Raw genomic sequence first — 121,896 nt, forward strand, 5'->3', positions numbered from 1 at the left:
ATATTCTTTATCTTGAATCTTGGTGATGAACTGATGAAGACAACATCAGTATTGTTTGGGGATTGAGGGGTTTTGTTTCCTTTAGGCAAGAATGTAAAATAACTGGGGCTAATTTCTAGCAGCATCCCCTTGATTTCTCTTAATCCTGGACTGTGATGACTCTTCAAGCATCTCATTGGAAGTAATTGTGGGAAAAAGGCCATTCTCTTTTCAGCTGTTCTTCCAAACTCTAATGAGTTAACAATTGAAATACAGAAAGTTGCTTCAGAGGTCAGGAGAGTACATTCTACACAATGGTCACAGCATTTGAAACCATGACAGCACTATAAATTGACAAACTAAAGCAGAGCACTTGGTGGTCTGAAGTGGAGAAAAGAACATCAGCCAAGAGCGGTAAAAAGACGAGCCATGAAACCACACAGAAAAAATGAGTGATTTTTTTCAGATCACCTTGTTAGAATTTAGTGTATCAGAGGTCAGATGAGTAGAACAATAATAAGGTCTGAGGTTGAATACCAGTGGGGAAGCTTAACCCAGGAGCTCCAGGTCAACCATAAGTGAATGAGGTAGAACAGTGAAACAGTAGTCGCCCGGGAAGGGAATGCACAAAAGTCAGTGGGTTAAGGGGAGGAGCCCAACGGTTATCAATTAGACTAAGAGAAAGCCCAGGCTCAAGCACCTGGGATAGAAAAATAATCCCAGTGTGATAAAAGGAGATTTTCTCCTGTGCATGGTTCTTGCTCTTTGGTTTTCAGGTTTTGAGAAATTTGAAATGTGTGGAGCTAAAGATCTCAAATCTGTAACAGATGAGAAAACACAGGCCAGTTGGGTACATTTTCCCCATGTCTTACGTGCATATGACAATGTTTTCATCCCACGCCAGACAGCCTGCTGAGATAAAGGAGGCATAAATTAAGTTTCTTTTAAAAATATGAGCAAACACACACAAATGCACATACATGCATGCACACATGTATCCCTGTAAGGTGGGTTCTTTTTAACTTCTCATTTTGTCTTCAGAAAAGTACAATTCACATCAGTTTTATTTTTAACTTATGAGGAGGAATTTCTTCAGATTTGTGAATAAAATTGCTTCAAGTGGTGAGTAGAGAATATATAAGCAACATTTTACAATGTAGAATGTATATATATGTCTTTATGCAACTTCCTCTTCCTATGAACACCTAATTTAGTAGGACTTTTTCAATTGATTTCATAGGAGCTAGAACAGACCCAAAATAAAGAAGATCATGTCTGATATCCCATAATTCAGAGTAAATTGAAAATATCCAAGTAAAGCTAGCCTTAACTATCTACTAATATGGACACAGGTTTTTTCTGTTGTGCAGACCTCCATTTATGATTGTTGTAAGATATGAACAACTATGGTATTACCTTTGTACATATCTGTATGGCTGAAGTGGGGGCAAGGGTTTGTGTTTGCGTGTGCCTATGCAGCAGAAGCTTTTCGTGATATCTACACTATACACCTAAAATATTATTGAGGCCTTGTGAGCAATAGGTAGTAAAAGGGCAAAGATGTATAATGTCAGCTAAAGTCAAGCTTTAAACATACTCTGTTTGTAACCTACTACCCTATTTTTCTATTTGGCCATTCTTAACCTCACATTTCTGAGGAATTATATAATTCTGGATGGCTGTTAAATCCAGCAAAATTCTTACAGGCAGAATATGTCTCACCAGCTGTTGTAAAGCATACAGTATCTCGACTGTCCTCTGGTGTGTACATGCTACTTTTTGGGTTAAAAAGACCCATTGTAAACATATTGAGATAACTGTTTGAACTCCTTCCCTTTTGCTTCTCCAGAACAACAGTATTAGTGCAGACAAAGCAGAGGCTGACTGCTAAGCACACAAGTATACTGTGGTCCACAGCCAACATCTTCCTCCACCCCACCTTGAAAGAAGGTGAAGTGGTCAAGTGGATACTTTCTGCTTTAAAAAACATGAGTTTTCTGATGTGAAAGCTCCTCCTCCAAAGACTGAAACAGAGAAGCCCAGGGACCAAAACACCCAACTTGCTTTCATCAAAAGAATGTCAGTGATGGTCTCCAAAATCTAGCAGGAGAGGAAAAACATACAGCCTACTTAAAGGAGCTGGAAAAGTTTAGGAAAGTAGCAGTTCAAGGACTATAGTTTTCAAGCTCACGGATGGGTGTCACGTTTGTTTGGGAAAAATAAATGAATATGAAGTTATGACTTTATCACATATGATCCAAGCAAAAGGGTGTAACTTCTTCAATAGTTCCTTGAAAGGTATAATTTGTCCAAAGGAAAAGCTATCTGGTGTATTTCTCTCTAAATGATTCCTTTTTGGACATCTTTATCTAGATTTATATCCTGGAACTTATGGGAGGTTGTGCCAGGCACAAGCAGGAGCGTAGGTGGCAACAACGTCTCTTTTGTGTGCAAGAGGGGAAGTTGGATTAACTAGCATTAGGATTTAATATACTTTTCTTAGCACAAAGTTTGTTTCTTTAACTTCACACAAGAGCGAAAGTGGTGCACCATTAAATTTAACTAGTATTTTTTTCTTCTTGCAGAACAAGTCAGTTTAAATTCAAGTTCATATCTCTCTGGGATGTTACTCCCAGGAAGAAAAGTGTTCCCACTGTGAACTGTCCTTATGAGTCTCTAAAAGTACTCTGTATGCATTAAAGCTCATACTTTTCATATTTTTTATACTGCAAATAATCCAAATTCATCAGGATGAAAGAAATAACTGATTATTCAATAGAAGCAGTTCCATTAACTGACTCCACAGATCCAATGTTAGAATTCACTAAGGTAATCATGGTATGTTCAGTGGTTGCAATATGAAACAAAGTATAGGACAGCAACCTACCAATTAGATGACCTAAAGATACAACAGTCTTGGGGAAGGATTTGGATCCAGCTCAGCTAAATTGTTCTCCAGGGTTCATCACACGTACTAGCTAGATCTCCATTGATATAGTGGAGATCCTACATCGCATATAGACACCTACACTGTAAGCACCTGAATTTGAGAATTTCAATCTATAGAGTATAGATATAGTCTATACCCACTCATTGTTAGATAACTAGGTAGGCTAGTTGGAATAGCTGTAAAACTCTTTGCATCTGAGCTGATTTTATTGTGTTCTGCTGGCAAACACTAAGAAGAAATAATCACTTATAAAGTGAGACTCATATCACCCCATTATAGATACCTGACATAAGTCAGATGAGTTATACCAGAAAAAGTGTAGTTTTCCACTGAAGATAACGGAAAACTAGTTCAGGTGAAGAAATCTACATAAGTAGGACAAAGCTCTCCTTAGGTCCCAAGCAGTCAGATGGAAAGATTGAAAGATTTGAAAGAAGATAATGAAGTGACTTTTAGAATTGTTGGTGAGGGTCATCTCCCAAAGGAGGAGGGCACCACCAATATTCCACCTGAACTTTAACCAGCACATGGTGGATGTCTGCCGCAGGCTCTGCCAGAAGCAACATCATGAAGTACTGACAAGCTAAGTCAAGAAGATGAGAAGCATAATGTTCAGTGTGATGTGGAAAGGAAACCCACTAGAAGGACTCAAAGCAAGGTCAGAAAGTGGTTGTTGGTGTTGTATTTTCAACAGATAAAAGCAGGAAACAATAGCAGCCACTAGTGCTTGAAAGGAAAAAAAAATGCAATTCTCCAGATAAAAGTTAAGGTGAGTTGTAAGTGATGGAGTCAGTGAGAAAGATGCATCTTAGACATGCATTGCAGAGAGTTGGCAAATTAAAGATATAGCCTGTGAATTCACCGTTACTGAATGTGAAGGCTGCCCCTGTGGTTGTGGGAGAGGGATTCTCAACCACAAGAAATGGCAGATGTAACACTTCAGCTCCCCTGCCCCCAATATATTTAGATTCTGCAGGTTTAAAATGGATCTTCAGCAGTTAAAATGTCAATAGACTCTTACCAGAGGCATGCTATTAGCTGTATCTCCTTTTCCTGTACAGTTAGAAAAACTGTATAAATTGGTTATACAAAATTACCAGTCTGTTTGGCAGAAATACAAGCTCTGGTCATCTTATAGTAGCTCTTAGCACATTTTTCCAGTTGAATAAAGACCAAAATGATTGATCACATCTTTGTTAGGAGTTTCGGGGTGGACACTGGAAAACTGTGGGAGTCAGAGTTCACTGATGTAAATCACGTGTACCCTCTTGTGTTAGTAAGAATGGCAGAGAGAACAGACGAGCAGCATGATCCACTCTGTCTGATTTCATAAAACCAGTGAATCCTTGACTATGGGCTCTAGAGTGCTCTGATTGTGGGGAAAAAAAAAAGTGTCTGAAAGAGCACAGCTAAAAATTACAGTATTGGTGTCAGACACCTCTGTTATTCAACCTTAAGTATGGAAAATATGCAAAGTTCTCAGTAGAGAAGAAAGATAGATAAAAATATGAGATAATTTATCATGGAGGCCATAATTCCCTCTCCTCACCCATTATAGAAAAGATCAGTTCAGAAAAAGACTGTACAGTTTTCAAAGATTTTGCAAAACTGGCAATTGTGGAAAAATCAACACCAATGTTGGTGTTTTAAGTAGCATTTTTTGTACAAAGACCATATTGTTATTGGTACTACTGGATCAAGTTTACACAATAAGAATTGTATCAGAAATAAAGTTAATGGCACAACCATTAACTTGTTTCTGAATTTGATATAAAAATATATCTAGCAAGTGGGCAGTCAGAATTGAAGCCATTACCTATTCCCTTTCAAAAAGGGGCAAAATATGTCCTTAGAAAGTTTAGTTCACTCTGGTAAGGGGGTGGAATGATTTTCACCCTTTTCTCATCAACTAGAATACTTTTCACAGCCAAAAAAATCACGAGGTGCAGTTAGATACAAGACTACTTCTGTAGGAAAATGTGTTCATATTAAAAATGAATAGAAATTATAGTAACAGAAGAAAATAAAACTTGTAAGCCTGGAGAAATAAAACAACTTGGTATTTATGATAAACAACAGGGGATTGTTGTAGGTCTGAAGCAATCAAAAGAATTTTGCACCACAAAGGAAATTTGAACAAAAATAATAATAATAATAATAATACTTAGAATTCTGACTTTTCATTTATTGAATTGTTTCTGTACAACAAGCTGTACAGAATAACACAATACATACTAATGCTCTGGAATTATTAATGAAACAACCTAGTTGTGAAAGAATATAGAGCTATACAGAACAGAGGGTTGTTATTTTGTTGGTTCACATGTTTCTTACTCACAAATCCACCGTGTGTACTTTTCTTCTCTGTTAAAAAAGTGTTCCTCACATTAGTTTTTAAGAATGTAGGAGTGCATTTAATGATTAACTGGGAGAAATAACTGCTTGATAATGCATTACAATGTGTGGACCTAAACTGGATCACAGTCTTTTATTTCGGTGGCTTTCCAATTCCCTTTGTTATTATTGTTATGGCATATACTCCAGTACAAAATCTGACTGTATCCATGGCTTTTCATTTGTGCCCTTGTTCATACTTGAAACATCTGCTAAACTCAAAGGAGTATATAGCTCCATTGTAAGCCCCAAACATAAAAAAAAACCAATAATCACTTTCAGATTACAAATTTTTCCCTTTAAAAATTTTACAAACCCCTAACAAACCTTATCCCAAGCAAAAATCAACATTCCAGTGGTGCACTAGTCAGGACACTATTTGGTCTTATCCTCAGAAGGGAAAACAGCATATGTCAGTCAACGTCATCTACACAGTTGAAACTGAGAACAGTTTTTAAATTCAGGTGTATTTAGTACTTAGACTCTCTTGCATTCTTGCCATCAAATAAGAACTCTCCAGAAAGATGGTCTGAAGGTTTTGTCAGGGAAGTATTTCTTCTTTTTTATCCTTAGCTGCATTGCAAGCACAGAAGGAAGAAACATTTTCCTCCAAAATATTTAGTAGAGCTTGTGTACCCAAAGCAGAAAAACTTTCTTTCCCCCTTGAAGAAATTCAACACAGCTTGTTATCCTTGGAATAACTGGAGAAAGGGAAAGAATTACCCTACTGTATCAAGTCTGTCAAAATACTTTCTGCCTCTCTCAGGATACTGATGATCCATATCTAGCATCTACATTCTCCACCAGAGTTTTCATCATCTTGCTCAATTATTAAGGAATAAACATACATACACAGCAAATATATCTTAAAGCTGCTCATATGCTCCCATGAGAAATGTATCCATGAGTTTACATAATGAATACCTTTGCAGTGTGTGAAGTCTATCTGAACTGACCTTTGAAGCTTTTGCATTGCAAAGAGCAAAGGGGATGAAATTCTTTGAACAGATTGTTATAACTTGCTCACCTAAGTCTTTCAAAGGCTACTGGACTACCAAAAAGAGTATTTTATCCAGAGATAGGTGAATATGAATATGGAAAGTTAATCACACAATATTGATAAAATGGGGAGAAATTAATGTAAAAAGATTATACTTTATGTCAATTTAATTGAAATGAAATGGGAAATTTTTTACATGAAAAGAAGGTACACAATGATACTAAAACAATTTTAAAGTTAGAAGAGGTAGGAATTCCCTAGCTACAAAGAAGAAGCCATTCACTGGTTGTCTGGAATAAGAAAGAAGAATCAAAAGCTGTATATTTCCATAAGTGTCTTGTTCATACTTCATTGCACCTTCCTTTGAAGTGTGTGGCTTTGATCATTGTTCACAGGACAGCAGACCAAATGGGCTTCCAGTGTGATACAACTTCACATTCCTGTGATCCTGAATGCCACAGGATTCCTTCATGCTAGAAGACATTCAGAATGGTGGATAAACTTGTGAGAACTTTCAGGAAGTAACAGATATCCTAGATAATTTTGCTTTCTCCAAGAAATGTTTTTCCCAGCTGTTGTCCTTCCTCTACATTATTTTTGTTGTGAATAGTTCTTTATTTATTTTTGCTGCCCCGGCAAGTAGCCTTACAGAAAAGTTTATGATACTGGTGAGTACAGACAGAAAGTTGTACAGATAGTATATGATAGAAAGTCGGTCAGAGAGAAGCTAGCAACATGTGAACAAGCACCTATAGCTCAGAAGTCTGACTTCATTCCCAGTTCTGCAGGGGGACAGATCATCCCCATGTTTTTTCTCCGGACTTTACCCAAAAGCCCAATGGGAATATATTATATACTTTGGTAATTGAAGGTTTTAGTCAGAACACAAGTGTGCCAAATAAACCTGGGTCACATGGGTGTATTTAGGACAAAATTTTGTTATTCCCTCTCCAACCTTACACTAACAGAAAATCTAGGTCTGCAAAGCAGGATACATGAGGTCCAATGACCTTTTGCTGAATAAAAAGCACAAGGACCAAAGTGATGTTGATGTGATCCTGTGATTGTCATGGCAGTCTTTTTTCTGGGATTATTGCTTTTAATTTGAACTGTTCAAGGTGATTTTTCTTTCTTTCTTTTTGGTACAAACTAGTGTACAGGGAAATGCTTCTGCAAGGAAATAAAATTTCCTTCATTTTGTGGAATCCACAAGACAATGAAGAACATTCAGTTATACTCTCTCCAAATACATATTTAATTTCACGTTTCTAAAACTGTCTGATAATATTACACCGTTCCTCTTTCTCTGTCTGTATACATATATGCATATATAAATATAACTATATATATGTACACTACCATTGGCTCCACCATAAAAGTCCCTCACTCCTTATGACAGCTAGTCTTGGCCACAAAATTATTTGATCTAAGCCAAAGTTCTTCACAGTTCAGCAACCTTTGTTCGATTCTTGTCATTCCATCACAGAGATGTTGATTAGATCAATAGAAAACACTTTATGAAAGTAACCTTTTCCTCACTAAAAGACCAGCAGTTTCCCTTTTGAAAGGGAACCATTTCACTGAAAATGTTCATACTCCTAAAATCTCAAATTAATTTCCATCTGAATTGCTTATCTTCCAAATAAAAATTTAAAAAACTATTTTATGTTCAGTTTCATTTCTCTGTCTCTCTTTGCTTTTTAACAATTTATTTCTTTTTTGTCAAAGAAAGCAACATAATAATAGTGCATACATTATTTTTCAATTTTCATTTTCCACTGATTTCTCAACAATACACAGTGAAACTCTAGTTTGTAAAGTCATAGCATGCAAAAGCAAAGGAAGCTGCTGGAAGAAATGTACAGTTGATAAGATGGTTAAAGATTGTTTTCTTGCTTCTTGGACATGGATCTTTGCTTAACACTGTACTTTTTTCATGATCAAATAGCAGGATTTTTCAACTCCACCATTCTTGGAGACAGTCCTGAAATCCAGCCAGAAAGCTCCACTGTTTTAGTAACTAGCCTGCATATTAAGTTATATAGGATGACCAGGTGTTAGGTAGTCTATGGTCCACTCTAGCAACCCACAGCATCCTGGGTAAATTTCAGTTTTCCAATACTTCTTTCACTAGTAAGTGAGTCTAGCTGTCTGAAAGACTGCCTCTCACACTGCTAGATTTTTCTGCTGTAGAAACTAAATGTAGTGAAACAGAAGTTTCTGGGACTAGAGCCAGGTCACTCTCAGTTCAGTGGCCTTATCTTTGAATTTACAATTAAAAGCTCATGCATGTCTCCTTTCATGAGAGGCAAACCTCATTCTTTCAGTGATCCATCACCTCAAATATCAAACTGGTGCTACCAGTAGACTGCATCTTTGCACACATGATGAGATTTTGCTGGCAAAAATTGCTGTAGAATTTTATTCCTCCTTGACTGAATATCTGTCATTTCCAAACTGATGTTAATTGATGCCTCCTTGCTGTGGTGGTGGGAGTTTCAGAACAGATGTTAATACAGCAATGAGCGTGTTAAGGAAATTTAAAATATAAAAAGACTAACTTTGGCATATAGTCTGTATATGCTACTGCAGATTTATTGAAAAACAAAATAAAGAATATACTTAGCTGCAGGCAGTAGGGTCCAAAATTAGTACAGTCACTGCATTTTTCAAACTAAATCTGCATGAATAGATCTAATTCCCTTCTTCCTCAAGTAGTATTTTAAATGTACCACATATCTTTTTCCTGCACCAGGTAAGCATCTGGAATAGTAGGGCTTACTGATACGCAGTTTTTCAGTCTAGCACTAGCATCCAGTACAAGAAGCACAAGTCAGCTGAACTTAGAAAATACTGCTGCTAAATAATTACACAGTGTCTTTAAATTACGGCTTACTGTTTCTGAAAATGGCTGTATCATCCATCAAATTACACTTTAAGCTTTTTAAATAAATATATAATGTAAATATATTTTGTAAGATTACATATAAATGCATTTTTTATTTTGTATTCATATTTAATACTAAGTCCGTTATTTGAGATTCAGGATGGGATACATCTAAATGTGAAGCTTTTATACTGCCCTGTAAGTTATACAGTGTAGTTAAATATTAAGATTTTATTAGACAGTTACACAGTACTCAGTTTTAATATGGAATACTTAACTATGTTCATTATTGTCTGTTTAGACTCATGTAAACTGACACTCCTGAAATAAGCAAGCTTTAAAATGTTAATATAAATGTTATGATTCTTTTAATTGCAATAGACATCTCATTAAGTAATTTAATAGCAGTGGGACCTCTTACCAATACATAAAAAAACATACTTTGCCCAGCTTTTACGTACAGTACAACATGATGGAAATATTTTTTTTCCACAGTGATGCTCATCAACTTTCTCTTTGCTATCCATATCCTGAGTGAGAAAGCCTCAGCAGCAAGCTGCCTTGACGGGCTGGATTAACTGGCTTAAACCGGAGCACCTTTAGCAAGGCTGTACCTGTCTGCTCAGAATTAACTAGCAGGACCTGTCAGAAGCAACATCATAGAGCCACCTAGACCATGGCCATGGTGGAATTAGTTCTTCACCTAGGTGGAGAGAAAAACGTGCATGACATTTCCATTAGCCTAGAAGGCAGAAACATCTGGTTACTTGGTTCAGCTCATCAGCAGGAGAGCCTGTAGCTGATTAGCCCTTCTCTCAGTAGTAGGCGTTACTACAGTCAGAGGGAATTGCTAAACATGGTTTCAGGGGACTGATGTTAATTTGGCTTGCCAAAATAATATGCAATTTTTTAAGGTGTTTTGTGTTAATTAGTTGTATAATTTGATGTGATGTGATTGGGTTTGCACAAAGAGAAACAGAACGGGTTTGCTATTAGAAGCTGCAGTAGAAGAATCAAGAGGTGGCTCTTAAAGAGCGCACAGTATGAATTTGCAGTGGTGAAAGGTCTTAGTTCATGGTCTAATTATACAATGGGATTCTCTTTCTCAAAGGCTAAAAGCCTTTTAATTTATATTTTTTCCTTTAAGATATTTTATTTTGATTACTGTACTACTAATTCCTGTGCACCTACTATTTTACCTCAGATTAAGTCACTTTCTATATTGCATTTTGGCCTATTTAGTATAATATCCCACTTTTACCAGAAAAGGAATATATAAAATAATAAAATTAGGCAATTTATAGTTTGTGTAATTCCTCACTTCATCTCTCTACCTGCCTTCTACTCTCTATTCACTAACTCTTTCACAACTATTATTGGCAATTTAGGCTTCTTTGCTACCTACAAAATGGTAATCAGTGGTAGCACTGACATCAGAATTACAGTTTCTGCCAGCCTAACTGATAACTTTGTAGTCTGGGAACTTAAAAACATGACAAGGTAGTCAACATCCTCTCATTAAAAGAGTTCACTACCCAATGGCTGTTGGAAAAATTTTGGAACTGCACTGAAAAGTATCTGCTGAGGACTCCAGCTGAATTAAAGCATTGTTTGGGGTTTTTCCTTAAGATTTACTGATTATGGGAGTAGACAACTGAATCAAATCTCAGAAACAGCATACTCTTCCACGTTTCTCTGTTCTTCTCATCTTTCTTGTCTATTTGGACAGCAGATTCTTTGGGCTGACGGCTGTTTTCCCCTATGTGTTTGTACAGTGCTCTTCACACTGAGTTGCCAGTCCTGGCAGTGGCCCCCAGGCACAGCTCTCATAGACATGCCAGTTAATTAACTCACAGCTCTCTCCCATTCTCTGACACCCCACACCTAATATTTTAACATTTCATGTCATCTCCACTAGGAACAAGAGGTAGGAGTTTATTTATCACTACTTCTGTGGGGAAGGAAGTCTGAAACATATGGTACGCAGTATATACACTACCTAAATTTAGCCACATACTTACTCAGATTTGTCTCCTTAAGCTATTTGAGTTGTTAATGGCTACTGCTTCAGATCACCCTGATGAGAGACTGTTGCCCTCCATGTGCAACAAACATGTGCCAAAGTGCCAAAACTTAGGCAGTATGGACACTCGTCAGGATTTCCATTTCTATCCTTCTGCAAAAAAGCCCTGAGCTTCAAAATCTCTCTCCATCAGGGGTGGTCAAGAAGAGAGAAACTTATTCTCATGTTGCTTGAGAAAGGTCCTCTGGGGATTGAGGTTTCCTACAACTTGGGTGATGGGGAACCTTCTCACACATTGCTGAAACTTTGCCTGAATCTTGCATGCTGGTGTGCATCTTCTCAGAGATGCTTACAAATCTCAGAGTTGTCTCAAATTTCATCCAACACCAGTTTTCTATGATACAAGGGTCCCTTATAAATGTTTCACAGAGCTCTCTTCTTCAAATTTCTAAGAGACACTGCATAGTTTGTGAGATGCTCTGTTCAATATCAGAAAGATATGTCCGTCAACCCACTATTAATTTACCAAAAAAAAATAAAAACTTCGTGAGGAAACCTGTTAGGTTAGGTTGACTTCTACAGTTTTATAGTACAAATATAGAAACATTTCTACTGATGTAGTAAAGTAATATCTTCATTTTTTTAATGAAATGTGGTAACAATTAATGTAAAATCAAGGCATAAGTACCATGCTAGTAACTAGGACAGGTTAACCCAGCCTATATAAATCTATTAATTGTAAAAGAACTAGGAGAGAGGTAGATTGGTCCACTGAATATGAAGAAAACTTCTCATATTTTGCTTGAATATAAAAGAAGAAATGGATATAGAGATTAATAGTGATTTTCCTTAGCAAAACTGCCTTCTCTTTGTTTCCCTCTCTCCTGTTCCCTCCACTTTACCAAGTGATATAGTCAGGACTCTAGCCAGGCAATTTTCCTACTTTGTGGTAAATTACAGAAGTAGCCTGAGAATAATTGCTGAATAAATGATTTTATATTCATCAGTGGTGTCACTACTGAAGGAGATACAGAACAGACAGCTAAGCCTTACCTAGAAAAGCACCACAAGGTTGTAATTTCCTAGGCACCTGTATACACTGAATTATGAACTGTATATGAACTTTTAGACTCATGAAATGCCACAACAGAATTTTCATCTGTGTCAGTAACACTAAAATTTTACCTGATGTTTTCACACATAATTTTTCTGGAGGGTCTGAAAAGCTTGGAGCCTCTCGTAGCATCATTTTTCTTCCTGTTATTCACATATATTTTCCCTGTGAAGCACATTACAGCTTGGGAGTGCCCAGTCCTGTGAAAGGTAAATTAGTCAGAGGTACATAAAGTCAAAAGCCTCGTACCAGAAGTCACAAGGAAATCTCATAGAAGAGAATGTACTGAAATTATGGAACAGTTGTTGTAAATACATAAGTTCTTTCTAACTCATGATTTCAACATGTTCTTCACCTTTTGAAACAGGGCTGAATTCTCCATGCTTCACCTTATTTCCATATTTAATGAATCTAATTTTTCAGTCAGTATAAATTCAAATACCAGTTTGAATGAAATGTCCCATTAAAATAAAAAAAAAAAGCCGCAATTAAAACTTGTTGAAACTGTTGAATACAACAGACCAACAAATTAAATTTAAAAAATTTTCTGTGTACCTAACTTTAATCTATCCATTGTCAAATAAGCCCTATATATGCACTTGAAAATGAGTTACCATTCACGCTAAGTTGAAAATTCTTATTTTTAACTTTTTAGCCACAGACTTTTTCCTAAGACTTGTAAGATTTTACCTTAAAGACTTTACCATAAAAATGTCTTATGTTTTATTCAAGTGTTCTCTGATGTTGGGATCTTGAATAAAACTACAAAACATAATGTAATGGCTACTGACTTATGGACACACTAATGTCACAGGTTAAGTGGTTTATTTGAGGATCTGTAAAATGTCAAAATAGAGAAACAGTAGTGGGCAATATAATTAGACTGCGTCACAAGGTGTTTGCAGAAAGGAGGGAAAACGGTCCATTCAACCTTAACTTTCACATTCCTGACTTCTAAGTACTAGTGCTGTCTCATCTAGGTGAGACCAAACATGTTATGGAATTGTGCACTAAGATCATCAAATTAACCAGTTAGGTAATACACACAGTTATTTATAATAAAGGTTTAAGAGTAATGAGGTAACAAGGATTCACTGTATGGTAACATTTCATTATGAAACTCAGTTACACAACAAAACTTTTAGCTTCCCCTTGTTGCCTTCCAAGAAAATGCTGCTGCTTTACGAAAGACATTATGCTTAATTAATCCCTAGTGCCATCGAGGGATGCTAGCTGGGTGTTCCGCCACCAGAAGCAGTTTGTATACAACAAGGATGGCAGGCAAATTTGCACAACTACCCACCAGCAAGGATTTTGCTATTAGACTGGGTGTAACTCCAAACTCTATATTTACCTCTAACTTTCCTTCTTTCTGGAGTAACCTCACAACCTTCCCTGTATGTGCTTCTGAGCCATTTGTTTACATGCAAAATCCGATAACATTACTAACTTTCCCCTCTCTTTAGCCTGTTTTCTTCCCCTCAAGATTCACGTTTTGCTTTTTTCTCTGCCACCTTTGCAAAATCTACTGAGACAGAAGGCTAACTAGCCCTCACAGAGCCTGTGTTCCTGAGGCTAGGTGTGCTGGTTTAAAAGTTAACCAGCAGGGGGAATGAACTCAACTCAAAGGAGAGATTATAAGTCAGAATAACAATTTATTAAAATAATACAGTAAGTACAATAATACAAACAAACAATTGGTCTCAACCCACAAAAACCCAAATGTATAACCCAGTGCCCTGGGGCCTGAACAAAGTGGTGTTCCTTGGGCCCTGTTTGAGTCCAAAGTAAAGGGAGAGGGGAAGAACCTGCTGGTGGGAGAGCTGCTGCAGTCTGGCCGGAACTGGTGATCGCAGTCCAGTGGTGGTCTAAGTCTGGTTGAGAGCGATGAGATGCAGCCGTCCTCTGGATCCCACGAGTGGGTTCAAAAATGTTCCAAAACTCCAAGTTTATATATCCTCCAGTTCAGGCAGGAATGTTCAGTGCTCCCCTCAGGGCGGGGAGTTCCACAAAGGGTGTGAGGACAGAAACATCTTCCTATCTCACAGGCTTCTTAACACCTAGTTTATAGCCTGAGGAGTCAGGCTCTATGGGCAGAGGGTGCGAATAGTCTATTGACAACAATAGTCTAGTTTCTGGGAAATGACATGGAAGGCTATAGAATACAGTTTTGGGTTACACCCACCATGATGAATTGATCTCAGCTGTCCTAACTAGGACATTATCCACCCCTTATTCTATGCCATCCATGTCATGCCCAAATTAACCCCCTTTAAAAACTATATCCCTCTAAAACTATATACATCTATGTATATATATATACAATGAAACATTACAGACCATTCTCACTCAAAATTAGGTCCCTTTGTGGTACACAACGTGTCTCCCCATCTTTTTGCATTATCCACCAGGTGGAACCAGGTCCTTGAGCAAAAACAATCCCTCAGATGGGTTTGCCTTTGCTTGAGGTGGGACTAATCCAAACAGTCTTCCCTAACATTCCTCTCATATGTACCACGGGGACTTTATCTCCATCTACAGTATGCAAAAGTTCTGATTGGGCAGGGCCAGTTCGATTGATGGAACCTCGGGTGTTGACCAACCAGGTGGCCTTTGCTAAATGCAGCTCCCAGTGTTTGAGAGTCTCCCCACACAGTGCCTTCAGGGTGGTTTTCAGCAGTCCATTGCACCACTCAACTTTTCCAGCAGCTGGTGCATGGTAGGGGATATGATACACCCACTCAATGCCGTGCTCTTTGGCCCAGGTGTCTACGAGGCCATTCTTGAAATGGGTCCCATTATCAGACTCAATTCTCTCCGGGGTGCCGTGTCGCCACAGGACTTGTTTTTCAAGGCCCAGGATGGTATTCCGGGCAGTGGCATGAGGCACAGGGTATGTCTCCAACCATCCAGTGCTTACTTCTACCATGGTCAGTACGTAGTGCTTACCTTGGCGGGTTTTGGGGAGCGTGATGTAGTCAACTTGCCAGGCTTCCCCATACCTGTACTTCGACCACCGTCCACCATACCATAGAGGCTTCACCCGCTTGGCCTGCTTGATGGCAGCACATGTCTCACAGTCATGGATGACCTGTGAGACAATGTCCTTGGTTAAGTCTACCCCTCGGTCACGAGCCCATCTGTATGTTGCATCTCTCCCCTGGTGACCGGAGGCGTCATGGGCCCATCGAGCCAGAAATAATTCTCCTTTGTGCTGCCAATCCAGATCTACCTGAGAGACTTTAATCCTGGCAGCTCGGTCCGCCTGCTCGTTGTTACGATGCTCCTCATTAGCCCGTTTCTTGCCTACATGAGCATCTACGTGACGGACCTTCACACTCAGCTTCTCTACCCGGCCAGCGATGTCCTGCCACATCTCCGCCGCCCAGATGGGTTTCCCTTGGCGCTGCCAGTTGGCCTTTTTCCATCGCTCCAGCCATCCCCACAGAGCATTGGCCACCATCCATGAGTCAGTGTAGAGATAGAGTCTTGGCCACTTCTCTCGCTCAGCTATATCCAAAGCCAACTGAACGGCTTTAAGCTCTGCAAACTGACTTGACCCACCTTGTCCTTCGGTCGCTTCTGCAACTCGCCGTGTGGGACTCCATACAGCTGCCTTCCATTTTTGGTTTGTCCCTACAATGCGGCAGGAGCCATCCGTGAAGAGCACATATCGCCTTTCATCTGCTGGTAGCTTGTCATATGGTGGGGCCTCCTCAGCCCGTGTCACCTTCTCCTCCTCTTCTTCAGAGGATAGTCCGAAACTCTCACCTTCGGGCCAATTGGTGATAATTTCCAGAATCCCAGGGCGATTAGGATTCCCTATCCGGGTTCGCTGCGTGATCAGAGCGATCCACTTACTCCATGTGGCATCGGTGGCATGATGTGTGGAAGGAACTCTTCCCTTGAACATCCAGCCCAGCACTGGTAGTCGGGGTGCCAGGAGGAGCTGCGCTTCGGTGCCGATTACTTCTGAGGCAGCTCGAACTCCTTCATAGGCAGCCAGGATCTCCTTCTCAGCTGGTGTATAGCTGGCTTCAGATCCTTTGTATCCCCGACTCCAGAATCCCAGCGGTCGTCCTCGGGTCTCCCCAGGCACTTTCTGCCAGAGGCTCCAAGAAGGGCCATTCTCCCCGGCTGCGGTGTAGAGCACGTTCTTCACGTCCTGTCCTGTCCTTACTGGCCCAAGGGCTACCGCATGGGTAATCTCCTGTTTAATTTGTTCAAAGGCTTGTTGTTGTTCGGGGCCCCACTGGAAATCATTTTTCTTCCATGTCACAAGGTAGAGAGGGCTTACAATCTGACTATACTCGGGGATATGCATCCTCCAAAAGCCCACAGCGCCTAGGAAAGCCTGTGTTTCTTTCTTGCTGGTTGGTGGGGACATGGCTGCTATTTTGTTAATCACCTCCATTGGAATTAGGCGGCGTCCATCTTGCCACTTCACTCCTAGGAACTGAATTTCCTGAGCAGGTCCCTTGACCTTACTCCGTTTAATGGCAAAACCGGCTCTTAGGAGAATCTGGATTATCTTCTCTCCTTTCTCGAAGACTTCGCCCGCTGTGTTCCCCCATACAATGATGTCATCAATGTACTGTAGGTGCTCTGGAGCCTCACCCTTTTCCAGTGCAGTCTGGATCAGTCCATGGCAAATGCTGGGACTGTGTTTCCACCCCTGAGGCAGTCGATTCCAGGTGTACTGCACACCTCTCCAAGTGAAAGCAAATTGTGGCCTGCACTCCGCTGCCAAAGGAATGGAGAAAAAGGCATTGGCTATGTCAATGGTGGCATACCACTTGGCTTCCTTGGACTCCAGCTCATACTGGAGCTCCAGCATGTCTGGCACAGCAGCACTCAGGGGTGGTGTGACTTCATTGAGTCCACGGTAATCCACCGTCAGCCTCCACTCTCCGCTGGACTTACGCACTGGCCATATAGGGCTATTAAAGGGTGAGCGAGTCTTGCTGACCACCCCCTGGGTCTCCAGTTCACGGATCATCTTTTGTATAGGGGTCACAGAGTCTCGGTCGGTGCGGTATTGCCGACGGTGCACTGTTGCTGTGGCTATCGGTACCAATTGTTCTTCAACCTTCAGCAGTCCCACAGCAGAGGGGTCCTCTGAGAGACCAGGTAAGGTGTTCAACTGTCTAATTTCCTCCGTCTCCACAGCAGCTATGCCAAAAGCCCAACGAAGTCCTTTTGGGTCTTTGAAATACCCACTCCTCAGGTAATCTATGCCAAGGATACACAGGGCCTCTGGACCAGTCACAATGGGGTGTCTGTGCCATTCCTTCCCAGTCAGGCTCACTTCAGCTTCCAGTACAGTCAGCTGTTGGGATCCCCCTGTCACCCCAGAAATGGAGATGGATTCTGCCCCTACGTATCTTGATGGCATTAAAGTACATTGTGCACCGGTGTCCACTAAAGCCTTATATCTTTGTGGCTCTGATGTGCCAGGCCACCGAATCCACACAGTCCAATAGACTCGATTGTCCCTCTCCTCTACCTGGCTAGAGGCAGGGCACCCCTAGTCCTGGTCATGGTACTCATTGTGCTCTTCTTGTGGGTATGACCTGGAGGTCCCTTCAAGAGGATCATTCCTGTACCGTCTGGAGTCTTGCCCACGAGAGACTGGAGCAACGTTTACTCTTGAAGAGTTCTTTATGGTATTTGTTCCTCTTTTCAGTTCACGTACCCGGGCTGCTAAGGAAGAGGTGGGTTTCCCATCCCACTTCCTCATATCTTCTCCGTGCTCACGGAGGTAAAACCATAGATCGCCACGTGGAGTGTACCTTCTCTCCTTAGCTGGGGGACGCTGGCTCCTGATAGCAGAGACTCTTGTTTGTCCTGGCGAGATATGGAAAATCCCTTCCTTAATTTCTTCTCTTAGCTTCTGGTGTCCCTCTTCAATTTTCTCTTCCAGGCTTCGGACGTGTTCAGCCAGTTTGGTTTCTACAGATGAGACGTGGGCTCGTAATGGGGCGGTGACAGTGTCTTCATAAATCCTGAGTTTGCTAACCAATGCTCCCACCTTGTCCTCTCCCTCCCTCCATTGCAGCGTTGCTAAGTAGCGGGAATACATTTCTGGCCCGAGTCGTGCAAACTTTAACCACATTTGGGAGGTGCACTGTACGCCATCTGGACTCTTAGGGAATCTTTCATCCTCTGAAAAGATTATCTCCAGTACAGCTAACTCCCTTAAGCACCGGATACCTTGTTCCATCGTGTTCCACTGTCCTTGCTGTACATGGAGGTCCTCCTTGCAAAGGTATCTCTCCCTCACACTGGACAACAGTCGCCGCCAGAGGCTGAGAGTTTCCTGCCTCCTTCCAATCCCCTGATCAATGACTACATCTCGAGACAGGGATCCCAGCTGTCTGGCTTCACTCCCATCTAGGATCGTATCGTTAGCTGCGGCATCCCAGATTCGGAGCAGCCAGGTCAGAATGGACTCGTTCGCCTGTCGTGTGAACTCTCTCCGGAGCTCACGTAGCTCACCCAGGGATAGGGACCGAGTGATTATTTCTGGCTCTGTCTCCTCCGGTGGATGTGAAGGTCCCGCCTCTTCGTCATCATTTGCTATACGGACCGATTTAGTCTTTGATTTCCTTTTCTGGACAGGGGCAACTGCTATTGGTTTTGCTTGTTCTTCTGGCTCCTCGATGGTTTGTGTGGACACGGTGCTGGTTGGTTTATTTATTTCTCCCTCTGACTCAGCTGTGGTTTGGGTGGACGTGGTGTCTGCGGATTTGCTCCTTCTCTCCTCCCCCTGACAGTGCTGTACCATGTCAAGCAGTGCCCGGTAGGCAGTGGCCAGGGCCCAGCAGGTTGCTGTGAGCTGGCCATCTCTGGAGCTGCCAGAGCATTTTTCCTTCACCAGTCTTATCATGCTAACAGGATCCTGCAGTTGTTCAGGGGTGAATTTCCAGATCATTGGAGGAGAAAACTTTTCCAAATACTGGCTGATGTCCTCCCACTTCCCGTGCCACTCAGCATTATCTGCTCCCAGGGCAGGTGTCCAAACAACTTCCCTAAAAGGCACTTTTCTGACCCTAAACATGGTGTACACAGTACAGAGCAGACAGAGCAACACTAACAATAACATTATGCTGTCCTTAACATCAAAAGGGAACTCAATATTTTCAAAAACTGTTGTAGCAGGTCTGAAGGGGAAGAAGGACGTGAGAGGCTGGAAACCATCCACCCCTGTTCCTCCAAAAAGCTGGGTACGATTTTTAATGAGGCCCCAGAGGTAGCAACCCAAACCAGGACAGGCAAACAGGACTGAATACACATTTACAATGAAACTCATTGCTTCTGATGTTAGAATGACATAAACATAATATACTAATAAAACAATTTGGATCCCTCTCCCTGGTCTTAAAGAGAGCATCAAAACAGGCAAATAATACCCCATCTGTGGAAATATGAACAGGCTCAAATACAACATCCATGTGAGTGCATCAAACAACATTGTGATCAGGGAGTTTCTATATTCAAATAGACAAATGCTTAAAATGAAATTGTGATTCTGACTTCTCTCTCTCTGCCCGACGTTTGGGCGCCAAAATGTACTGGTTTAAAAGTTAACCAGCAGGGGGAATGAACTCAACTCAAAGGAGAGATTATAAGTCAGAATAACAATTTATTAAAATAATACAGTAAGTACAATAATACAAACAAACAATTGGTCTCAACCCACAAAAACCCAAATGTATAACCCAGTGCCCTGGGGCCTGAACAAAGTGGTGTTCCTTGGGCCCTGTTTGAGTCCAAAGTAAAGGGAGAGGGGAAGAACCTGCTGGTGGGAGAGCTGTTGCAGTCTGGCCGGAACTGGTGATCGCAGTCCAGTGGTGGTCTAAGTCTGGTTGAGAGCGATGAGATGCAGCCGTCCTCTGGATCCCACGAGTGGGTTCAAAAATGTTCCAAAACTCCAAGATTATATATCCTCCAGTTCAGGCAGGAATGTTCAGTGCTCCCCTCAGGGCGGGGAGTTCCACAAAGGGTGTGAGGACAGAAACATCTTCCTATCTCACAGGCCTCTTAACACCTAGTTTATAGCCTGAAGAGTCAGGCTCTATGGGCAGAGGGTGCGAATAGTCTATTGACAACAATAGTCTAGTTTCTGGGAAATGACATGGAAGGCTATAGAATACAGTTTTGGGTTACACCCACCATGATGAACTGATCTCAGCTGTCCTAACTAGGACACTAGGTTACCAAGCTGCCTAACTTAGAACTGACTGTAGTATCTCCATGCTATGTGCAGTAACTTCTGTCTTTTGACTACAATATAGACATAAATTTAGCTCAAGAACCTTTTGGGCAGGAAGGCTGTCTTTTCATTACATGCTCAATATCCATTATAACAGAACCTGGCTTCTAGTTCAGGGCCTGAAGTCATTTCACAGTGTAAATAATAGAAAACAATGATAATAAAAAGAAAATTTTCATCATAAGGAACTTGATTAATCTTCTGCATCCTGCGTGAAAGTATCTGTATTTGTATAAGGTTTTACAATTTTTGTCTTTTTGTTTTTAAATACAGTACCAATTAATTCCCTATTTCCCGTGATTTCCATGCAGATATATTTATGTCTCAGCATTACAGTGAGTTCCCTTAATTGATGTTTAAAATGCATCTCTAAAATTACTGTATCATCCCAAATTTTGGGTTATGGAATCTTCCCAGTAACAATTGTATCTGGGTAAAAAATTGTTTGTTAAATGGAAATGGAAACTACACAAATTACTTCTGTTACTCTTGCAATACAGTGCTTTGATTCACGTGCTGTTAGAGACTCACTGTGACATGCAGCATTGTTTTCAAGATGCCTACAGCCCCCAAAGGTATCATCATGAGAATTAGAGGTCTCAGTAGTTTGATGGGATGGGATTTCAAGCAGTATATGCACATTACTTCCTCGTTTGAACATTATCCCTAACAGCATATCCAACTTTATCCATCTTTAGCCTACAAGAGAGCAATCAACTTGTTGTAGACTTGCAGTTTTGAAGAACAGATGATTCGATCACTTGGAGGTCTGCTCTGGATCAGTAGTACCTGTTCTATAACAACTACACATGAGCAGGAATAAGTTTTCTTTAGGGTGAATTTGCAGAAACTTTTCTACATTTCACAGTGATCCAAACTAATGGTACAGGCTTTTATTTTACTGTTGTCATATGTTCAAGTCCCTCTTTTGGCCTATTACGCAGCATAGATAACGGTTTATAGCAAAGAAATAATTTAAGAAAAATCAATAGAAGATACTTCTATGGCAAAATAATTGTCCATAAACAGATAACAAACAACATAGCAAGAATATGGATTAGTACCAATTTAATCACTTTTTCAGAAGTCAATAGACAGACCTGCCCTAGTCAAATTAAATTTTAAGAATAATTTTATAAGACTTGTGTTGTAGCACTTTGTACTGTAAATCTTTCTGTGGGAACTGATTCTCCCTTCAATAACAGTCAGAGATACTGTTTCCACAATTTTATGTAGACTGTTTACTTGGAATTTCCTAAAGTTTTTTGGCATGTAGCTCATGGTTATGGGGGCTACAGCATTTACACAATTCTCTACTGTTTGTAACCAAGTGCTATTTTCTTTCTTAAGGATGGGGCACAATGTGGTCGAGCTTGGGATGAATATGGTGAGAAAATACCATCAAAACAGGAGATCAGATATGCCTAAACCACTGTAAAAACATTAATCTTCCTACTATCACCTCAGTGGAAAATTAAGCATGTCTTTCTTTCTACCTCATTAGTACATGACACCTTGAAGGGGCTAATGGCAGACCTATCCTTCCTGGATTTTTTGTATTAGAGACAAGTCTTTCATCTGAAGAGGAAGGATGCTTCACCTTCTCAGAGCTTCCCAGCCTTTGTCCCCACCAACCTCCCAAAGATAGCCTTTTTTTTTCCCAGTCTTCAGCCTCTTCTCCTGTGAACTTGCCCATCTGTTTGTATTTACTACCGGATTCCCCTCTCCCACACTCCCATACAGTCAATGAACCACACAGTACACTCCTCCTGCCTCTTCCTCCCCCAGGAGTTTGCCTGTGGCAGCTCTCTCCCTCCTCCTTCTGAGGAACTGTTTTCCCAAGCAAGGGAGCAGATTGCACTGGGATCACTGGCCCTGGGGCTTGTGTGGCAACCTGCCTCTGGGCTATGAGAGGTTCCCAACTGACCTTGCAGCTCTGCCAACTCCCCTGGACCCACAGGCTACTCAGCTCGAACTGCAGGACAGGCAGCACAGCAGCACTGCATGCCGATATGTCTGTGCCGAGGGATATCGTCAGAGGTGATGTAAAACTGGTGCAGCTTCTCTGGGAGGACATCCCGCTTTAAGGCACACATCCACATGTGCATGCCATGTTTCCAGCACAACAGTTCCTTAATGAGTGCATTACTTCTTGCCCACTCATCCCTTGGTGTCTCATCTTGCTCAGAGCAAGATGTTGCTTTCTTAAATGCTTATGTAGTACTTGGTGCACAAACCCTGTGAAACCAAGGCTACACAGCAATAAAAATGTTAGCAACAGACAAAAGTAGACTTCAAAAATAAAGGAAATAAACAAAATCAGAGCTAACATGATAAAAAATTCCAAAATAATAGTAAGGGTCAATAAGGAATTTTCATCCTTGCTGTCCTATGACTACATGAGGGTAAAGAAATACTGCCTGAAAGTAAAAGCTGGTCTTTGGAAACTCATGAAAAGAAAATATTTCCCCTTCCTAGTCACAGTACATAATTACCTTGTGGTAATAATTGCCCTTGTTCACCAAGGCCACGTGCTCTTTAAGATATTTATACAGATAGTACGAAATACTTACAGTTATCCGTTTTGTAAGAGGGATACTAATCACAAGATTCAGGCTTTAGGTCAATCTCTGTTAAAGACAAGGAGGAGACCAGATACACTAGTTCTTTCAGAGAGATTGAATATTAAACTCAAAAGATTTATTGTCTGATCCTGTATAGCAATTTCTACTGTAAAGAGAGCAAGGAAGATGAAGAAGGCTGAAGGATCAAGAGGAAAGGTATAATGGGGAAAAAAAAAATCCATTAGAATAGAATGAGCATAAAAGAATGGTAAAGAAAAAGGTTTGAGCTGATGTTTAGGCAAATTCTCCTTTACTTTGTCCCAGTTTAATGTTTTTCTGGGGTTCTGAAGATGTTTTGTTAAAGACTATATATTTACTAGTGTTTTATAGAAACATGCTTTTGAGGATCTTATTATTTGACTTGGAAGCTACCTCCAGTGTTTACCTAGATGATTACCACTATGCAGTAAGTCTGACTTTGTTCCCAGTTCCATTTACAGTAATATTGATATAATACTACAATTAATTAATCCTAGAAAGGAACATCCAGCAGTTAGAAATTGGTGAAGACCAGATACCATGTGCTGCTACAGTTAGAGAAAGTACATATTATAAAGCCCACTACTTGTGCACCACGTGTAAAAAAGAACTATCTACTTTAAAAAAAAATATTATTGAAGAAATATGACTCAGAGGTATTTAATTAATGCACGAAGTGGAGAGATATCAAATGATTGACTGATCATTCTGGACATCAAGCTAAACATTTGATAAGATTTGAACAAATTTTCTTTGGTTTTGATCCTCGTATCTTCCATCACCCTGGCCAGCCAGCCTCCAAGAAAGAAAGAACTAATTTTGTCCAAAATACTGAGGCAAAGTTAGTATTCTGTATGTTACTGGCCCATCTGAAATTGCAACTGGGTGTAGTTTTACCTGGAAGCTGGAACAAAGCATCACAAAGTGGATCAGTGTCATTGCATAGCATGCATTTGCAGCGGAGCTATTCTGATCCATGTGTTAGAGTTACTCCTTTCCAATATTTGGTGGACTGTCCTTTAGACCAAGTGAACTTGATGTCTTTCAAAAATTGCTCTTTTAAATAAAATGTAGCCTGGAAACAGAGTCCCTTCCCAGAAATCAAAAGCACTGACCGTAAGAATAGTGTATCCACCCACCAAAGCAGTGCTCCAGTTTTCAGTTTAACTGGTAGCTCATTGTTTTGAGAAAACATAATAGGGAGTGCCAGTGAATCCTTAAAACACAGAAAACTTAGTCTGGGACAGAAATGTTCCATGCACACATCCATTTCATTGAGTGACTTTAGTGTTTCTAAGTTTTGTTGGTGATCATGCAAGACAGTAATTGCAGCCTAAACAAGTAAAGAGCAAGTGTATCTTTTTTTAGGTTGCTCAGCTTTCTATTCCTGCTGTGTTCTCCTTTATATTAGCCCCTATTCCATGCCCCAGGGCTCCTTACCATCTCCTCATTAAGGCATGCACCTTCTTGTGGCTCCCTATCAGCCTCCTGCACTGCAGCAATTAACCCGTTACTGTACCAAGTACATGACTGTTGGAGCATTTATTTAGATTCCTAATGCGGTCTCGTTGCATGCCAGGTTTTAAAATTAATTTTGAAGGAAACAAGAGATGTGTTAAAACACGTCAGGTTTTTCCAAAAATAGATCATATCATACTGGTCTCATAACTTTCTTTCATAAATAATGAAGTTTTTCTAAAGAAAGGAAATACAATAGATCCTACTCCTCTTAGTATCTGTAAATCATATTACAGGGCATTGCAGGGGGAGGGGTATTATTTAAACTAGAGAAAGCAGAGATCAGTTGGAAGAACTGTGAGGAACTGATTGGAGAAGAGGTAACTGTGGGTTGTGCTGAAAACAAATCTACTGGGATGGACAGAGATCAGTGGTCTAATCCTACACATAATGTTCTTAGTACTGACCATTTTGTAGGGCTGTATTTTCATTAATAACCACATTTCAGAAAGGGAATATGTTAAATTGAAATTTTCTGATTACACAAAGATGGGAAAAAATACCAATAATATAATAAGCAGATATAAGGGAAGGAAAGGAATGGGATGAGATGAGGTTAGGTCCTGGAGTATAGCCTCAAGATGGTATGCTTCAGAAAACAAATAATGAAGCAGTGGTTGTAGGAACCCAGTCTGAGTGGGTAGCATTGCTTCAGAAGCTGGCTAAAAGAAGAGGTACAAGTTGAATACTTAAACAATTTGGATTATTTTCCTTACTAATAAAAGTTGAGTGTGAGCCTTAGATAAGTTGTGCCTATACTAAATAAAAGTGTGATATGGGAGAGTTATCTGGAAATGGTGGGGTTTTTTTCTGTTTTTCGCTGAATGCCATTGCTCTGACAGAATACAGTCAGACAGTGTACAGCTTGGGTCACCCATTTTATAGCACCCATGTGCAATAAAATTTATTCAAACTGGGACAAACACCAAGGTGTATCGGAAACTAAAAGTGCTTTGCTTGTTTACACAAACAAAACAAAGTCTGAGAGAGAACATAACTGTTGTCTATAAATATACAAGGAGGGAGAAGAGCTATTTAAAGGATGATGTTGACATAAAAACAAATGGTTATAAAATGGCTGCGAATAAACTCCAACGGAAAATTAGAAGGAAGCACTGGAATGATATCCTGTAGCAGCCCTCCAACAGGAGCAGAGGGAGCAAGAAACTTCACTGGTTAAAGCATGAAACTTGAGTACTTCATGAAACCAATTATGTGATGTGTGGTTGACAACAAAAGCTGGGTTTTGAACTTGATGCAGGAGGTCCTTTTAAATCCTATTTCCTATGTTTCCAGGGGAAGCTGATTTAAATCTTCAGCAAGAGATGTCTTAGATGCTGATAACAATAATTAATATCTTACACTCCAGTAATACCCTTCCATCTAAAGACCACAAAGCACATTGAACATATGTGGGAATTAAACATCTAAATATCCACCTGTGTTGTTTCTGTTATTTTGCAGCCAAAAAATTGTGATGGCCTGAGCAACTCTTCTTGGATCACTTGGAAAAATCTGTAAAAATGAAGAATAGACCTCACAGATCTCCTAGTTTCAAGAATAAACCTGTAGTTCTGAAAATTGTCATCATGTTTCCAAGGCTTTCTAATTCCAGAAAATGTATGAATTGTATACAATTGCTTGTACAAAGCTATAAGCCATATGCTGTTTAGCTTAAAATGTCAATGAGCAAGTCAGCAGCAACAAGAAAATGAAGGTGTTTGTAAATGTTGCATTTAAAAAGCATTTAGAAAAATGAGAGTGGTCCTCCAAAGATGTATGCATCTTCAAAATCAGAACAATGCAGTATTTCACAGTCATTAAATAACGTGTCACGTAGCCACAAACAAGAATCATATAGCTTGAAAAAAATGTTGTTTTCCTCTTGGAGAGTTGGAACAATACCAGTTCCGTGTGTATTAATTCCCACTCTGACTTCCACCGGGAAAGGTACCAGGGGTGGCAAGGGATAGAGAGTAGTCATTCCCTGGCTCTGCTGCCTGCCCTGATACCCTTCCCTCTCAAACCTGCAGAACCCCAGCTGCACTTACCGGCATTCAAACAGGCATTCAGGACACAGAAGAGACTGAACACACTGGTTTGGTTCTTTTCTGAGGGCTTAAAATCCTCTGTCTTATCCCTACTCTTCCACCTCCATCACAGACGTGAGTCTTTAAGTCTGTCTGATTTCTTGCTTTCACCATGTTGATCTCTAAACAGTGAAGCTCTGTATACAAAGATGCATTCAGAGGAAGAGCTGATTTGTGTAATTCCCACCTACCAATGTCCTCACACTTCTTCCATTGTCATGTCAGATGCTGGATATGGTCCCCGAACAGAGCAGTTGAAGCCATTCTGCTCCTTCAAATTCCTCCACTCTCTGTCCTCTACCATCTTCTTTACAAGCCCCAGGCAAAGGTGAGACAGATAGGCTTCCATGTCTGTGTAGAGCCATACCCCAAAAGAACTGTCTCTGCCCAGAAAAATATATACTCTAAGCGAAAGGAAGCCACACGTGTAGCTGAGAACACAAGTTGGCTGCAGTGGTGTGTAGACTCTGTTAAAAGCAGGTGCTCAAAACAAGACCAAGCACCTTCCCAGGGTAAACCAGCTTTAAGGATGAAGACTACAGTTCAACAAACTTGGGGTTGGAAGCAGTGTTGTGCTGGGTGCAGGGAGGGATGGGAAAGGCAGAGAATTCATCAGGCATCTGAAATTATTCATTTCAAGAAAGTAACTTATTCTCTAGGTGACCAAAATTTACATAGACTTATTTGTAATTGAGAAAGATGCAACCATGTAGAGGACTGATGGTTAGACTGCTCCCATCCCTTACATGCTGCTGGTTCTACTGGACTGTAATCTCTCCATTGGCCAGAACAGAGTCTTGTTTTTCCAAAGCTCAAAAACACAAGGTCATGATTCTTATAATAACATACAAATAATGAAAATAAATAACAGCAATTCCAATACACAAAAAGTCCGGATTCTGACCACAAAAATATATGCTCTAAGTCAAAGGAAATTGCACACATGTAGCTGAGCACAGAAGTTGGCTCAGAGCCCACTTGTAACTAAGCCATGCATTTGAGGACAGAATAGATCCCATTGTCTCTTGAGAGCTTTTTAATTTTTCTTTGTTTTTCTCTAGGACATGAATTATCTAAACTGAAAAACAGAATTTTTTATCCAATGTATCCAACGTAACATGTCTCTGACAGGCAATTTTCTTTTTGTTTTCTTTTTTCTTTTTATTTTTTAAATAGAATAGACCACTTTAGAGACTGCTGATCAAGTTCTGTCCTGATTCATTTCATCCAAGACAAGGGGTGAAGTGTTTCCTCCCTTGGGTTCCCACACACCCTTTCCAAGGCCACACTTTTCCACATAGGGGCTAGAAGATAGGCAGAGTGGAAAAGTGTCCTTTCTGGCTTTCCTCAGCTTACAATATAGTTTTACTGACCTTCCCTTGGTTTCTGCCACTACCTCTTTTTATGGACCTTCTGAAAAGCAAAGTGAAATACAAGATTAATACAGTTTCAAACCACATTATCTTCCAAGCAGTTTTTCTGCAGAGTTTTAGAGCAGTGGAGCCTATTTCTCCCTCTTCCCCCCACTCTTAATTTCAGCATTTTCTCCCTGCCTTCACAGAAGATCTCTGCAAAAACTCATAGAGAAGAAAAATGACAGAAAGGTTTTCTTCTCTATTTTATTGGAGAAAGATGATAGCCTAAAAAAAGATATTTAGCCTAAAATCTCTTTGTAGCTGCTGCTTCTGACCTGGGACACACTGAGATTGTCTCAGATCAGCATTTTTAGAAAGATCTGTACACATTTTTGATTTGAGAATCTGCCTTGATTCCAGATATGTCTCCTAATATCTAAAGAGGAGAAAGCTAGAAATCTTGAGGAATGTCCATCTGGCTGAAGCAACCTGGGACCAAACAAACTCAACAGCCAGTCTTCTAGTCCCTGGCCCCATTTTGTTCTCTCTCAGCCTGACCATCCACCTGAGAGGACTCCATTGAACAGGAAGAATTGCATCACTGAAAATAAATCTCAACCAGTGTTAACAGCCTTCATCTGTCCACTCTTTCACATATAAAACCCCAATTTAAAAAACAAAGCTGTGTTCATTTTGGTTTCAAAGTAGCTGAGGTAGAGCAGAGGACAGAAAACTTGACAAAGAGACAAGAAACTTGACAAAATCCTGCAGAAAGAGAAAAACCAAAAATGTATGACTGAAAGGTATTTTACCAGCATTTTATAATACTGCGAAAGGAAGGAAGCATCACAAGATCAGTTGTCTACTTATTTTCAGTTTCAGCATTCATTTGATATGTATTAGAGGGCTCAAACACAACCACATAGGTGGTTACTGCAATTCGCTGGGAGCCTGTGGGAGGTCCTGTGCTTGAAGACACTGGAGTACTTTGCTTTTAAATGCTCTGAGCTTGTTTTCTTTTTTTTTTTTTTTTTTTAGAGAGTTATAGGATTTAATTAAATTGGTGGTCTACTGGCTTTTTTCAGTCAGAAGTTACATGTAACCTGTCTCCTGTTTTTGTCTCTCTTCCTCTCTCTCCTTTTCCCTCACAGAAGACTTTGCTAAGCATGTACATCCATTTCAGAATCTAATCATAGACAACTTAAATCTTTTCAACGTTACCCACATTAGTAATTGCAAAATAATAAACATGACAAAATTCAGATTAATAGGGCATCCTGCATAACTTGGATGGCAGGGAGAGCCCTCTGGAATTCTAAGAGTAATAGGTCTGTGTTTATTTCTCAACCGACGGCATAATGTGACTGATTTACAAGAGTTTAACTCAAGTGTTAATCTGACAGTGACGAAGAGCTTCTCAGTGGCAGAATCACTTACACTATCATATTAGTTGCCTCCTCTATTAAAGCAGTATGGTCGATAATTGGAATGCTTTTATGTCTAGTGGTTCTGACAAGGCTCTCTTTAGGTCACATATGGGCGGTCTGGCTTGCTGCACAGCTGAACAGTGGCAAATGATTTAAACTGAGAAAGTATTGTTCTCCTCATATTATGGAGCAAGGGCAGTTCAAGGAAAGTAAGGCTCTGCACCGGCTACCTGCTGGTGTGTAGTAAAATAAGATGGACATGATACTGGGTTGGGAGTACAATTAAATCTATTTTGCACCGATGTGTTGGTGGACAGATGAGTTTCCACATGGCAGAGCTTTATGATCTTTAAGGTAGACTGAACTAATAGATTGGTGTGGAACGCACTGAAGTTACTAAGGATGAGAAAGCAAGCAGCAGTACATTTGAACTACAGGTTTCTCATATGCTCCACGTCATGCTGAGTTTTTATAGCTCCTGGCTTTCAAAAAGCCTGTTTCAAAGAGGTTTGCGCTAGACTGGGCATGCAGTTTTGCTCTGCAGATATTGTCGCTACCGATTTAGTGGAATGCAATTAGGAAGCCTAAATTAAGTGGTAATGGAGAACCAGCTCTTGAAACTGGGGTTTCCACGGCAACCACTGCTTACAATACAGCCTTCAGTTAGTTTTCCCACTTTATCTGCAAAATGCACAATTGAGCTTTAAAACAGCTTTGTGCTGAAAAGCGCACTGTAAACAACTGTTTGCAATGAGAGTTTTACACTGTCTTTAAATACAACAAGCTATCAAATAAAATTTACTTGTCCCCACTAATAAAAAAAATAAACAAAATATCCACACAGTACAAAACACTAAAGAGTCCAGAAACTTACTATTCATTCTGGAAATCTATATATAATATAAAAATTCAAGATGTTATGGCTCGTCAATTTGTCTTTTAAGTCTTATCATTATTCCTCAGTTTTAAGACGTATAATCCCATATCTCTCAGTAGTGAGAAGAACTGAGCATTTTGGTACAAATACTGCATTTATCGCAATAGCAACGCTATATAGTTATAAAGTGCTTTTTGTCTAATATGAACTAATAAATGTGCATTTTCGTCAGACTTCCTTTTACATCTAGCAATCTTTTATAGATTTTTCCCTTTATAATGCATTATTATATCCTTCATAAGTGTTATTTTATGGCAAAGTAATACTGTGCCATTTCTGAACTGCTTAACATTCTTGATCGCTTTAGGATCGCAGCCCAACTTTTGCATCTTGTCAAAACCAATCACAGGTGATTAAATATGTGCAAAATACAGAAAAGTGGAAAAGGTGATGTTAAGATCATGTCTAATTTGTATTGACCACCCTTTTCCTGATAATACCATCAAACTGAATCTCTAAGCTGAAATTAAGTATTTGCAAACAATTATTCTCCTCTATTGTACAATCACAAGTCTTGGTTTAATACTTCCAGGTGATTAGTAAGAGTTGAGAGGTTGGCAGTTTTTAATGTTCCCTTCTTTTTTGTTTTAATAAAGATAAAAATCTCAGAGAAAACATTGTACAAACATGCCTGAGATAATTTCAGAAGAAACATCACATAATTTTGATTTTTGGCCTATTGGCTGATTCAGTACTCTTTTAAGGCAGTATTTTTTGGAAAAAGAGAAAAGACACACCAGCAAAGGATCCCACAGCAAATCAAACCAAACCTAATTTGTGTCTCAGCTGAAGTACATCAGCCCAAGCAACTTGCAGCCTTTCAAGGCTGATACACTTTGTGTGTGTGTGTGTGTTACAGCAACCATAACAGGTCGATGCAGAGAAAGAGAAAAAGGGTGTGGGGGTGAAGGTGGTGAGAAGGGGAGAGAAGGGGGAGGTGTGGGTGCTTTCTCTCAGGAGTCTATTGGTCAGAGGACTGCATCTTGACATCTGCAGTCATGTATAAATCTGGATTTGATATAGTCTCTGCAGACTTTGAACATGCCAGGCAGGGAAGCTTGCCCTTCACAGTATGGGTGCGCTTTCAGATGCAGAGATTGGGCTGTGACTATTCTGATCTGCTCGAAACAGCCTTTTCAGCACTAACCGAAAACAGAGTGAGGATGGGAAGGCTGACTGCAAAGTTCACATCTCCTGTGCTGTGTTCTGGTGCTAATGGGAGTTTCTCCTGTGATGGGTAGGTCATAAAACACACAGTTGCAGAGACTGTGAGGAGTCTGAACAAATCAAAGAACTTAGTAATAAAAATGATATGTGTGTCAATATTATTTAATATTAACTTGTGAAAACTATTGAGGAAGCATATCTTTGTCATATATCAGAATTGGTTCAAAGTTGAATAAATGGATTAATAGGGTTATTTGTATTGATGTTGTCCTCATAAACGCTTTATTATTTAGGAATCAGAGCTGGAAACTGTAATTTCTCTAATGGTTTTTCATCACATAAATTAGACTGCCTCAAGTCCTCCGTCTAGGAGGCAAGAGGAGAGGTTGAGCTGGTCCTCTTCCTCATTCTTACACAAAATCTGCTCATTTGGACGGATCCCAAATTTTAAAGAAACAAGTTCCTGGAAGAAATGCAGAATGCAAGTGCACACAAGACTTTCATAGGGCATCTCGTTTCAACACCGACTGCCTGCATTTTATCGGAGTACTAAAGGACACACTGAAATTATTTTGTTCTGGCACTGGCATGCGTTGTGATGTGTGTGCATTCAATTGCACTTGACAAATCTTTGGGGCAAACAAAATGGTCTAATGTAAGGAAATATCTTAACATATTCCAAAATGACATTTTTAGACCAAACATGTGTTCGATTGATTTGCCTTCTCCAGAGATCACTTTTGAATCTGGGCCAGCAATAAGCAGGGGGGGCAGGCTCTTGCTGAAGGCCAGGCGGGTCAGCCGTGCTTCCGCTGGTATTTCCTGCGCTCCAGAGTTCCGTACCTAACTGTACAAATAGCTCCACATGGCATCCTGAGAGCGTGCCAGGGAATTTTATGATCGCATGCCAAGTATGGTTGTCAGGTTCCACTCCACTGCTGTGTGTGTATGTGTGTGCTCATATGTGTGTGTGGCTGGAGCTAACTTCAGACTGTGTAATTACCATAATCCAAACAGGGCCTTTACCATCTTATTTGCATTCAGCCAGCAGTGCTGTTTTTATCAGCACCACTACTGAATTGTTGCAAAGTTTTAATTATCTTGACAACTCTCCTCTTTTTTTTTTTTTTTTTGACTCTCTCCCCTCTTGGGTTGTGTTTGGATTTTAGCAGCCGTACCCCTACAGCAGCAAATCAGATTTCTGCAATGGGAAGTTTTCTCACTTTTTCTTCTAGTACTTATAAGCAGATGCAAAGGCAGCTTAGAATGAGTACAGAGTGAAGTTGTATTTATTAATTAATGCCTAATATTTTTTGCAGCAAAAGTCACTCCAGATGCCTCTTTTTTATTTGTATTTTAAACCCTGGTGTAACTTTACACACGTGTAAGCTTGCAAAATTGAAAGAAAACCATTTCCTATGCAGACAGATACCCCTTTGCATAAATGTTTGCCAAAATAGAGCTTTAGTTGTCATGTTTTCTATATTTCCATAATCTTTTGATTTAGGATTAGTATAAAGTGTATCATGCCACTTATATTTGCTCTCTCTCAAACACTCTGCATTTTCAGTATTTGAATGCTAAGTTAGACAAATTCAACCTTGAAATAAGACACCGTTTCCTAGCAGTAAGGGTAATTAAACACTGGAAGAGCTTACCCAAGGAAGAGGTGGACTCACTACATCTTGGAGTCTTTAAAATGAGATTTTAGAAGCTTAGACAACTTTCTGAAAGACATTGTTTAATCCAACTTCCATCCCCAACTGGGGAAAGATTCTAGTGTACATATGAGACAATTGCCCAAGTCCCTTTTGATTTCTCAGCCTGTTGGCCTAAACCTGAGTTTGGATATGTTTTGGTTCACATTTAAAGATCAGTTATAACATCTACATACAGAAATTGTCTTTTGGGAATATTAAGATTAAATATGTTTCAAAACTTTGTTGTCTGCTGTAGACAATAATGTTTTGCCTGCTAGGTTTTGCACTGCATTCTGTTTGGTTTTTATAAGTAGATACAAATCACAAAGGTTAATGCAGATTAAAATAGTCCAGTATGAGATTGCTATGGAGGAATAGAAGGCTTTCAAGCCTAAAGATTCACAAGTGGAACAAATGCAAAAATGATTTCTAGTCTGTTGGCTTCTCAGGTGCAATAAATACTTTTTTTTAAAAAAAGCACAATTAATGTATTTTTCTAACCATAGAATACTGTGATTGTACTTAGTGTCTCATCTCTTTTGAAGCTTATGCATTAGATTACACATAATTGCCATCAAACAGTGTGGTAGTACTCTATTCTTCTGAAAGGTAAACAAATTCTGTTTAGCAGTCATTAAATATTTGGTTTGCTGCAGTTTGGCCTTATGAACACCTTATCCTTGTTTTCCCTTTAAAAGGTAAAAATTAAAAGTAAGAACCATTAGGGATTTCTCTTTAAATCCAGCAATCTATGCATACTACTAAGAATCAATGCTCTGTAAGCTGTCTGGTGTTCTGCAATAAATTCTAGCTTTTATAGACTTTTTCTAGGCCAGGTAGCTTCTAATGCCATAGAAATTGATTATTTGTGGTGTTCTTATCACTGCTTAAAATATCTAATTGCTTTTTCTCCACAGATTTGGATTTGGCTTGCTTGATGCTGGACGATTAATGAAGGAAGCCCTAACTGGACAAAGGTTGGTCTCCTGAGACAATGTGTTGTTGATAATGGGTCTGATTTGAGCAAGTCTAGTCAAATTCAATTTTGATAGTATTTAAAGGCACACGCAGGACACATATCGCTGAGTTTTCAATTGGTTTGTCAGGTTTCTTTATGTCTGTTGTGTTACCAAAGCTTATTCCCATTAAGTATTAAAGTTTGCAAAGCAGCAAAGACACATAACTGTCAGCTGCAGAGAAACAAATTTTGCCTCAGTATAGCAAGTTTTGTTCAAAATTTGCCTTTATTCCTTCACACTGTGCAGACTGGAATATGTAATTCATCACTGCATGACTGTTCCCTTGGAGGAATTATTGCACTGATTATTTTGAACCCTAAAAATTATTGATTGAGGTAAAAAAGAGACAAGAAGGTATTGCAATCAGTTCTCAATTTAGCAAGGGCAGCCTTTTTAAAGGCAGCTAATCCTTAGCCTAAAAGCTGTATGCAGTTGCTACTGCTCCTGTAGGATTTTTCACGAAGCTGTGCCTGTGTCATTTATGTGAAGTTAAGTACGAAACATTTTCCACTGCACTGCCAAATGAAGATAAACACCAAACATCAAGTCACTATCTTACTAGATCACTGTATTGAGTGTGAAATTCAGCTCACAACTCAGTCCCAGTTCTAGCTGAAGAGGAAAAAGATCTCGTATGCCACCAGAATACTGGACTCCAGGATGTCTCTTTCTCATCAAGTCAAAGCAATGACATCTAGAGTTCAGTAGGGTCTAGAGTATTTTCCTCCTTTCAAGAGATCTTTTTTGCTGAAGATAGGTAAACTAGAGGGAAGTGGAACTTACATCCATGTACCTTGCACCCTGTCTAACCATGGTGACAGTCTCTCTTTGTCCCCAGAGAGGGTTATTGAAGGCAAGCCTAACGGCCAACTCCCTGGAGGTCTAGGCATGCACTGTGCATCGTTTTTAAGCACCAGCTCGCAGAAGTGACTGCAGGCCCTGGTGTTTGTTGTCTTTTGAACACTCTGTAGGGAAAGGCAGAAATCTCAGAGTGAGAAGCAAAATGGATGGACATGGAAAGCACGAGGTCCATGCCCCAGCTCCAGCATCTATCTGTAATCATAGCACTTTTAAGCAAAGTGGTCCCTAGCCAGTTTGGGGCCTGGAGTCCTCTCCTCAAGCTGGCATTAACAATATTAAATTCAAATAAATCAGTAACGCCATTCTTGTCTTTTGCAGCATTATCACAGTCACAGCAGTCATGCTGTAAACTAATTTTTTATCTAACAGTCTAGTGAGGGTTTAGGCAATGTTTCACTTATGAGGACACTCCAGGTCAGTTCTCTCTCCAGCCCCAGAACAGTCAGCCTTGTCACTGCCACCTTGCAGTGGCACCCCTTAGACACAGTGCTCTGAATCAGAGTGCTCCCTCTCTGTTGGGGGTATGCAATATTTTAGGAAACAATGTAAGGTTTATTAGTCTGGGAAAAAACAAGAGACACACCATAATTTCTTTTTTTCCTGCTGTGCAGGTACAGGACCCAGTTACCTAGGAGGAGCTCACCCCACAAGCCAAGGTATGTTTTTGTTTATGTATTTTAGCCAGATTAATGTTAATACAGACAATATTCAAACAGCTGGTTCTGTGCACCTATGGATCAATGACTTCAGCATGTTTTTCAAGCCTTTCTATAGAAAGGGCAGGAATGCACTAGAAATGTGCAGTCCTGTGAGGTCGTTGCTTCCCAAAAACTTTTCCTCTGTTCAGTCCTGTGGTGATTCTCCAGCAAAGCAATGGCTGAGAGTTACACCCCAGAGGGACAGGAGCACTTTCCCTTTTCTCTGTCAATATTACATGTAAAAGGCACAGCAAGGAAGTCTGTTTCTCAGCATTGTACCTACTTGAGGCTCCTAAAGGTGTGATTAATTAGGTGTGATTAATTAAACCATGAGTCATGACCTTCTTTTTTTCCTGTCACATTATTTATGAACAAGAGGGCAGTCAGTGACATTAAATGGTATGAGAAAGTGAATTTAGAGGAAAATTTAGAAAGAAATTAGTTGTGTTGCATGTGGTCAACCTAAGGGATTTGCTGCTACAGGTGACCACCTGATAAATAGGCTTCCATGGCTGGAAAGAGTAGTTGTTAATGCTTTTTCCATAACAGATTGTACCAGTGCTATGTTTCTTGGACTGCTGGGTGCACTGGAAAGGCAGACGTGTTCTGCTTGACTAATAAAGTAAGATCAAATTCTCCATGTGCTGGGAAGTCAGGCAGGAATGCTGTCCTCCACAGACAGCAACACTGCTCTGTTACCTTGATCTGTGACTTGCCATTTTGTTGTTTGGTTGTTTGCTTATTTTTCTGTCTTTTTAATTCCTCTGGAAAATACTGTACTTGCTCTCTGTGTTGACTGAATGACCAGGCTTTGGCAGAAGACATAGCATTCTTCTTCTCTGACCTTTATATCAAAATCGATTAACAATAATTATTTCGCAGAAAAGGATTGACAACAAGATGTGGATGTTCGTCTTTAACGAACTCTAGTCACCAAGTGAAAATCAGCTAATTTTGATGATGCAACTGACCACCTTCTCAGCAATAGCTGAATATTTACTCCTTCACAAAATGGTAAATTAATGTTGTATCCATAGATAATATGAAGAACAACTTTTTGTCTCTTATAATTTCCTGGGACTTTTCTCATTAGTGGCAGTAGAAGGATGTGCTGGCTAGTATTTATGGAGTCAGAAATGGCATAACTTAGAATTAGAGCCTGTGTAATCCTGTCAAATATTCAGAATTTTTTGTTTATGTATTTTAATCTATGTAAAGTAAGGAGTCCACTCATAATCTAATTGATTTTGTTTATTATCAAGCTTGCCATTTTACAGAAGAGTTCACTGGAAGGTGTCTGTTTTATATTGTTCTCACTTCCCTAACAGAAGACCTTATTTAAAAGAATCTTTGTTTTCAATTATGAAAATACTTTCCTGATCTCATCTCATTAAGCCAAAAAAAGATGAAGTGCTATTTTTCCTTTTTATTTGTGACAATACAAATTAAACACACCTATGGCAAACCAATTACTGTATTTATTTTTTTTTTATCCAGAGCAAACCTATTAACTGTGAACATGAAGAGATGAAGCAAGCAAAAAACAAAGAGAAGTGTGAAGAGTTTCGCTGCTGTATCATCTGTGACACTGTATCAGCTCCTAGTTTTAGGATCGATGAGTAAATAGGTATATAAGAGATACGCTGTTATTCTACAAAGAAGGGTTATTTCAAAGAAATAAAGGAAAAAAATTAAAAAGGATGTCAGTATATTCTCAGGTACTATATGACGACAATGTTAGAGAGGGAGCTTCATTTGGTGTTCTTCTAGTTTTGAATCTATACAGAGGAACAGTACTACAGAGAGATCTAGATAATAATGTCCTTGATCTTGTCAAGTATTGCCATAGAACTAGTATTGTTACTTTCTTGTTGAATTTACTCATGTGAGAGGAACCACTCTGTTATATAAGTTAAAGGTTCACATTCTGTCGTTCATTTTTTCACTTTACATTATTGTTAAAATAGAGAAAAAAAGGGACTAAAGGAGGCAGGAAGTGAAGCAAAAATAGAGCAAATTAATAGCAAAAATCAAATATTAAATATTTTCTTTAACTACAGTCAGAGATGAGGATTATATTTGACCAAACAACCAAATCCTCCACCACAAGCCAGGACTTCACTTTTTATTTCAATACTCTTAATAGAATGGACCCAATCATTTATTCTGTGTGTGCTAAAAGTGTACTACCAACACTAGTAGACCAAGCAGATAGTTTTGTTTTATTGTCTGAATGGTGTAATATTTTACTGCAAATGTAAATAGTGTAGTCATTTGCCTGATCCAAGTTCCCAATGTACTTTATAATAAACCAAGTAATTTTGAGAGAAATATGTTGACCAACCCTAGCCTAACACTATTCACATAGTTCAATACTGAAACAAATTCCACCCATTAAAAAGTGAATGGTATTGCATTTACTTTTACAAGTTGAAGGATAAAGACAGAAATGCAAGAGATGGAGCAATAAGAACCATGTGGTCCTTGCTCTTTAAGGGTCTCATCCAGAGCCTTGTTAAGGTAGTGTGCATATTCTTTTTGATTTTAACAGACTTTGCATAAGTCAAAAATTATTGAAAATTAAGAACAGGAAAAAGAATCACATTGTTAGGTTATATCCATAATAAACTTGTAAAAAATGAAAACAGAAGAAAATATTAAAGCAGATCCAAATATTACATTTATTCTAGAATTCAAGATTACTTCATTTTCTGCTCCAGTATAAGTGCACGATGTCATGAACGTTAGATTTTTCCAAAGCCTTTACTGAAAACATTTCCCATCATGGAATACTTCACCTTGCTTTCTTCTTACAGCTGTTCCTTCTAGAAAAATGCACCTTCAGACAAGTAGTTATGAACATCTGAAGCATACCACAATGTGAGACACCAAAGCATTACAGATTGTTCTCATGGGAATTGCTGGGTGGGAGGTGGTGGTGGGTCAGAAAAAAAGCCAAAGCAGAGTGCCCGGGAGTGCCCCAGGGATCAGAGGCAGGGTAAACATCACTCTTACAAAGATTTCTGACCTAACCTAGATTTTCATTTATGGTTAGACCAGACAGATTTTATTCTTACAATGGATTTTTATCTCAGATAAAATCAAACAAGCGAAAGGACTACAAGATTAGATCCTCATTCTGCATTCCACCAAAGGAGAACTGAGGGAAAAACAGATAGAGTGATTTGTTGGGGCAAGATGAGCCCTAGGTCGAAAGAGACCTCCTGTCCTGTTCAGAGGCTGCGCTTTCCTGACTGTGATGTAGAAGAAACACAGCTATCAGTAGGCCCTTGCAAAAACCCTCCACCTGTTTTTGCTCAAAGTGACAAAGCCCAGAGGACAATGTCTGTATTCCCTACTGGTCTGTAGGGAGCGTGATGTAGCTGATGCAATTCCCGGCTCCAACACACCTGCAAGGTCTCATTGATCTGCTGCTCACTGCTCTGAAAACTCAGAAATCTATTATCAGTGTAAGCATGTGCTTATTGATCAGATTACCTGCTTCTGTTCCCTGTGTGCACCTAATTGTACCAGCGTGCGCGCGCACACACACATAAATATACACACATGTTTTCATATATACAGGCATGCACACACAGGTTACAGGGATGTGTGTATGTTAAAGGCTTTACTTTTTTTTTTTCTATTTTATTTTTTGCCTTACAAAACTGCACATAAATAAAAAGAATGGACCTTCTCTGTGAAACGTGAGCACAGGAACACTCACAAGTGGCCAAGAGCTGCTAAATAATTAATCAATAGAGCTGTGTGGCAGTTTGAAATGTAAATGTGATGGATGAAGGTGTGATGCTTGTCATCAAGCAGAAAATGATGTGACTGGAATGGATAACCCACAGTACCTGCTAACTTGCAAAAGCTTGGACACAAAGATAAAGTAAAGCCATCAGAAAGCAGCCCTGGCAACCCCTAATTCTTGCCTTTGACCCACAATTCACTTTCATGTCTCTATCCCAGAAGAGATGTTTAAAAAAATGATGAAGAGAGATCTTGGGGTGGGAAAGGGGAGAGAAAAAAACCATCTGAAGAAATGCTACCTGACAAGGCTGCAGGCTACATTCTTGAGAACACCTTTCTTTTCTTTATGTTCTCCTACTCCTGTTAAATAAAAATGCGGCTCTTTTTTTCCCTTTCCTTTCTTCCAAAACTCTCCCGAGCCATTCCTGCAAGTGGTTCTGTGACTCGGGAGCTGACAACAGCCGCGTGCAAAGGAACAAAGAATGAGAGTGACAATTCAGAGTGCACGCAGGTGAGAAAGACACCTTTTACTTATCAAACTAGGCTGCAAAAAATGCTCTTTTTACTCAGTGAGCTAGAAATAGCAGTGATCTAACAAGGCACTGATCCAAATTCTTTATTTATGCTGAGATGTAATGCTAACAGGATTTTTAGGTTGACTAGTAGTCTGTGGCCCCTCCATTCAAGTAAGGAAACATTCCTCTGATTTGGAAAGAGGAAAATCCATATAATTACCGTATATTATGTGACAGGAAAATGTATGCTGTGATGGCAAAGGGTGACAGAAAATGTCCATCAAAAAATTTGTTTTCAGCAAACTTCCTATGCCAGTCATTGCATTCTCTCCATGGGGAAATGCAACCTGGTGGAACTTATTTCTCCAAATTAGAAAGAAACTTACTTTTTTTACAAAAGTGATTTTTGATTCTTTTTTCCCTATAAAATTGCAAGCTTGCAAGTAGGATTTAAAAGTTTGATGGCTCCTTCTCCTTGAAAGAGACAATCCTATTTCTCAGTAAGAACCATTTAGCAGGTTGAGGGATTTTTTGCCTCTTTTGTTATCAAAAGCCCATTCTTTACAGAAAGTGAAAAATACCATAGTTTAACATTAGATTTTCAAACTCCCCAAAATATACATTAGCAGATAACACCCACTAAAAGCAAAAGCTAAATATAGATATATAATAGTGCTTTGTCACACTAAATAGATGTTCTAAGATTCTTAGATATAAAATATACATACAAGTATTCTCTTAAAATCTTTGGGGTTTTTAAGACCTCTCCAAACTTGGATTGGCCTAAAGAAGCAGCAGATCTCCGGGTGAACTGACCAGTGTTTTCATATTTCCTCAAATTATTATTTTTACCTTGTTTTTGTTGTGATCATGTTTTTAATCTTTATGATGCATTTTTACAAGAGACAGCCAGAAAACACTCAAGTATTTAACCCAAATTAATTTTAGAAGTCAGGAATTAGAGCTTACATTGGAATAGAAGTCCAACTGGCCCAGCTCCATAGTAAACAACCTATTTTTGGTCTGGGACTTTTGGTCCTGTAACTTGGCTACCTGGATAAGCTTAAACAGAGTGCCATCTATGTACACAGGAAATCACCACACTCTAAAGAAATATTTCCCATTTAGAATGACAAAACCGTGGTCTGATAGGTAATTAAGCTTCAATTTCGTTTCTGTGGCATTGTAAATCGTGTTTTCAGATTTGTGCTTTTGGAGCTTTCATCTAGCTCATGCCAAAGCCACTCAGCTGTATATCTTTACCTACATGGCAGGTACATTCATATTTATTTTTAGTCCTTTTGCACAACTTCGGGAAAGCAATATCATTATAAGTAGGAATCAGACCCTACAGTTTGGAACTAACTGGATACACTAGTCTAGGTAAAGGAGGAACGACCCCACACCATACATCTGGTATGTTTCTGACAGGAAACATTCATAGAGTTTGCATTAGACCAAAAGAATTTGGTCTAATGGTGCAGAAAGATTGATGTTGAGTATAAGCAATTGCTGTATTGTAGTAATGTAGCAATATTTATGACTCGTAGGACTGGTAGAAGTGGAAAAGAGCCAATTTAGGTCTATGTTGTCACTAAGTTCATAGAAGGCCATTTCTGTACCTTCAGTCTGTCTCAGCCACAGAGGAACTTAAAATAGGGAAATGACAGATTAGGCTGCAAATGTGCATCAGTCATCCCCAAACTCTGGGAAAGAGATGCACCTACTTCAGGCTAGAGAGAGCTGCAGTGCACCCTGTCCTTGTGCCCACTCTGGAGGACCAGCTTGCTAGGACAGTGGGACATGTTCCCACGTGAGCTCTGTGCTACAGAGCTGCCCACATGTAATGTAAAGGTGCCTACCAACCTAGCAGTAGGAGCAGGGGTTCACTGTGGTAGGGATTGTACAGATACACCAGCAATCAGCCACCAGTTTCAATTATCATAGAAATATAGAGGGACCAAAAAGATTTTGGTTTCTTCACCTTTCAAATTTGCTGGGTACATAGAGGAAAGGGACGTAAAAATTGCCCTAAGAAAGGCAAATCTAAAAAAAGACCCTTGTTTTAACCCCAACAGTGGCCACCAGCAGCTGGCTACTGAAGAGAAGAAGCTGGTAACCTCATAGCAGAGTGCTCCAGCTCACTGTCCCAGCCTCCAGAAATTTGAAACTTGGAGACTTCTCAAGCTAGAAAACTTTGCCTGACTTTCTATAGTAATGGTTGGTTAAATATGCAGCAATGACTCTCCTATACTAGCAGGCTTTGTTTCACCCCAAGTGTTATGCCAGAATAGTTGTATATCATCATGAAGAATAACTGCATTTCCCCAGAGTTGATTTCCTATGGTACATTTTACTTAGACACTTCCTCAACACCCTCACAAATATGTTATATATATCTAAAGCACAATCTCCTTTTCAATATGAATGGGTATGATTACAGGTATATTCATTTTGTAAAAGGTACAAAATGATACAAATGTGCCTTTCCATCTCATATAATGTCAAAATAAGACCCTCTTGCCCTTTTATTTTGATCTCCGCCATTTGAAAATAAAAAAAATGACTTGATTATATGTTTTTTACCATTAAGTGTATAATTGCTTTTGTGTTTTGACATTTAATTCCTCTTACCAAAATACATGGTAGAAATTAAAAGTCAAATCTTTTATGCATTTGATGTACAGATCCTTCCATGTATTTCAGTAAGAGAAATAGAACAGTGAAACCTTGTGTCAAGTATAGTGAAGCCATCTGAAAATGAAGACACTTTTTATACTGGAAATTTGACTATGGCCCCAGTTCTGCCCTCCCTTATCTAGGTCACTGGCTTTTTGAAATTACTGGAATGTCTGAGTCAAAACCAGGCAAAACCTGCCAGACTTGACCTTTAAAATAGAGCTGGGATGATACCATGCCCTGTGGGGCAGATTTCGAGATTACAGTCCAGTCTGAAAATTACTTTCGAAAGCCCTAAGAGAGAAGCTGGCCAAGCACTCGAGTGTATTGACCTGGTATGGGATTGCAGTAGTGAGGAACACAGGTCCCAGCAGGTCCTTAGGGTATCAGTGGGGTGTCTTGGCTGGCCCAAGGCCAGCAGGAGGGCTCTGATGCTGAGAGAGGAGGCAAACTCTGTGGGCTGGTGAAAAGGTGTGGCTGCACGCAATATGTTGCTTGTGGATGTTTCAAGTGGTTTTTATCTCCCCTTTGTCTCAACTTTCCCCATAAAGTTTTTCCCACCTCATGCACTGTCCTTCCCTCCATTGTGTTATTCCCTCTCTTTCTCATAGTTTTCACTTTCACTACTTGTGCCCTTTAACTGAATTCTCTCACACCTTTCTTCTCTGTAGGGCATGCAAAATTCTTCATCTTTACTTTACTTTCTGTTCATACTCTTCCAAAACCTATGTGTCGAGATTTCTTCTGGTTGTATTTCCCCCCACTAGTCAGAGTACTGTGATTTATCGCCATTCACTGAACTCCTAAAGTGGCTTGACCCTACAGCCATAGCTAAGATTAGTTCCCCGAGATTCAGATTTATGGAGTCTGGTGTTGTCTGCAAAAGTTTTCTGCAATCCAGGACGTAGACACTAGCTGGGACCTCAGATGAACTGAGCTTGGGACTGGATGAGCAAGGAATGTTGATGGCAGGCAGTAATGGCAAACAAGAGCTCAGCAATGCTCTTCCCAGTGTTAATATTCTCACCCACAAATTCTTGTCATGCCTTCACTATGCCCATTAACAAAAACTGCTTCTTTAGGTGAATTTGCTCTTGGAGTAAGATTTGTGCTGTCTTTCTCCTTTTCCCAAAGCCAGGGACAAAATTTTTCTTTATTTCATCTCAGAAGACATCCTCAGCAAAGGTAAAGGACAACACACAGGTATCCAGAAAGAGAAGTAAAGGAAGCAGGAATGAGGTGCATCAGGAAGAAGTAAGTCAGAGAGACAGGGAAGGGGGAGAGGGAAAGAGAGAGACTGAGAGAGAGAGAGAGAGAAAGAGAGAGAGACTGAGAGAGAGAGAGAGAGAGAGAGAGAGATGAGTGTATCTCCACACAATGATTGCGTCGCCATATCTCATGGAGACACACTTCACTTCCCATAATGAAAGCAGCTTGCATTGCATGGGTGCCAAGCACATGGATGTTAGAAGTTGTCTCCCATTGGCCATAACGTGCTTGCACTTTGCAGGGGGAATGAGACAGGTTGGGTCTGCTCCAGCCCAGCCACGGCTTTCAAGAGCCTCCTTTCCATGGATCCTACTGCTGATAGGATTGTAAATGTGAAGCATTTTTCAGGTGCATGTTAAAGGTGTGTTTAGACATACACACAGGTATACATGCACGTGCACTTGCACATTTTTTCCTATCATTTTTTGTACATGAAAAGTTGCACATTTAAAATTAAAAGGGAATGGAAAGTCCATAACATGCAAATCATAAAATTGGCCCCTGCCCATATCTTCAGGAGAGGCAGAAGGTAGGACTTACAACCAAGAAATGGAGCCAATGACATTTTCTTTTAAATAATAGAAGTCATTTATTTATACCTATGTTGTCCAATCTTTGAAGAAGTCTCTTGATTAAAGTTTAGGACCAGGTATCCAGAATATCTTGGGTTTGTTCTTGTGAGTAGCTATTTTACCCACAAGGTGGGTGTTATTTGAAAATTCTGTATCTTTGAAAATCTGTATCTTTGCTCGAGGGTTCTGCTTCTCGGTAGTCATCAACTCAAGGAGGTGCTTCAAAGTTAACCATTTTTTTTTTCTTTTATGAGCATGCAATTCTGAAGTGGGGAGGTGGAAGATAGGTGCAAATTACTGCTTTCCTCCAGGTCAGAGTGACCGAAGTCTTCAACAGGTCACCTGCTACAGTATTTCACAACACATTTGCATGCAAATAAGAATATTAACTAATGCTACTCATAAGGGATTCTCTGTTCCCACCAGTCACAGAATGGCTTTGGGGTCATTCACCCTGCCCTTTTAAATGTTTTTTTACAGTAATAATGTCAAACAACTATAGAATTTACTGCTTCTTAGCCTGAAAGGGAGATGGTTCTCAGAACAGGGAACTTGAGGAAGATGTTTTTGCTCATCTGGAAGCTTTATGGGGCAGATTTCATCCGTAGTCCAGAAATAAATGTCACCTCCCTCGAGATTTTGAAACTCAGTGCACATTCAGCCCCAGAAATCAGGTGATGAACCAGAACTTCAGACTCTCAGAAACTGAACACTTAGTGCTTCAGAGAGATTTGGTTTAGTTTTATTTTTTCTCAATTTTTTTTCCTTTTTCTTTAATTTTGATGGATGGTGTTTTGTTCTGCAGTAAGTTTTAATGTGTGTCACTGTGGAACATTTTCAATTGTCGCAAACAACAACAACAAAAAGCAATATTTCAATATTTCTCAAGAAAAGGCTTCAAAGGTTTCAGATCTTTTTAAAATGTTTCTGCTTTATTTTGACGTGGCATAAAAGTTTTGTATGCATTCTCGCATCCGCTATTGTGACAGCTGTATTTAATGAGTGCAAAATGATCAGAAAAACATCCTTTACTGTGGGTTGCCATTGCCAGTAGATGACAGGAGAGAGGCAGTACTGTAATAACAGAAGCGGTGAAGTAGTTCACATTATTACTGATGAGGTATTTCTAACTCAAATGACTAGGTATGCCTTTTGAAAATAATGTATTGGTCACATTACCTAATCTTTTCATCAGATTTTGTTTCCAAGTGCGTTTTGAAAAAAAAATCTGCATCCTTAGCCTCAGGTCATTATGAGGTTGGTTGCGACATATTATTTGGGGAAAACACAGTCAGTTTCCCTAAGATGAAGAAGGAAAGGTCCTAGTCTTGCCTATAAATACCAGCCTTTCCATCAAACTAATGCTAAACATGAAGTGCAGATCCACAGATACACTAGAAATGAAACATCACACAACATGTTTGATTTCTATTTTATATGCATATTTAATATCTGAGTATTTTAGTCAAATTGGAAAGAATATAAAAATAAATCTAAATGGATTTGAAAGGCAGGGTATTTCTTTTTTCAAAGCTTCATCGTTCCTGACTTCCTCTGGTGACTGTTAACTTATCATGCCTTTGTACAGGAGATCTAAGTGTTTCATTCTCTCTTGTGTCTCCATATGGTACCATTTCACAGATAGTCTTCCTTTGGTCACAAGATGACAGTGAGAATGGATTGTCAAACTGGACCACTATGACAATTTACTCTGGGGGAGAAAATCCTGTGAGTGTTTAGAAGCTTTACTGTAAGTTATATTTGATTAACTTATCCTACTACTGACAAATAATTAGGTCAGCAATTAATTTCAGAATGCAAATGTGCTACAGGCCTTCATGTTTTAAGAAATTCCCTTTGTCTTTAGTTTCTACTTGTGTTAAAGTCTTAAATGGATTTAGCTGAGTGAAGAAACAAAATTATGTTTTCTAATGCTTTATTTACTAGGTTGATTTGGACTTTTTCAGCAAATATTGACAGCAAACGTTTGTTCAGAAATGATCATGTGGGATGGAATTTAATGGAGTAAGAAAACAACAGAGTAATGATGAGCCACTAATTTAAAATATATGTACATCTACCTTCATGAAATAGGAACAGAAAGACAAGCCAGAGGGTCAGGAGTAGATCATCATAGCAAAGTCATTAGCACTTGCTTAAGCAGTCTGAGAAACCACGGTATATCAGAAAAAAAACAGTGCTTAATATTGCTACAAGTGTGGCTGAAAGAAACCTATCAACCAGTCTATCTCAGGGTTTTTATTATTAAACAAACACAGATTAAAGGCTCAGCCCTTCCCAAGAGAAGCTCAAGGGAGTTTTCTGTTGACTTTAAGGGAGTGAAGCCTCTAAATTTTCTGAAATTAAAATCATGCAGTTTTTTAGAAAATAATCAAAATATGCAGATGTAAACAAATCCAATCAGCTATCCTGATGTAAAATCTGAATGAATTTACATAGGTGAGAGAATTACATTAGAATTTACTAAAAATGTATTTGCTTAATTGTTTCAGGTCAAGAAGGAGAGCAACCACTCAAGAACTGGGTGAGGGTTTTTTACAAAATTTTTAATGACCCGAAGATGAAAGCCAGGTTTTTTATACTTAACTATGCAAACCACTTTGGAAAAAATAACTATTAAAAAAAAACCTCAAGGTTTGTTTTTTCTGGGTTTTTTTGGTGTAAAATGGTACTTTTACATCATATTCACTTAAATTAATAATGTAAATAATTATGTGAGGAAAAAAAATCCAGAATAAAAGGATAAAACTAAACATTGTATGCAGGAGGACTGCATGGGGTAAAAAGCATGTGTCTCACCTACACCGAAAAGCTTGGTTTCCAATCTCCTCTGAAGGATTACACGCAGGACCTTCTTTCCATCTTAAGCAGCATCTGAAGAACTTTGAAGGTTTCACGAGGTAGGAGCAGGCAACACAGGGCTGATGAAGCTTGATTTTGAGTGAGGGAGAATCTCTCTCTTTCTCCCCAGAGCTGTGGGAAATAAAATCAGAAATAAAACTGGATATGAGAGGGCTGAGCAGTTGGGAGCTGTGCAGACAGAAGCTTTCTTGTAAGATAAGGCAGTGCTCATGCTGTTCAGCTGTACACTGGCATGGACCTCCTTTAAAGCATCGCTTTTCAAAAAAGATACAGCTGCCTTTAAAACTGTCCAAAGGAGAGGAATGGGAATGATCAGAAGTTTGGGAAATATCACCTGCAAGAAAATCTGAACTGGGGTGATTTCATCTAGAGAAGAAAATGAGTGGACATAAAAACAAAAGCCTTCAAATGTTAAAAGCCTTCTGCAAAGAGGCAGGGAAGAGTTTGTATTTCAGGACTACAGCCAAATGAGAGAAGGTTACAGTCCTACATTGAAACAAATGAGAGTTGGGTCAAATGTTGGTAAAAACTTTCTCACAGTGAAGACATTGAAGCTGTGGAAGGGATTGTCTATGGAGAGTCTGGAGTCCCCCTCATTGAAGACTTTTGAGAATAGACTGCACAAACTGCTTTTCAAAATAACGTGAATATTGTTTTTAGTTGAAAGCAATTCCTTAGCAGATATTACATTAGTATTTTTAATTGATTTTAAGAAGCTGAGAGAACTCCTGCTTTTGTGGTCTTATAAATAAACTTTTAAATTAATTTTAGGGAAAGAAGTATCCTATGAATGCTCAGTACAACTGCCATAATGAATGACAGCAATTGCAATGAGGTTTTTCTGCTGAACCTGGACAAATAGAATGGTCTGAATGACCAAAGTTGAGCTCATTAAAAAAAAAAAAAAGATTTCAGTGATGGATAAGCTGGCATTAAAGACTATAAAATAAAGGAAACCAATATGCCAGAACTTGATCATTAAAGCTGGAGTATATTCAGCAGCTTTTAGAATCAGAATCACGATGACTGTGACTAAGCAAAGAAATACAAAGCAAAGCAAACTCAGAATCTGTCCTAATGTTAATATCAATTTGATATAATAGCAACCTGGCAAAGATATATAGAACGTAACTGGTATAATGCAAGTTTGAGTCAAAAAGATTATTTTTTCCAGGTAGTATCTGTACATTTGATGAAAAAAATAAATAACATAAAAAATAAATTACCCTTATATTTAAAAAAAGTAACAAATGCCTCATGTTGTTTAAAACATAAGTCTTTCAAATCAGAATGATCTCTGGAATCACCTGCATAAGTGTTAAAGTATGTAATAAGGTAGAAGGAATTTTGAAATATTGCCACACTAAAATTAGTACATTTTAAGTTATTTTGTCTCTTTACATTGAAGTGACCACACTAAATATCATGGCTGCTTTACAAAAGCCTTCTCCTGGTATCATTTCCCTTGGCTACTCGTGTGCTAGCATTCTCTCTTTGTCTCAAACAGGGAGCAGCACATCCTACCTCACACAGTCTCTCTTTCTCTCCTTCTGTCATCCTTGGGAATGGAAGGATTTTCCTTATCCTGTGAAATGGTGATTGAGGATTGCCTTGTGGGGATCAGAGGGGCATTTCCCCTGGGATTGCCAGGCAATGGCTTAGGCCTGACGAGTATTTGTTCCTCCTGTCATCCATTCTGAAGGGCATAATCCCAAGGAAATCAGTAGGGAGTTTTAATATGGACTTTGAGGGCCAGATATGCCTAAGAACACAAAGGTGATTAAGAAATTATTCTACTGAAGCTTTCCCAACAATCTGGGGTTGACTTTTTTTGAAAAACAAAATCAAAATAAAAATGTCTTGCTTTGTTTTTCACGAATATCAGATGACAAATCTTAGCCTTTTCTTATGGTCTAAACCACATTTGGCATACAACTGCAAACACAGGTTCCAACTTAGGTAAACTTGTTACACGAAATCCTGCCAGTGGTGTCATCTGAATCCTAAGTGTAGTTTTGAAGTTGGCTTCATTCTTTTCTTATGTCAACTCCAGTAAGGTTTGTTCATGTATATGTAAACCGTGGTACAACTGTCTTTTTTTAATTAGTGTATTTCACAAGCTTTATCAAAAAGAAAGTTTGATTTGATAAACTTTTATCAAAAACATGTAACATTCTGCTTTGATAAAGTTTTTTCTTTGTCACAGTGTGCTAACATCTCTTTTTTGTATAACAAGGTAGAAGTCAGACTCCACAGACTATCTGATGTCATCTCAAAGCACGTACCCCCTCTTCACCTCACAGCAGCCCAGCAATCTGTCTTTGAGTGCCTCCCATCATCTTGGGTGTCAGACACTAGGCATCCCTTTGTTTCAGGGGCCAAATCTCCAAAACAAGGAAGCAGATACAGACTCCAAAGGACCCACTGCCTTTCAGAACATGGTCTCAGCAGAGTGAGGAGCAAAGGGGTAGCTTATGACTCTTGAAAATCTTCTTCAGTGCTCCAAAATCCCCACTTTAAGTGTCATAATCACTTGCTGGTGTCAGCATCACTTTACAGCTACCACTGAAGAGTAACAGAGAGAAGACAGATGCCTTACACTTTACTTTTTTGAGGAATAGTGTAACCACACATAAGCCAACCAGCAAACAAGAGTGGGGAAACAGAGGGGAATTCATTACCTAGAAATAACACACACTGATCTGGGAAAGGAGGTGAGGGGATCAGCTTCCTTTTCCTCAGAAAACACATATTGCAGCATCTTTATCCTCATAAGAAACAAGTATGAAACCTTGAGAGCGATTACCTTAGCGCTGCTCTCTTCCTTACCACCCTAGTCAGCCACCCATGACAACAGAGCCAGTTAGAGAATCCCAACTGGAAAAAGGATTAAAAAAGAAACAAGTAAAGTGGAAAAATGCCTCAGGCCCCACACATGTGACTTCACAGCAAAACCTGGAGCCAGCCCTGAGGGGTCTGGTACAGAGAGTGAAGTAATGCGACTATGATTAGGATGTGTGAAAATTAGAGGCCCTCTTGTTTTAAGAAGGCAGGTTATCTACCGAGCCTGCTCTACACTTCTTTCTACTGTAACGTGGGGAACAAAGGCTGTCTGTAGAAGATTCTGTATTTCTCTACCCAGTCTATGTCACTTAGAGCTTTTTATGCTAGACTTGTTTTAAAGACTTCGATTTAAACCAGCATGAAAGGTCTTTAAACAGTAAATAGCATATTATATCAAAAACAAATAGATTAAAAAGTGAGCAACCATAGCCAGTATATTTTTTTCCAGAGGAGTTTCACTTTGCACACTAACTAAAACTGTAAGACTGGCAGATCTGGGCCAGAGGTTTGTAATGGGCCTTTTACTTTTTTTTTTTCTTCCCTCTCCAGTGATAAATAATCAGTTTTAGAGAATTGATAAAAAGAGACAAGAATGAAAAGTGAGTATGACACATTTATGAGACGGATTTTTCATCTGTTTCTTAAATACAGCACCTTTATTTCAGATTGAATTAAAAAAAAAAAAAAGACAGGAGAGCCAACCAATTTATGTTGTGCTGCAGTAGTGAATACATATGAATGTACGGAGCGCAGTCTGAGAGAGCCAGAAAATTCACCCAAAATTTCCTGACAAGTTGAAAAAAGTTATGTTATCATTCAAGAATCATTTATTTGAAAAAGTAAAATAAAAAACAGGCCACATGACTAGAGGCAGCAAACAATAAAAACACATTGTTTCCAGACGTAGCCCCATGAAAAACATATGACTCAGGACTGTGAAGTCAGAATATCTTCATATTTTAAATTTCTATGAGCACTTTCAAGAAAAGCTGGAGTTCTGCTGCAGGTTTTGCTGCACACTTTTCGCTACTGATTGATAACAAGAAGTAGCATTAGCGGTATTTTTCCCCCATCGTTCCTCTGAAGCTAATGAAGTCAAGGATTCGTTACTTGATCTAATGGCAATAGCTTTCCAATAGACATGCACAGAATCATTGATTAGTTTGTCCTCTCCTTGTTTGCGTTGGAACACTGTTCAATTTACACCAATTAAAGAATGCTTGGTTTGTGTATTGAAGAATAATTAAGGGATGGAATTCCCTATAGGCTACTAAAAATGACATCTGACTGGAATGGTGATTACAGCATGAAGACAGCATTAGTATTTAAATAGTTTCACTGCTATATAAAATCATTACAGCACTCACCATGAAAAAGAGCATTAGTTAATTTTGCCTATAACAAAATTAGTTGTATGTATTTGCCTGGTCACTTTAAGTAAATTTGACAAGGTTAATCTTAAAGCAAGCATTCCAGGTTTGGTGGAAGGAGCAGATAGAGCACTGTTTAAAGTAATCATCTTGATAGATATGTATATAATCTTCAACCAAAATACAAATACACACAAATGAATAGCAGAGCTTTTCCAGAGATGCTCAAATCAAATGTAAACATTAAAAACACATCGGTTGCTGAAACTGAAAATCCAAGGGTAACTGGCATGTTAATTATACAACAATCAAGGTTTCACAAACTGTAAACACACAAGAAATCCTTATTTGTCCATCACTGTGGTTGTCAAATCTTTACTATGTTTTCTAGCACTGTATGGAACAAGGAATCACGGGAAGCTATGGAAGGACTATTAGGACTCCCTTGTGAAATATCCCAGAGGATTAAAAACATTGCAATGGCCTAGTACATTCATGTAACTCCTTCTCAGACAAGTTTGGTTTTTTTCTTTGGATTACAAGGTGGAGCTTCATCCTTGAAAATACTGTTGAGGAAAGAGAGCTTTTTATCCTCTATTTAAATTTCTCCCAGGCATATTAAATTCCATCTCCTAGCCTTAGATTATAGTGTCTACAGTAATGATCTATCCAAAACATGATAGTAACATTACTGTAACATAAACTGCTTGGGGCCAGTCCTGAAGCATATTTACATTTCCACAGCCTACTTAAATATAGTGTTTGTTTTACTAAACTTAGATACTCTAGTATTTTTATAAGGTCATCTTCCTGCCTCAAGACCTCACATTGCAGCTACTATTCTTCCTATGAGAATTTATGCAATTTTGATTGAAGGTTGTCAACACCCTCTTTAATTCAGTAAAGGAACATAAGACTTTTCCATTTAAGCCTCTAAGCACATGTAGACATGCTTATCAGCATATCTGCATTGTGCAATGCACAATCATGTTAAAGATACCCAAGCTCCCAAGCCCAAGTTCCAGATGAGGTGATACGTATGCACAGCACAATGTACCCTTAATTTGCATGGCCCAGGAAATTTGCATGGCCCCCTCTGGCCAATCTGCAGTACCTCTTTGCAGATCAAATCAGTCTGTGATGCTGTGCTGTTCTTGCGACCATGCCTGGTTCTACAGGTTGCTTATGGGTATCTCCACAGCACCATCCATATTCCACCAGATGGATCTGCCCTAGAATTAGGTCTGGGACAGTACACCTCATCAGTGGTTCATAGTACAACCACTGACTTTCCATAGGGTTTTGTTCCAACATTTAAAAGGTCTTCTGTTCTGGCTTCTGTTTTCATGTTAGACAAGTAGTTCTTGCTTCTGTACCAGACCTCCTGTTGGGATCTCCCACTATAATCTGCCTGACTAGAGCTTGGGCTTTCAGGAGTGAGACTAACGCTTCTTTTCAATGAATAATATTCTTTTGCAGCAGGGCCGATATAAGGGTGTATTCTTCCTTCCACTCACGAGAAGAAAGTCCATTAATTTCAATAGAAACTTCCCATGCAGAAAAGGGAGAATGGTGCCCCAGGGAACACTCACGGAAGATTAATGGTGAGGAGAGAAAAGTGATACGGTACAGGCAGAACAAAATCAGAACCCACCACACAAATAAAACCGGACAAGGGTTCATTTTTTAAAAGTCAGTCAGAAAAGGCAGGAAGGCTTTGAAAAAAATAAGGGCTGTTTCAGCGCACTTTTGCATACATTGGCTTTCAGGAGACATGAATAGAAACCTAACAGTAACTCTTTTTCATACCTCCTTTCACAGGTCTCACTGGCAAAGAAGGATTTAGCACTTAATTCCTGTACTTTTATGTGGCAAATTAGGAATTTGCACCTTAAAAGGAAATTGCTTTTCAAACTCCCATAAATTCTGGATTTTATTTTTTTAAATGGTGGAAAACATTCCCCAACTTCATCCCAACACATAATAAATAGCACTCTCCATTAGTTCTCCTCAAAAAGGTGTAGGAAAGTGGACCTGGCCAAAGAGAGGTGTTTATCATTCCTTCTGAGGAGATGCTAAGGGTCTAGAAAAAGTGTCCTTAACCCTTTCATCTTCTCAGCCCTTTTTACTTCAACCTCACACATTTACTCTCTTTCTTAAAATCAGGTGTCAGTTGAGAAAAATATTTACCTTGAGACTTGGTCACTTGATGAAGTAGAGCCTGCTGACACTGAATAATTCAAACCAAAATTGTAATATGAACAGAGTTGCAATGTGTTTTATTTTTCAGTTTAACATCGGCTAGAAGTAAAACCCCTACACCATTTTTGGCATCATTTTAGGAAACGACTGGTTGGTTTGCAGCTGCGCTGAGACAGAAGGAAGCTGGTGAACGAGACTGACACAGCATGAGATGTTGCAGCAGACGACAATTGGTGACTCTGGCAGGAAGCACTGAGTATGTGGATCTTTATGCTGACCCCAACACAAGGTCCCATTTCTGTGAGGCTTGAGGGTGACGTGGTGTCCACCAGAGTGGGACAAAGGACCTGGTCAGAGAATCTCTGAAGTGTTTTTCTTCATGAAGACAAGACTGAAAGACAAGGAAGTGTGACCCAGTGAAGAAGTGTTCTCTCACAACATGGCACTACACTGGCAACTGTGGCTGTCAACAAAACACTTCCCATTCTGACTGTTGATACTGAAGTGAAGATAAGCTTTCAAAAAGGTTATACACATCCTGACTTGTTTTATTTTTGAGTCATTTTTGACCCAGTTTCTTCCTCTCTGCACTTCCTGGCATGACAGAAGACCAGAGGCAGGTGTTGGGATGGCACTGGTTTTTCTCATTTAATCTGTGAGGCACCATAAAAAACAGTCAACAATCATGGAGCATGCTCTGGATTTGTCTGAGCGTAAGTGGCTCAAATACTAATGTGAATTTAGTAAAGTTAGAGTCTGTGGAATGGAGATATATTACAACAGCAATTGAAGTTGAATGTGATATAGAAATCCAAGTAACAGAAGACTATCTGGAAACAATTATTCAGAAAGCTGCTGACCCTCTATTTCTTTAAAGAGTTAAACATTTGGATTGGTTAACTGACAGCCGCAATAATAGGCATATGCTCTAATCTTTGATCCATAGCTGAATTTGCAACTCTTAGTATGAGAAGCAGATCACATAGATTTGCATATTTTTAAGGATCTATAGGGAGAAAAAGAAGAACAAAACCTGCTTTTCCAAGATGTTACTTTGAGATCACACAGAGTGTCACAGGTTCCCCAAGTACACTAGTGTTCACAGCCAGTTTCAAGATTCACAGATTTTATAAATGTCCCTAAACCATAACATTCCTATCTGAAGATGAATAAAAGTTCCTCCTAGAACAGACCATCGTAAGCTGAGGGTGCTTCACAGAGTTATCTGCATCTACCATTAAGATCTCATTTCCACATCCAAATCTGTGTCAGAACTTTCCTAAAGTCTTAAAGTCTCCAGAAGTAATAAATAAATTAAAAACTTTTTTGTGACCAAATGAGAAATTGTTGACTAGACTCAAATGTAGCAGATTTCTGCCAAGGTCTTGACATCATCTTAGGTTTGGTAAAATTTTTCAGTGTTAATGAAAATTCTGCAAAGACAGGAAAACCATTAAATGCCCATGAATAGAATGGATGCTAACCACCCAACTTTTTTTTGTATTTAAGGTTCATTTCTTGCTCATTTCTTTCTTCACCAACTGAAAGATGTTTACTAATCACTCATTTTAGATCAACATCATACCTATGGCACAGAAGGTTTCCTCCATTTGGTAGTATTCTCTCAAAAAGTAGCTCCTACTGAGAGAAGTGAGCAATATATTGAGTACTGTGAAGTGAGTCATCCCTGCAAAAGCTCTCAACTGTGGGATGTTTCAACATAGTTTTTACTCGATTTACACTTTACAATAGGATTTGTTTCCTGGTTCACCTACCCAATGTTCTTCGATATCAACAAAGATGATGAGAGTAGTTATTTGTTATTTCTCTATGGATACTTCTTATACATCCCAAACAAAAATGCAGATTACTGCATGGGACTATGTAGATATGTGCAAGGAAGGCAATGTAAAGGAGTCACTCTCAAAAAAATGTTATGTCTATCTTTCTTATAGCTCCCTGCAGTAAGCCATATGGGGGCATGGAGGTATTGTAGAGAAGGTAGACTAAAAGCCTGACTGACACAGGAGGTGGCACTTCCAGGCACTATCTGCCTTGTCCTGTGGATAGGAAAGACTTTGTAAAGTCCTGGCAAAAATCGCATGAAGAGGAGAGGAAGGTGTTGCACGTTCCTGAGTAAAGTGTAATGAGAAGTTGGAGTGATGCAGTGGTGAGTGTGATCAGATCATTGACAGGTGAAGCAGAACAGATGTTACACACGGTAAAGTTGCCTCCTACAGTTTATTCCGTTTCAACTTTGTACTGCACTACAAGGCCATTTGCTAAGATTTTGCTCATGCGCTGTTAAGTGGGATCTTAGAATATCACTACATTCAGTCAAAATATTGCAAGATAAAATAAGAATACCTGTAGGTTATGAAAATGAGACGACCAAGGAAGTAGCATTTCTATTTACACCACATAAAGAAGAAAATCTGGAAATCATTTCAGTTAAACCAGACTAGAAATGGGATGTTTGGGAGGCATTGTCATTATTGTGGACTACAGTAAATCTGAATGACTTGCCTTAAATCAAAAATGTTAATGAACCAAGACCTTAACAATGAGATAATATCACCTTAGCGGTTTGGTCTAATGCAATTGCCCATGCTCCTTTTGTAGTGAAGAAACTCCACCAGTAACAGAAACTTATTTTCCTATAGCCATCTGAGATATCATCCAAAAATGGCCATATGAAATAGTTGAACAAAGTGAGATCTGGAGGTGCCATCCACAGCAGACAGGGAAAGAAAAGAGTTACCTGAGACAAGATTGCCAATTCTAAGACAACTACAGCACATTGTAATTAATCCTGCTCTGCGAATTCCCAAACTCTAGGAAACTAAGGGTCCAAATAATTTATAAGGGTTTTTTTCATTTATTTAACCAGATGTAATAGGGATGAGCATGCCTGTTTGTGTCTTGACATAGATTTCACAGGCTGGAATTCAACTGGCAGCTCTGGAATTATGAATCTTGAGACATATTTTGCATCACTTTAGGAAGGTTAGGAAGCTCAGGGTCTTTCATCTATTCACAAAAGCCCATATGAAATAAAGATGTTTGGTATCAGATTTTAATTCATTTGAAATAAAAAAGTTAGTGAAATATGGATACCCAGCACCCTTTCTGAAAGATAGGACAGCCTTAACAACAGCTTGAATACTTTTCTCATTGATGGATGAAGTCATGGAACTGGTTCCATGACTGTGTTCCAATTTCTGTGTCTGTGCCTTAGGCAATTATAGTTAACATTGATCTCATATCAATACCATATAAAAGGGATGTTTTTCTGTGTCTCAAATCAGATCTATATATCTTTAGTGACTGCAATGCAAATTAAACTAATATTTGGGGTTTAGTTTTGTAAACAGACAAAGTAATGGTCATCAAAATTTATTGAAATAAGTTTTTTGTGAAATAAGTAGTGTTTGTTAACATGTGCTTTCATAAAACTGACCTTCTTTTGAAACATCTGAAGGCCAGTTTACACTGGCCAGAGAATAAAACAGGGCATGAAGAGTATTTCTGATGTTCTAGTTCTGTCCATCAAAGTCATTAAAGACTGGATTTGCCATATGGCAGTTTCTGTCTTTCTCAAAACAGAAAGGGAGTGGGAAGAAACAGAAATAAAGATACACAAAAGGAAGAGCAGAAAAGAGAAAGGGTTGCCACGGACCTCTGGCTTCCCTTTATCAAAGACAAAAGACCAAAGGGTTTTTCACTTGTCTGAGGGTCAGGCCATGGCCTAGGATACGGGTGCTGCTCCTCCTGAGTTGTGCTGCTGAGCACTCAGCCTGCCCCTGAGTGTGACATGCCAGGGGGTCGATTGCCATAGCGCTAGGGGAGGGTCTCCTGCAGGACCAGTTCCTCACCTGAACATCTCCCTAGGGACAGTGCCAGTTTTCATCAGAGAGAATTTAACCCACCTGCAACAGATGTAGTGCAGACGAATGGTACTGGGCTTAATTAGCCAGCCAAATAAGATGTGTTGAGAGTGATTGTAGTAACGTACAGAAATATCCTTCAGTAGAGCAGCAAGAGAAAACTAGTTGAGAGACAAGCCTCACATATTAATCTTAGGCTGGACTATGCATCAAAACACTGCAGAGATCCCCACAAATCCATATACAGTGGGTCAGGAGAAGAGTGCAACAAGCTAGCAGAGGAGTTAAATGAATCTCTTGCATCATGTCTGCTGTTGAGAGTCATGCAGAAATTCCTGTGCCAAAGACACTTTGCAAAGAAAATCAGAGTGTGGCCTTTATATAGAATGAAGTCTCTATGGAGGAAGTTGTAGAGTAACTTGAGAAACTCAAGTGCAGTAAATCACCACAACCGGATGGTGTTCATCTGGGAGTTCTGAGGGGAAATAAAGTGAGAAAAAGCCGAGATACTGACAAGGGGATGCCTTCTTCCCTTGAAAAATGCAGCAGCACAAGAAGGCTGGGAAGCCCTATTGTATGTTGCCTGTCTTCAAAAGGAGATGAGGAAAGTCCTGAGAATAGCAGAGCTTTGAAGTTGCCACAGTTTTAGGGAGCCCAAGAAACTGGTTCTGAACAGCAGCTCAAGAGATAGTTTGTTGTTTCAGTCTCCCAAACTAAGGCTGTTACAAGGGGAAGAGTGTCTCTGTGTGGGACTGTATTACTTTAAAAAATCAGTGGGGCAGCCTTACAGAGGGAAAGTGGAATGACAGGGACTTCTCAGAGGAAGGTGACCAAGTGATCCAAATATTCAAAACTGTTAGCAGAGGTCACTTATAAGCAATTGTCACAGAGAATGTTCAGAAATAAAACTGAGAAAAATAGCTTGAAGGTGATTTGATCCTGGAATGAACTGCAAATCAGTCTTGAATAAGTGAATACGGGAAGCATTTCTCTTTCTGTTGAGGAAGGGAAAGGTGAACACCCAGTAGTGGGTATCAGAACTAGTACTGTAACAAAGAAATGAGTCTGAATCCCCAATCCTAATTCATTCAAATTAGCACATCCAGAATTCACCCCAGATCTGGATTCAAGTCACACATGTGGTTCCCATCTTAAAAGAGGACAAGTCAGTTCCTGGATTGAAACTCCTTGCGCTCTGAGGTTTGAATAACTCCATATTCAAAGACTCCAGCCTACACAACAGTTACATGTGAAACATGAGGGGCGGGAGGAGTGCATGTGTACACATAGCATGCAAAGGAAGCAATTAAATATAAACTCAAAACAATTTAAAAAGTGATTCATGGTAAAAAGTGCTCTGATGTAGAGACTGCATCATGTATTTGCTCTTGACATTAACTTGCTGCAGCTAGCTGAAAGGGCAGCAGATTACAAGTACTAAGACAGTGGGAATTTTGCAGGGTTTGGTGAGTCCAGTTACAATCAAACATTTCAGTTCCTGTAGGCCCAGTGCACTGAAGGCAAAGTTGCTTCAGTTTTAGTTCACTTTGTCTCTAGAATTCATTAGGTTTTGAAAGCTTTCAGAGGAAGTCAGAGGTAGGAATTAGACAAAATATAGAAAGTGGGACATTTCTGACTGGGTTGTGTGTTTTCAGAGTCTAAAAACCAATATTTTTTTAAGCAAACTGTAGGAGGGCTCGTAAAAATAGATGTTTACATTTACATACCGGGACAGATTCTCAGCTGCCATGGAGTAGTATTGCTCTATCTTCTTGCACAGACCTAACCCTATCCAGCACAGCTGAGAACTTGCCTCTCACACGTGCATATATGTGTGAAATATGTTTAAGATTCTGTATTTTTTCGAGTGTAGAGAAGCTGCTTCTCCCTCCAGGTGCTTTTGTCTGTGCACTGAGTTGTGGGAGTTATAGCTCCTCTGTTTTTAACTGAGGGTGGTGTCTTCAGGGAGGCAGGGTGAGGAGGAAGGCTGAAATGCAAGGAGAAGAATGCATGCGCAAAGGAACTGGCATGAACAGAGAATCCCAGAGAAGAAGGTGGGGGAGAGAAACAGGAAAGAAAATGGTGTCCCACATAGCCATGCTGTGGTCTAAGGGCATTACTTCTTGACAGCAACTGAAAACCAAGCAACATCTGCATTCACAGCAATGGGGAGTTAAAGTGTGATTGATCAGCAACCATGACTTTTGGAAAACACTTCAGGTGTTGCCTGCTAGGTAGCAGGAATAGCAGGAGACCTGCTATTGGTAGCAAGGTGGAGAAAAAGCAGCTCTGCCCTAAGCTGTGCTGTTGCTGGAGTCATGTAAAACAGGAGAGAGAGTAGGTGTCACATCAGATAGTGCTAATGGGTGCCAACAACTATGTTCACCCCTTTCCTCTCAGTCTCTCTCAGCATGAGAGTAGAGAGAATATCAGTGTGGAACAAGTGTGTACGACTGTGCTTCTTGCCCACACAGTGGGACCCTGGTAGTGATTCAGACTGTACTGGACTCTGGACACGTAATGTACACTGAATATCCATAATAAATAATAATTACCACAGTAGGGGGCAGCAGCCAGCTGTGGAGGAAAAGTAGGGCCAGCTGCTGGAAGAGATGTAGGCACTGGCTGAGCATGCAAGCTGGGCACTGGGGAGGGCGAGAGGGCCATGGCTGTGAGCCAGTGGCAGCTTATTGCCAAGCAGAGGGAGATAAAAGCACAAAAGAGGTTCACCAGAGGGAGCTGCCCCTGGCCACCCCTCAGCAATCGGTAACAGCCCTGATCCAGGAGAGAAGGCTGATGGCAAACAGGAGCATCGCCAGACTGAGTGCAAGGCCAACACTGCTCACGCATACCATGATGGAGCTAACAGGACGGGTGCGTGTAAGCCAAGCAAGCCTGCTGCAGGGAAGCAGCCCTGCACAGGCCTCTGGCTTGCAGGAGACCTATACCTCCTCCAGAAATGAGTACAGACCCATCCTGTTCCCCTCAACATATCCCCAGATGCATCTCCAACTAAAGCAGAGTCAACACTTCAGAAATGAGTGCAGCTCCGCAAGAGACTGATAGGTACCCAGTCAATGCTTTTCTGAAACCCCCTGATGCTCATGTCCCTTTAATTTCATTTACAGAGAAGTGTCCTGGCAGCTCTGAAGATCCCCAAAGAGCAGCACTATTATTTGTCTGAATTCCTCTGAAGATCTGACGCTTAGCACTTGGGGTCCCCCAGTGACAAGGCAAATGAAAACCTGCTTTTGAACACAATGCACACACTTAGCAGTCCAGTAATCCAGTACAACTAAAAGTTATCTAAGATTTAAAATATTTTTCTAACCACTCTGAAAAGTAATTTCTAAGACCAAATCAATTCACCAACCTCATTTTCACAAGGCTGTTCATGGCGTGCTCCCCACATACTGGCTTCTAAGTAAAGTCAATAGCATCAGTAACCTCTTCTACTTGCCCCATATAGAATACTTAACTATTTCACCAGCACAGCATAACAATTAATTAGTGCATGTTCTTTGTAGTAATTATAAAAATGTGGCACATTTCACTTGAATTTAGCTTAGTGAAATTTAGCTTTGCTTATGTTCGTGTCTTACCTTCAAGTGCACTTTCCATGCTTAGGTATTTTTCACTGAGTTCAAATGCAAATAGATAAACCCTTTTTGCTTTTTCCTCCAAAGTAGGAGTATATTTATTTTCAAATTCTATATACATCCACCAGGAAAAGTCACACATGACATCTGAAGTTTGGTTGTTTGGGGTTTTTATTGCTGTGTTCCTAATTGGCCGATCATGGTGGGTGAGATGTGGGTGATGTTAAAGGGAAGCCGCTTTTCCTCCATTTCTCAACAGAGAGGTTGAGGAGTTTTTCAGTCCCAGTAAAAAGAAAGAGCTACTTTCTGAGTCTCAGTTTATGTACCCCACAAGAGAACTTGACAGAGGACAACTCAGAAAAATAGGGTGCAGTGTCAGGGAAAAACATCCATCATTTTTGCAGGTAGTGGACAAGCATAATCCATGTGTGAGTTTAAATGCAAATTCATGGGCAACAAAGAGCCTATATGTTGAGAATATATACAGTTCAAACATAAAGAAGAAAATTCTTTCTGAATAACTTACATCTGAACATCTGACCTTAAGAGCCAGCCTCAGCTAAATGCTGGCAAACACCAAGATTTGGAAGGAAGCTGGGGGTGTTGCACTATTTTGAAAGCTCTGTTTTGAACCAGCTGTCATTACAAACGTCTGCTGGTACCCCATCTTAGCATACAGCCTGTCACTGTTGAGCATAATGAGAATGAGCCAATGGAGTGTATTGAGTATGCTTTCTTTCATGTCCTTGTAGCTCAAATTATCCCTTCACACAGCCATAACAGGTAAGGTTTGAATCTATTTATGCTACCTTCTAATTGGTTCTGTTTAATTTATGGATATGTCTCTCTACATGGGTTTGTATATACATATATACATATTTATGCATATATGTAAAATTGGACATAATTATTAAAAGTAAATATGCATATTGTCACAGATTATTGCTATGTTCATCACAGATTCTTAAAGTAGTTGGCTTTATTATGCCATAAAACCATATAAATTTATTACCTTCTCTAGAATAAATAAGGAACACAAGACTCATTGTACCATTTATGTTTAATGGTTTGGACTTCTCAGCACCCACATGAAAACAAGGAAACATATATTGCAAGAGACAGTATAATTATTTCAGCAAAGAACATCCATCCCACACTCCTAGCAATATGAGATTCAGCATCATGAGATTCTAGGATTATGTCATCAGCTGCACGAGTTTCACAGCTTATCTTTCTGGTTTTATGTTACAGAAGTAAACTCCAACAAAAATGTATAACACTGCCAATTTAACAGCACATTCATGTTAATACTAGCTGTAATGATTTTAAAAAGGTGAATAGGATCAGCATTTCTATACATATGTGTGCACTTACATATATATATATATAGGCGTACACACACATGCACATATAAATGCAAACATATGTGTGTGCTATGTATTTAAACTGTATTTAAACTGTGTTTAGAAATACCATTACTTCAAAAGGTCAATTCCAAGTACATTAAACTTGAAAACAGTGTTCCATACAGTTGAGAAATTTAAAGAAGTCCCTGCTGGTGCATGGAGGAAGATCAAGCTAGCTGATATCATTAAACGTCATCGGATGAGGCTGCAGGTAGCTGAAACGTTCCTTAATGAAAATTTAAAGACAGCAGATTAAAATTATATTCCTCCAATACAACAGAATGCTAAGGTAAAGACAGTCCATTACAACCAAGATCATATTTAGCTCTAAAGGAGTGTTGTTTGCAGATCAGAATTTATTGCTTGAAGTGAACAGCTAGGTTTGCAACTATGTATATAATTACTTTCTACAACGTACTTTCCTAGCACTCAGACATAGTTATGGAAGATGACATCTTCCATAATTTTAGAATATGACGTCCATTACCAAGAACTAGAAAATCTCAAAAACAGCAACAGAGGTCTTTTTATCTGTACTAATCTGTCTTTTTTACATCATGAGAAATAAAATAAATCCATAATGACATGCATTTGTTTTTTGAACTACTAGGTCAACTGTTTCAATAGGATTTTGTTGGCCAACAGAGTAAGAGGCACCAAGGAAGTGTTTTGAGCACTCTACCTGTATGCCTGTTCAGAATGCTGGCAGCTTTCCTCTGGGCACATCAGGAAAGATTTTCAGTGAGGAGACATGAATGGTGCTCAGCTGTACATCAGATCTGTTGCTAGTTTATAGAAATGTATCGTATCTTTAGAATCTCATAGCTAAAAAAGATACTGACAAGCTATCTAGTGTGACTAGAATAGATGAGGAGTAACAAGAAAACTGAAAGGACTTCTAGGTTAGGGAAGATTAAGTGATCCAAATATCTATGGGTTGGCTTAATGTTAACTAAACACATCACCACACTAGTTAAAAGATATCAATGAAGGGAAGGAAGGAAATTTGCAAAGGGTTGTAAAAAGAAGAAATATGATGATGTTAAGAAAGTAAAAAAACTCCTGACAAAAGATACTGTAGGCAGCACAACCTCTCCCTAGAGACATGGCATCACCGGGGCATTTAATCTAGGTACAAAAAAAAAAAAATACCATATGAAACAATCTCATTGTGACATGGAGCTGTATTGGATGACCTAAAAGGTACATTGCTAATTGGTGTGCACCTGTTATCTGTGATTTTCCTTGCTTGTATGGCCAACTCATCATTACTTGTGTGTATTCAGTTTCTCTGGGTCCAATCCAACTCATGCTGCAGCCAACAGAAGTTTCCAATGGGAGCAACAGGACCTCAATGTCTTTTCCATGTCTTTGCTGTTCTAAAAAGAAAAGGGTTAAAAAACCCCACACTACTCTGCAAGAACTCTTACTGCATCTGCTACATGAATGTATATATATAAACCAGATTGTTCCCCAAGATCTTTTTGGATATTTAAACCTGTGTTTATCCTTAGAGATATCTGGGGAAATGTGCATTTCCTTTCATACAGTGCAGCTAAAATGTTTGCTAGGAAAGAAACTTAGAGTTCATCTAAAAATAACATCTGATGAAAAACTACTTTGGTCATGGAAGGATGAAGAAAATTCTCTACACTGAAATAAAAAAAGGTATTACACAGAAATGGCAGAGCTCTTTCTGTTGCTAAAGCAGTAATGCAACTGATGAAAAAAAGCTAACAATGAATTCTGAACTCAAACTAGTTTTCAAATACTTTTACCTAATATCTTAGTATATATAATCAAATAGTGCTAAAAATCCAGTGTGCTTGCAGGTAGAGAATCACTGTTTGCTAGCAGTTCGGTGTTGGCCTCTTGAGAAACACAAATTTCTGTGTAAGTGGGGCTGAATGTTCAGGGGTCAGAGCTGTGTGCTGGTGTTGTTCATGTATCTAGCAGCTGGTATTGTAAATCTTTAGAGCAGCATTTCTTGAAAATACTAAACAGACATTTTGGTAGCCGGTATTGAGCCTGTGGCTATACTGCTTCAGGCTGTGATCTTGTCAGCTTTTACAAGATAAGTAGGGTCAGGCAGGGTCACCACTTGGATTGGTAATTCTAAGGAAAGGCAGTAGCTGCAGGAAGTGTCTTAGGCAATAGAATAACTGTAACCATTTTCCCTGAGCCTTTTCTAATACCCTGATGAAGGCATAACACCAAGCTGTGACATGAGAGCAAGATCCTTACCCTCTGCAATCATCAAGCGCCTCATTTTCAAAGGGGTCTTCCTCTGACCTGGTGTGGAGGTGTGTGGTACAGTAAATGGGACACTGCAGAAGTCAGGTACTACTTGCACATGTGCGTGGTCCTGATTGAACAGCATGTAAATGTATGGCTCCAGCATGTTTCATCAGGAAGGAGGTACAGGTGAATGACATTTCTGACATCTTTGGGGATGCTGGCAGCTCAAAATTATGTCTTTGTCTGCATTTATAAGACAAAAGACAAGTCTGTTGAGTCAAGACCTTACACACTAACTTTCAGTCTCACACATTTCTACAGTAAGTATAGAAGGGCTGATAATTATATTCTTGCCCTATAGTCTACATTGCCAAGAATTTTAAATTGTAAGTTAACCAATTTCTCCTCTAAAGTTCAAACAATAAATAAAATTCTATGTGAAAAATGAAGCCTTTTATTCCTTTGTTAAAATGTGATCAGAGTAAACTACAGATGTTAAAAGGCACTGTAGTTCAAAGAATTAAAAGAATCTTATGGGGTTTGTACAAAGATAAGAGTTTTAGAGAATAATATAGAAAATATTATAATGCTATTATATAAATCAGTGGCACATCCTCACTTTGAATACTGTCTTCAAATTTGGTCACCTCATTCCTGAAAAAAGAAAGTGGAAATAGAACAAGTCCAGGGAATGGTAATAAAAATGATAAAAGTCAAAAGGATGGGAAATTTCTTGAGAAAAGTTAAAGAACATAAATGTTAGCTTGTCTCTCAGGGAAGATTTATCCTCATGGGACATTCACAGATAAGGAACTTAGGGACATGGTTTAGTGGTGGACTTGGCAGTGTTAGATTAATGGTTGGATTCCATGATCTTAGATGTCTTTAATCATTCTACGATTCAAATCATACACAAACTGAGTGAACCCTATCCATAAAATCTGAATACATGTTGTCTGAGATAATCTAGAAGATGTCCTTGGACCCCAGCAGTTCTTCTGGAAGGCTCTGGGCCCTTGCATGAATCAGATATTGAAGGTATTTTCCACAGTGTACCCTGTCCTCTCATAGAACTTTCAGCCACTGAAGGCCAGTCTGACGCATGGATAGTGAACAGAACACAGAGTTAAGTAACATCTTTTTTCCTATATTAAATCATAGGATCATAAAATGGTTAGGGTTGAAAGGGACCTTAAGTTCTAGTTCCAAGCCGGCACCATGAGCAAGGACACCTTCCACTAGACTGGGTTACTCAGAGCTCCATGCAACCTGGCCTTGAACACTTTCAGGGATGGGGAGTCCACAACATCTCTGGGCAACCTGTTTCAGTGTCTTGCCACCACCACAGTAAGGAATTTCTTCCTAATATCTAATCTAAATCTAATCTTCTTCGGTTTAAGGCCATTACCCCTTGTCCTGTCACTACAGGAAAAGGGAAAATCCTTTTCCAGGGACTTGACTGTATCCCTGACTTATTTTTCTGGTCTTTTAGAGACTTTGCTTTTCCCTACCTTTCTTTAAAACTTCTGAAAGTCAGAGGTGATTGAGAGGTACAAATCCATTGACTTGACTGGTAACCTTTTCAGTTAAATCACTCATCTTCCTCAAAAATGTGCCTTTTGTCTATTAAAATAGTCTGAGCCCCGAAGGACTTGCGCAGTCTCCCTCACTTTGTGTGGTGGGATCTCCAGGCTGTGCCAGAGTCCTGCTTAAGCATGACTATAATATAAATAACATTTCATCCTCATGATCTTCAAACTTAATTAGCAGCAAAGGAAAAAAATCTTTCCTATCCTGCAAGGTGAAACGAAAAGGTATTGAATTTCAAACGGATAGGAGGTATTGCTTTTCCAAACAATGTACAGTTAATTAATGGAACTTGCTGCTGCAGAGTTAGTACTGAGAGAAACAACACCGTATTTGTAAGCGAGGAGGCATTTTTAGGCATAAAAGCAAATCTCCACACGAAGTTCAGATTAGGTTAAATTCAGTAGCATGCATTAAACAGAAGATAAGATTAGATGACAATAATGGTTGCTCCTAGCCTTAAAAGATCTGTGAGTTTCACTAGATCCAATTATGTAATAATGTCTAATGATCTCAGGGGTTCATGGTGTGTGCCAGTCAACAGACAGTGCCAAGACAGGATCTTAATCCATAGTAAACTGTGACACTGTTAAATGCATAGTGAGGAGGGAGAATCTCCTTATATGTGGTCTGGTATTGATCTCTGTCAAAGTCCAGGCATCTTAGGATTGACCAATGCCAGGGGCTGCTGAGGAGCAGCCAGGAAGGCCCACTACTCTCAGCTTAACTGCAGAGCGTCATTAAACATCTATGTATGAGAAGCAAGGGGCTCTCTGATCTATTGATGGATTATCAGGGCAGGTACCAACTCCTACACTGGGCCTTCAGAGGATCAGGAAAGTCTAGGAGGTTCTTCAAACTAGTGGCTATCATATCTCTTTCTAGACCTGGAAAAATCCTTTCTCCTCCAGCCCTTTGTGGGAACCCTGGAGGCAACAGCCATACTCATGCTAGCATGGTGTGTCTTCAGCCCTGCCTGTAGATCATGAAAAAGCAGACCAAGTTCAGTAAGGTTTTTTCAGGTAGAAAAGGTTTAAAGAAAGGTGAGGAAGTCAAAGCTCAGTGGCTGCAATTAGCTGTATCTTTTGATTTGTGTGACAGCACACACGGGTGTCCTAGTAACCCTTTACCCAGACCAGTAGCCCTTCAGAGAGTCCCCAGTTCCCATCTAAACCCCAGACTTACCCACAGAAACCTATCGAGGCAGAAAGTCCATCCTCAGCTGCCCATGGTTGAGTTGTATATCTGAACCTCAGAAGCAGGACAACATTCCCCATGTTCTGTGGTGTCTCTGGCACTCTTTTCTACTTCAGACATCCTAAGGTGGGGACAGAAGCCAGGAGATCTCATTTGCCCTGAGAAGTGTTACCTTATTATGGTGATGCATGATAGATATCTGATTTGTCTCTGAACTGTTAAGAATATGTTAATGCTAACAAGGTACCAAGAGAATAGAGACCCTTTTTTCCATGATTGCACTTACCTACGACTTCAGTCATCTTACAGGCCCCGCAAGAAATCAAGGAGGATGTCTTCTAGGGAATAACTGTTCTGGAGTCATTTCAATTAAGGGAAGTTGTTTCGGTCTTGTGGGTTGAAAAAGTTATCTACTGGGGGGAAAAGAAAAGGAAAAAAAATAAAAGGAAATAAGCTCCTTACACCAGTGGTTTGATACCACCAAGCTGTACTTTTATATAGAGTCAGAGCACATACATAAAGTAAGCACAAAATGCACATGCAGTTGTGATTCCAGGATGTTTGTAATGACAAGTTAGATTGTAAATTATTTCTTTGGAGGGCAGAAAGCACAGTGAAAATAATGTATATTATTCATAAAAATGATTGTCCTGTTCACTTGTATACCTCTGCAATTTATTCTGTAACAGCTTTTTACTTCAAAGAAATCACTAGCTAATGACATCTCAAACTTAAAAAAATCCACTTATTCACAACCCTGTCCCTGAGGGAATTCCTGCATGTTATCAGAAATTTTTCCAAAGATCATTAACAGATATTACAAACCAATTGAAACTGAGTATTTTCTTTGCAAATTACTTTTAAATTTAGAGCTATTGAAAAAAGACATTGAGTGATTTAATTTACTTAATCTGTCTACAGATTGCAGCTATGTGCATATCCTGTGATTGCATTTCCAACAAAAAGCATATATAACTATCCCTAATAGGGATATTTTTCTAAATTATCATACAAGATCAGTAAGATCTCTGCAGATATTAATGTTTACTTTTTCATTTAGAAAATTGCACTCAAGAAAGAAATGGGCATCTTTATTCTGTTGTTATTTTAGAAATAATAGCACACCATAATACTTATTTTACCTGCTATTTTAATTAAAACTCCAATAATCATCATATCCTTTGAGACTATGTTCTACTGATTTTTCTGAAAAATCACTGTATTTTCATTAGGCTGAGAAGACAATGTTTAAGAAACACCTTACACAGCAATGAGTATACCAAAAGAGATCCTCTATCTTGCACCAATCCAAAACAGCAAGTTAATTCAGCAGAATAGGGATGGAGATTGTATCTTATTCTCCACCTTATTGCCTTAAACTCCTCCCAGAGAACCTTATGCATTTCAGCACCACTTCTGCAGGAAGTATGGAAAATCTCTTCCCCCATGAATATTTAGTTGTAGATGCCTAGCTAGGGTTCCTGCTTTCATTGCAGATAAGAGATAAGGGCTTGGGCAGATATTGAAGATATTTACTTTGAATGACAGTGAACATGGCTGCAGTACTTTATGTACTGCTCAGTCCTGATCCTGTGTTACACATGCTTTGCCAGGCCATTCTCGATAGACGTGTGAGCAAAGCATGGATAGTTTGAAGAGATGAATTGGGATTAACTGCTGGGAAGTTCAACTCAGCTGAGCTAGTGACTGGCCAGAGACAGGAGCAGAACGTGGATTTTAGATGTCTTAAGAAGATCCTTCTTATCAAAAATTCAGGTGAACTTGTGTGTGGGTTGGGAATCTGGACTTGGACATCTATATCCCACATGAGTCTCAGTCATCCCCTTTTGTGGCTTTGGGCCCAGAGACAGTTATTCAGAGAAGAACCCAGATTTTTCACAGAAAAATTTTCATATCTTGCTTTAAGCGGTGGGAGAAGTGTACAGGAAGGGTGACAAAATCTGCACCTTCCTCAAATACTCTGCATCTTCCCATCGACAGGGTCAGAGGTCTGGGACCAGTCTAAAGACTTCTCCATTCCCAGTACTATTTAGCTCTCACTCTCCTGCTGTCTTCCTTTCCTGGGTTACGATAAAAAGATCACACAATGAAAAGATTTTTTTTCCCAGTGAATCAAACTGCATGGGGTCAATTTACTTAAGGAAATTTTGAAACTGTGTCAGCACCTGAAAAAATTACTCCCTGAGCTACCTGTGGTCCAGGTTTGTCCTGTAAATATTGGGAGGCCGTAAATCTTTACAAAGGTCCCACACTATTAGCTTGACAACTTGTTCCTACCCACCATCCTGTGATGGTATGTGGGCATGAGAAAGAAGATGAAATGGCTGCTACTGAACAATTAGTGTCTGCACAGGTTATTGCCTTGATTTTAACCCATGCTGAACTCAGATAAGCAAAATGGGAGGGTATTACTCTCTTTTTTCCCCACAAAGGTGCAGCATCTCAAATTTTTTCACATTCCTGCTCTCCATTCACCCCTATGACCTGCTCAAGACACTCTTCTAGTCATGGTCTGAACCCCTAGTTTACAGCCACAATAGCACTGCTATTGTCAGTAGCTGCTTCTGTGAAAGCCAACTGTTTCTTAGGATCCCCTCTTTTTAGATGTGTCTACCCCACCTTTCTGCCACGCATGCACAAGTGGCATTGGAGTGTCAGTTCATATGGCGCACATGGAAAGCCAGAGCCCCAACACATTTGCTAGTGGCTCTCCCCTGTCACTAGCAGTGCAATCTCTTGTGCAAACCCAGCTTCAGGATGAGTCGGTTCAGTGCTGCGTTCTCACTCTCTTCTCTCCCTGCCTTCCCACTCCCAGGTGCCCTGGGTTGCTTCTGCTTTAATACAACCAGCTGCTTGGTGTTCTGGGCTCCTTCCAGGGCTCCTTCTACATGGAGACTTGTGACAGAAGCCACCACTGTGGCTCCATCAGGGGTGACCTGGACTTTCCACCTGCCGGCATCGGGTGCTGTGCCATCAGCTGCCAAACTGGCACGGCTCCACCGGCTGCAGCAGCTGAGCACTTCTCTTGTCACTCAGACCAGGACATCTCCATGGATTCTGATAACACATCTGGTAATTAATGCCCGTTGTGATCATTGGTCAGATCCTCAACTTAAGCCTGTGACAATTAGGGGCAGCTTAGAGATGACCCGGTGGTTTCCTCTATGACATGAATATACGTCTTGTTGAAAGTGAATAAAACTCAAAAAAAAATTACACAGAAACTACCAAATGAACAGCAAATGAAATGGGCCGGTAACTCCCAGCCCAGGCCAAATTACAATGTTGACAAAGAAGTGATAACCGCAGGTATGTTAACAACTCTCTGAGCTAGCCAAGCTCCTTGTAATAAAAATAATTAATGATAATAGATGTGCTTTTGGATACATTCACCTTTCTGTAAAGAAAAGGCAATTTGTCTGTCTTTAAAAAAAACAGACTATCAGGAAATTTGAAAGTGATTCTACTAACATGTAAGCAGAGTGTTTTACATTATAACAATAGAACAGATCAAATCTATTCTTTAATTCAGTTTTTAAGACTTATAAGCAATATCAGTAAGTGAAAAGGAACAGCCCAAGAATTTTCTTGGAGGTTTTTTCTGCCATTTGTCAAAATTTCATTTCAATTAATACTTCCATCCTGTTAGGTTGAATCGCCAGTCCTCTCAACCATAAAAACCAGAGTTGTAGTAGGTATTAAATCCTAAACAGAGGTGAGTAAAGCATCCGAGAAAGAAAGAAAAAGTTTGATAGGTTGTGTCAAAAGGAACTGCTGTTATAATTTATTATTTGTTAAGTACTGACAATACGCTCAGTTCTGCTGATTAAGTTTTTCTGAGCAAGTTCTACTGATTATCTTTTGAGGACAACACACTTTACTACAAAGAAGATATGTGACAGCTATCAAGACTTTTGCTTTCAAGACTCACTTAGTAAAACAATTACATGCCAGTTATGCAGGTTTTATGAAAAAAAAAAGGAGAGAAAATGCATAAACTGAGTAAATATCATGACTTTTGTGTTCACTAATTTTCCTACTCCAGATCTCTCACTTCAGTACTGTCTGACAACCTCAAAGTTACACTGAGATTTGAGGAAGATCTAAAGCCTCATCCCTGCTTATCTTCAGTTTTTAAGCATCATGTTATATTAGAAGCAAGTACACAGGCTATATCATTAGGATCTGTCTTTGGATCTGGGACTCACTCCCTGGGAAGGGCAGAGAAGGCTGAATGGGGCCCCCCTGAGACAGACAAAAATCTGAGCAGTTCCAGACTCACACATACATTTCCTTCATGCCACAAAGACAGAGCTAGGCAGTGCTCTACTCGTAGGCGTAGACCTGACCTTAAAAAGACTTTTGGAGGTGCAGGTGCCACAGGGAAGCATTTTTCATATCCTGCTGGGTTCTTGCTGGGCTGTCAGGGTTGTTTCTCTAGCGAACCTACTGTTAAGTCACTCCGGCCTGAGATATAGGCACATTTTTAGAGGGCATCTAGGAGTCAGCGATGTTGGATTTCTGCTGGTCTAGAGCCATTGCAGCTATTCTATTCCTGAGAGTCCAGGTGAACTTTGTGCCTGTTTTGTATCTACTTCAGCATGTAAAGGAAACAGTTTCTTCCGCCACCTTTACCCTTAGATCATTTATGTACAGTTTACCTCCTGGGTGGCTGATTCCCCAAAACAGCCATTTGACAGCAAAGTAATGTGCATGCATCTGTGTGTACAAAACAAGGGACGGGGTTGAGGACTGCTCTAAGAACTTCTGGCCACATTTGCATGTCAGGAGGGTGCCAAAGAAGCACTGTCCCTTGCTCCAGCCAGGCAACACCTACAGGCTTTCAAATCACAACGATACCAGAGTTCCAGCTGCACAGATGATCTTACAAGAAAAATTTCCTTTTGTCTGCTGCTATCCTTTAGCCTGCACACTTCCCTAAATCCCACCAGCATGCTTTTTTTGTCCCTGACAGAGAGAAGTGAATTCTTATATAAATCCTTTGTGTGAAGATCAAACTGTGTGCATGTAGAACTATTATTTTTTTAGGGGAAAATCTGCCCTAAAATAATCATTCCATGTTATCCTCCTCACAAAGCGTCTGTGCTGCCTTTTAAAATGCATTCAAGGCCACCCTCAAGACCAGAGTAAGTGCTGGCAGGCAGTGAGCTGCAGCTGAAGTCTCTGTGCATGCGAGGAGGGCAGACCGTGGGCAGCCCAGGGCAGGATTGGGGTCAGGGGCAATGCAGCTGGAAGAGACCGTAATCTGAGTTGCTTCTTGCAGACAATGTCAGCTTTTGTACTGGTAGAAACTTGTGGGGCAACGTGGGAGCTGGGCTGGATCATGTGAAAAAGGTGTTTCTTTACCTAGCCATCGTGGACTCCTCAAACATCCGGCTGGCAGACCCTGAGGTTTCAGTCAAATCTTGTAAGTTAACAGTACTTTAGTAACAGACCGAGGAGTGGATGATTTTTTTGAGAAAACATAGCCTTTCATTCATAAACTTGGAAACCCTTGTAATGGAGGGGAGAATCAGAAAAATGATCAGTTGATAAGAGTACTATTGAGAAATTCTTTTTAAAAAAAATATTAAGGAAGAAAACTCCCGAACAGTAGTACAACAACAGTTTTAGGATCAACTTCAGTGCTTCTTGATGTTACACTATTTAACAATTTGATTACCAGCTAGAAAAATGATCAGGTATTAAGCCCCCCAAGCATGGAGGAGTAGCATGACTCATTGTAGCAGCTTATCTTTGGGAAGCCTCCCTCTCTTTCCTCTTTCATCTTTCTCTTCTTCTTTCTCGCTTCCTATGCTCACAATTGCCTTGAATACAATACAGTCAGAGTTTTACAGCCAGCTCTAATTTTCCCAGAAGGTACAGCTCTTTAAAAGCAGCACAAGTTCTTTTACTCAGAACCGTAAAAATGGACATGCACTCCAGTGAAACTACCTAAAAGATAGATGAACCAATTCTATTAAAATAAAAACATTCTACCTGTGTCCATTCCCCAGCAAAGTTTCTGCCAAAGCTGGAACTAAACCCTAATCTAACCTATATTAAAGTGGAGAAAAATGAACTTCCTTTCACTCCCCCATTCATTTTCCACCACTGTGATTTACTAAATTTCAGGCAAACCCATGACCAAGAGCAGCAGGGCCAAAAGGGGCTGGATGTGCCTTATTCCTGGCCCAAATGGAAGCAGGAAATACTAAACATCTTTGCATGGAAGCCTGTTCTTATCAGGTTTATAGCCCAGCTTTTTCTATCAAAAGTAGCGAGGATAGTACACAGTTCAGAAATGCATCCAAGCATATGGGAGTCTATCTACACTAATCCTCCTTTTGAGCTTCATCCAGCACTAAATCAGAGCCACACCAAAGAGAAGAATAATGCAATAACTTGTGGAAAAAACATGGCTCTTCTCTACTAAAATAGGGAAAATCAAACATGACTCACTTTTCTCCTTAAAAATTGTTGGAGGAATACTAACAATGTAAAGCATGGCAGAGACTGGGAAAAAAAAAGTCAGGTACCACTTTAACTTGACTACCTGAGACTATAGATCCCCGTGCAGAGCAGGCTACATGTGCAGGGCAGTCATTACTGGGAAAGCACCAATGGCCTTGGAAGAGTAAGTGACATGATAACTATACAGGTGACAAAACTCACCTGCAAGGATATGAAAACACCCTTTTACAGAGTTAACCTGCACCATGCTCACAGCGTTGTGGCTGCAGCCACCACCTCCCTCAGTCCTCTAAGGGTATCACTGCAATAATTCAGGGAAAGGAGTGATGCACAGCCTTATTTTCCCTACCGGAATATGGGACGCTCTGTCTATGGGAGAGAAAGGGCTTTGCTGAGCTCATCAGAGGACAAGAGGGCCACATGGCTGTGGCAAGGCCATCAGTGCTAGCTTGGATGTGGGAACAGAATGAGTAGAGCAGTGACACCCTACTCCCCACCACAGCCTCACCCACTGAAAGCTAAAGCAACAAAAAAGCAGCAAGACAAGACCTACACCAACTGCTTGAGACGCTGTAGCAGCAGTGGCATACGCTGTCCGGGGCTTGAGCCCTTCATTGCTTTTTCCCTGTGTCCAAAGCAAAAAAAAAAAAATTTTCCTAAGAAGTACAACCCTGCTCCACAGCCTCCAAATGCCACTTTGTGGATCTCAGACAGGGTACAGAAACAAAAGTGTTCAACAGGAGTGCCTCAGGAGTGCTGAGGGGTTAGGGAGCTGAAAAAGAGCTGTCAGCTGACAAAATGATGTGGGTAAATCAGGGGTACAAGTTAGGAGAGGGTTTGTCTAAATAGAGACAGGAAAAATAAATACAGCTCCAAGCACACAAGCAGGTACAAGTGCAGAGTCAGCTTAGGACTTGCAAAGAGCCTATTTTTTTTTTTCCATCCCAAGTCTTCATTTGCGAAGCCCAGCCATGGATGGATTTTTTCCATACATAAGCAACTTCAAACTAGAATTTTCTTGATCACACATACTGCCTTTTCCTAATTAAAACTGAGAGAAATCATATTTATCTATTTTCTAAAAGACAGAAATCAGTATGTGACTCCCAGTTCTTGAAAATTACTGACTAGAATCTCATTTGGCATAACTCAGCCTTGCTATCATCGAATCATAGAATCACAGATTTGTTTGGGTTGGGAGGGACCTTAAAGACTGTCTAGTTCCAACCCCACTGTCGTGGGCAGAGACACCTTCCACTACGCCGGGCAACTCTAAGTCCCATCCAACCTGGCCTTAAACAATTCCAGGGATGGGGTATCCACAGCTTCTCTGGATAACCTGTTCCAGTACCTTACTATCCTCATAGTGAAGAATTTCTTCTTAATATCTAATCTAAAACTACATTGACATCTACAAAGCACCATATCTTTACCCTAGCTTAAGATCTGCTCCCATATGCTGTTTCTTTAGAACAACTTGTCTTCCCCTTTTTCTTTTTTTTTTCTTTTTTTTTCACAATATGCATCTGGTTTAAGGTGACTTTTTCTTTCCCAGCATATGGAGCTGAATGATTATGATGATTTACATTTATTTTAAATCACAGCCTATTAAATGGAAAAATAAATGCTAATATGTTGATATGGTTTACTTCTGAATGAATTATTGATATGAATGAGTAGTTGCTGCTATCATAATTACTGTTTATTAAATAAATATATTTTGAATTAGAGACCCTTGATTAAGAAATCACATTTTTGTCTGAAAATTGTTTCCCTGCTGCTAGTATAAGAAATACCTCACATTACTCTCTATAAAAAAAAAAAAAAGCCAGTGAAATGATTCTTTTTTTATCTTTTCCTTTGCTCTGTGAACTTGGCAGCGCTTTGTGCATATTCCCTTTCACTGCTTCACTCCTCTAATCAGTTAAGTGAGGCTCTTTCCCCTCTGTTGTTTGTGTGGATCTGTCACATAGCACCTAGAGACACAAAAAACCATTTTAAATAGGAAAATGCAAAACACAAAAACTAAAGGATTAAGGATCAGATACCTGAAACTCCTCTCAACATTTTCTTTCAAGCTGAGCACGTTTCAGATTAATAGTGACTCTTTAACATAAATAATGATCTAATGAAATAAATATGAAATTGAAAGAATCATAAAAAGAATTTTACATTTAAGAATGCCATCTGTGTAACACTTAGCCTAACAATGAAATCATTTCAGTGCCAGAACAGCTCACTCCGCTTCTAGCACAAGTTACAGGAGAGGGTAATGGCTTTGCAGAATGGCATAAAAGTCTGAGTTCAATCACACAAGGAACACCTGGGTTCAAACTTGCTGCACTTCACACAGACAATGGATCTCACACATGAGTTTTGAACTCTCCCCTGCTAATGTTTCCACCTCGAGTCATCACGAATTTTTCACACAGCTGCTGATTTTTATCTCAAGGAAATTTAGATATTGGAGAAGATTTTATGGGTCAGCATGAGCAGATCTTGCATCAACTGTTACACTGATTCTCTGCTTTCCAACTGTGCAATCCAGAGTCAGTTTTGTCAGACTGAAGTGCACAGGACTCAGAAACAAGACCCTCTTAATTATATCTGTACAAGAAAACTTTGCCCATAAAGCATTTAGGATTTAACACCAGACCTAATGTCAGTTTTTAGGAACAGTGTCCTAAGGTACCGATCTGTCTGGGCATGCAGCAGAAAGCTCCATGTCACAGGATGGAGATCCCATTTTTGTGAACAGGGAAGCCAAGCTCTTGCTATGTGCGAGGCAGTGCAACAGAACAGTGTGGAACACAATGGAGATTGTTTGTTTATACCAGCCCGGGAGAAGGGAACATATTTGTTTTGAGTGAGCTGTGTTAGAATACATATTGTTTTATATGCCCAGGCCTCATTACGCCATGTTAGTCTTCAATATGGATCAGATCCTAAAGCTGCTCGACATACTGAAATAAATGTGAGTTCTACCCACAGAACATCTCCAGACTTAGGCCTCATGTCTGTCAATGTCATCTCAAAAAAACAAATGTTCAAAGAAGAAAAACAACAAAAGTATCTTAGAGATTGTGGAGGATGCTCACGTGTGGCAGATGTCTTTCAAGGCAATGCTGAGGAATTACTTGGAGAGAGAAAAATCCTTGTACCAAGAGTGGAGAAGAGAGCAGGCCTAAAAAAAAAGCAGAGATAATTAAGTTTCACTGGAAGAAATATGGCTTGTTCGTATTTTAGAAGTTATTCTGAAACCAAGAGGAAATTTTTCCTTCACATGAGTGATGCAGCCACATTAACATCTCCTCGGGCACAGGCGGCCACAGCCCACATTTTGCTTAAAGATATAATTGTAAGGGCATTCACAGAGGAAGAGTTAAAGCGCTATTCAACAAACAACCTGAAGTGCTGTACACTGTATTCATATAAGGGAAGGTATGAGCCAACGGAAAGAGATATTCAGCTGCAATCAAAGAGGATCTGAGCCTAACTGAGTGCTCACATGACAGTTGGGATCATTTCGGATCCCTTCCAATGAAGATAAAATAGCATCAAAAGCAGGGAGGCTTTTTTCTTTCTTTTAGGGATGAAAACACATCATCATTAGTCAAATTTACTCTGAACTTCCACCTTCTCATGTTGATTTGTACTCAGGTTCAGTAAACATATCTTTCCATCAAGGTAAATAAATGTAAAAACCTATGAGTAACTTAATTGCTTAATGATGGATGCAGTATGGGGTGTAACACTGTTTCTGACTATACTGTTGAAGTTAACGACCTCTCAAAAACACCTATTATACAGCTTGGCAGTAAAAAAAAAATCTGTTCCTTCTTGAAAATCTGCTTATAACATTTCAACCACTTTCCAATCATTTTTTCCTAGTGTTAGGGAGGAGGTGGAAACCTCTGAGGAAAATTTTCGAGGTGGACCAATGTAAAATGGAATTTATTCTGTTAAGATGCCATCCTTTGAGGGCCTGCATGGCACACAGAAATTAAGCTTGAGAAAAGCAGAGAGCCCACAGTGAGGGCAGAAGTTACACAGAGTGTAGGAAATATCTCCAAATTAAAATGGCCACGGTATTGAGTAGGACCATTCAGTTGTGTGAGTGGGGGGCTCAGTCCACAGATGTCAGGCAAGAGCCTGATCTTGGATACATAGTACACACCTAGGGACATCTGGGAATGTGCCCTCCTGTGTCCTTGCATGCCTAGTGCCCTGGATTGAGAAGGACCCATGGCAGAAGCCGTTGTTCCCATTAAAATCAAGCTGCTTAATAGAGGTGCAGGCAAAATCAGCTCTCCAGTGAGAGGACAGTGAGGGAGGAGGATACACCAAGCGTCTGAGAGTGAAATCTGGCTCGTGGTGGGCAGTCAGGCAGTGTGTAGAGGAGGCACAGCTGCCAGCTTGACATGATGGATCAGGAAAGATACTAAGGAGCTGCGAGAGTCCAGGCAACAGAAACAAAGCAAAACATGAAAAAGCAATAGGTCAGCCCATCTTTACAATCTATCAATTTAACAATCATCCACTTCCAAAGGAGTCTGATGTCCTAAGCAGTACACATCCCAGCACATGATTGCTACTGTGATGGAGCGACAGGCTTACCAAAAGCAATGAATAATAATAATTATTAGTAGCGCTAATAATTTAGGTTAGGTTGTTCTGTAGTGAACCCCTCTGAGGAAATAACATGGTTGGGCATTTTGGTTTAATTCTATAGTCCCATACCAGTTTTACTCAGACTGCTGAAAAACAAAGGTGTGTTCAAAATTGTCCATTACGTGGGAGGCTTGTGCCAAACTCTCACCCTCCTTCAGTAAGGCAGCACTGGTGAGTGCCGCAGAGTCGCCTTCAGCTGCTTTCTCCAAAACCCTGAAGCTTTCAGAAACATGCATTTCTGCTGGCATCACTCAACAGCTCATTGTTAGGATTTGTTCTCATGCATGAACTGAGACTGATGTACAGGGTGATCCAGAGTGACAGCCTTCAGCCCTAAAAGTGGATGCCTGCTTCCCTTATAGAGTCCAGGGACTCACACTTGACTCAGAAGGATATATGCAAAAATTATCTTTCCTCTCTCATTTGCCTGTGTTAAGCCTAAGTGTGTTCAGCCAAATTAGCAATCAGGCAAACTGTGCATGCAGAAATCTGCACTTGTACAAACTGCATTTTTTTTAAAACATTCCAAGATTAAATATCTTGACAAAAGATGAAAACTCTTTAACAAATCTGCCCCTAGAGAAAAGAAACATTTTTTTTATTCCATTTACTGTCATATGACATATAGTTGAACACAGTCCTATAGGTTGATTTGTTGCTTTAAATAATGTCACTAACATCCAGATATCAATGTGATGGTGCAGAAAAAAAAGTTCACATTGAGTTAGATTCAATTACAGACCTAGAAATTGAAATTAAGTCTGATGCTAGATGCTTAATTCATGTGTGTTTGACTGAGAAAAGGAGTATCTGGTTTACCTTGAATTTCCTGCCTTAGTGTGGTGAAAACATGACCCATTGCATTAATTAAAAAATAGTTTTCGAATGTAACTTAAGTGGTATTGCACTGGCAGGAGAAGACAAACACCTTTTTGTCCTTGACATGTTATGTGATATAAAGGAAGCTGCTCAATAGCTTTCTTCTTGATTCTTAGCTATGTAGGTCTTACAATTTTCATTGAAGAACAGGAAAAGGTATGATGACATCTCCCAGTGAGATTTAGGCCAATAGTGACTATTGCAAATCCATCTTCTTTAATAAAAAAATATTTAAGGATTTATTCCTCCAAACCCATGACCCTCTTGTGACCATGCCGTTTGAAACAGGTGTCTATGGGCAGTTATCACGTATGTCACGTGCATCTATCCTTATCTCAATCAGGTGCTACACCTAGGTTGATATGTTCACATTTAACACCCCAAAATCCTCTGTCATAGCAGTGGACTTTCAACCAGCACATGTTCGACTACTGATTTCACATATGCGGCTGGGACTAACTTTTCTCCTAATATGGTGATGGCACAGGCACTATTTAAATGATTCCTGAGCCTTGTAAATATACACCAGATGTATCTTTTGTAAATGTTACATTTTTCAACATCTCAGCATTTGTGCATAGTTGAAAGCGATGCCAACCATGCTTTAATGGGGCACAGAAGCATAGTGCATTCAAAGAAATGGCACACCATTGCAATAGTCAGAATTACAAGTGCTGTCAAAAAGCTACATTTTCACTTTATTGATTAGCACCAGGTAATGCAGCACTCCACATTGCACCCTCATACGTGCCTCTTTCAGCTGATGATGTTTCCCTGCACATGGGTACACAGAAAGGGATATGGAGCTTCCAGGGCTGCTCTGGGGTAAAAGGGCAGAGAGTCCTGGAGAGCCACATTGCCCCTGTCCCAACCACCATGATGGTCAGAGATGGAGCAAGAAGGGCTGTGGGGACCACCACTCCTGCAGCTGTGGTTGCCACCAGCTGCCAAGAGCAACCACAGGGATGTGCCTGCCTTCCAGGAGCTGGGGAAGGAGCAAGGTGCATCTTTCCCATTGGCACTGATGCAGTTTGAGGCTATGATACACTTTCCAGCAGCTCAGGCTCCTCTTGCTTGGTCCTTCCTTGTTGCTGAGGTAACTCAGCACAAGGAGAGGCATCTCCTGCTAGGGACTTCTCCTGGGGCATAGGGTGAATTCATTCAGCTGTAAGAAGAAGCCATATCCTGGGTTTTCCCAGACCCCTCTTTTTCCCTAAGCTTTTCCTGGCTTTCCTGTGTCATTGTAGAAATCTCACAGAAGACCCAGAAGCACCTGTGTGTAACAGATTATGGGAAATGTCCATTTCTACCTCCTGGTACTTGCCCTATCCATCACCACCACATCCTGATTACCTCAGTGGTCTCCCTGTTAGCACCAGGAAGTAAAATGAGCTGTCAAAAATCAGCCATCACATTTGCCTGAAAATGCACTTCTTAGAAAGATTTGTCCCCCAGCTGTCCCACAGATAAGAGGAAAAGCCTTTATAATACTGCACAGTTACTATTATTTGCAAGGCAGAGTGCTTTTGCTCAGTGAATTTTGTGCTGGAATTGCACAGTGCGACTTAGTCCAGCAAATCAGCTAAAATCAGAGCTAGGTGACACAGGACAATAAACTTAGAGGGAATGGACTAGACATAATGCCCCACTACAAGTATTATTTCCAAATTCACAGGCTTGCAAATTAAAATGTCCCTGGATCACTGCCATAAAAAAGAACATTAAAAATCAGGGGAAGAGGTCTAGGCATCTGTTAGAAGAATCTAATATATACCAAATGTGTATGCTGAGCTTCTTAGATATATGCGTTGCTGAAATATAGCCTACAATTAATGTAAAAGTAGAAATATTTTAATTGTATTTTTCCATTTGATATTCAAATGAAAAAAATATATCTTATTAAACACAACACTTGGCTTTGCTATTTTAATAAAAAATAAGTTGTTGAGGAAAAGAAAAGCAAAACTACTGATTCCTTTCCTTATGATGATCAAATGAGTCTTTCATGTTTGTATCTTATACTTCACTTTTTAGCATTTCGAGGCAAATAGCAGATATCAAAACTTAGTAAATAATCAAAGACTTATTCAGTTTTCCAAACTGTCATGCTGCTTATCTTGTAATAACTGATCTCTTAGGTAGCATAAGCTATTTAATTGCTACTGAAGATTATTTGAATGAAAAAAGAGACGACATTCTCCCTTACCCCTCAAAAAGACAAAACTACATTCTTCAAAAAGACGCATGCCGACAGATAGATTCTGATCTCTTCTACACATGCACAAGTGCAATAGCTAATTTTACAAGATTTGATAGGAGCTGCGTATCTGAGATTACACCCTGTACTCCTGACTGCACATTCCACATGGAGAATGACTTAATTTGGAAATAATTTTTGCTGTTGATAAATCCAAACTCTGAATCTATTAAATTATTTTTAAAAACTGCTCCTGCATTTTAAAGGGACTTTTTACAGTGTTGGCAAAGTGCGTATTCATGCATCCCCCCTGACATGATAGACTGTAATGGCTCCAGTCTGTCATGTCAACCATCTGCATATTAAACAGTCCCTAAGTACACATTGACACAGCAGACCCTAATAGCTCTGAAGCCGTAACAATCTATTGAGTCAATAATATGCATGTTAAAGAGCATCTCCTCTACTTCCATCAATATCTTTTATCTTTTCCTTAATTTGTATCTTCTTTTTATATGTATATTCAGAGTTAAAGTTTTAGGAACCTTTATCCTTTAACGTGCTGCCGCAGATGTGAAACATGTGGCACAGAGAGGCATATGCAGTAGCAAAATCATTCCTTAGTATCTGGGCCAGACCTTAAAATGAGGACTATAATATTTTTATGCTGGCAGCACACATTCTTCCAGATAAGGTGGAAATAGCCCCTTTTTTCTGCTAGGCCAGACCTGGTGCTAGTGAAGAGCCCGGGAAAGGTTCCTGATGATTTCATAGGCTTTGGATGGAGCCCAGTGTGATGATACTCATTTCCTATTATACATTTCCTTCTAATTAAATGAAATAGGTCACCAGAGGAAAGTGAAACAAAAGGCAAATGTATTTACTTACGGTAATATCAACCCCCCAAAAAAGACAATCAGAAACAAGAGAAAAGATAATACAAAACACACCATCTCTTTATTAACTTGAAATTATGTCTGGTACCACAGTCTTAATTCATTCCTGTATGGTCCCAAGATCTTTTATAACATGGAAGAGGGAGATTGTTATTTAAGCATAAGAAAACAGTAACTTAACCTCTTTTGTCTAAAAAAAACAGATAGAAAAATCTTAGTTTTCTTTCCCTCAACTTCACATCACTGTACCATGCTGTGATTCTCTCGCACTCTCATCACAGAACTTTCCCGTCTTCTTCCACTCCTCTTGCTTTTTGTACGCATCAGGATTTGGCTCATTTTTAAAAGTGAAACTGAGGTGCAGTTTATGTTTCCAAAAGGTAGACCCAAGGACAGAGAGGCCACTTGACCCTATCGGCAGATCTTAGTTGGCCTCAATTCCCCTCTCCTTTCCACTAATTTGACACCAATGTATCTTTGATGCACGTAGGGATTTATTCCAGTGTATTCTGGATTAACTTTCATTCCAGCGAGGGCAAAATCATGCTACTCTCCCTATTGCTTTCCAGGAGTGTGCAATTCATCCTCCCCCTGCCTTGCACCGTTTCATGTCACCAGGCACACCAGACCAAATCATCTACTTCTGTGCCTCATTCAGGGCAGCATCCCCTAACCTCATGACAAGCATTGAAGGCACCTGCCCTCTATTAAGTCCTCAGTAACTTCTTGTAGCCAGCTTTTCTTCCCAATGCAATAGCAGAGAAGCTGATCAGATGCCCACATGCACGATGAGGGATTTGCCCAACCATGAGGCCAGCCCTCAAAGCCCCAGACTAGTGCATACATTTCATCCTGTGTGTGTTACCAGGACAGGACTTTCTAAACTGTGGATAGCACAGTACTCACACAGCCACAATAATCATTATTTGAGTTTATCCACTGAAGATCGAGAAAACAGATTTGATTTAGTTTTGGATGGGAACATTTTTTTCCTAAATGAAAAAAAGCTATTGAAAAACAAAGCAGATGAACAAAAGCTAAAGAAGGGGTGCCATGAAAAAAAAAAAAAAGACAAAAGCAAAAGTCACTGAAAGTCCTGCTATCTACATTGCCTGTATTTCCTTTAGCTGAGGGAGGCAGCCCAAGTGGAACTCTGGAAGGCTTGTTCCTGTGGGAAACAGTTCATTGTCAACTGCCCTCTTAGATGCTACAGTTCAATACCAAATTAGAGACATAAAGCACAGTCCTCTCTCTGCAATATTATGGGTATAGCCATGTCTGTTTGAGAAAAACATGTCCTCTCTGGACCTACTGCAGGAGTTCTCCTTTGCTATTCACTCTAGTCAACTCTGGTACTTGCTGCGTAGCAATCTGACATCCCAGACCAGTCCAGCCCTGGTGAAGGTAGGAATGTCACACAGCAACCACACAGGAGGTCTGGATTATTTATGACGCCCATCTACTCCCTTGGCCCTTCTGTTTGTGCCTGACAAGTCTTGTAGGCTTCTCAGCACGTAACAGTTACCAGATGATGGTAACAAAGGACAGGAGGAGGGCTGCTGGCCACACAGCCAGAAAGAGAGTCCTTCAACACAAATCCTCTGCACCTCGGATTATTGGGTTGGGTAACTCTTACTCTGGGTGGCCAGCATTTCCAGAAATTTATGCAGAGAAGTCACCCAGTCCAACCCCATGGACTTAAAGCAACTGATACCTGCCCCCAGGTAAAAGAAGAACCACCAACCTCAGTCAATAAATGAGACAGGTAAAGGTGATGAAAAGAGGGCAACTGAAAGAAATGCAATGCCATATGCAAAGTGCTTCATGTTCCCCCAGCAACTTCCTTGTGCATGCTGCAAATGCAAGGTGGGCTCTTCAGAAAGGGCCTCACTTCCTCCCACCATATCCCCCTCCTGCACAACCTGTCTCATGCCTGGCTGCAGCTGAGCCTACTCCAGGCTGTCCTGACCCTGAATGGAAAGATTCCAGTAACTCCAGTAAAGAGGGCTCTGTATCCTTAGGCAAATGTGGGAGAACAAAATTTGGGCAGGGTTATGATTTCATCGCCTGTGTGCATAGAATATCTCTTTTCCTGTACAGAGGAATGCTGGCCACCCTTCCCACTTTTTTGGTTCTCAGTGTTCATCACTGCACCTGGAGTTATCTCCCATTTACCAGGGAGTTGCTTTAAGTGTCTGACTCAGTCACATATGTTTGGCTCCCTTATTCAGAGTAAGATTTGGCCTACTAGCTGTGAAAACAGCTTATATCACATGTGCTGCAAAGCCTAGCCAGAACAGGCTGAATAAAGGATGAAGTTTAATCATGGAAATGTTGACCTACAAATAGAGAACAAAATGTTAAACCACATGGTATAGGGTGCTGCACGCCCCAAATATCGAGGAGAGGAAAGAAGAATTGAACACATTTGGAAAGTAAAACTTACTGTTTGGGGTTTGGTTGGGGTTTTTTTTACTTTTTCTTTCTGCATATTCAGAGAGTCAGACCCACACTGTTCCCGCTCGCGATGACACCCTGGCATCTGAAGAACAACATGACACCCACCACAAAATGCTGCTGTTGGCTGGCGCCGTCTAAAGCAGCAAGGTTTGGTGAGGAAGGTGAGACTGCCAAAGGCAGGCAAGTGGGGGTGTCACAGAGAGTGGGACCTGGCCGACAATGTGACTCCAGTCTGTGGAACCTGTACAAACTGGGGAGAGGTAAATGTGATGAGACTTGAATGCCCCTTTGATCCCATGCCTTGAAAACTAGCAGTGGGCTACCTCTTACAGTTGGGGAGTGTCATTATTTACACACCACCTTTTAGCTGGGACCTTCTCACCTTTGTGGGTTTCACATAAAGAAAGGCAGTTTTTTTGTCAGAGAATCCATTTCCCTTTTTAATCACAGCCATCGCACAAACTGTTCTTCTCACAGGATGTGAAAACTTTATCATAGGCTTTATTTAACATCTTTTGGGGGGTTGCAAAACACAAAGAATAATTTTTTTAATCAACCATCTTACTCTCAATAACTCAGGGGCTTTGTCTTTAGGTACACTGCACTTTAGAAAAATGTAGTTAACAGCAGTCAGCCAGGCCTTACTGACTGACAACTGTTTCTTTACAGGATTTCTATGTGCCGAGGAGCTGGACAGTAATATCCATTTGGTATTCATGGAAAGTACTTGCAGAACAATAATGACAATAATTGCTTCTGATTCTTGTGTTTACAACACTGCCAAAGTATCATTAGAGCCTTATTTATAGATAATAATGCTTATTAATCACACATATTTGAATTTTGGAATGTATTGGATTAATATTCTTTTGTAACTTGGTTCTGTATTACTGCTATGAAAAGCACTTTCTGAATGCAGCCCACTGGGAAGTGCTCGCTTCAGGAAAGTAAAAGCATCCAAGCCATCTGCAGGTGAGGGACAAAGGGCATACCTCTTCCTCAGCAGGCAAACGCCAAAGCTGGACACGCCATTTCAAAGAGCAGCTCCTTTGGACTAAAATCAGGGGCAGACTCCTGAAAAAAAAAGTACCATGAAAGGTGTGACAGTAGTGTCATGTTTGAGCTTGCTTTTTAATGCTCTATGAAAGGGTTTGCTTTCTACTGCTTTCTAAAGAAACCTGTTTTGAAGGTGAGAAATATGTCCATCTATCATCTCACTCTTTCTCACCATGGGTGAGTTTAGCCTGGACCTCAGGATTCCTTATCAATCAAGAGGTTGTTAATGAGAAATATACTACAAAAATCACTTCTAATTTTGGTTATTAAATAATTCCAGCTTTTCTATATCAATATCTGCTGCAATTCAACAACATGATAGAAGAAAAATAAGTTTTTTAAAAAGACAGTTAAAACAAGCAAAAATGTCACCCAAATCTAAAGACCAACTGCCATATATTCATATTCTCCTTTGTCTCCCTGTAGCCCATTACAATGCTGAAAAATACACCAAAGCAACTGCAGTACCAAACTCTTCAATTTTTAGTGTGTGGCCAGCTCCATAAATTTGTGCTTAAATAAATAAAATCCATAACAGTGTAGAATGTCTATTATTATTATTACTGTTGTTATTTTATTATTATTATTATTATTTTCCTTGAGATACTTCTTAAAATTTACAAAGGCTCTGTCAGTTTAGACACACATTTCCATCTGTTTGTTTTTTTCCTTTTTACCCACTGCTGATGTAACATAACTACTGTAACAGCAGAAAATAGGGAAAATGGGAAGGGACAGAGGGAGATGTATTTTATTCTGTGTCTCTGTTTTGTGTTTTTTATGGTACTCCCTGCACAATGAGGATAACCTGTTCCTCAGTGTCACAGCCCCATTGTCTCCAGGGATCTTTCACAGTGGCAGCAAAAAAGAAATAATTAAAACACAGAAGCTCTAAATTGTGAAGAACACTTGTGGCTTTGCTGCAACTCCCCCAAGCTGCCCTGACCGATATATTTTAACAGACGAAAATTACAAAGTGGTGTTGCCCCTTTAAAATGTGCTTCTCCCATTAATATTCCACTGTGCTTTTCTCACTGTGTTTAGAAAGTGCCAGTATTGAGGTTTCCCAGGAATTTCAAACCTATCAAGACAGGCGGTGCTGAGCGCAGCCCAATCGTTTCTAGACGAAGCCAGGATTTAAAATTAAAAAAACCTAACAGAGAGGTTAGAGATGAAACCAGAGGAAAACTGACATCAGGATGCAGAGGGGAGCCTTGTGGGTTCCACACAAAAAAGTGGTGCATCCCTCCCCCAGGGACCACAAGTCCTGCTGGGAGCCATGGGGCCAGCTTGTCCTAGGTTTTGCTGGGAGAAGGGTCATGGCTTCAACCACCACTTGCAGACAAAGAAATTATCCCCTGAGTGTGGACATTGGTGGTGCAAAATGGTTTGGATTGGACCCCTTTCCCACTTGCAGCTTGACACCATGCAGCCAAAATTGATCCCAAAACTTGATAGTGTTGCACTGAGGGAACTTCAATCAATAACCAGTTGTGTTTTGGTTCTCCTGCTACTCCTCTTATGAAGAGAAATCCGTAGCCCCAGGTGCACATGACCTGCTACAGGGTTCACTGGCAGAGAGGCATCTATGGATACTCTCCTCTCCCCAGATCATGATTGCTCCTCAAAACATTTGCTATATTTTTCCTAGGCTTCAGCATGTCACAGTTCAAAAAGCTGTCCCTCTAACAGGTCTTTGAAATGTGCATCTTATTCTTTCCTAACAGTAACAAAAATATATGCAAGAGTTCAGTATGAAGATACTAATTTCAAAAAGTCAAATCAGCAGCATATAAAATCATAATTCACCATACGCAGATTCCAAATTTCTTATTTTCTTAATTGAGTAATGAAGAATAATTTCTATTATTTCTGTCTGGGTTTTTTGGGGCATTAGTGGTTTAATCATTTTTTCTACCTCAGAACAAAAAGGCAAAATAAACAGTTATCACATGGGGAAAGGTAGGTTTGTGCTTTATACTCAAAGGGCTGACGCGAAACCTATTCAATGATAAAAAGAGACATTTCCAGCTATAGCATTTTACCATTTTTTTCAACCAGAGACAAAAGAAATTTATCAGATTTCTATGTCCACATTTCACTTTCTAAAGAAAAATGGGCACTTTTAATAATGAGTTTTCAGAGTTCTCACTGAAGTCAAATGAGAGGGTAAATGCCCAACACCCTTGAAAAATAGTCCCTATCCTGCAGTATCCCTTTCCTGTGCCTGAATGAATCCCCAGTATGAAAAAGCTGGCCCTCCCACACAAAATAAGTGGATGACCCTACAAACACTGCTGCACGCCCCAGAAATTTCAGCACGAGTCAGAGTACACAAAATCAAGTTTCAAGCAAAACCCAAGCAACAAACAGGAAAATCACCTTCCTAATATCAAGTGGAATTGCTACAGGTTGCATTTTTGGATTTGTAGATATGGGGTAGGAAAACAAAGAAAAGTTTTGACTGGCTTGTTCACTAACTATATCTCAGTGGTCACAAAACATTAAAAAGGAATATTCAACTGGAAAAGTTCTAAGCATACAGGGAGTTTCAAAAGTGTCTTTTTGTTGTATCATTTTAGTTGCTATATTTCTCACTAGAACAATATTATTCTGCTTGTATTTAGCATTGGTTTTATAGTCAAATAATTTTTCTTTCTGCTGTCAGAGTGCATGATTATTGTGTATTTATCCCTCCAGATATGTATCATTAACATCTCTCTTCCTTATTTTTATACCATTTATAGCTACTAAAATCTGGAAATTGTAGTTTCCCATTGTCTTCATAGACAAAAGCAGGAATAAAAATAAAAACATACCTTTTCCTCAAGTAGTCTACCAACCAAGAGGAGAAAAAATAAGCTTTGTGTATTTCTAAATAGTCCTGTAGGAGTCATATACTTTTACTACGTGCTATATATCGTATGGTTTCTCCCTCTGTTATGACATCTCTGATTACTTTAAAAAAATTTTTCAAAAACGTTAAGGCACAAACCTTTGTATGGAATAGTTTTAGCACACTTTTTATTCTGACAAGATTAATAATTATCCTATAAGCATGGCACAGTGTTCTAAAATGTTTTTCTGCTATGAGTTAGCATTGTGCACATGGGTATAAATGTGGAAAGAAAGGTTATTTCACAGCAGAGAAATGTATATTTAAATAAACTGTGATTGTGATAAAACTGAATAAAAAGGAAAAGCATGATTTTTTTCCCATCACAGTTATTCTGAATTTAAGATATCTGTAGTGAGTTTCCAAAGGACACTGGGCATTTGTAATGAAAATACAAGCTACTGAAATTATTGGGAGATAATTGAGAGAACCATAGCAAATATCCCAGGGCTTTGGGTAAAATTGACCAGAAAGAGATCTGCTTGTGTAGCAAGTGACAACCGTGTACCCTTTTCTCCACCACCAACCTGTCTTCTTCTGTGGCACCTGCAACTAGCTCCTAGTGGGAGCAGCTAAGTAGGTGGGAACCAGGCTATGGACTAACCAGACTTTGCTGTCCTCCCACAAGACAGTTCATAGGCACTTAGAGTCATGGCAGACTTAGTCTTTCCCAGAACACTCAACTGCCCTTTCAGACACATCCAACACTTTCCATTGATGCAAAGACATGTTTGGGTTTGGGTAGGGTTTTTTTTCCCCAATTGCTCAAAATGCCCAGTCATACATATCCTACACGTCATTCCAATCAGACAAAACTCCAAGTGGCTTCAATGAAAGTGAAAAGGAGGATTTGGCCCATCTTAAGGAGCACAGGTTTGGCTTCCAGAGGCTGAGCTGTACCTGCTCGTTGGAGAAGGGTATTGAAACATTGGAGCCAACAGACTTTGAACTAAGGAGAGAACCAAGGGTGACACTTTGTCCTCACTTAAACCAGAGCCAGGACAGGCAGTGGCACCCCAATTTGCCCCTGAGCTTCAGTGTTAGGCTTCAACACTGCTACCCTCTTTCTACTAACTTTCCTTGCAGGAGTAATTTTAAAATAATGTAATGCCAAGTGCCAGAGGGCTCACTCTTTACAACATTAGGCTGAATCATATCAACTCCCATTCTAAATATAAAATATGACTGCATTACTTGACTTCATACTTTTTATAAAGGTTCTGTTGTGATGTGGTTTCACAAGGTATAAAAGCCCATGTGGGTATTATGGACCATATCAGTTCATTTCATCTGCTCAATCAGCTACTTAAAAATGTTTTCCTTGCAGCACAGTAGAAAAAATAAAATAAATATTCTTTTTTATCATTTTCCAAATTAAATTCATATTCCATAATGACTTTATTTCATGTGCAAAATTACAAAATATGCTTACATACCTGACTTCCCTTCTTTAGTGAAGCGCATCTTTTGTAAAATGTTGCATATAAAATTGGAACCTAAAATGAATTACTTGTTTTTTCTTGATGTGAAACCTTGTTTAAGTTCACAGCAATTTTAAATATGATACATTTAAAATATTAATATTTCCCATATATTATTCACTGACTTTCAGGTTTCATCTCAAGTTAGTGGCACTTCATATTTCAAAGGAAGAAGTGTTTCTTTTTTTCAGTACTAATGTTCTATTAATTCACTTTGTAATATCATTCTGGTTCAGACAAATGAAATTGCACTAAACTGCTTATGCCAAGAATCATGCTACAGTTGTTGGCATTATATAAAATTCCATATTTCATTACTATTTTACAAGTTTTTCATATCAGTGGCATCTTTTAAGGCATAATTCATAGCCTCACTTAGTTATAGAAGGACAAATACATGCAGAGAGATTTTTATGCTGAAGTGGGGGTATATAAATGTATTTAGAGTAAAGTCTGCAACTTAAGTGACTTTTGCAAAGCACCAGATGCAAACTCCCAGTGAACTACTTTAACAGCTTTTCCTTTATGAACATTTTTTATTTTGGGCAGTTTTCTCTTCCAGTATGTTTTTCATCACACACATGTATAAACATGCATGTACACACACACACATACATTTGTCAAAAATAAATTTGTGTGTGTGCAGAAATACTTGAAAGGCCTCATATGCATATTATGCAACATATGCCATTCATGTAATCCCTACATACATAAAGAAAATTCATTCTATAGATACAAATAAAATATGTGAAAGAAGTCCTTAAAGGACCCATAAAGGCCTAAATGTAGACGGATTTTTCGTCATATCCAAAGAACTGAAAGATACATAGACGTATAAAAAGATTGGTTTATATCCACATATCTTTTATAATCTTTCCATAAAGTCCACGTGGCCACATAACTATTTCCAGAGTTGTGGATGAAAGTTACAGCTGGATAAGCCGAAAATCTTTAATGAGTAAAGCAGCATCTAATCCTATGAAATGCCTTGCAGGAGTGAAATAATTACAAAGCGCTGGAGCAAGAGTAGCAAACAGCAGTAAAATCACCTGTAAATAAATGTGAGGAACTATAAATACACCACAGTATTTGTATAGTTGACTTTCTCTGACTATGATCAAAATCGGATGTTCAGGACTCAGAAATCCAACTCCAAGGAATGCAGATTAATATGTTTATCTGAATATATAGTCTGTGCCTTAAACTCTAAGTTTGCAACATTGTTAGTAATGTATGGTCCTTTTATAATTCCCAGTATTTACTCCCTTGGTAATATTAAAAATAATTTTTTTTTCCTTAAATTTGATCCAACTCTTTTAAAAAATAAATTGCAAAATAACTGATGCAAATCCCTGTCACTTGTGAACACAATGAAATTATGCAGAGAGGAGCAAATGCAGGAAAGGCTCCTCCTCAAAAACAGAAATGAATGCCCTGTTCCTATACAGTCCTCAAATGCCAGGATTTTGAAATATGAATTAGACTTCGAATGCAAATTAACCTCGAAAGGGGGGAGGGGGGGGGAAACAAAAAAAAAAATCAGAGAGACATACCAAGTCAAACGCTCCTTTTTCTGCCTATCTCGTCCGCAATGGTAAAATAGGCTAAACAAAACAAGTGCACATCAAGATAGAGCCAATTAAGGAATAGAGAGCGGCATGGGGGGGAGGGGGAGAGAGGGTGGAGAGGAAGGCACCTCACTGAGCACATGGGGAGTGGGAGCGCAGCATCCCACCATACCTACCTTATGAGTGTTCAAAGGAAGACAACTGGGGTAAATTGGATCCAGCTTTGATTTTTGCCATCCGGTTGCACCCGGGTTGCGGGGGAGTGGGGGAGAAGGGTCGGTCTGAGCGGGGGTGAAGGGGGGGATAAAAGAAGCGGTGGGATGGGGGGGAATACTGAGCGAGGGTGACAAACTATGCAAATTATTGGGCTTTTTGGGGGGTTTTTTGGGGTTTTTGAGGTTTCTTTTGCGGGGGGGAAGGGATAGGAAAAGAAGGGGGATAAAGGAAAAGAGGGACCCTCAGTGGCGAGGTGAGTGTGTCCCTGCACGCTCCGCACACGCGTGGGGGAGGACGAGGGGAGTCGTGCGGGGCGCGGCGGGAGCCCCGTCGGGGGTCGCGGAGCCGCCGCTGCGCTGACAGGGCCGGGCGGGGCGCGGGGGCTGCACGTTCCCGGGAGCAGGGGGTGCGCCAAATGGGGGGAGAGGGGGTGTGCGTGGATGCGCCCCCCCGCCTCCTTCCTTCATTGCCTCCCTATCCCCCCGACCACTCTCCCCCGGCACGGCTGCCTCACCGCTCCCGGCGGCTCCCCGTTTGGAATTGGAGACCGGCAACTCTCACCAGAGCTCACCAGCATCCCACGGTCCTTAGGAAGGAGTTTGGGGCGGCGGGGGGAAGCGGGAGCGAGGCGGGGGGGGGGGAGTGTTGGTTGAGAGTGACGGTGAGGCGAGGAGGAGGAGGAAGGAGGAAGACTGGTAAGAAGGGGGTGGGGGGAGACGGAGCTCCTGAAATGGAGCCAGCCCAAACGGGCGACGATGCTGGAGCAGGGGCTGCGTCATTTCGGGGCTGGGAGAGGGCTCAGCTCACCCCCGCCGCCTGCCTGTCTACAGGCAGTGGGGAAAGACACCGTCAGGCCGGGGCAGGGTGCGGGGCGCTGCGGGGTCGGGGCCACCTCCGCCCGCCCTTCTCTGCAAGCCCCCGGGGCAGGAAAGCCCCACGCTAGGGGAAGGGCTAAGTCGCCTTCGGTCTGCCTAGCGATGTCAGAAAAGACAGGAACAGAGAGAGGCGTAGGGGACATGTCGGCCGCAGGGCAGCGGGCAGGACCTGCCCCGAATGGGGGCCCGCAGCAAAGCCGACTCCCGCGGGGGTAACGGGTCCCGGGACGGCGGGGGTAGGAGGAATGATCAGCATTTATAACGGCGGGGGTAGGAGGAATGATCAGCATTTATAACGTCGGGGAGGCTCACAGCCTTTCAAAGAGTTTCAGCTGGGTGAGTGGAAATGCCTTCTGCCCCTTTCACATTTGGAAGCACAGCAGTCTTTAAGCGGGAAGAGGGGGGGGAAGCCTTTTTTTTTTTTCCTGCTGGACAGTGGGTCTCTTTCAGCCTATTGTCATGTCCTATGGCTGCAATTATAAATAAACTTTCCTTCTGCAGAAAGGAAATAGCTGAGACTCAGGGTCTGAAGCTCGTGAATGGCCAGCAGATACCCTGGCCTCTGCTGGCCCATGCCAAGGGGCAGAGGAAGTGGTGGTCTAGCCCTGCACTGAGAGACTGTGCGTGCAGCATGCTGCATGTCTGAGGCAAAATAACTGGCCTGGGAACACCTTTCCTTCCTTCAACTATGTCCACCTGGTCCAAGGCAATTTCCTTCTGAAGCTCATCCCCTCAAAGGCTTCAAATGCTCATGTTCACTTATTTTATTTTTTTTTTTTAATTCTTTCCCTACCTCTCCTGTGGTCTCACATTTAAAAAGCAAAGCTGCTCTTGGTGGGCTGAGATTACAGGTGCCATCATGGAGGCCCATGGTGAGCATCAGTAAAAAGCAAGAGAGACCTGAGTCCCCAGGCAAGATTACAGTGCTGGTACACAACTATGTGTATTGTTGTCCAAGCCTTTTACAACGCCTGCCACAGAAAAGGTGTTGCATGCAAAGTCCTTAAAATATTAGCCATATTCATCATTGTTATGTGCATATAGATTTTAGCTTATTTTATGACTTTGTGTGTGTGTGTGTGTGCAATATATGTGTGCATGCACATATACACACATTTATATCTATGTATATATTCAATAGTGATGGGCCTGCTAAACTGAGCAGTGATTTCTCTCCTACAGATAGACGTATAATACACACATAGTGATGATACCTAAGGTGTTTGGAGGTGGGGATGCATATCTTATAAATTTGAAGTTTTTATCAGGCAGAGCAGATTACTTTAAGCGTTCAATTTCTCAGCGATCCAATTTTATTAGGATTTACTATCATTTGTGCTGCACATCCCTGGGGAAATAATGCTTTGATTAATGTAATCCTGGGCTGGGATCCGCCACATGCCCCTCTCCCAAGAGATGGGCCCTGTTTGACAAACAAAAACAGAGCAGCAACTATTGCAATTTGCACTCACCTTTTGAAAGCGCACAGGCCAGCACGCATACACACACAAAAAATATTACCCTCTCCTCCCCCCAGCCCCAAATACAATAGCAGCATCTCAAAACAATGTGCACTTATTTATTTACACACAATGCCTCTGATTCAGTGTGGGCTGTACAGTCCAGCCCTCAAATGCACAGAGGCAGCCCAAAGAGGATCCTGCTCTGTCCCCCACTGAGAAGCTGAAACATCTCTGGGAAGCTCAATGTTTCTCTGTATTTCAGGCTCTCCTCAGGCTCCCAACATTTCTGCCTCTTTGTTTCCCACTGCAGGCCTTGCTGCAAACCGATTTTAAGTCTACTCCTTCAAACCGCTGGCAGCCCATGGGCCCAAGAAGCTGTCCTTGCAAGGCTCCCTGGCACCCACCTGGGGGGACATGTGCCTGTCTAAACGAGCCCTGGTAAGTGAATCACTGCCAGACACTCTGCTCAGTTCACAGGGAGAGTGGGGGGACCCAGAAAACGACCTCAAACACAAAGTGTGGTCATATATTTTTGAAGGGAAGAAAAGAAAGTATTCCTCTACCTTTGAGGGTTGCTGGGGTTTGAGCAGCTTTGTTCCAGTCACCCCCCTCAACCCCCCCCCCTCTCCCCCGCCCCTTCTGTTTATGTCAAAGGCTGACAGGAACAATAGCGTTTAAACAGGAATAAACATGCACATATCAGAGTCCAGCCCTGGAGAAAGCTCTCCCTTTCTTTGCATCCTTAAGTGAACTGGCCAGTGTTTCCCCCTTTCCTCCTTCTCCCCTCTCCCCCACAAAACGACGCACATCATCGACAGTCCAAATAGCAGTTTAATGTTGAATTTCTTCCCTCCACCCCTCCGGAACAAAGCGGGTCACACTGCACCTGAGGAGGACATCCAGCCTCAAAAGGGCTCTGGCCGCACTTCGACCACTTTATTCCAAGTCCGGATTAATAAATCCAGGGGAAGAAGGAGGGGAGGGATCTCCAGGCTGGAGATGAGGAGGGATGAGGTTTGTGCCGAGGTTTTTAATAAGCTACTGCTCTCTCTCTCCTTCATGTTTACCCACTGACCCCCAATACGATGACTCAGCGATTACCCAGCACTGGATGTCTGTGTGTGAGGGGCTCGGGGGGAATTCCTCCCCCTTTCCTCCTTCTTTTCTTTCTGATGAAAAACGTTGCAATTACATTTCTGCATGCTGATCTGAGAGTTCAAATAACAAGCCTTAAATGCGTTATCAGGTGCTTGTTAAGGAGGGAAAAGGGGAGTGAAGAGAGGAACAAATCCAGATGCATATGCTTCTGTACACGCCTGGATGTAAGTATACCTATATATCTGCACACTTATACATGCATATAGATACAGTTTTAAATGACAGACTGCTAGAAGAAGAGATGGACTGTTGTTCGGCCTGAGTGCCTTCACCCCGGCAGATGAGAAAACAGCACTAACCAAACGAGAGAAGAAAGACCAAGAGGTGCAAATTACTCCAGGGAAAAGTTATTTAGACACAATCTCTAGATTTTCCCAGTGCAAACTGACTCTCATACTGGGTTTGATCCAGTTTACCCGCTCCCCTTCTCCATCCCGCCCTGGGGTAATTCATCCCTATTTCGCATTTTCCTTCTTTGAAGCATCCTTCTTTCCCGTCGCCCCGCCTGGGAGGGCGTTTTCCGGAACCTCGCGTGGCCGCGGCCCGCTCCGCGACCGCGGAAAGGCCGGTGGAGCGGGGGCTGCCCCCGGGGACGCAAAGTGGCGGCAGGATCCCTGCCGGGGCTTTCGGGTCCCAGCCTCCGCCTCCCACACTTCTCCCCCCCCCCTCCCCCGCCAGCTCCTAGCAGGCGGCAAGAAATCGTTTCAAAAGTAGGATGGTGGGGCTGAATTTAGAGAGGGGAGGAGGAAATAAATGCAAGGAGATGATGAATAACGTTAACTTTTGACTGTAGGAGTCATGATGGAGTTGAGCAAAGCTGCAGGGAAATACGTCATTTAATCCCAGGGCTACTGAAGTCCCTTTTATCAAACGTCGGAATGCTGGAATTATACTGCTGTAAAGTACTTAAAAGTATCCAACATCAGGCAAATATATAGATTGGAGGAATGGGTGTAAAATGAAGGCACGTACAAACTAATCACACGACCGTGAAAACCCCAAGCGGATTAGATAAATATAAATAGATGTGCATTAAAAAAAAAAAAAAGGCACGATAAAACTGTAGCTGCTGCATTCACACAAGGAGAACAGACAGCGTGTGCATGTTTGTGTGCAATGCCAAAAAGAGCAGCCTTAAGGTTGACCTACTGCAATCTGCACTGAGCTCCTTAGACAATAGGCAAGTTCAAATGTCAAAAAATCTAATAATAATAACCAGAGCTGCCAAACTGCACGAACTGTTTTCTGGTGTATCACAATTATTCACCCTCTTATCCACTAAGAGACTGCCAGTCCTTATGTGCGTAAAAGAAAATCTATGTAATGCATATGGATCCTTTTTTTTTACATGTGAAAAGCCATTGAGATGGCAAGCACGCAAATCGGAATGATATCATGTCTAATAAAAGCAGGGCTAAGGTTTTCACAGTCTCTTTTAAAAGACTCCAACTTGTAAATCCCCTTTTTATGTCGCTACATGCACAGTTATTCTGATAAATAAAAATCTACATGTTCAAGGGTCTGGATTGGAACTATATATCCCCCTGATTTTAACATCGGTGGGAGCATTAGGTTTCCATCATATGTAATATGTCTACGTTGAGCTCAAGTCAACAGATAGATTGTTCCATTCATTTGGCAACTCTCATTACAGTCTGTGTGAGGTGAACCCTGAGCACGACACATTGGGTAATATCAAAATTATGCAGCAGGGGAAGAAAGGACTCCTGTTTTAAAAGCTATCTTGCTTTGCATGTGCAGTTCTGTATTATTGTTCTAATTTATTACAGAACCCGAAATGCTTTGTTATGCTCAAAACAATAAATAAGGTTCCGAGTGAAGCCTTCAGAATAAAAGGTATGGATAAATGATCTGCCTGCCTATTGTGTTTATCGCTGTTATCGTCAGACTTTAAAAGTAATCTGTGTATTTTCCTAATTTCTTCAGATTGGTTAGTGTAATATCCCTAGTGCAGCTATCAAGGTGGTCATAAGAACTATGAACTACAGCGTGGGTAAGCTTGAAAAACCCAGAGCAGCTCACATTAGCCAAGAACGCTACATATCTGGAAGCCAGTCAACTTCACGTTTGCAGCTGACTGCCGTATTATGCACGAATGTGTTTTACATATAGCAGACTGTATACGGAATATGTCTTTATGTTTAACATTTTAATTTGTAAATGCTAATTAGGCAGTTGGTCTCCACGGTTATATTAGTACATACCTAATCATTTCCCACTATAAGTAAATGAATACTAAATACGGTAAACACTTTCATTTCCCTACCTCCAAGACAGTATTGCGTCTACATCCACTTTCTAAAGGCGTCCATTCGGACAAATAGGCATTTATTAAAAGAAGGATGTGAAAAAAATGTTCGCGAAGCCTAGTCATGAAACAACTGGGGTGCCGTTGCAAGCATGGAGCCAACAATCTTGGCCAGACCAGACTCTTCCGAAGGCAGCCAGCAAAGTTTAAGTTTTACCGAATTAACTTGTTGCTCGTTTAAGCGTTAGTTTTTCACTTCGCTTGCAGTATCTCGCAGGCTGCTGCTGTTGCTAACTAGTGCGGGCATACAGCAGAACAGTCGAGCTGCTAACTCCTGTTTTGTTTAAAATATAACGCAGGTTACGCTTGGAGGGTTGGGGGGAGGGGGGACAGAGGAAAGCTGGAGGGAAATCCGCTCAATCCCGACCCCGGGATGCTGAGCTTTCAACTCCAAAACCCTTCAGAGACGAGAGAAATGTTCACTAAACTACGGCAAATCTCAAGCAAGCCACCACGTTTCTGAAGAGAACTACACTCCGGAATGTATTTTACTAGTCTGGAATATTGCTAGTGCTTACTGCGCCAAACGCGGTAGGTGGAAAGTTTTGTTCATGTAAATATTTCAACCCTTTTCCCTCAAAGTCTCTACACACGGAGACTTGACTCCGTTTTCCAAATGAAGACCCACGAACATTTTAAATGAAAAGTGTAATTTCTTGTCAGTCGTTTTCTCTCTTTGATTACTTTTGTGTCCCTCTCTCTTTTTTTTTTTTTTTTTTTTTTTTTTTTTTGGTGTGTGTGTTTGTGTTAGGTTTTTAGGCGGGCAGATCATCTTGCCAGATTCTATCATATTTATGGGCTGTGCGATTTCCAGGGTTCCAATTGGTCTTTTCTTCATGGAGGCAAGGAATAAAACTTTCCCAGTCGCACGGAAACTGCTGGGGCTCCAGCGCGGGGAAACAAAGTGGCTTCAAACCCCCCACCCCGTGGCAGCAGTTCCCCCCTCCCCGTCCGGGGGCTGCCTGGGATATTCCCCTTGCAGGTGCGTTAAAGGATGCTGCAGCCACGCGGATCTGCCCCTGCCCAGCATCCTACCGGCGGACGGGAGTGAGAAACAGACGTGTACAAGCAGGAATACTACAAAAACAAAAAAAAAAACTAACAAAAAAAAAAAACCACTCCCTTAAATTTATCACTTCCATCCTTTCTTGCAACCACTTGGGGAGGAAAGCGGAGAAAAGGGGCACAGGGCTGAGAGTACACGTGCTCGGGAAGGGAGCCAAGCTGTGTAGAGCTAAGCTGTGGTCGCCGTGGATTCTGTTGTTTTTAGTTGAGGATCACGTCTGCGAGTGTCCCGGACGGCGACAACTTGTGCCCGGTGTGCGAGCAGGGCGGGAGGAGTCCGGCGCTGCCTCTGCCGCTGGCTCCCGCAGACAGATAAGTCAGGAAGGGATGCGGGGGGGGAGGAGTGGCCAGCTTGAGGAGGGGAGGAGAAAAAAGGGAAAAGAAAAAAAAAAAAAAGAAGAGAAAGAGAGAGAAGAAGCCACTTTTCCAGGTTTAATGCGGCGATTAAATATTAAATTATGTTAAAAAAAAAAAAAAAAAAAAAAAAAAAGAGTAGTTTTATTGCATCTCCAGAGGTTTAAGCGCCTTATTCGGACAGGAAAAAAAAACCAAAAGTGTGGCACCTCAGGTTGCCCCGAGCCGCGTGCCCGTGCCTGCGTTTAATTACCGCTCTCCCTCCCTCACAGGCCCCGGGTCCGTCGGAGGTACCGCAACCGACGGGGACACTTTCGGGGCGGGCTCTGAATCCGCGGCGCCCCGCTCCTCTCCCCCTGCGCGCCGCCTCGTCGGTCTCGGGAGTTCCGGGGCTGTCTCCCCTGGACGGGGTGTCCCGGCGGCGGGGCTGTGCCGGACTGTGGGGGCCAGGGAAGCCCGGGGGTGAGCGCAGGGACCGGAGTGAGCGCAGGGACCGGGGGTGCCCGGGGGTGCCCGGGGGTGAGCGCAGGGCCCGGGGGTGCCCGGGGGTGCCCAGGGGTGGCCGGGGGTGCCCGTGAGGAGCCGGGACGGGCCCGACGGGCGGCGGCGCTGCAGGACGCCCCCTGGCGGGCGGCCGGTGGCCGGCGGAGCTCGGCCGAAGTTGATTTTGCTCACAAGCCGAATCGTATAAAATTAACTACAGCCAATAAAATTAGCCTACATGTTTCAATCGTAAAAGTCCAAAACAAAATAAAGCTAGTTTTAGTGAAGCTAAGAAGCTCTGGTCTGGCCCCGTTCTCTCTGGCTTGAACTGGGGTCCTTTTATCTAAAGCCCAGTGCACAAACATATAGCTTAATGTGACTAGTGTTCTTCCTTTTATTTCTTTCTCTATGGCAACCAATATGTTCTGCTCAGAAATGTTCCCCCATCAAGGAAACAAATGATCTTGAGGGAGCAGCTCTATACGGCATCTGTTCCGATGGAGCACACAGAGTTAACCCCAGTCAAAAGAGACGCTGGGCACGTCAACAAGAAGTGGAAAATGAGCGATTCTTCCTCCCCCTCCCAAACTGAAACCTATACCTCCCTAGTTTTACAAGCCATTTTATTGATTTGGCTATCGACCGTTTCCAAAGAAGTAACTAATTCCAGGAAATTACAATGATCACCAGCTATTGTGTGTCCAAAAGAGCAGCAACAGAGGGGGGAAGGAAAAAAAATATGCAAATAACACAGTAAAATTAAAATAATTAAAGTCACATATTGGGATATATAAGCCTCGATAAAGTTTTCAGGAGCAGTATCTGGCCTATTAATTTAATCCTACGTTATTTATCACATTATTTATCACACTGACCTAAACGCTATAAAAGAGTTTCAGATCATTAGACTACACCTCTCAATTGGACGGGATTCGGGGAAAGCAGAGAGATAGGCAAGACGGTCAGGAGAGAGAAACAAAGTGAAATCTGGTCTGTAATCCTCCAGCCCCAATCTCCTTGGAGAATAAAATGAAGGGATGTCCTGGTTAGTTTTGATTGATTATACTCTTTCTGATGGACTTTCACTACAGAGCTCTAGATGTTGTGCTTAACCGTCTGTTCCCTAGTTACAATATTAACCCTCTGCGTGCACCGCCGCTCCGCACCTTCCCCTGTCTCCCCCCGCACCCGTCCCTGCGCCGGCAGGTGCTCGGGTCCCCCGCGCCCTGGCCCGGCCCCGGCCCCTCTCCCGCCCGCCGCACCGGCCGAGCCCCCTCCCCGCTCGCCGGGCGACCCCCCCGCCCCCCCACGAACCAGACTTGAAAACAGCCTGCATCTCTGCCTCGGCTCCCCTTTACAAATCTGTAATATTTTCGAGAGCTTTCCTCGCCGCCCCCTCACCCCCACTCGCCTCCCCGAGTCCTGGTGTTACAATAATTAACAGTGCCCAGAAAAGTGAAGTAGTAACCAGAAAGACTTTCCAGCGCTGAAGAATTGCTTTGCTGCCTTGAGCTTTGGAATGAATCCATGCTTTTTATGTAATATTTCACTAAGGTGCTTTTTGTTGCTGTTGGGATTTTTGTTTTCCTTTCCCTTTCCCTTTTTTTTTCCAGTCTGTTTCCTTCCAGGCAGTTGCCATAGGTTTCCCTGTCTTGTCCTAAGCTTTTGAAAATATATATCCAGAAGACTTTAAAGCAAACAAAAGTAGATAAAAAAACGTAAAACACTTACCGATCATACTTCCAGGATTTAGAGAATTTTTTTTAATTTTTGATTTTAATAAGGTGACAGGGGGAAAAAAGCATGTTCTCAACTCCAGCGAAACGATCCATGTTAAGATTTTCCTTTGCACTGACTCCACTAAGCCCCGCTCTCCACTAGTCTATTATTTTCACCAAAATATATGAAAATTTATGCAAATGAAAATCAGCACTAACTGTTCTCCCCTTGTTATACTTTGGATTTTTTTCCAGACAAAACAATCTCACTCTGCAAGGGAGGGGGTGGGAAGAGTTGGGGAACGAAGTTGGTTGTTTGTTTTTTGTTGGGATATTTTTTTTAAATAAACGACATTACTCCATTTCAAGCTTTATTTTTTGTTGTAGCTGTTATGAAGGTGTACAATTTTTTTTTATTTTGAGGGGATTTCTCCACCCCCCCACCTTCCTTTTTTATTAAGAAAGTAGATCTGTTTGCAGAGGCGCTATCACGTTTCATCAGGCCACCTGAGACGGCTTTTGAAAGCGTGTACTGTGAAATTCATAGCAGTAATTTAGACAAAATCCTCACTGTATATTAATGAAAGACGGCCCCATGGCACCGTTCCTATCCTCCCCATTCAGTGTAAACAAAACCACGAGACTCACTCGGTTTTTGAGCCTGATCCAAGCAAAATCGGCTGGAAAGGAAAACATGGGGTTCTGGCACTGACTATTCAAACGTCTGCACCTGGAGATCTCAGATTTATTCAATGAAATCTGTGTTGGATCTTTTATATATAAAAAAGAAACCTTGGGAGGACGCATGGGAACAAATATATATACATACATATATATATATGTGTGTGTGTGTATATATATGTATATATAAAATCATTATGTTTGGTGTTTAGATACCAGCGCCCTTCAGATGCGCACGCTTCACTTGAATGTTTTTTCTAACCCGACCTACCATGGTATTTCGTGCTGTGCCAGCCGAGGGCTGGAGGGAGCCCCGAGCACCGGCTGCCGAGCGCGGCGGGAGCGGGGCGGCGCGGAGGGCGCTGCCAGCGGGACGCAACTCACCGCCCCCCGGGCGTGCGGAGGAGGGGAGCGAGGCGGGCAGGGCCGGGCGGGGGGCGACGTTCCCCATTCCCATGCCCGCACCGCGCGTGTTTCCCTCGCTCGAGTCCCCGCCACCCGGGGAGCGCGCATGGGACGGCGCGGCGCGGCGGTCACTGGCAGCGCCGTGTCCCCTCCGTGTCCGAGCGCTGTTATTGCACCGGCAGTCCCCGAGGAGCGTTCAATTTGCCCTTGTTTTTGTTGCCACTTTCTCTTTTTCTGTGGTTCACTGAGGTTGCCTGCGCGCAGCGTTTCCGCTCGGTCGCATCTCTCCCCCGCGCCCCCCGCCTTCCCCCGCCCCCCTTAACTCTTTCCGTTGGACGAGAAATAATACAGCGTTTCATGCCGCGGGGCTGGTTCCCTTCGAGTAGACCGCGGCGCGCAGGGCAAGCCCGGCCGGGGCTCCCCTCGTCACCTCCCCCGCCGACGGGGCGGCCCTTCGCCGGGGCTGCCGGGCCGGCCTCCCAGCATGACGGCTGCGGGCGGGCTGCCGGGGTTCGGGGCGCACCCTGGGGTGCGGGGGCGGACAAAGGGAGGAGGGAGCGGGCGGGGGGCGGGCGCCTGCGGGGCCGAGCACCGGGGAGGGGCAGCTCTGAGCGCCGGTGCGGGCACTGCCGGCGGGGGAGGCGGGTGGGTGTGCACGGCAGCGGCACCTCCACACAAACGCCCTTCCGACCCCCGCCCGGCTCCGGCGTCGTTATTATTGTCGTTATTACTGTTGTTATTACCGCCCGCTCTCGCCCCTGCCCGAGAGGCGACGGCGGGAGAGCTCCGAGGTGTGTGTGTCCGCCGGGCAGGAAGAGTTAAAAGGCGGAGGGAGGAGGGAGGGAGGGAGGAGGAAGAAGGAAGGGGAGAAGGGAGGAAGGATGGAGGGAAGAGGGGGGCAACTTCCATCTCCGACACCGCTTTGCCTAAATTAAAAGGCAGCCAATCGGAACGGCCGGAAGGGGGGCCGCGCGGCCGGCGCGGGCTGTCCGTCACGGGGCGCGCAGCCAATCGGCGGGGGCGGCGCGGCCGCTTCCTCGCGGCAGGGCCGGGCGGTGGCGGCGCGGGCGCGGGAGGGAGGGACGCACGCACGGACGGGAGGAGGGAGGGCGCGGGCGCGGGCACGGCCCGGGAGAGGGAGGCGGGGAGAGGCGAGCGGCGGGACTCCGGCACCGCCAGTACGCGCTGCCAGCCCGGCAGCCAACTTCCCCGCTGGAGTTAGTGTATAAAGGATACCATATATGCACACACACATACACACACCTCTCCACCAAGGCGCTCCTCCTCCGCCTCCTCCCTCGACCAACTGCTGGAATTAAAATAAAAAGCAAAACAAACACCAAAAAAAAAAAAAAAAAAAAGACAACAAACCAAGCGAGAGAGCGAGCGGGAGAGGGAAAGAAACAATTCGCGAGGTAACGAGAGATTTCAACTTTTTAAAAATCTTTTTTACTTCTTTTTTTTTTTTTTCCGACCGCCTAAAGGAAAGGTAGAGAGAAAAAAAATGTCTTATCCAGAGCGTGACTCTAGCAAGAAGGCTCCGGCAGGACTCTTGTTTCAAAGGGGACAAAGTGCTCCAGCAACAGCACAACTTTGAGAAATGCATCATCACCACCATCACCACCATCATCATCACAGGAAGTTTTCTTAGGACACCAACAAAACTTGCAAATAAAAGAGCAAAAGGAGATCGAGGAACCGAGGAGAGAAAGACAGAGAGAGACAGAAAAAAAGGAAAATATACCCATACACAAAGCCTTAAAGGAAGAAGAAAAGGAAAAGTTTCTCTCTGAGAGGGGAAGGCTGAGAGGAGGAGATGTACTCCTAGGGGAGCGGAGGGGAGAAGGCACGGGGGCTTTTTGATTCCCCCCCCCCTTTTTCGCTTTTTAGCCTTTGTTTGGTTTCCTCCCTCCAAGCAGCAACCCCGGGCGAGAAGAAGGCGGAGGAAAAATATATATACAGCTAAATATTTCTCTTTTTTTGGAAAAAAAAAAAAGAAAGGCTTAAAAAAATATAAAAGGCGAAGCGAGAGCCGGCGACCGCAACGAGCGCGCCGCGGAGCGGAGGCAGGACGGCCGGCGGACGAGCGGAGGAGAGCGCGCCGCGGAGCGCTAGCAGGTGAACCCCGCGCCCCGGCGCCCCGGCGAGGCTGGGAAGGCGGCGGCGGCGGCGGCGGCGCGGGCGGCGGCCCCGGCAGCGGCCCCGGCAGCGCGGGGCAAGGGCGCTCTCGCCGGGCGCCCGGCAGCCGGCGGCGGCGGCGCAGCGGCGGCTGCGGCGCGGCGGGGGAGAGCGGCGGGCAGCGGGCGCGGGATGGCCGCGGCCACCTCTAACCCCTACCTCCCCGGCAACGGCATCCTGGCGGCCGGCTCCATCGTCCACGCGGACTCGGGCGGCGGCGGCGGCGGCGGCGGCGGTGGCATGCAGCCGGGGAGCGTGGCCGTCACCTCGGTGGCGGGCGGCTACCGCGGCGACCCGGCGGCCAAGATGGTCCAGAGCGACTTCATGCCGGGCGCCATGGCCGCCAGCAACGGCGGCCATATGCTGAGCCATGCCCACCAGTGGGTGACAGCCCTGCCCCACGCTGCCGCCGCCGCCGCCGCCGCCGCCGCCGCCGCCGCCGAAGCGGGCTCGCCCTGGTCCGGCAGCCCCGTGGGCATGACGGGCAGCCCCCAGCAGCCGCCGCCGCCGCCCGACGTCAAGGGCAGCGGCGGGCGCGACGATCTGCACTCGGGCGCGGCGCTGCACCACCGGCCGCCCCACCTGGGCCCCCCGCACCAGGGGCACCCGGCGGCCTGGGGGGCGGCGGCGGCCGCCCACCTGCCCTCCATGGCCGGCGGGCAGCAGCAGCAGCAGTCGCTCCTCTACTCGCAGCCCGGGGGCTTCACGGTGAACGGCATGTTGAGTCCCCCCCCCGGCGGGCAGAGCCTGGTGCACCCGGGGCTGGTGCGCGGCGAGACGCCGGAGCTGGGCGAGCACCCCGGGCATCACCACCACCACCACCACCAGCACCCCGGGCACCACCCGCCGCACCACGGCGGTGTCAACAGCCACGACCCGCACTCAGACGAGGACACGCCGACCTCCGACGACCTGGAGCAGTTCGCCAAGCAGTTCAAGCAGCGGCGGATTAAACTGGGCTTCACCCAGGCCGATGTGGGGCTGGCGCTGGGCACCCTCTACGGCAACGTCTTCTCGCAGACCACCATCTGCCGCTTCGAGGCCCTGCAGCTCAGCTTCAAGAACATGTGCAAGCTGAAGCCTTTGTTGAACAAGTGGCTGGAGGAAGCCGACTCCTCCACTGGCAGCCCCACCAGCATCGACAAGATCGCCGCCCAGGGCAGGAAGAGGAAGAAGCGGACCTCCATCGAGGTGAGTGTCAAGGGGGCCTTGGAGAGCCACTTTCTGAAATGCCCCAAGCCCTCTGCCCAGGAGATTACGAACCTAGCGGACAGCCTGCAGCTGGAGAAGGAGGTGGTCAGGGTTTGGTTTTGCAATCGGAGGCAGAAAGAGAAACGGATGACCCCCCCGGGGATCCAGCAGCAGACCCCCGACGATGTCTACTCCCAGGTCGGCACCGTCAACTCCGACACGCCGCCCCCTCACCACGGACTGCAGACCAGCGTGCAGTGAGGGGCACCGCGGGCGGGCCGGGGAGCGCGGGGGCAGCGCGGGCCGGGCCGGGCCGGGCACCGCCGCCGGCACCGCCACCGGCACCGGCACCGCCGCGCACAGCCGCACGCTCACACAGACACACATACACACATGCGCGCACACATACACACACGATCCAGGCTCGTTCAGACTGCTTGTGTTTATATATATATGGATATATGCGTGCATCTATATATATATAAGATCGATACCAATAGGGAGCGGTGGAGAAGGTCGATCCGAGCGAGAGCGTTTAGACCGTGTTGGGAAAACGGGGTGGAGATGCGTAATGCACCAAAACTGCAGATGTGCCGAGGGGTTGGTTGGCTGTGGGAAGAGGGCTTGAGTGGATGGGCTTGGGATTTTTTTTTTATTTTATTTTGTTTTTATTTTTTCTCCAAATTATACCCCTCTCGCGGCAAGGACCACCACTGTCTGCACCTCTTCTCTCCCCTCCTCCCCCCCCTCCTAGCACTCTTCCCCCTATCCCCAAAAGGGCTCTCTTCTATGAATCACGGAAACTTTTTTTCTCCTTTCTCTCTCCCTCTTTTTTTATTTTTTTTTTCAATGGGAGCAATCCAAAAAAGGGAAGCAGAAGCAAAATAATCTGGTTAATCAGAGGGTGCCTGCTGCATTCCAGCGCCCTGTGTTTTTTGGCCAAACCGTAGAATTTTGGTGCAAGGCAGACATCCACTCTGAAAACATATATATCTATATATCTATACGTTCTGCAAAATGAAACGGGCCACTTTTTCCAGGAAGAAAAAATATGCACACAGCACTGAAAACAAGCAGGCTGAATAGGGAAGCAAATACATATATATATATTTATCTATATATATAGGTATAGCTATAGAACAAAAATATGGAAATTAATGCCCGCACGCCGATAAAACTGACCCTGAGGAGAAAGGTGGGAGGGACTGACGCCGGGGGGAGCGTGGGAGAAGGAGATGTTGTTGGTACCTAAAGTTCGAGCTCTGTAGAAGGACTTTGCATGAATTAAGGGAACCAGCGAGAGAAAGGGAAATAATTTAGGGCTGTCAAAGTCCTATTCCTGACGGCTGCCAATCATCATGGAAGAGTCATAAAAAAAAATCCACTGCTAATATTTTTTTTATTAATATTTTTATTTTTTATTTCTGGACTGATTCAGATAAAGGGATTTAGAAGGACTGAGCATCTGCAGCTGCACTTATCTGAACTTCTCCTCTCCTAAATCCGTTGCCAACTTTGATTGAATGGGTGCTGTGGATGTGATTATATAATACTGCCATTTCCAAGCAGTGTTTTTGGTAGGTTTTAATAAACAGACTTTTCAAAAAGACGGCAATATAGAATTGTTAGATCCGTTGTTGATCTAAAAAAAAATTTGCTTTATATTTTCATTAAATGACTTCTTTTAATATTTTATTCAGAATACCTATGAACTGCTGCAAAACGGTAATTTATTTTTTCCCCAGATCTTGTATTACGTGTTTTTTTCAGACGAGCACAAATCAAAATGAATTGAAAATATGGACAGTTGTTAGGTAATAAGGGTATCTTTTGATGTGATAATTTGATTGTAATTTAATTTGAGTAGTGATTCCGTAAGAGCTGATTGAGAAAATAAATTTGTTAGAATGAAATAGTCTGTGTCTGATGCATAAACATGTCAAAAAAAAAAAAAGGTTCTCTGAAGGGATATACTGCTGAAGGGAGAGAAATACCGAGGGTCTGATCTGCCGGCCGCACGGCCCTGTGCTCGCCGGCAGTGCCCCCATCGCACCCCTGCCGCTGCCGGCCCGGCGCGGGGCTCACCCCCTGCCCGCCCCTCCTCCGAGCCCGTGTCTGCGGCCCCTTCCATCAACCCGGGGACCCTGTGTCACCGGGAAGGACGGCGAGACTAGAGATCACCAAAGGCCACCTTCTCCCACAAAGGGCTGTGTCGGCTCAGTTTAGGCTGGCACTTGGGCGCGGGTGATACCTGAGCGTGTCCTCTGGTCCCGCGTGGCCGGTGCTGAGAGGGATGTTTCCAAAAGTTCAGTCTAGTTTCCTCGTTTTCCAAACTGAGGCTTGGGGGGGCAAAGAAGGGGAAGGGGGACTAAGCTATAATTTATTTTTATGCATTTTATGTATGTATTAATATTTGTATTTAATTTATCTTTATAATTTAAGGAAAAGGTACGTTCTTTTTTTTTTTTCTGACTGAATATATAGAATAATACTTTCAACATCCTACGTGCTGTCTGCCTAGTTCACCTTTTCTGTTGTTGCTGTTGCTGTGGCTGTTGTTGTTGTTTTAGGGTTTTTCTATGGGGTGTGAAGTGGTGTAGCCTAGTTTTCTCCTCCACTCTGCCATAGCGCTGCCATGCCATCTTTGCAAACACACGCGTGTCAGTTATGTTGGAGATGCCAATAGATGCACTAGCTGACCTCTCATACTTATCCACTATAATTTATTGCAATATAGAGACAAGTGAATGACCGTCTCAACTCTCTTCATTTTGCAGCGGGGAGGTTATGGGAAGTAGAGAGCTGCATCTAATGCATCTACCTGCCCCCACTGATAGTCTGCTGGAGAATAAGGTTTTCTTTTCTGATCCAGCTCGCCCCTGGGCTTCTTCCTCACCTTCCTCTTCCTCCCCTCCTCCGCACCCCCTCCCTCGCCTTGCTTCTCTGAGTACTGTTGAGGCAGGGGTTAAACCCCCAGAAAACTGCTGCAGGAACAACAAGCATTTCTTCCTTTCAGATAGGCCTTGTGTCACTCCATAAATCAAAGCCAACCTGAGAGCCGGGCACCGGGATGCATTATTTTAACACCAGCTCGTAGTAAATATCACCGTCGGTTTGATTTGTGAAATCCAAAAGGCCCTACTGACACGGAGGAAAAAAAGCGGGATGGGGAGAAGCCAAACCAACAAAGGGAAAGAGAACCCGAAAGGGTAAAGGACGCTCTTTCTTTTGTTCGTTTTAGCAGAAGCTGCTGGCTGATTTTGCTGCTGGGTAGGGAAAAAGGGTCGGGCGGGGGCTGGCGGGCAGGCGGGCCGGCCGGGCCCCCCTCCGGGGGCCGGGTACCACCGACACGTCAGGTGGGATCCTGTTTTCACACACGAAGGGGAGCGATTTTATTAGCCGCGGAGAACGTCTATTTAAATTTCGGAGCGGTATTTGGTTACTCGATTTGGATGGCAACAAAGAGCTAACGTTAGGCTTCACGCTGGTTTCTATTAAAAGGCAACCTTTGCGGGTTGCTGCCTCCGAAAAGCTAGGGGTTAGGCTGGAGGAGTAACGTGTGGTCGAAGGGACTGGCAAAATGTGCCCGTTCCGTGGACTTGTTATGCACAAAAAGTGAAGCCATGGGCGCTACCCCCCGCCGCCCCTCCGCCCCCTCCCCCGCCCCCGAGAAACTGAATCCTTTGAATGTATTTAGGAATTTCAGGGTTGTGAGTCTCTGAGATAGCAAGAGGTAGATAATAAATGAGAGGGTTTGCGCTAAGGGTTATATTGTTACATGTGTAAATAATGAAAATATTGTTATATATCGCCAGATCTCTTAATGAATTTAGTAATTGTATTCATTTATAATATCAGTGTTCTGTGCTTGGTAAAGGAGTCGGCATCATTTTCCTTAGTCTTTTTTTTTCTACCTAAAGGAGAGCCAAATGTCTTACAAAGTTATGTTTGCTCAGACTGGGTTATTCCGAGATGTGATTATTTATAGTTTACATTTTCATATTCTGTGATCCTTTACTACGCCCCAGTCTTCTCACATCCTATCCTTCCCCCGTCGAGTCTGTACACAATAAATCATTTTCAGGTGTATTCAAAATAGTCATCTCACTGCTGTTGGTCTGTGTATTTTCCGAAATTTAGCAAAGACCTCTACTTTGATTTTAAAATGCAGCGGTTCCTATCAGAAAGTGATCTTTACAGAACCCTTTGCTTTACTGTAGTGACTCGTGTTTGCACATTACAATGCTCATAATTTGTTTTGTATGAATGGTTTTAAATGGAACGTTTAGAGAATAATTGGTTCTAATATGAAATGCAGTATATACTATTGATAATTTTATCAATAAGTGTACTATTTTAAATAATTTTAACAATTAAATTTGTTTTTTTAAATTATATATTTGTAAAATATTTATCCTGTTGAAAGCAACAATATATTGTTGTATTTATTCGTTTATTTTTGTAATAAATGATCAACATCTTCAAGCTACAGCAAAATCGATACTTCTATATATTTATACAGGGATACCTTTCTGAGGTGCAGAGATGCTCGTTCCGATTTGGAAGCGAGTGTAAAAATTACCTCTGTAACTGGCAGGCTGCAGGACCAAACTGTAGGCGTGAGCTTCTTCCCCACATGTACTTTAGTTTGCTCGTGTTCCAGGGTAGCTAATACAACTCTAAAAGGGATGCAACAAGTCCCGTCCTCGGAGACAGGCGTGGGGCAAGCGCTTGAGGACAGGGACCCATTTTGCTAAAGCCAGGGTCGGCGAGGAGCTTGGTCGCCTGTGGCGAGAGGGATGGATGGAGCAAGTGGAGGAGATGCAGGGAGGTGATTATTGCCCCATCGGTGTTTTCAGTTGCAGTTTGGCACAATGGAGCGGGCGCAGCGCTCAATAGGCGGCGGGAGCGAGAGGAGAGGAGGGCGAGCGGCCCCGCAGCGTCAATGACACAGCAGTAGGGAGTTCTTTGGTTGAGAGGCTTTGGCGACACAAAAAGCTAAGGGGTGAAGGCCGAGCGGGGGAAGGTTCGCCGCCCATCCCGTCCTCCCCGACACCAAAGGAGCAGCCAGGTCCGCGGAGGTGCCCACGTGGCCTCGCCCCCGGGGCCGCGCTGGGACCTGCCTCGTCCCCACCCCTCTCGAACCGGGCGGCTGCGGCCGGGCCCGGGCCGCGCCACGCGCGGGGAAACGCTGGCGCCGCGTTTCCCTACCCGTGGGAGGCCGGTCCGGGGCAGCGCCGACGGGGCGGCCGCCGGTGCCCGGCTGCGCTCCCTCCCCGCGGGCCGGCCCGGGGCGGCGGGCGGCCCGGGGGAGCCGGCGGGCGGGCGGCGCGGTGGCGCGGCGGCAGCTGCCGCGGGTCCCACAAGTTGTTTTCCTCGTGGCGACCATTCAGCAAAACGCAGGATCCCCTCTCCAAGATTTAAATTTCGCGGATGAATTACCATACAGCGGTTGCTTAGCAACTAAATTCAAGCCGGGCTAAGAATATGCAAGCTTTTTGTATTCTCATTAATAAAAATGCCACTCTGACACAGCAACCTGACTTTGGATCACTGCAACTTCTGTAAAAGCCATAGGAGAATACAAACGGGCTCCTCCATTTAATTACAGATCAGAGTGGCTTGAAATGTGATGTTTTGTTAATCTATCTTCCTAAAAGCGATGTAAAAAATAACGGCTTTTCAAGAGCAGTGGAAAACTACTTTTTTAATGGAGCTGTCTCCTGGTGCTACTGATGACTGTAAAGCGAAACCTTTTTTTTTTGAGTCATACTTTCAAGTAGCATCCCTCCTTCCGTTTTGAGTTTCCTGAAATCAAAAACATTAAGACATTTGTAGCCACAGGGGAAAAAATAAAATAAATAAGCTGCAGCAAATTAGCGCATTAGAGCATCGCTCGGGAAAGGGAATAGGAGATTAAAATTGTCAAGGTGCAGCCCCAGCCAGGCAGAGATCCACGACGCGGGGTGCAGTCTGTCCTTGCTCTGAAGCAGGAGTCCCTTGCTCCGAAATGGCTCTCTTTGGCATAAAGTGCGTGGGTACATCGGCTGGGGAGGGCGGGGGAAAAGGCTTCAGGGACACCTTGTTGAATGTTTCTCTCCAAAATTTATTTCCCCTTCTGCTAACATTTACTTTAGATTGCTTTCAGATCGCCAGAGATAAGATCTTGGAGTTAGATTCTGGCACCATGCACCCAGTCTCGTATATATGGGAGAATGACCTCATCAGGGGAGGACTGTGTGTATAGATAGAATAATTTAAACATAGACTAGACACCTACATATAAATCTATATATAAAGATGTGTGTGTATGATATAGATAGATATATGTGTATGTGTGTGTATATATGCCTTTAGCAGTACCAAAAACTTCCCTGCCAGCCCCGCAGATCCCAGGCAGGGCTGCCTTCCCTCACAATGTTCGGAGGGAAGCTCCGGGGCTCGGCTGCACCCAAGGTGCTTGGCAGTCAGGGCTGGGGCTGCCTCTCCCTGCCGGCCATCGGCGTTGTGTGGCGGGGAGGGCCGCCTCGGGACCGGGCACCGACTGCCAGTGACGCTGTTCGCTTTTGCTAATGGCTGGGGGTTTGGTTGTAGTGGGGGTTTTAGCAACAAAGAGTTAAATCCAAACTTTCTTTTCCCTTTTTGTTTCTTTTGTTGGTTTTGGTGTTTGGGTTCCCCCCCCCCCCCCCTAGAGATTTCTGAAATGGAACCAGAATGGTATAAACCCCAAGCCACGTTAAAAGTTCAGGCATGGGTTTTTTTCTCCGAGGGGACTTGTCTGCAAGAGGTGAAGGGGAACTTGTAGGTCTGTCCGAGCTGTGCAGATCACTGAGGGATCAGGGGTTCCCCCGTCCTCCCCACTCCCACTTCTCTCTTTCTCTTTTGAAGTTTTCTTTTCTGCCCTGAAAGGGGGAGGATGATTTGAAGGAGGGCAATCAAAAGGGGAAGGCATTTTCCAAACGTGAGTTTGTGGTGGAGGGAGCTCACTCTCTCAGCAGGATTTAGTCTCTACTCACTTTAAAACGTAGAACAGCAGAAAAAAAATCCCATATAACAAATACTAAGGGAAGAAAGGCAGTGAAGTAAGAACCTGTGAAGACTAGAGTCCCCTTGAAACTCAGGTTCACCCAAAGCTTTAGCAAAGTGTTTTGCTTCTCTCTCCAACGGTTATAGGATGTGTATCACAAGGCTACAGCATAAATAATCAGATTCCATTCCGTTTTGCATCTCTCTCTAACAGAGTTGAGATTAAAAGCCAAAATTCGAGCACAGCCCTTACAGATCAGTTGAATAGTGCCAGTGCATATGTTTCCAACTCACATGTTGAAAACTGTACCTTCAAACTTAGGCTTGTTTCTGATAGCTTTCATTTCTTCAACTACAAGGGGAAAAAAGATAAACAGAACTTTTCTGAACTTTTCCTATTGCACCCATCCATGGAGAGAAAAGACTATTACATCAGCTCTATACCTTCAACAAAAGCAGGGAAGGTTTAGCAAGAAAAGCTCACTGGTATACCACAGTGGAAATCTTTATTTTAAACTTGGGACAGTTCAAACCAATTTGACACCAGCACTGAGCACCACAAAGTATTTGGTTTGGGAACAAACTCCTCTGTGGTAATGTGAAGTGAATTGTCGCTTGATGCCAGATGCATGGTTACTCCAAATGTCCCCTCGCTGCCTTTCTTGTAAGGCTCATGGTACACAGGAGAGTTTCTACCCACAGAGACAGTGCTTTTATATCAGACCACTGTGCCTTGCTCCCCAAAGTCCAGACCTGCGGGCTCAGCAGAACTGTTTTTTCTCAAAAGGAAAAGGGGGAAAATGGATTAGAAAAAGGGAACCAGCTGGGGACTGTTACCTTCACTGGTAGTAGGCCTGCTCTTAAAAAACAATGTCAAGGCACTGTAATAGCATGTGAAATGACAAAGATAGATGCTATTTCTTCCTGAGGTCCACACTGAGTGGAGAAAGTCAAAGGGTTGTTGACTGTCTTGCCTATGGGGCCATTCTTTCAAATTGAAATGAATTGATTTAAAAAAGCGAGGACTGGCTAATGGGGAACCTGGTATGGCTGCTATATTTATGTGCATCAAACTGAAATTTAAACAATTTGAGGGAACATGAGCTGTATAAACATTTTATATATAGTAACATTTTGTTAGTAGTTTTGGAAATGCTTGATGCTACTTCCCTGTCACCGCTCCATATAGCTGACTATACAGCATTCAGTTCACGCTACAGTCGAGCAGGAACTGTTTGCTCAACAACTCCAGGCTCCACTTTCAACTGGAGTACTAATGTACACCTGAGCTGGCCACAAAAAAACCAGGTAGCCTGATGTTTTTAGACCACTTCACCAACCAGGCAGATAAAATACATAAACTAAGTGCATAGCTGTAAGGGAGCTGTGGACTAGAGGGTCTTCTGAAAGGTTGGTTTGCTTGTTTGGATTTTTTCTGCCTCTGTGTGAGTGCAGTGAGGATCTTCTGAAGCTGAGTTTGGGCTCATCTCTTCACCTCCCCTCCACGTTCAAGACATTGCAAATATTTACTAAGTACAAAAGATATGAGAAGTGCTGGGCATTAATCATTATTATATCCCTTCCCTGACAGGAAATGGGCCCAGAATAGCAGAGCTGAAATTAATCTTTCTAAAAAAAAAATGAGTTTGTAAAGAATTGTTCTGGAGTAACATACATTTCGTTCATCTCCTGGAGCTCTCATTCAAAACAGAGGTCTGTCTGCCCAAGTGGGACATTTCTCAGAGAACTGTAATAGATATTTGTTCCAGCATCCACAATAAAGCTACAGACCACATGTAAGGTGCAAAGCTCTAGATTTGTTTCTCTCTCACACACATATACATCCTCACAAACATGCAAATCTACACTCCTTTCTCTTCCTAAAATAACAAAACATTTTTATGTTTTGTCTATTTTATGCAGAACCATAATCAGATGTGTACCAAAATTTTTAACTCAGTTTGCTGAAATTGCTAGATTGTCGAGGAAATTAAACTAAACAAGGAGATGTGTGAAATGTTGAACTTTAAATGCCATCCACTAACTCGAGAAGAAGAAAAATGAGTCAATAAACACTCAGGTTTCTGCTGATTTTAGATAATCATGATTAAAAGAATAATTTTGTTAGATTTTTTAATTTTTTTTTTTTTTATCATGATGAGAATCCCCTTATGCTGTAATAGTGGGTATTTGAAGGCAATGCCCTTTCCCTTTTGATTTGGGACTGAGGAACAGGGTTACGGTGTCTCCCCTTGGTGTTAATGATGGGTACAGAGACGCTTAATCTTTCAAGCGGTATGTGTATTTCTGTGAATACTAGGCGAGATGACAATATCATTGTCAGCAGCTCAGAAGAGGCATGTTTTACCTGAAGAACTGGTCTTGGGCTGGATGCTGCTGCTGTTCTGGGTTTGGGGTTTGTTTTTTAATTGCCCTGCCTATTCTCTCAAGTCCATATTAATGCCATACGGCACGGCTGAGGCCAGGGCTGAGTGAGCCCCGTCATTAACAATAGCATAAACAAAGGAAGGGGACCAGTTACCTTGACATTCGATGCCCGCTTTGTTCCCGAGCTTCCAACTGCATCCTGAAGCTCATATAGGGAAGTATCGCCTACGGGAATGCATAATCCACTCCAGCTATTGTCCCAATCTCCTGGAAAACAAAACAACAGAACCAAAACAAAGATGACAACACACCCCCTATCCGCAAGGAGCCTGCGAATGGTTTCATCCCCTCCTGCTTTTCCCCGCGCTTTTCCCGGCCACTCGTGTTACTGACCCGCTCCCCACAAGCGCTGCCCGCTGTAGCCCAGAGGCGTATCCCAGTTTGCGCAAGCACCCCCCAGCCTCCTATTCCCCAGTTTCTAGAGGGAATGGGTCTGGAGACACCCCCTCTGTGCTCTGCAGGGGAGTAAGGGGGATGAGCGCTCCTGTGCCTGCGCAGCCCAGCCGTGTCCCTCCAGAGACCGGGCCGCACCCGGGGGATTCCGCGTTAGACAGGGCGGCCCGGCGGGGTGAGCTGCCCTCCGACCGCCCCAGCCCTGCCCGCCCCCCCTGGCCTGTCAGCAGGCGGGAGGGTTTCATCCTCTCCCGGTGGCGCGGCGTGGCCAAGGGGCAGCGCGACATCCCCATGCACCACCGCGGGGATGCGAGGGAGGCGGAGGGCGAACGTGTCCCTGTGTGTGTGTGTCTGTGTGTCTTCATTGTCCTTCCAGCTTCGCCCTACCGGAACGGTTTTCCCCGCGGAGGGGCCCTCCCGGCCTTGCCCTCCATGCCTAGCAGCTCCTGCTCTGTAGCCCCCTGTTTTGGCAGAAAAGCCCAGAGCAGCCCCCTTGCTCACGCGCAGCCGAATAAGCCTACCTGGAGCGGGAACATCTCTTTCCTCTGCCAAAATAATTAAGTTCCCCAAACCGAGTTTCATCTTCCCCTTTCTCCTACAGTCCTATGCTGACCGTCGGAGCAGAGGGACGAAGAGACACCCTTTCCCCCAAGTATGCAGGGATTGGTTTGACCCCATCCTTTCCCTCTTCAGGGGCAGCTTTTGCTCCCTCTGCACTCGGAGGGGAGCAAGTTCAAGCCCTGGGAACCCTGCACCTTCACCTGTGTCTTCGGGAGAAGATGAAGGAGACCTAGTGGCATAGCCTGAGGTAGAGGGGAGGCCTGAGGAGACAGATCCCAGATGCCGCCAAATCCATCCTCGCAATGTGCTTGTATGTGGGGAGAGGGGAGGCTTACAGGGGTAGTGAAGGAGGTAGTTTGAACCTAAAGCCTTTGCTTCAAAGGTTAAGAGCTCCCTCGTCAAAGGCTGCCAAACGTTACTGGGCCGAAGAGAGGGGAGAAGGGGGGTGAGGGTGGGGGAAGAACATCGACATTACTGCAATTTTCAAAGCACTGAAAATAGCTCTGGGAAATCCCGAGGATCCGCCACCGATTCTTTTTTTTCCCAGGACATATGCATTAGGGAAAGCTTTTCCCGGATGTGTTTGTGATCAAGGCCAGCGGGAGCTGCGGCTGCCTTTGGGGTGGAGGGGAGGGGAGCTGCGGGCCGGGGCTGCCCCCGACTCCCCCCCATCCCCCGCACCTGCAGCCTCTGGCTGCGCTGGGGACCCTGCTGCTGCCGGCTCTGTGACCACCCCCCAGGCCGTGTTGGGAGCAAACCCACTCCCAAATCCTCCCCTCACCCCGGCCCCCGGGCCGTGCTCCCGCCGGGAGCCGCGGCGGCCGGGCAGGGGCCGGCCCCGGCAGCCCTTTATGCGCAGCGGTCAGCAGCCGGCTTGTGGGTTTGCAGCTGCATGCAAATAAATCCCTGGCAATAATCTAACGCGCGTGTGCTGCCCCGACGACAAAGTGCCGACACAAACGCAAGTGCTTTTGTTTGTTTTTGACCATCTAGGTCCCGCAACCAAGAGAAACAAATAAAACTAGGGAGGGAGAGGGAGAAAGTTGATTAATACGTATGTTCCATCCAACGCATCGTGCTTTTGTGATATACGAGAGCCGAAGATTTGTCTCCTGCACCTCTACGAGATCTGCACAAACACCCATCCCAGCTGAAGGAAACGATTCCACGCGTGATGAGCAGGAACGACGTGTCCTGCCTACCCGACCGCCCACTGCACCTTAGTTACTATGTTCCCACGTGGAAAACACATCTCTTTCCTCAATTTTCAATTAATTACAGCTGTATTAGATACGGGACCGGTGTGTGCGTGTGCGTGTGTGTGAAATTTTGTACCCTCTCTTCTGTTGCAGGTAGAAGTTTTTTGTTTGTTTTACTTCCCTCCAAGAAAGGTCTGTTTGCATGTATAGGGGTTGGGTTGTTTGGTTTTTTCCTTGTCCTTTTGTCTTAAGCAAAAGCTGAGTTTTTGGGATGGGATGAAGGGAGAAAAAAAGAGAGAGAGAAAGGAAGGGTATCTTTGAGAAGGAGTTGGAGTGGGAAAAGAAAAGGAAAAAAAAAATCAAACGGCAAAAAAATCCCAGCAACCCAATTCCAGAGAGAAAGGGTGGGCATAGAGGTTTTCCAATTGCCATTCTGCAGACTGGCATTAAAAACAAACAAAGAAACAAAACAAAACAAAATACACATTGAAGGCTGGATCGGGGGAGAGCTTTACTTTTGTGAAGTGTAAGTTTCTGAGGACAAGAAATTCTTGGTGACGTCTAGTGTCCCCGGGGACAGGCTCGTCCCCCCGGGGCCGCCGGAGACCGAGGGGCAGGCAAGGCGCGAGTGCGGCGCCCAGCCTGGGGAGAACTGCTGTCTCTCCCTCTCTCCTGCCCCTAACTTCGTGAAAGAGGGTCGTTATCGTTGTGGAAAAGATCGTTTCCCTGGCAAGAGAGGGGCAGCTGGGCTCCAGCCCCTCCCTGCTATCAGCTCCCACTGAGGGTGTGAGCAACCAGTGCGCGTACCCCAGCTCCGACGGGTCGACCCCCGTCTTTGCCCGGTCCACCTCAGCCAGTCCCACTCCACTTTCGCATTCCACCCCTCGTGGAGGGGATACTCCCCCGCAGCCGCCGCACTGGGCAAACAGGGGCAGCCCTGCGACCAGCTGGCCAAACGGCGGCCCTGGGGCCTCCCCCCTGCACATTGCCCGCGGGGTCTTTCCCAGACTTTGCCCTACTCTCTCAACTCCTCTCCCTGGCCTTACTCTTCCCCAGCTTTCCCAGCCGCCGCCCCGCTGAGCCCGGCACTCCTACCACCTAGGTCTCGCCGGCGGCGGGGCAGCCGGAGAGTGGCAGGGCAGGGGATGACCATCCCCTTTGGCATCTCTCTCGGCTGCCTGCCGCCCGTCCTGGTTTTTCCTGCCCTTAGCCCTGCGGCCGCCGCTCTGGCCTCCCTGGCACGCATAGAGCACGGCCCAGCTGCCTCTTGTCCCGTCGGGGGCCTTTTTTCTTCTCTCCCCCCGTACCTTCCTGGGCACGGGCTGCAGCCACCCCCCCGCCAGAGGGCCCTGCGGAGCCCTTCAGCCTCGCTGCCCACCGCTGCCTCCTCGTCTCCGTCGGCAGTACAAAAGCCCTGAGCAAAGCGGCCAAGCAAAGATGGCACAGCAAAGCCGGTGCCCTCCCTGCAATGCTAACTCCAAACAGGAAGCTTCTCTCCGGGGCTGCGCTCCTAAGCCCGGGACTCCCTTAACCTTTGCAGCTTTCGGTGGGAGAAGGAGGTGTTTGTCACCCAAGTTTCCTCTCGTACCTTTGTGTCACGCGAGGCGGGACAACGTTGCGCCTGTTTCGCAAGCCAAAAGGAAACTTCTGAGCTAAGGGCTCGGTGCCATGGGCTGGGAAGGGTCTCCAGATCACACCCCTGCCCTACACCCCATACACAACCTCCTCGCCTCTCTCTTTGAAACTGTGTTTAAAACAACAGCTGAAACACAATTAATTGTAACTGATTAACATGGATTAGTTTGGCCTTCAAAGCACTTTAAGTCAATTCAGCAGCCATAATAATAATTAATTCATTAATAAGTACTATTGGTGCTTCACCGCTAACGCCAAGAAAAGTTTCCCTGAGAAGTACAGGTGGTAGGGAGTGCTAAAATGAAAACATTCGCATGCAACTTTTTAACCAGAAGGGAAAGCACTTTGGTTATATTTGGAGACATGTGTCTCACACATTTCCCCCGTTTTTTGTAAACTATGTAAGAATAAACATTACAGCTCTGGGCTTTTAATTTCTCCAGATGGAACCATAAAGTACCTAGTAGATTTTATATATATATATATACTATACAATTGAGGACACATGTCTGCTTTTCCCGATGAGGACCGAGAAGCAACTTAATTTGAAGGCATAACTACTGAACTACATTTTGAATAGCACACTCGAACAAGTTCACTTTAAAAGGCAGGAAACCGCTAAGAGCACAGCACTGAAAGTTGCTCCTTCCCACTTGAGCTCGCCCGCCTGACCTTCACATACACTTTGTCGTTTCGCACACACTTACAGAAGTACACACGCGCGGAGGTGGCAGGGTGCCTAGCCATGGAGGGGGTTTTTCCAAGGCGGTCGCATCCCCGAGAGGCTCCCCCAGCTCGCTGCAGGCTGAAGAGGCCGCTCGGGATCCCACCTTCGGCGCGACGGAGGAGCCCCCTGATCCTCGGGTGACGTGAGAGGTCTCCTCCTGCCCACCCCGACTGAAGTAAGGGATTCACTTACCCTCTCGGTGCTCCTCTCCGCTCCTCACACACACACTTGTGCGCCCAGAAAAGCGCTCTCGTGAAGGGCAAAAGGAGGGAGGGAGCCTCGAACCCCCACCGCTCAACTACCTTAGGGTTACAGGCGTGCTGAGGGGGAGGCAGAAACACCTAGGCTGGACGACAAATAATAATAATAATAAAGTATTTAATAAGTCCAAGGATAAGATTTCTTGCTTAATTGTTTATTTTTTGTTTGGTTGGTTTTGGGAGCGGACGTTGGTGATTGGAATGACCAAAATACCTTACACATCTCCCTAACTAGACTTAGCCTCCCTCCTCCTTCTCCCAGCTCCCCAACCCCCTCCCCCCATTCTGACTTACATGTGTTTAGAGCAATGGCAAGGAGCTCCCAACTGGAGCCCTGGCAGAGGGTGCGTTTAAACTAGGATGATTTAGTCCCCGACAGCTCGGGTCCTGACTGTGAGCCTCCAGCCCTGCGTCAGCTGGGCGCTGCAGACAAACAATCTTAAATATGCATAACGAACAGTTCGCGTTCTTAAAGGAGAACTTACCCCACTGGAAAGTTCATGGCCTGACGGCAGGCACGGGAGCGGGGTGCGGGGGTGACCTTTGCGCCGGGACAGCCCTAACCCCTTCTCAAGGTGGTCTCCTTACACGCTCAGCGACAGGGCTGAGGGCACCCGGCCGCCTTTCGGCTGGGGACTGGGGGAAGAAGCGTTGGCGGGTCACTCATGGGCTTAGTGAGTTGCGGACCGGCGGCTTCACACACCACCCCAGTCCCTCCTGTCCTCTGTGTGCCAGGGGCCGAGCCGCGCACTTGGAGCAGCCCCGCTCCGGCGGACCCCGCAGCAGCCACAGACCGGCTGCCCGAAAACTTGCGGGGTTCTACAAAGGGGGGAAACGCGGGACTCCAAACAAGAATAAAAAGTGTCTGGGGGGAAGGAGAGGAACTGATTAAATACCCAGCCAGTAGAGCCCAGGCAGGCTGTGGAGATTC

The 121,896-nt window shown here is 42.4% G+C and overlaps 2 protein-coding genes and 2 long non-coding RNA genes across 7 annotated transcripts; 2 read left to right on the forward strand and 2 right to left on the reverse strand.

Annotated features, from left to right (window-relative positions):
* Positions 1 to 62,615: 62,615 nt before the first annotated feature.
* LOC127479648 (uncharacterized) lies at positions 62,616 to 92,637 on the reverse strand. 3 transcript variants are annotated; one of them, XR_007907626.1, is made up of 6 exons: positions 92,586 to 92,631; positions 86,592 to 86,673; positions 68,288 to 68,411; positions 67,990 to 68,122; positions 65,224 to 65,460; positions 62,616 to 64,358 (listed from the first exon to the last, which is right to left on the reverse strand). It is a non-coding gene; the product is annotated as an uncharacterized LOC127479648 (long non-coding RNA). The 3 variants fall into 3 exon arrangements; XR_007907624.1 differs by having other exon boundaries at positions 65,224 to 65,871; XR_007907625.1 differs by lacking the exon at positions 65,224 to 65,460 and having other exon boundaries at positions 92,586 to 92,637.
* Positions 92,638 to 102,279: 9,642 nt separating this feature from the next.
* Positions 102,280 to 105,495, forward strand: LOC127479646 (translation initiation factor IF-2-like). Its single transcript, XM_051806891.1, has 2 exons — positions 102,280 to 104,138; positions 104,832 to 105,495. The coding sequence occupies exons 1-2, from the start codon at positions 103,705 to 103,707 to the stop codon at positions 104,869 to 104,871; spliced, it is 474 nt and encodes a 157-aa protein (XP_051662851.1). The 5' UTR covers positions 102,280 to 103,704; the 3' UTR covers positions 104,872 to 105,495.
* A 162-nt stretch (positions 105,496 to 105,657) lies between these two features.
* Positions 105,658 to 119,914, forward strand: POU3F3 (POU class 3 homeobox 3). Of its 2 annotated transcripts, XM_051806871.1 has the most exons (2): positions 105,658 to 106,716; positions 118,138 to 119,914. In XM_051806871.1, the coding sequence occupies exons 1-2, from the start codon at positions 105,658 to 105,660 to the stop codon at positions 118,189 to 118,191; spliced, it is 1,113 nt and encodes a 370-aa protein (XP_051662831.1). In that variant the 3' UTR covers positions 118,192 to 119,914. The 2 variants fall into 2 exon arrangements, with proteins under 2 accessions (XP_051662831.1, XP_051662830.1); XM_051806870.1 differs by lacking the exon at positions 118,138 to 119,914 and having other exon boundaries at positions 105,658 to 108,629.
* LOC127479651 (uncharacterized) lies at positions 110,911 to 118,120 on the reverse strand. The gene is made up of 3 exons (XR_007907633.1): positions 117,345 to 118,120; positions 116,285 to 116,397; positions 110,911 to 112,524 (listed from the first exon to the last, which is right to left on the reverse strand). It is a non-coding gene; the product is annotated as an uncharacterized LOC127479651 (long non-coding RNA).
* Positions 119,915 to 121,896: the final 1,982 nt, after the last annotated feature.

This window comes from Manacus candei, unplaced genomic scaffold (assembly GCF_025592945.1).
Source record: "Manacus candei isolate 608988 ecotype Guabito, Panama unplaced genomic scaffold, ASM2559294v1 h1tg000069l, whole genome shotgun sequence".
NCBI lineage: Eukaryota > Metazoa > Chordata > Aves > Passeriformes > Pipridae > Manacus > Manacus candei.

What these genes read in the sequence shown, in the direction of transcription:
- POU3F3 (XM_051806870.1), top strand. Translation starts at nt 105,658, where the DNA reads ATGGCCGCGGCCACCTCTAACCCCTACCTCCCCGGCAACGGCATCCTG.
- LOC127479646 (XM_051806891.1), top strand. Translation starts at nt 103,705, where the DNA reads ATGCCGCGGGGCTGGTTCCCTTCGAGTAGACCGCGGCGCGCAGGGCAA. An exon ending in GACGGCGGGAGAGCTCCGAG is followed by an intron (nt 104,139 to 104,831) that starts GTGTGTGTGTCC and finishes GACCGCCTAAAG; the next exon opens with GAAAGGTAGAGAGAAAAAAA.